Here is a 144,179-nt window from a genome sequence, read left to right on the forward strand (position 1 = left end):
TAAGAGGGACTTCGAAAAAAAGATTGCATTGGAGGCCAAAACACATAGTAAAACTTTTTTTAGGTATATTAAAAGCAGGAAGCCAGCAAAAGAATCGGTTGGATCGCTAGATGACCGAGGAGTAAAAGGGGCGATCAGGGAAGACAAAGCTGTAGCGGAGAGATTAAATGAATTCTTTGCTTCAGTCTTCACCGAGGAAGATTTGGGTGGGATACCAGTGCCAGAAATGGTATTCGAAGCTGACGAGTTGGAGAAACTTAATGAATTCTCTGTAAACCTGGAGGATGTAATGGGGCAACTCTACAAACTAAAGAGTAGAAAATCTCCTGGACCCGATGGTATTCATCCCAGAGTACTGATAGAACTGAAAAATGAACTTACAGAGCTATTGCTAGTAATATGTAATTTATCCTTAAAATCGAGCGTGGTACTGGAAGATTGGAGGGTGGCCAATGTAACACCGATTTTTTAAAAAGGTTCCAGAGGAAATCCGAGAAATTATAGACTGGTGAGTCTGATGTCGGTGCTGGGCAAAATGGTAGAGACTATTATAAAGAACAAAATTACAGAGCATATTCAAAAGCATGGATTAATGAGACAAATAGGCTCATTTTCAAAGCACTTAGCCTCCCAAAGTTCCATAGAAACCTATGGAACTTAGCCTCCCAAAGTGCTTTGAAAATATGAAGTCAACATGGATTTAGTGAAGGGAAATCTTGCCTCACCAATCTACCACATTTCTTTGAAGGGGTGAACAAACATGTGGATAAAGGTGAGCCGGTTGATACTGTGTATCTAGATTTTCAGAAGGCGTTTGACAAAGTGCCTCATGAAAGACTCCAGAGGACATTGGAGAGTCATAGGATAGGAGATAGTGTCCTATTGTGGATTAAAAACTGGTGAAAAGATAGAAACCAGAGAGTAGGGTTAAATGGTCAGTATTCTCAATGGAGAAGGGTAGTTAGTGGGGTTCCCCAGGGGTCTGTGCTGGGACCGCTGCTTTTTAACATATTTATAAATGATCTAGGGATGGGAGTAACTAGTGAGGTAATTAAATTTGCTGATCACACAAAGATATTCAAAGTCGTTAATTTGCGGGAGGATTGTGAAAAATTACAAGAGGACCTTACGAGACTGGGCGTCTAAATGGCAGATGATGTTTAATGTGAGCAAATGCAAAGTGATGCATTTGAGAAAGAGGAACCCGAATTATAGCTACATCATACAAGGTTAAACGTTAGGAGTCACAGACCAAGAAAGGGATCTAGGTGTCGTCGTTGATGATACGTTGAAACCTTCTGCTCAGTGTGCTGCTGCGGCTAAGAAAGCAAATAGAATGTTAGGTATTATTAGGAAAGGAATGGAAAACAAAAATAAGGATGTTATAATGCCTTTGTATCGCACCATGCGACCGCACCTCGAATATTGTGTTCAATTCTGGTCGCCGCATCTCAGAAAAGATATAGTGGAATTAGAAAAGGTGCAGAGAAGGGCGAAGAAAATGATAAAGGGGATGGGACGATTTCCTTATGAGGAAAGGCTAAAGCAGCTAGGGCTCTTCAGCTTGGAGAAAAGGCGGCTGAGGGGAGATATGATAGAGGTCTATAAAATAATGAGTGGAGTGGAATGGGTATATGTGAAGCATCTGTTTACACTTTCCAAAAATACTAGGACTAGGAGGCATGTGATAAAAATACAATGTAGTAATTTTAAAACGAATCAGAGAAAAGTTTTCTTCACTCAATGTGTAATTAAACTCTGGAATTCATTGCCAGAGAATGTGGTAAAGGCGGTTAGCTTAGCAGAGTTTAAAAAACGTTTGGACGGCTTCCTAAAGAAAAAGTCCATAGACCATTATTAAATGGACTTGGGGAAAATCCACTATTTCTGGGATAAGCAGTATAGAATGTTTTGTACTTTTTTGGGTTCTTGCCAGGTATTTGTGACCTGGATTGGCCACTGTTGGAAACAGGATGCTGGACTTGATGGACCTTTGGTCTTTCCCAGTATAGCAATACTTATGTATTTATGACTTAGTCGTGATTGAAAGAAGTCTAAGCCAAAATATCTTTTAGCCCTGCACGTTTTTGCTTTGTTGCATTATGGCTGAAAAACGTACATGGGCATAGTTTGGGGGGGGTGAGGGGGCTTTGCCCCCCCCCCAAACTCAGGGCCAGCACAACCCAGCTGCAGGCAGCTCTCGGTCCCTCCTTCCCACCCTCAGCTCCCCAGCAGCCCTCCTCTCCGTTCCTGCTGCCCTGTGTTTAAACCTTTTAAGTCGCAGCGATGGCACTGAAAACAGCACAGCAGGCTCGCCTCCAGCCTTTCCCTTCCCTTTCAGTGTCCCACCTTCCTCTGATGATGTATTTCCTGTTTCCATGAGGGCAGGACAATGAGAGGGAAGGGAAAGGCTCTTGGCATACCCGCTGTGCTGTTTTCAGTGCTGTCGCTGTGACTTACAATAAAAGGTTTAAATGCAGGGCGGCAGGAATGGAGAGGAGGTCTGTCGGAGAGCTGAGGGCGGGAAGGAGGGGCTGGGTTGGAACTGAACTCGGGGACTGAAAAGGGGGAGCTGGGGAAGTCACTGGACATGGATGGGAGGGGAGGGCGGGGGTCAAAGAAGAATTGTTGGACATGGATGGGCTGAGGGCAGAGGAGAATCACTGGACATGGATGGGAGGGGAGGGCAGGGCGAGAGAAGAGAAATTGTTGGACATGGAGGGGAGGGGAGGGCAAGGGAGAGAGGAGAATTGCAGGACATGGATGGATGGAGGGGGCAGGGGAGAGAGGAAATTTGCTGGATACGGATGGATGGAGGAGAGGGCAGGGGAGAATGGAGAGTTGCTGGACATGGATGATTGGAGGGGAGGGCAGGGAGAGAGGAGAATTGCTGGACATGGATGGATGGATGGAAGGGAGGGAAGACAGGAAGAAGATGCACATGTATGGAGGGGAGGGAACAGAGGAGAAATGCTGGACATGGATGGAGTGGAGGGCAGGGAAGAGAGGAGAAATGTTGGGCAAGGATGGAGGGAAGGAAAGACAAAGGAAGGAAATGTACACGGATGGAGGAGAGGGGAATGAGGAGAAATGCTGAATATGGATGGAGGGGAAACTGGTGAATTTAAGGGCTGGATCGGAACACTTTGAGAGCAGATGCTGAAACTGGAGGAAGGATAGGGACAGGGCTACAGATGGTAGACAGGACACAACAGGACACAGGAGGATGGTGGACAAGGTGAGTGAAAAAATATCAAATGAAAAGAAGACACTGCATAAAACAGAAGACACTGGGAGCAAAGTGAATAGAAAAACTAAATGCTCAGACAACAAAGGTAGAAAAAAGTATTTTATTCAGAATTTATTAATTGGAATATGTCAGCTTTTGGGAATGTGCATCTGTGATATTTTGCATATAAATTTCAATGTCTCTAGTATTGCTGCATGCCAAGTCTGACTTCTTGAGGTAACTTTCCAGTTCAGTATTTTGCCTTCATATTTTTTAATTTCAAGTTCCTTGTGTCATGTCTGTTGTGTCATGTGTTTTTCATGTGTGATCAAGGTGCAGTATTTTGCTAGTGTGTAGTATTTGCAGCCCTTTTGTTTTTTTTCATTAGGTAATGTACTGGTGTTTTAGAGCCCGGTGTAATTACAGTGCTGCCTTTCTACGCATAAGGTTGTAGCTCATCCTGTCCTCAGAATTAGTGCTGTTATGGTTTGGTAAGGTTATGAGTGTGTTTTTGCACAAGTTTGTGTATAGAGTTTTGTAGTGGAGAGATTGTGTGTTGGCCTTACCAAGGTGGCACCAAAACATCAGAAAGGGTTTTAGAGCCTAAATCATGACACACTACCTCTTGAAGGATCTACATATAGAGCCTATGCATTTCTAAGGTCAACACTGGCATGGTATGGGAAAAGGGGTGGGGAAATACTACTGGAGAGGAAGAGGGAGTGCTAGGTAAAGAGGAAAGAAGGAAGGGAGAAAGAGCTGGCTTTTTGGGGAATAACTATAATGAATATGTATGAGATATCTCATGCATATTCATTATGGTTATTCCCAAAAAAGCCAACTCTTTCTCCCTTCCTTCCTTCCTTCTTTCTTTCCTTCCTCCATATTAGCATATTCATTTGTATATATATATATAAATGAATATGCTAACATGACCGCCTCATCCTTTGCCCCCCTAAATGACAGTCATGACGCCCATGACGTACAAGTTTTGGGAATGCCCAAATCCCATCCCCAACATTCCCCTTTGTGATTTGGACACACTGCAGATGAATTACATAGAAAACTGTCTTAAAAATCGATTTCAAAAATAACAATTTGGACATTTTAGCAAAAAACTTCCCATCTGCCGCTGTCACTTTTTGGATGTTTTTCTGTTTTGAAAATGAGCTCCTTAACCTTCCATGGCCTCAGTACAAAAAAACACCTTAGACTGTGAACCCACTAGGGACAGAGAAAGTACCTGCAGGGCCACCAAAAGAGGGGGTGGTGGGCAAGATTCCCCAGGCCTGGCCTCCAAGGGGGGCTTGGCACTGGGGTCTCTCTCCTGCTCCTGTGTGTCGGGACAAACCGAGGGCAGAGCAGACACAGGAAGGTAAGGGGGTGGGGGTGGCGGCAGCCTGAGTGGGGGGGTGGGTGCTGGGGCAGCGGTGGCCCAAGCGGGGGGGTGGGGGGTGAGCAGCGGCAGCTATAAACCCCTAGATTCATGGGAGGGGCATAGGCAGGTCAGGATAATTTACTAAAGATGCTTTCAGAATTATAGAATTCATGGAATCCACACCTAAGTTAACTATAAGGTTGGTGTAAATCCTCACACCCAAAGTTGGGTGCAGATCCCTGCATTATTTTTTTTTTTGTGCCCAATTTACTGAATCTTGTCCATAATGTGTACAACTGTAGAAATGACAATTCTCTGGTGTGTGGGTAGTGAAGGCCTATCTCAAAAACAAATGTCTCCTGAGAAGGATTTGTGGGAACCCCCCCCCCCCCCCCCCCCCCTGCTGATGGGGTTTCAGGCTGGAGCTGTCTCCTCTGTGAAGGATGGTATCAGAGCCAAGAGCAACCTAGGAGAAAAGCTTTAGGTTTGGGGTCAGGGCTCAACTTTCCTAATAGAGCAAAATAAGAGAACTGGGGGGCACAGAGTAAGCTGGTACCATCTCCTCTCCTGACCTCGGAAGTATAGCCAGATGGGAAGTTTGGCCACAGCATCTCAGAGAGTTCAAACATAGTGTCTAAGACCATCTCAAGCATTCAATTTAAAAAAAAAAAAGAGTTCTTTCACAATGTTCTTTATTTCCTCTTGTAAATGCAATGTTGTGAAATCTGGCACATACACGCATCATCACCAGTAAGTACAATTTATGGTGCAAGATCAGCAAATAGTTCCAGACGCTTATATGAGTAAAGCCCCATATTATGCTGCTGGGTTTTTTTATTTATTTTTATTGAAATCAATGCTCCTGCTGTATTCTCCAGCCTCCTTATATGTATTTTGCACAAGGCTACATGTTCAGCAGAGCCTTTTGTAAAACACCAGAGAAACTAGCCAGCTTATTTTCGAAAGAGAAAGATGCCCATATTTCGACCCAAATCAGGAGATGGGCGTCCGTTTCCCGTGGGCGCCCAAATCAGTATAATCGAAACCCGATTTTTGGCGTCCTCAACTGCAGTCCGTCATGGAAACGAAAAACGATCACGGAGGCGTCAGAGGCGGGACTGGGGCGTGGTTATCGGCCGAGGAGAGATGAGTGTCTTTAGCTGATAATCGAAACAAGAAGGGCATTTTTGACGAGAATTTGGTCTGCTTTATTTGGACCCTTTTTTTTCAGGTCCAAGTCCCAAAAAAGTACCCCAACTGACCAGATGACCACTGGAGGGAATCAGGGATGACCTCCCCTGACACCCCCAGTGGTCACTAACCCCCCCCCCCAAAAAAGCCCACTTTACAAACTTTTTTTGCCAGCCCCAAATGCCGTACCCACCTCCATGACAGCAGAATGTGTTCTATCCTCTGACAGCCTTTCCCTGGTTCTGATGTGGGTCTCGGGTGAGTGTGACACCTTTTCTATTAAGGGCACTGCAGAGTCACATCAGCAATGCATTGTGGTGGGTGAAGGGTATTGGGCTCCATGATTCCACTAGCTTGTGTTAAATGCTCAAGATGTTGGTAGTTGGTAGGCTCTACTCCCATGGTGCTTTTCCCTCTGCTTACTGGGTCAGAGTGTGCCCTGTTTTGTTTCCGGTAGTCCATGAGGTAGTGACCATTTGTGTAAGACACTTTTAGATCCCTTTCATGTGTTAGCCACATTACAGCACTTAGTTCTTACCTTGAATATTGCTGAAAGAGGGCATTGTACACCATTCTGCCAGCTTGGAACTACTGCTAATCTCAGTACCAGCGAGACTCATTGCCAGTGGGGCACCTCTGATCTGCAGTTAACTGTGAGTAAAGGTGCTTATTCAAATAAAGGATGTTTTTGGCGAGATTAGTCTTCAGGTGTCAACTGCTGTGCCAAGGTTATACACCAGCAACAAGTCCTGTCCCTGGAGTATTCTTAGTGGGTACTGCAGTGCACTTCAGGCAAGCAGACCCAGGCCCATCCCCCCCCCACCCGTAACACTTGTGGTGGTAAATGAGAGGCCTCTAAAACCCACTGTACCCACATGTAGTTGCCCCCTTCACCCCTAAGAGCTATGGTAGTGTTGTACATTTGTCCCTCCCCCGACCAAATGGCTTGGATTGGGACGTTTCTGAGCTGGGAGTTTTTGGTTTCCATTATCGCAAAAAAAAAATAAAACGCCCATCTCAGAAGGGACCAAATCCATGGCATTTGGTCCATCCAAACCATATTTTCGAAACGAAAGATGGACGCCCATCTTTTTCAATAATATGGTCTGTCCCGCCTCTTCACATACCCGTTTTCAGACATAGATGCCCATGGAGATGGGTGTTCACGTTCAATTATGCCCCTCTAGGTAATACCCAGCCTACACATTCCAATTCCTACCTCCATATTCTATGTGAAATGGGGCTTTATATGTTTGGCAGTGCTGAATATATATATTGACTACCAGAGTGACTTTTAAATTAATTTAGTGGCCACCACTGAAAATTGGGTCTAATATTCAAGAGGGTTTAACTGGGCAGGAGGTTAAACCCTGCTGAGCTGGCCATCTGCCAATATTGAGCAGAACTTATTTGGGTAGTGCCACTGACTATTGCTTCTGACTGCCAAAGCACTCTCTGGTTAGTACCAGGGTAGTCCAGGAGTGAAGCTTGGTCAGGGCTGGTACTTAACTGGTTAGCAGTGATAGTCTGCAAAAAAAACTGTCATAATTCCATCTGCCAGACACAGGTCTGAATATTGGCCACTGCCTGGTTAACTTCTAAGTGACCACACACACCCCAATATTCAGTGCTGGAGACCGGACATGGCCTGGCATTGAATATCTGAACTTAAATTTGGCCCATAGCTGTCAGCAATTTAAAAACTGCTGACCGTCGCAGGCTGAACATTGGGCACCATTGTTTTTTGCCAAATAAAGGTGCTTTGTTTTCTTTTAAACAAAAGCATCTCCTGGATTGGTCTTGTGATATTCAAAGTGCAGACTCTGTTCCAGGTAATATCACACAGTCAGGGTCTTGGGGTATCCATCTCCCCTGCCTACCGGAATCCCATTTTTGAGTTTTCACATCATTTTTTGTATCGTCTAGGGCAAACCTTTACCTCACTCTAAGCTCCTTCACACAGGGACTGTCCTTCTTTGTTAAACTGTACAGCGCTGCGTAACCCTAGTAGCGCTCTAGAAATGTTAAGTAGTAGTAGTAGAAGCCCCAAGCTTGTCTAAAGCCGAAGGCGGCACAGATTGCCAAATGGCTTTGGTCCCCCTTCCAAATTTCTGCCTTGGGTCCCAGCTTGTCTGCACTGGCCCTGCCTAGAGACAGAACTTCTCCAGAAAACAATGAACAGAGCCCAAACTTGTAAAATGTGCAAAGAAGGCGAACCAAGAGACAAGATCACAAGTATCTTAAAGAATCTCAAATATAGCAAGATCCATGCTACTGATCTCAGGGATAAGCAGTGGCTTTCCCTATGTCTATCTCAATAGCAGACTATGGACTTTTTCTCCAGGAACTTACCCAAACGTTTTTCAAACCCAGATACACTAACCGCTGATACCACTAACCGCCGATACCACATGCTATGGCAACAAGTTCCAGAGCTTCACTATTTGTTGAGTGTCCCCCAGTGCCACCAAGAGACTGAGCCAGGCCCAGGGCAGGGCTGCCGCTGCTGCCCCTCCCCCGTTGCAACTCCACATACCTTGACTGGCGGAGGGTTCCGAAGCCCCACCAGCAGAAGCCTTCTTCCAGCACTGTTCTTCACTCCGCCGCATTATCTGCCCTGCCCCTGCTTTTCCCCTTACATCGCACATGCTTAATTTCATCAAAACCAAACATGCACGACGTGAGGGGAAAAGCAGCCACAGGCTACAAAGGCTGTCTATAATAGGAAGAAAAATTGTGATAAAATGTATTTTTACAGGTTAATTTAGTCCATCTGGCCATGCTTGAGAGGTACACTAAATTTATCCAACAAAGAACAATCGAAGTTCAGGGGAGGAAGTTCCATCTTTGTCCACATGGCAAACTATTGAAATGGCTAGAACCTGATGAGATTCCTTTTCAGTAGGGTAATGTTGACAAACATTAATGCATTCAAGAGACAGGAGCAAGCTCTGTGGATGCTGTGGGTGCTTGAGCATTAATCAGAAACTGGTGAAAATACCTCCCAGTACCTATAACCTGGACCACCATCCACACTATGTCTAAATAACACCTCAGGCAATATCTTTTGTATGTTTAGACTGAAGGTTTGTCATATCATATCTACCTTGGATTGAAAAAAAAATTAGCCAAATTATCAGCTGAAGGTTACAGAGAATTTGGTATAAAGGATACTGAATCTAAACTAGTCAAGTCAGAAAAAATCCTTAAAAATTGAGGGGCCCCTTTACTAAGCCGCATAAGCGTCTACATGTGCCCAACGCATGCCAAAATGGAGTTACCGTACGACTACCACGTGGCTCTTGCGGTAATTTCATTATTGGTGCACATCTGAAAAATGGCACTTGATGTGCATAGGTCATTACCACCCAGTTACCGCGTGAGTCTTTACCACTAGGTCAATGGCTGGCGGTAAGGTCTCAGACCCAAAATGGACATGTATCAATTTTGATTTTTGCCACATGTCCATTTTCAGCAAAAAATTTAAAAAGGCCTTTTTTATGTGTGCTAAAAAATGGATTGGCAAGCGCCCAAAACCCGCACCTACACTACCACAAGCCATTTTTCAGCATGCCTTTGTAAAAGGACCCCTGAATTACCGGTTTTATTTTCTCCTCAAAAACCAATCTTTTTGTCTTATTAGTTACTAACTTGAATTGCTTAATTTGTTTCTTCCAATTCAAAAATAGTAATCATTCTTTAATTTCCTCCACTTCCTCTCCAACCTTCTGCAAGCTCTTTTAAGAGTCAATAATTTCTCATTGAACCAAGAAGAATAAAACCTCTTTATAAGAGGGATGTTTTATCTCCTTTATCATTTTTCTTATCTTCTCTACACCTTTTCTTGTTCTATTATGCCCTTTTTGAGATGAAGAAACCACAACTGTCCCTACGTTCCCACCAAGCTGGCTGCACCATTTCTCCCCAAATTGTTTCTGTGTAGTCAGCATGCCAGGAAATAATTTCTTTCAATGCATTCTTCAGTAGTGTCTTTGGGCAGTAGGTTATATTAGTGCAAGAGAAAGGCCTTTATTCTCCTTGATCCTTCTTATGAGAAAGAGGTTCTGTAAAACAAGCCAGTGGAAGTGGAATCCTCCCTGGAATCTCCCCATATTGTTGGCTAAGACTGCTAGCTTGGGATGAACTTATGGTCTTGACTGTGATGGAAACTTCTCCATTTTGATTTTCTTTTTATTGTTGCCATCTCTCTCTCTGGCTGAGGAGTTCATGTTTCATTCTGTACATATTTGGGTTTATTTTGGGGTCTTTTTACTAAGCTGCAGTAAGCAACGACGCATGCTTACTGCAGGTAAAAATCACCATCAGGGACCGTGCTCAAGCATAGTGTGTGCTTCCCACGTGCTAAAAAAAGACTTTTTTATTTTTTAGTGCTGGGGGCGTTTGGGGTGAAGAATAGGAATGCCCAGCACTAATCAGTTAGTGTTGCTACATCGCTGAGCATTAACCGATTAAAGCACAATTAGCGTGGGAGCCCTTACCACCTAGAAAATAGGAGTCAGTAAGGGCTTTTGCACTAAGAACCATACGTAGCTATTAATTGGGGAAATAGGAAATGTGGCCATTTTACAGCCACGCTAAAACTGTCTCAGTGCTTGGGAAATCTACGTGCTAGTCATAGTGCAGGGCCCCTTTATATCTTATGGTATTTTCTGGATGTAAAACTTTTCATATTTACTGTAACTATTTTGAAATGTGTGATGATAATAACAACAATAAATGTTGGGTATTTTTTGCGGCAGAAGGTAGTAGTCATAAACTTCCCATATACACGTGTTGTCTTTTTCCTGAGGAGGGATAACAAAAATCAATTTTGCACACACTAAAAGGCCCTTTTACTAAAGCTTAGTGTGCACTAAATGGAGTGGGTCCTATTTTATACCTATGGGCCATGTGGCATTTAGTGCAGACTAATGTCTGTTAGCGTGTGCTAAGCTTTAGTAAAAGGGTGTACATTTTTTTTTATTTGCATGAAGTCTTTATTATCAGTTAAAACTCATGATACAAAATACAGTACATGAAGCGTCGTGAACCTTATAACACGCTCCAGGCCAACATAAAGTACACCTATGTACATCAGTTCTAACTGGCAAAAGGAAACAAACTATAAACTTCAATATTTTATAAACTTTTTAACAGTTCCAAGTCCCCAGCTAGGGTGTACATTTTTTAAACATGTACTACAAATTAACATATGTACAATCAATTGCAAAGTTCTAATGCACAGTAAGAAACTTTCATTAAAATCAACATCAGAAGAAATCGAGGATCCAAGATGGCAACCGCCTGATAAGGAGCAGTGGCGCGTCTCTCTTACCTGCCGATTTTTTTCTTTCAAATGAACCACAAAGTTAGCCCGCTGCAGCAGTTGTCGGTGGACTGATGGATAAAACATGCTGAAAAGCCGAGTATTACTCTGGAGCAAGAACAACTGATTCAATGGCCGAGGGAAGCAGAGAAGATCGATCTCTTGGCCTGTAAGTCACCTTGAGCCCGGAGATGCACTCACCACCACTGCAGCCATGTGCGAGTTCGCCTGTTGTTGGGCCCAGTCAGGCCTCACTTCCTGGGAGTACAGGACTGAGAGAACAAGGCAGAGGAGAGGAGTCCCTAGAAGCTTCTAGAACACCTAATGGAGTTGATGAGGTTCCTAGGAGAACTTTGGTGGTAACTTTTCTACTTGTGCTGATAGAGATTTGTTTTGACATTTTTTTTTTAATCTAAAGAGAATTTTTTTTTTTGTAGAATTAGGATTTTGGTATTTCATGATGTCTCCCAAACCCAAAGAGGAAGAGACAGTTTTTGATGCTTCGCCCAAGTGTGCTTCAGTTGGGAGCTTCCTTTTTTCTTAAAATCCCAAATAAACATATAATCCATTATCAGTTGACTAAATATAACTACTTTTTTTTTTTTAGCAACCAAGAGATCTGCTTCTCAGGTACCCAGCAAGGGGCGAGGGAGGTAGAGAGTAATTGATTATAGATCTGCTTTGGGCTCTTACTCATGCGAGATTGAAATATTTCCTGAATGTTTTCCCTTTTCATTCTTTCAGTATTGGCTCATCAGATTGTGGGCACTAGTAGATTTAGGTGACTGAATGTGACTTTGAGCCTCTTTCACAAAGCCGCCCTACAGATTCCTGTGCGGTAGATCAGAAAAAGCCCATTCACTTCCTGTGGGTTTCCTCTCATTTTGTCGCATGGCTTTGTAAAAGAAGCCTTTTGTTTGTATTCATTTTCCTAACGCTGCCTGCAGTATAAGAGTTAGGGGTATTTTGTCTTTCTGTTCCTTGTAATAATTATTTTACTGTACAAGTATTTCTTGGTTTATTTTGAATAACTTAAAAAAATAAAAAAAAATGAATATCTGAAATGTATTTAAAAAAAAAAGATCAGGAAAAAGTCAAAAATAAAATCTTGTGCTTATCCCTAATAATTGAGGGGAGGAGGTGGTCAACGTACAAGTTGTTTCTACATAATAGTTAATTACAGACTTGAAGAGGGGACAGTCCTGTCTTCCATTAAAAGTTAAAAATAACTTTAGTGGGATTACCACATAACTATACATTACTTATGACAAGGAGCTACACAACAGCTGCTATAGTAGAACATCAAATCCAAGACACTGACAAATAGATGCAGAGATAAAGTAGTGATTGCAATACAATCTTCCACAAATCTCTGAAAACTCATCTCTTCCAAAAGGCATACAAGGAAAATACATAGCCTACAAACCACTTCAACAGCTCACACAATTACCACAGCTCACCTCTAACTGACCTAACACTTCCCTGTCTATCCTCCATTACCCAATCTTTAAACAGCAATAATTGTACTCGTCATCAGGAAACGACTATGCTTATCTTCTCTTAACATTCAAACTATAAGAAATGTACCTGTTAATACAAAATGATTAAGTCATAACCACAATCTGTAAGCCACTTTGAGCCTGCAAATAGGTGGGAAAAGGTGGGATACAAATGCAATAAATAAATAAATAAAGATGAACTAACCCTCAGAGAATTCATGGGCCTTAATAGGTAGTGCCTAAGGGGTTGAGGCATTGAAGAGACACTAGTCCACTTGTTCTGGGAATGCCCTTGTTGCAGAGGATAAACAGAAAGGAATAGATAACAGATTCAAAGACTGCATTTCAAGGAGGTATGTAATCCAACAATCTATGTCCCATGAACAGTTCCTGAAGACATACATATTGGGAGACATCCAAGAGTCATTTCATGCACTATCCAGACCTCTCAAAAGCTGATCCACAGCTTACTTCAAGACTGGGTTGCGATTTCAGTCACCTTTCCAGTGCCCAGGAAAGCTTACGATCTAAGGCCCCTATTAGCTAATATAAAGTAAAATGGCATGTTGCTCTTGCCCTGATGACTCCACAGTGAATAGCCCATGAAAGCCCTTCATGGACCCCTCAGGGTTCTCCAGTCCTAAGTACCCTCATTGTAGTCTTGTAGCACAACTGATAGCAATCAGTTTGTTTGTTTGTTTTTGCTTTGCTGCAGCTGGGAACACTCCTTTTATTTGGCAGCCTGACATAATTCCTGAGTCTGACCCCTTCAACCTTAATTCACGACCTCTAGTTCTACTGCCTTCTGTCTCTCGAAAAGGTTTGTTTTGCAGATTAATACCTTTCATCTGAAAGTCTCTATCATAATCACCCCTATTTCTCCGTTCCTCCAGGGTATACATGTTCAGGTCAGTAAGTCCCTCCTCATACGTCTTGCAATGCAAATCCCATATCATTTTTGTAGCTTTTCTTTGCACCATTTCAAGTCTTTTTACATCCTTAGAAAGCTATGGTCTCCAAAACTGAACACAATACTCCAAGTTGGGCCTCACTAACGACTTAGAGGGGCATCAACACCTCCTTCCTTCTGCTGGTTATACCCCTCTCTATGTGGCCTAGCATTCTTCTGGCCACAGCCACCACCTTGTCGAATTGTTTCTTCACCTTCAGATCCTCGGACACTATCACCCCAAGGTCCCTCTCCTGAGTTGAGCTTACCAATCTCTCCCCACCTATCCGGTATATCTCTTTTGGGTTTCTGCAACCCAAGTGCATCACTCTGCACTTCTTGGCATTAAATTTTAACTCTCTATATAAAGCCTTGTCCTTATTGTTTTATTATTAAACATTGAATTTACTAAATAATATTTTTAATTTGTATCATTTTAGTAAATTCAATGTTTGATAAAACAATAAGGACAAGGTTTTATATATGGGATTAAAATTGAGGATCTTATAATCAAATTGATACCCCAGAAGTACTGATTAAATTTTAACTGCCAGACCCTTGACCATTCTTTTAACACTTGGAGATCCCTTCTCATGGTTTCTACTCTATTGGCTATAAGCACCAGCTCTGTACTACACCTCAGTCAAGCTGACCTGCTTGTAATTCCACTGCTGAGAAATCACAGCTCTAAGTGACAACAGGTATCCAAAACACCAGTCTTGAAGAATTCATTTTCAGACTATCAGTCTATATCATGTACTTTATTTTCTTCCTTTTAAAGCATTATCTACCATAACACAACAAGTACAGGGATGCTGTAGACAAAACCAACCTAGGAATGACTGAAAGCCAGAAGGAAGCTCCAGTTCAGATACAGCAGATCTGGAGCCCTTCCAGAATCAAACAGCTTTTGGATCTGTGTGTGCTGTGTTGGGAGAGGAAGGAAGTTATACAGCCTTAGGGGTCATATACGTAGGCGCGCTGGCGTTTTTAGCGCGAGTTAAACATAGGAGCGTGCTAAATGCTAAAGACGCCAATGTATTTCTATGGGCGTCTTTAGCGCGCGCCTATTTTTAACACGCGCTAAAAACGCCAGCGTGCCTACGTAAAAGACCCCCTTAATATTTTTATACAAGAAGTGAAAACAAGTAAAACTGACAGTATACAACTCAAGACTTTATGTACAATCTGCCTCTTACAAAGGCGTTTGCATATTACAGATCCATAGGTGCGATACAGCTTAGTGAAACAAGATGTTACATTCTGTGCCGTTCCTTCACAGTTTGCTGCTGACAACAGACTCCAAAGCCTTGGCAACTTGATCGGCGTTCAGATTATCCAGCGACAGATTCCTCTCTTTCCCAAATTCTAGAATACAAAATACAAATCACACCCTGACTCTATATTGAGAGCTTGGGGATCACACTCTCACTGCAGATCCTAGCACCAAGACTATATAGCGCAAAGGGCAGACTGTCCAGCAAGCTTCTCAATATTTGGGTCAGAAGATCAGGTTGTCAATAACACACTATACATTAACTCTAATCATTTCAAAAATAAAAGCCCCTTTACCACTAAGTGGAAAAAAAAAACATGAGTAGACTTATGAAAAATAGTTCCTTGTTTTTTTCTGTTTAAATTAAGTGGCTTCCGCTAATCAGGAAAGATTACGTTAGCTTATATTTGAGAAGTTTAGACTTTCAAGAGCAAAACAATAATAAGTTAAAGAATCATTAATCACAGTGGTTTACTGAAGCCCATGTAGACTAGTGCTCAGCATGACAGAAAAGAGCCCCACATCATTCCCCCTGAATATTAGTGCAGTCTTAGGAACACACTCAGATAGATTAGACTAGGCTGGGTTTGGTTTCAGGATATTCACAAGGAACATGCAGAAGAGATTTTTACATCAGGGCAGCCACTCTCCAGTTCCAAGAGGGAGATTTTAGGCCAGTCCTGGCTTTCTGACAACCCCAGGTTGTGAATTTACTCCAAGGGAGTGGAGGTGATCCTGAAGGCAGAGTGGGGGAAGAGTTTGCATTATCCATATACATTGTGAACTGTGCACATCTGCACACAAAAAATCAGCTGTGAAATGTGAGGGTGCCAAAGAGCTGCTGTACATGTAAGCATAGAAATTCCCTGGGTAAATTTTAAAGTGGCACCTAGCCAGTTTAGTTTTCAGATACCTACAGCCAGTGTTTTTTGCTGCTGGTACTTGATGGAAATAAGCAACAGGTACCTTTTTGTTTTAAACTTCCTAATCACTTGGACAGTGCTTCTCAACCCTTTCATTGTGGCACCCATAACATATAAGTTTTTATATACTGTTTCAACCCATTGCTCAGAACAGTTTACAACTATAAGATTAAGTCTAAGACCTTTATACAAAACAAATTTCAAAACTGAATGAAGTTAATGTAATTCACTCATCCTCTCAGGTTTTTAGGATCATGAGAATGTCTATGCATGAAATATATTTGCCTATGTTGATAACCAGTTATACGAATATTATTGTGGTAATCCTGAAAACCTGACTGGCTTGATGTGCCCCCAGGAGTAATACTGCTCTAGGAAATTACTGGAGGGAAGAATTACTCTGCTCCCTCTCTTATCAAAACAACTCTGGAGGAAGAAGGAAGTAGAGGCTGTTTCTCTACAGGGCATTGCACCAAAACCTACTAATTGCCTGTAATTTTAATTACTGTTAGCACTAGGATGTGGTTTTCTTTTTTCCTAATTTAAACCACTTTGATTTACTTTGAAAACACACGTACAAATCTTTTCAGGCCAACAAAGTTTTCAGATGCAGGAAAAAAAAAAGTTACCAGTAGGAGAGAAAAAGAGAACAGCACTGTTGACATAGCTTTCTTACATTTGCCCATATCATGATAGTGCCAGAGCACCGTTCTGTTATGCCTCTTGTCAGCAGGTAGAGCGATAGCACAGACCTTTTTCTTCCTGTGAATGAGCTCTGCAGCTGGAGTTACTGGCTGATGGTGTAGGGTTCTGGGCAGCTGCCTTGACTTCCTCCCCCTCCACAGCCTGGGCCTGCATCTGAGTACCAGCGTATTTCTTGCTAGTAAAAAAGCCCTGTCTTCAACAAACATATATGGGAAGTTTGTATGTACTAATATATAACAGACATGCCAATTTACCCAGTTCCAGGAGGGAGACTTTTTGGTCAACCCTGGTGTGGGATTTATAATCCTCGAATCTACCTATTGAAATCAGTACTGCAGCTTCAGTGATGATTTATGGTAGGGCTTGCTTATTTATTTACTAGTAAAAAAGGCCCGTTTCGGACAAAAATGAAACGGGCGCTAGCAAGGTTTTCCTCGGCGTGTGTATGTTTGAGAGAGTGTGTGTGAGTGAGAGAGTGAATGTGTGTGTGTGTCAGAGAGAGAGAGTGAGTGAGTGTGGGTGCGAGTGTGTGAATGTCACACAGTGTGAAACAGAGTGTGTGGTGGAGCTTCCCCCCTCCCTCTGTGTGGTTGCAGGACCCCTCCCCCCCTTCTGGTCCCCCTCTCCCCCTCTTCTCAGGTCTGTGGACCCCCCTTTTCTCCCTTCGGTCTCAGTACCCCTCCCTCTCCTCCCTCTTCCTTTTCCCTTCCCCCTCTCCGAACTGGGGACCCCCTCCCCGCTGCGCCCCCTAAAGTTGTCGGCCGTCACCCCTTCACCCCCCAAAGGTGGCACCACTACCACCCTCCCCCCCCCCACACATGTTGCCACCGCTGCCCCTGTCCACCCACCCCCGCCGAGGTCGCAGCAGCCAGTGCTGCACCCTCCCCCCCCAAGGTGGCACTGCAGCTCCCTTAACCCCAAACAGGTCGCCGGTGCTCCCCCCCCCATGTCCTACATCAGCTGAGGGGCACTCCCCCCTCCTCTCCTTCGGATAGAAAAAGAAAATTTAAAAAGTTAACCTGCCAAAATGTTTTGACGAAGGAAGCGGGGCCCCGCAGCCAGCCATGGGGTGTGAGCTGTGCATCTGCTCCTCCTCTTTGCGTTGACGTCACAGCCCCTGGAGGTGTACCCCATAGCAAGGAGGAGCGGATGCACCGCTGACAACCGAAGGCTGGCTGTGGGGCCCTGCTTGTTTCACAAAACCATTTTTGTTTGTTTTTTTTTTTAATTTTGTTTTTCTCTCGGACGGAGAGGGGGTGTTAACCGACACTCAGCAGATGTAGGACAAAGGGGGGTGTGTGAGCGGCGGCGACCTGTTTGGGGGGGGGGGTGGAGGGTGGAGCAGTGGGTGGTGCGACGTTTGGGGGGGTGGAGGATGGAGCAGTGGGTGTTCTAACCTTGGGGGGGGGCTGTAGGTGGGGAGCGTTGGCAACATGTTGAGGGGGTGGAGGGTGGTGTGGTGGGATCTTTGGGGGGGGGGAGGGTTAGGGGTGAAGGGTGGTGATTGGGGGGGGCGTGGCATGGTAGTGGTGGGAAGTTGGTGGGAGTGTAGGGGTGAGGGGCGGTGTGCTTGGGGGGGGTGTCCGGCTGGCTCGGTGGTTCTTTCGTTCCGTCCCTCCCTCCCTCCGACGTTGTGGCTGGCTGCCTGCTTGCCTGCCTGCTTCCCTCCCTTCCTTCGCTCTCACGGGTGTGTTTTTTTTTTGGTCGAGTGTATGTGCTCCGCCCTCTACGTCATCACGTTGTGACGCAAGGGCGGGGCAGGCACTCATGGTGGGAAAGTGATCTACACCATGACCATCTTTACTTGGAATTCTGGGTAACTTTGCCTCATAGAACGTTGGAGGTGCCTTTTATATATAGAGATTGGGGATTTATTAACAGCTTTTTGAAGAAATTATCCAAGGCAGTATACAGCAAGAATAAGCTGGACATGGGCAACAATTACAGTAGTAAAAATATTCAAATTACAGTATCTGGTATGGCATATATGCTGCTTACAATGTCAAAACAATAGTCATTAAAACAGTTTAATAAACAGCATAGGGTGGAACATACAGGCAAATAAGAGAGAATAACAGGAGTTAGATAGAAATAAAGGTGACTAACTTGAGGAAGCATTGCACAGGAAGTCAGAAAAAGTGCATGAAAATGATCTTAGCTGGAGCAGGGGTGGATCAGCCTGTATGTTTTAATAAAAATACTAGCACAAATTGTGCAGCAATCGCACCTAGACTGAATGTGAGGTCACTATATCTGCTTGAAAGCAGTTGTAAGTGTGCTGTGTTTTATAAAAAAAAAACATGTGTAAATCACAGCTCTGCCCAAACTCCACCCCATGCATGCCTACTCCATGTAGGGTTGCACCGTACATAATTTTAGGTGTGACCTAATTCTAGAAAAGCTGTCTACATGTGTAAATCAGCATTTTACAGGTAAAAATGGTTTATAAAGTTACCTCAACTTCTATTACATTATTCTAAGTATAAAATGAGTGCCTTTTTAGATATTATGGGATGGGAATGGGACTTGATATAGTGCCTTTTTGTTGTCGTTGTTTTTTTTTCACAACTACATTCAAGGCGGTTTATATGGTATATACCTGGGGCAATGGTGGGTTAAGTGAGTTGCCCAGAGTCAAAAGGAGCTGCAGTGGGAATCAAACCCAGTTCCCCAGGATCAAAATCCGCTACAGTAACCATTAGGCTACTCCTCCACTCCCTATATATAGATGCCTTTAAAAAAAAATAAAAAAAAGATTACCTCCTGAAGGGGGTAATTTTGTAACTGAGCGTGTGGCATAATGCATAGGTGCAGGCAAATTTTCAACTCAAAATCTGTGCACACTTCTACTTTAAAAATTACCCCAGGGGGGGGGCGTGTCAAGATGGCGCCGTGAGCGGTAACGTTTGAGGTGTTCTCCGCTCTACAGTTGCTAAAACTTGTTTTTTCTAGTTGCCTCATTACAATATGCCGCATACAAAACGAAAGGGAACGATTCGGAAGAATCCCCTACCTTCTGGAACGTCCACGCCAGTAACTGTGGGCCTGGAGCGCTTCTTCCCCGCTCTTTCCCGACGTGGTGACGCGGAGTCCATAGCGGGAGAAACCGGTGAAGCGGTTCCCCCGCTGGAAATTGAAACATCTCTCTCCCCGCCAAGCTCTATGACGCCTCCTTGCCCTGCAGCTGCTGCGATTCGAACGGGGCTCCCTGTGGAACCCAGAAGGGGCGATCCCGAGGAGCCCAGAGGGGAGCTCGAATCTGGAGAAAACATTGCAGTTGCCGGAGAGATGGAGGTGAGCCTGGGAAGATTTGGCTAAAGTTGGTAGAAATGGACAAAATATTGAAACAATCTTCTGAAGAGGTAAAGATATTGAATGTTAATATACAGGAGGTGAAGAACTCCCATGAGTTGGTGAAACAAGATTTGTCTTTGAAAATTGAGGCCTTGCAGGGAGAATCAAAACAAACTGAAGAATTTAAAATTGCAGTGATAAAGGATAATATGGATTTAAGAAGGAAGATAGAGCAAGTGGAGAACTATAATAGGAGATTAAATCTTCGAATACTGAATTTTCCTAGATTGATGGGAGTGTCCCCGAATGATATGTTTTGCAGATTTTTAAAAGAAAATTTGAAATTTCCCCAAGAAGTGTTTCCACCGTTAAATAAAATTTATTATATACCATCTACAATGAAAAAAATAGATTCAGAGAAGTCAATAGACCTGCAAAACGTCACAGATATTTTGGAACAATCAATTGAAGATGTAACAGAAAGAGGGACATTAATTGTTTCATTTGTATTTCAGCAGGATTTAAATGCAATAATGCGTTCATATTTTAAATCTACTGACTGTTTGTTTGCTGGTCAAAAAATTTGGCTTTACCCGGACGTGACTAAGAGGCTTATTTTCAAAGCACTTAGCCTCCCAAAGTTCCATAGAAACCTATGGAACTTAGCCTCCCAAAGTGCTTTGAAAATATGCCTCTAAGTCTACTCAAGAAAGACGAAAAATATTCCTTTCTATGAGACCAAAAGTTTTGGAATTGGGGGCTTCATTTCTCCTGGCTTACCCTTGTAAATGTATTATTAGACTAAATCAGATAAAATATGTCTATTATTTGCCTAACCAACTTCAGACCTTCCTAGACAGCAAGAAATCTGTAGAGTAATAAAGAAGAAAGGAAAACGGAACCATAATTAAAATTATAATGATTTATGTATATATTATGTTTAAACTTCACTATATTCCTACCCCCCCTTATCTTCCATATTGAGGTCTAAGGAAGTCATGTTATATAAAGAAAATATTTTCTTGATTTCCTGACTTAAAAGCTTATTGTTTAATGGCTGTATTATACTTTGCAGTATTGATAATATCTGTATAAGTATTAAAAACTTAATAAAAATTATATATAATAAAAAAAAAAATTACCCCAGGGAATTTCTATGCTTACATGTACAGCAGCTCTTTGGCACCCTCACATTTCACAGCTGATTTTGTGTGCAGATATGCACAGTTTACAAACTATGTGCATAATGCAAACTCTTCCCCCACTCTGCCCTCAGGATCACCTCCACTCCCTTGGAGTAAATTCACAACCTGGGATTGTCAGAAAGTCAGGACTGGCCTAAAATCTCCCTCTTGGAACTGGGGAGTGGCTGCTCTGATGTAAAAATCTCTTCTGCATATTCCTTGTAAATATTCTGAAACCAAACCTAGCCTAGGCTAGTTTATCTGAGTGTTTTCCTAAGACTGCACTGAGGACCAGTAGCCAGTTTAGTTTTCAGGATTGGACTGAGGACCACTGCTTTAATGTAAACCATGACTGCTGAAGAGATTGGAGAAATGCTAAGGTTAAAAATAAAAACAGCACCGGTTCACTACAAAGCTTGTAAAACTTTCTACTCATAGTGAGGTCTACCTTCACCTTCCCATGGACACAGCTGAAGGACCACAAACAAGAATGTAAGAGTGAGATCTACATGCAAATCTCATTCATGCCTATTCATTAAAATGGGGCTCTCAACACTGGGCCTAGAAACTACCCTGTTGCCCTCATGAGGTTTCTGATGTTTTCCTTTTATGTTCCCTTACCACAATTCTTCCACTGCACTGTGCGACCCAGTTCAAGTCTGTGCCCTACACTGCAGAAACCTCTGCTGTTTTGTGAGATTTAAGACCATGATACTAATTCCGTAGTGCACCACACAGCTCAAACTAGAGCCGAGTCACACTGTGCAGAGATGAATTATTTCAATGGCAACAGGGCAAGAGCATGAGGCCACTGGGACAGCAAGGGAAGTGGGGGGGTGGGGGGGGTCAATCATCAGAAGAATGAAAAGAGGGAGCAGTAAAAGGAGGAGAGAAAGAAAACAGACAAAAGGTAGTGGAGGAAGAAACAAAGTGGAAAGATAAGGAGGAGAAATAGAAACATTACAACATAATAAAGAAAGAAAGGAAAGTAGACCACATAATTATATAAAAGATGGAAGCAAACCCTTTCAGTACCTGCCCGCTGGGAAGATACCAGGGGGCGACAAGAGAATGAGAGGAATGCACTTGAACAGGGGAAAAAAGAACAGTGGGTGAAGAGAAAAGAAATAGGAGACCAAGGGAGGATTGGGTGAGAAGGATTTTAAAAAGGCAGAATGAGGAAAGACAGAAATAAAGGAATGAGGGAGAGGTGGCTCAGGAAGGGCAGGCGAGACTAGTGGAGACTCCATATCACAAATAAGCCAAACAGTTATATCACCTCTGGCATGCTGCAGATTCTACCAGAGCTATGCAGTGGCACATTAGAATCCTAATTTGCTAAGCTTTAATTTCCTATAGAAACACAATGGGAGTAAATTAGGTCAAAATGCTGTTGCAGATCTCTAAGAGGATGCCCCTCCCTCCCCTGCTCTTGAACTCTGTTGGAACATTAGGGGGGGGGGGGGGAGATGCACAACTCTGCACAATGTATTCCATAACCAAGTTGTAACAAGTGTATTTCTATTATTCATATCTTATTGTAAGCCACACTGAGCCTGCAAAAAGGTGGGAAAATGTGGGATACAAATGCAATAAATAAATAAATAAATAAATAAATAGGCTCTTAAATGCTTGGGATGAACTCTAGGTTGAAAAAGAAATCCAAGACCTGTAGTAGATGTATCCTAAAAACAAACCCAATTTGTGGTTCTCAAAAATGCCAAATATTTTTCATTCTTTTAATTAGTCAAAACCTTCAATTAAGCCACTCAACTACAAAAAGCCCTCTATAAAATGTGACAACCAAACATGACCAGAGCCGCTGAGAGACTGAACCAGGCCCAGGGCAGGGCCGCTGCTGCAACTGAAATACTTTGTTGGCTGGTGAGGATCCCAAGGTCCTGCCAAGCAGAAGACGTCTTCCTCCAGCACTGCTCTTCTGCTGATTACCTGCTCCTGCGGCTACTTTTTCTCTCAGGGCATGCTCGATTTCAAAACCAAGCATATGCGCCTGAGAGGAAAAGCAGCCGCTCAGCTGGGCAGAAGAGCAGCGCTGGAGGAAGACCTGCAATATCTGCTCCTCAAGGTCCTCCCAGCCTCCAAGGGGGGCCTGGCCATGGCGCCGGATTTTTCTCTCTCCTGCTCCTGTCGGGACACAATCATTCGGGTCCCAGCAGGAGAGAAAGAGAGAGAGACCCCAGCACCAGGCCGGGGAATTTTTCCCCCCTGCCCCCACTCTCGGCAGCCCTGAACATGACTTTCGATGGGAAAAGGTGACTAAAGTAGCAAATCCAAAATGTAGAGAATGGTCAATTTTTCATATCATGGGTCCATAAGCAGCCTGCAAAAGTTACATTTTTGAACTTCTTTAACTTTTTTTTCACATAAAAGATGGGGTTTGGACTGTTGTTCTAATAGAAGTGATTAAAACTACTTTTTTTTTTTATTCTGACGACTTTAGTTACCTTTTCCCAGAGATGGTCACAACTTATCTAATAAAAATACACTAAAAATTGTGATTTTCAGCATTTGTAATTTAAAAGTTTGTAAAGAAAAATCTCTACAATCTCTTGCCACTCACCATAGCGTGCCCAGAGTTTGGGCTGTACTCCAGAGCACTCTCGAATCAGAATTGGGAAATCAGGATTTGCTTTCTTCAGATCAACATAGTTCTGCTCAATGAAATCTCTGTGCAAAAAGAAAAAGCAGATCAGATTCAGAACAGTAACACATAATGCTATTAATTATAACAAAAATATTAGCAAAATGTGCCTGTCAAATTTGATGGGCTAAAACATTCTCCCTACATCTGTCCTCAGTCCTTGACTCTGCATCCTTGTGGACTATTGCAGTGCTCCGATAGTCCCTCATCCTTCTCCCTCAACAACCACTTTATCAATTGTAGTTAGCCAATGGCCCACTCCCACCCCAATACTGTTGTTGAGAACATATCTTGGCTCAACATTACAACATCTGTCTTCAGCCCTAACTCTCCCTCCACTTCTGCTGCCCACTGAGCATTCCCTATTTCCCCACGTCCTGCCACTTCAGCCACTGGAGGTGTCCATCAGCCCCAGGGCCATGTTGTCAGTCTGCTGCCAACAGGCTGGCTGCCCTTTCATCCCCAAAGTAACGTCATCCATTCTGTCCCAAACTGCTGCTCTCAAACTGTCAAGTGGGATCATGAAGCCTTCACAGCCCATTTGTCCTTTCGTGCATGGCTCCTGTGAACGTATAGACCATGGAAGTAAAACAAAGTCCGAATGATATAAAGTGCACCCATGCAGCTAAACTATGTTTAACTTAAAGAAAAAGAAGCCGACAACAATGACAACGAGAACACTAGGCTGCACATCTCTACAGTATCTTTTGTAAACCATGGCCATGATTAAAAATAAATAAAAAAATAAAAAGCATGCATATTTTATTATTAGTAGAAGACAGCATGATTTGCCCTGTAGGAAGACAATTGGGTTTCAGTATGGGAACGGAATGCACTAGAACAAATTATGACATCCAGACTTAGTGTATGAAGCACTATTTATCAATTTTATATGTCAGCAAAATCCTATCTTAAAGTTCTAGCTGACACACGAGAACTGGAAAGCAGAACAAGATCATAAGAAAACAAACACAGGTTTATTAACTCAACTAACAGCATGGACGCCAAATATCAATACACGTTCCTTGGATCATTTATTTACTTCATTCAAATTTTCTTTCACAAAAGACCCTTGACTTTTACTTAAACATGTCCCCTATATCTGTTCTAAACAAACAAACAAAAAAAGTTTACGAAAAGCTCAATATTAAATGCCTCTTGGCTCTCTTCCCTCCTTCCTAAAAAAAGAATCCGTAACTAGTAGTATCCTGGAAAGCAGTTCCAGATTTGGATGTAGCACTCGTAGCTGTCTTCCAAGTAGAGAGCTGCACGGCTTCCGTCCCCGCGGGAATCCCGCAGGGACGGAGGCAGTTCCTGCGGGGTTCCCGCGGGGATGGAAGCAGTTCTGCGGGGTTCCCGCGGGGACGGAGGCAGTTCCTGCGGGGTTCCCGCGGGGATGGAACCAGTTCTGTGGGCTTCCCATGGAAGTGTAAGTTGCACCTGCACCAGCCTCTCATCTACCGAATACCAATTTATTTGAGTGCTGTCTTCTCCTCCTCCTCCTCCTCTTCTTTCTTGCTTTAACAGCATAAATGTGGAAAGTCTTCCATTAAGGAGGTGGTAGAGTCACAAATGATGACGGAATTCAAAAAGGCATGCTAACCTTAAATGGCTGCATGTGTGTGGATATGTCAAGTGACACTTAGATGGCGACTCTGGCTGTGATGAACCAGAGCTGATACCTGGCAGACTTGTATGGTCTGTGTCTCATACATGGCAATCTGGTGTAGGATGGGCTAGAAAGGGCTTAGACAGCAACTTCAGTGGCTGGAACATGAGGACAGTGCTGGACAGACTTTTATGGTCTGTGTCCCACAAATGAGAACATGAATAGGCTGGAGTGGGCTTCAATAGCAACTCCACAGTTGGAACATAAGGATGGGGCCAGATAGACTTCTGTGGTTTTTGTTCCAGAAACATGAAAGAAAGACCATAATCAAGTATATAATATCACACTCATTGATTTAATGATGAATTGATCATGAGTGTGACTATTGGGCAGAGTGGATGGACCGTTCAGGTATATTTGCTGTCACTTACTATGTTACTATTAATCCTCTTTGCTCCCAGGCTGGTGCACAGACCTCAGCTCTGACACACGCACGAGAATCAGATGTCACCTGACCTACTGGCGCGTGCATGTGGTGACCTCTCAGCACACACTGCCAGTGAATCAGAGACAAATCTTACATGTGCGCACCAGAGTGTTCCAAGTTCCAACTTCCGTTCCTTCCTTGCCTACAGTGCTGTGGCTCAAATCCAGAGAGAGACTGAGGGAGCTGACTGGAACTTTCTTTTATGTACTATTAAATTCTTACTGGGATGGGTTAAATTCTTGCGGGGACGGGTTGGGATGGTTTAAATTTTGGTGGGGATGGGTAAGATTTCTGGCCCCGTGCAACTCTCTACTTCCAAGCCCCTAATATTGCAGACCTTAGCGAGCAAAGGTTTTGCTAATATTAATCAGTAAAACCCATGTACACTATCTGAGTATCCTTCCGGGAACTAAACTAGTGTGCACACACGCAAAGCACAAACGTCCCACAGTGCATCAAAAACTGTTTTCAAATTATGTCAAGGGGCCCTGTGCCGTCACTATCATTGATAAAGCGGATATTCGGCTATATAATTGACTAATGTTGGGCAAAGCAGAACGGAGGCAGCCACCTCTCCAGCCAGTAGCAAAGTAACCCTCCAGCTGCAAAAATCGGGGGCAAGTGGCGAGCAGCTCTCAGAAACGTTAGGAAAGCGTACATCGAAATGCCCAGGAGCCAACTGACACTGCGCACCTCACGCCCTGGCTGCCAGCCGATTTCTGACACAAGTGAATCCGAATCTCCTTCAGATGTCTGCTCAGATTCGTCCCAATGTTCTTCACTATGGCAGCCGCCATCTTGCAAAAACCCACAAGCCCCTGCGCAACTCTCTCTCGCCCTCCCACCAATCAGGAACCGGCAAAAAGGTGGGCTTACATTAGGCACAGCTAAAGAGCCAATGACAGATCAAAACACGTGCCAAAATTCTTTCCGGCTCGGTTTTGAGAGGTTGGCTCCTGCTAAGAAGGAGTAATACAACTCCTTGAGCTCATAGGTTTATCATCCCGCCTCGGACGCCTCCTGTTTTCATCCAACCTCCCAGTCCATACTCCTTGCATTGGGTGGCTCAGGGAGGTTTACTAAACATGCTTAGCGCGTCTGCTGGTCACGCCCCCTGACGTCAGTTCCTGTTTCGGGGCAAAGACGGTAGCCTGCCCGTGCCAATAGAGAGACTTCTTTACCTACGCCATTACAGAGATCTCTTTGGGTCCTGCTCGGTAAATTTTTCTTCTTGTCGCTGCTTCTGCTTCACTCAGCGACGGCGTGAATGATAGCGGGAGGGAAGCAGCAGCTTGGGTGAAGGCGGGTAGGAGAGAGGGAGGTGGGGAAATTCTGAATCGAGACTCTCGATTTTTTTCCAAAACGAATCGATTCGAATCGTGAATTGGACAGCACTACTGGGCGGGGCTTCCCTACCATATAACTCCCTTTCCATAGGCAAAGCGCCTACACTTGACCCTCCCTGTAGGCACAAACCTAGAAATTGCACAACCCATACATGCCACCCCTCACCATACACGTTGCCCCCATTCAAGTTATCAATGTTTGATATACCACCAAATAGGAAAACCTTTTAGGGAGTTTAGAATAAAATCAGTACAGTAGTAGAAACATGACGGCAGATAAAGGCCAAATGACCCATCCTCAGTAACCCCCAATTCTGTCTGTTCCTAAGCGATCCCACATGCTTCTCCCATGCCTTTTTAAATTCTGGAACAGTCCTGACTCCACCACCTCCACCGGGAGGCCATTCCACGATTCCACCACCCTTTCTGTGAAATAATACTTTCTTAGGTTACTCCTAAGCCTATTCCCTCTTAACTTTGTCATATGCCCCCTCATTCCAGAGCTCTCCTTCATTTGAAAAAGGCTCTCTTCCTGTACATAAATGCCCTTGATATATTTAAACGTTTCTATCATGTCTCCTCTCTCCCTCCTCTCTTCTAGCGTATACATGTTGAGGATCATAAGCCTGTCCCTATAATTTTTGCATTCAAGGCCATTAACTAGTTTCGTAGCCGCCCTCTGGACCGACTCCATCCTGTTTATATCTTTCCTTAGGTGCGGTATCCAGAACTGCACGCAGTACTCCAAATGGGGCCTCACCAGAGACTTATACAACGGCACTATCACCTCCTTCTTCCTGCTGGTCATGCTTCTCTTTATGCACTCAACCATCCTTCTGGCTGTGGCTGTCGCTTTTTCTACCTGTTTGAAAGCTTTAAGGTCATCAGACACAATCACCCCCAAGTCCTGCTCTTCCTTCGCACACTGAAGCACTTCACCCCCTATACTGTACCGTTCCCTCGGATTTTTGTGACCCAAGTGCATGACCTGCATTTTTTGGGATTAAACCTTAGTTGCCAAATATCGGTCCATTCCTCCAGCTTCGCTAGGTCCTTCCTCATGTCATTCACACCTACCAGGGTGTTCATGTTGCAGAGTTTAGTATCATCCGCAAAGAGACAAACCTTACCAGATAGCCCCTCCGCAATATCACTCACAAAGATGTTAAAAAGAGCCGGCCCTAGGACCGATCCCTGCGGTACTCCACTGACGACATCCTTTTCTTCAGCACAAGCTCCATTTACCACTACCCTCTGTCTCCTACGAGTCAACCAATTTTTTACCTAATCCGTTACTCTAGGTCCAATACTGAGGACACTCAATTTATTTATCAGTCGCCTGTGCTGAACCTTGTGAAATTTCACACACTTCCTGCCACTCTACCAAGATATATTTTTATTACTTATCTCCTACAGAGTCCCCCAAACAGACATGTCTGAACCTGCTAACACGGGAAGGGGAAATATTCCACTGGTTTGCATTTTTCAGCTGAAGTACTAATCAAAAGATGGTAATTGCACATCATTTATGAGTAAACTTCATAGAAGTCCCCTTTTACAAAGGCGCACTAGCATTTTTAGCATGCACTAAACGTTAGAGAAGCCCATATATTCCAATGGGCATCTCTAGCATTTAGCGTGTGCTAAAAACACTAGCATGCCTTTGTAGAAGACCCCCATAAAGGCTAGTGTATAAACAGAGCACCATGGATAGGCAGTTACAGAGGTCCTCTTTTATATCAGCTTCCTTGCACCTACTGTTACTCTATTTTCCACTCTGTATATATTCCCGGAGTTGGTACTCTCCTCTCCGGAACCTGTAAGGCACATTGAGCCTACTGCTATGTGGGAAAGTGTGGGATACAAATGTAATAAATATAAAGACAAGTAAGTAGGCAGCTCCTGTAAGTACCATATATAACAGAGAAAATAAATTGAAATGTAGGTGAGATCACTTACACCTGCTTTAAAACTGATGTAAATGAAGATGTGTTCGTTATGCATATACACACATGGATTCAGGTATTTCGTAATCTATGTGTGTGTGCTCCCTTCCCAAAGTCTACTATGCCCACTAAAGTGCAGAGTACACATCATGATGTCATGGCATGTACTTTTATGCCACTTGGTACACATTTTCTGAAAGGTTGTTTACATGCATATGTGGCCATATACGCTGAGGAATGACTTTATAAAATTACCTCCCTAATGCTGCAGAGTAAATTGTTAGCACAGTATTGCTGCTATGTTAAATGTTAATTAGGATGCTGCAGAGATTAGAGTGTAAAATGTCAATGATCTTTATTCAGCTTTAATATAATTTAATGTATTGCATATAAATACATATATTAATGTATAATTGTTTTAGATAAGTTAGTATTAACACATGGTTGTTTTTTATGTGAACTACGTACAATTTCGGAAACAGCTAAAAGCATTCTTCCAAGAGGCTTTTAATGTAGAAATTAATTGACTGGAAACTATTTTCACAATTTGTAAATTGTTAGAAATGAGTGGACTGGATGGAAATTTTTAAGGGATTATTTTTAATTTGTGATATGTTTGTTTTAATTGTTATGTATATAGCTGATGTGAATCACCTAGTATATGAGATAGAGCGGTATATATGTTTATGTAAATTGCCTAACACGTGTGTAGTTTCCAACAAAATGTTTAATATAGATATGAAAACTGATTTATTGTTTTAAATTTATGGTAGTATTCTTATATCCTAGATTTGCGAATGCTACTCTTGACATTATGTTTTTGGTTCTTCCTTCTAGTTAACATGTTTTCAAACCCTCTGGCCCCTGAAGGCCATGAAGTTGATGATCATCGTTCACTTCAGTGAGTGCTAATGTTTTCTTCTCTCATCTTTAAAAAACTAGATGGGACATATTTTGGGATAGAGTCAACCTACTGGGTGTTTTGAGTAGCATGATGACAACTTATTATGTGAATAAGATTTTGTGAGGCATTCCCTTTAAGCAAAGAGGTGTGGTAGCCGTGTTAGTCCAGTCTTAAAGGTTATCAATAGAAATCAAACAAAATAAAACATGGAAAAGAAAATAAGATGCTACCTTTTTTATTGGACATAACTTAATACATTTCTTGATTAGCTTTCGAAGGTTGCCCTTCTTCGTTTCCGATCTGACGAAGAAGGGCAGCCTTCGAAAGCTAATCAAGAAATGTATTAAGTTATGTCCAATAAAAAAAGGTATCATCTTATTTTCTTTTCCAGGTTTGATTTTGTTTGATTTCTATTGATAACCTTTAAGCAAATAAAACAAACTTTACATATGTTAAGAGTAGGCATATTATAACTCAGAATTTGTTTTTATTGGTACTTCCCATATTTTTCTGCTCAGTTGTGGTTTGTTTTGAGTATTTCTTTAATCATGTTTTCTTTGTTTTCAAGTATAGTTTATCTCCAGATTGTTGACTACCTTTTATCTTGCATTTCTATTATTGTAAGTGATTATCAGCAACTATAGAAATCATAGTATTCCTCAGTGTTGCAGACTTTCTTTATACAGTGAAACATTAGTCACCCCTTGCTGAGATACCAATTTGTTTGGTTGTGTTAATTACTGTGTCAAAATGTTAGTGCCTCTAATATTTTCTTTGTGCCTAACATTCATGTGTACTTTCTCTGATTCTGTGTTGTGACATCACTTGCAGTCTATCTTGGAAATTAAGGACACCCCCTTTTCCTCCAAGCAAATTAGTGGTTTTCCTCCTGTCTCCATATTTAATTGCACAATTGAGTGTCCATTTTATACAGCTAGAAAGAGTACATCGTGAAATCTACCATGATTGATGTATATTTAAATAATTTCATCTTTATATCTTGACAGAATTAAAAATATATCATTCATAAAACGATTATGAATTTAACCATTGTTACAGACCGCCTCCTAGTCTGTTCATCTATACCCCCATTACATATCTGTCAACTCCCCAGTTATGATATTTTGCTGCTCTTGTAATTTCATTTTTTATCTTGTAAGGCATCATGAAATTCTTAAAATATCCAAAGGTGTAAAATAGGGTGAATATTTTTAAGCATTGCAGATTTTGAGACCGTTCTGGTAGGAGACAGACTTAGGTCAGAATGAAAGAACAACTGAGAAACAAGTTATTGCAATAGTAACAGATAATATAATAACTGTTGGGGTTTTCTGTGATGACACACTTGTGTGCTTTTTGTAGGTCCAAGCTGACAAATGAAGACTTCAGAAAGCTGCTTATGACCCCAAGGTCTACACCATCAGCAGCACCACCTTCAAAATCTCGCCACCATGAGTAAGTGACATTCGCTGAAAGAACTTTGAGCGTAGCTGATCTACAGGCTTACATTTTAGAAGTGCAGTTATGGTTTTAGGACCATTAGATTTTAAAGTGAGCCCAAGAAGAAGTGCTCTGGGCATCAGCATATCTCAAAATTACCACAATTTTATTCTGTTGCACACTACACAATGGTGCACATTTTCAAAGCACATAGACTTACAAAGGTACATAGTAACCCATGTAACTTTGTAAGTCTATTGTTCTTTGAATATGAGCCTCAATGTGTACTACTGTCAAGGTACAACTTGAGGCCTATTTTTGATATGTGATTGCACAGACTTATTTTTCTTTCTCTTTACTATTGTGCTTTTATATACTTGTGCAGCCAGTGTGCTGTAGTCTTCTGGTGGGCAAACGAGAGCATTTGTAAGGGACTGGGGCTGTCAGTCTTTCTGGCAGATAGCAGTGAATCATGTTTCATGGGGCAGTGCAGAGACCACACTTATTTAACCTTTCAGAAAATTCATGGCTTTCATCTTTAGAGCAGTAAAGTTAACAGCAAATTGTAAATGACCCGTTTTCCTTCCCCTTTCAGAATGCCTCGAGAATACAACGAGGATGAAGATCCAGCCGCTCGGCGTAGGAAAAAGAAAAGGTAAATGAGAGGACAGCTTGAAATGGAGCAACCTGTAAACCATTTCAGCTCAGGAGAGAAACTGGTCTCTAGACTGTACCTTTAAATGCAGGGATATGTTCTAATAAACAGAGCAAAACTCTTTTAAAAGACAGTGAAATCCTTGTATTGTGCACTTTTAAGGCCTGATTTTATAAAAGGAGGCATATGTGAAGTATGTGTATATTCACATATTTTATAAAATACGCTTGTACATTGCAACTTCACTCTTGCTCCACCCAGACTCTGCTCCAAGAACTTCTGCACATGGGGTGTTTATAAGTAGGTGTCATACTGCTGCCCAAAGCCTTTTCTGTATGTAAAAGAAGGCTTTACACATGGAAAATTACTCTCTTAAAATTTGCTCATGTTGGAGACATTAGCAGTGTTAGATTAACCATGTTCAATAAAAACACCTAGACCAGGGGTGACCAGCCTTTTTACTCAGAGGGCCACATGAATGTCGGTAGTATTCCTGATGGGTTGCACTCAAAATTAACAAATGCGCAATATAATTCACTGCCAACACAACTCAAATGTAATGACTGAATGAACACCAAATATTACCAGAATTGTCTGTTACTGTATACTTCTGTCATTACTTTAAAAGTTTAATGAGATCTGTCACTATTCTGAAAATATTTGCAAAATGACATTTTGTGCAGGCCGTTTTTTGTGTATACGTCCCATGATCTCTTGAGCTTCATAAAACTCAATGACAGGCTTCAGGTTGCCCATCCCTGATATAGACAGTTATAGTCCTTATATGTTGTGCTTCATTATAATGCAGTTGCAGGCAGAGCTACTTTTTTTTTCTTTTTTAATTTAAATATTATACCAAGAACTACACTTTGTACAGAAAACGAGTTGAAATAAAAAATACATAAACGTTACCACAGGAAATATACATCCACCCATCGCAGTCCACAAAAGATGGAGGGATCCAAGGCACAGTATTAGGAAAAACTGAAAATTAGAATATACATGCACTAACAGAAGACAGAGTTCTTTATATCAAGCTGTAGATGTCATATTAGGCACTTCCGTGACCCCTGAGGAGCTACTACTTTTCAATAACAGGAAAGTTGAGCTGGCTTATAAAACATTTATTTATTTATGCATTCTTGCATCCCACTATACAAAAACAGCTTTTGGTTCAGTGTGGCTTACAGTATACAGTTAGTTGAAATTACAGTAGTGTGTTGCAGTCACAAAGTGGAATGTGACATCGTTACCCTATGTATTTAGCTACAGAATGTTTTGAAAAGGTAGGTCTTCAGTTCTTTTCTGAACTGAAGATAGTTATACTTCTTGTGGCCTTGGATATTGAGTTCCACCATTTGGAGCCCATATAACTAAATCCAGCTGTGTGTAGATGGTTTTTTAAGTTATCTTTCTGCAGTTGAGTAGATGAAGAAATAAGTGGCCTCTGGTTTCACGGCTTGTGTTTCTTGGGGATAGTTCAATCAGATTTAGCATGTGTTCAGGAACCATTCCAAATAGTATTTTGAAAATGAGGGTGCTAGTTTTGAAAAACAGTCTTGCTTTGATTGAAAGCCAGTATATCATTTCAAGCAATGGAGTTGCTCTTTCATATTTCGACTTTTTAAATGTCAGTCTTGCTGCCGTGTTTTGAACGGTTTTCAACGATTTTAATGAGTTTTCTTTACACCCTACATATGCTGTATTACAATAGTCTAGTTGTGACGTTATCAACGATTGTACTATTAGCCAGAATGGTTGTCTGGGGAAGTAGTTTCTGAGCCTTCTCAGTTTCCGTCGTGTTCTGAAGCATTTTGATGTTGCTGCTGATACTTGGTTTTCCAGAGATAGATGTTTATCTAGAATAATTCCCCATATTTTTAGTTGTGGTTCAATTTGGTATGTTTGTTAGTTGATTGTGAATTGTTGGAGTGGAGGAGTAGCCTAGTGGTTAGTGCAGTGGACTTTGATCCTGGGGAACTCAGTTCAATTCCCACTGCAGGTCCTTGTGACTCTGAGCAAGTCACTTTCCCTCCATTGCCCCTGGTACAAAATAAGTACCTGAATATATGTAAACCACTTTGAATGTAGTTGCAAAAACCTCAGAAAGGCGGTATATCAAGTCCCATTTCCCTTTCCCCTATCTAAGTGATTCTAATTTCATTATACATTTACATGGGAAGTTCGGGTTTTTTTTACAGATAGACTGAAATGGATGTGAAGGCACCCTTTTAGGAATGAATGGTCATTCCCATATTTGTGGTTGCATTGGGTATGGGGTCTCTAAACAGAAAAAAAAAAAAGCTTTGTAATATGAGTAGGCTTTTCTGTATCACAGGGTTTGATTTTTACCGGATATCTTCACTGTGTCACACTTTGTGCATTTCTTTGCAGAATAATTAGTTACATTTAATACCAGAAAATGTAAACACTTTTTGTAAACTTCTCTCTGTCTAAAGTTATTATGCAAAACTGCGTCAACAAGAAATTGAAAGAGAGCGAGAACTGGCAGAGAAGTACAGGGACCGGGCCAAGGAACGGAGAGATGGAGTCAACAAGGACTATGAGGAAACTGAACTGATCAGTACAACTGCCAACTACAGAGCAGTGGGCCCCACTGCTGAGGCGTAAGCTCACTTGCATGTTCTTTTCACATTATATAATAAACTAAGAGCAGTTGCTAGATAACATGACACACTTTCATCTTCAGGGATAAATCGGCAGCAGAGAAGAGACGACAGCTGATCCAGGAATCCAAGTTCTTGGGTGGTGACATGGAGCACACTCACTTGGTGAAAGGTCTGGATTTTGCTCTGCTGCAGAAGGTGAGGACAGAACTGGTAGGAAGGAAAATAAGAAGGCAGCTAAGGGTTCTTGAGTTTTATTGATGCAGACAAGTGCATTTATATTAGGGCTGTACATTTAACGCATTAATGCGGTTAATGCTCTAAATGCTTAACTAGTGTTAAAACTTTTAGCGCAGTTAACACATTCCTATGCCTCCCCATCCCCCGAATCCAGCTTTGCCTCGTCTTTTCTTTCTGTCCTCTCCCCCTCCCACTGGCTTACTCATTTTAGATGGTCTGGAGCTCAAGCGCCAATCCCCTGCTTCTCTCTTCACCATGGCTGTAGTGGCAGGCGCAGGGACTTTCCCCTCTGCGTGCTGCCACTGGCTCTGGTGGACCCAGAAACAGGAAACAGTATGTAACTTCCTGTTTCTGGGTCCGTCAGAGCCAGCAGCAGCACGCAGAGGGGAACGTCCCTGTGCCTGTCTTTTGCTTGCTGCCACTACAGCTACGGTGAAGAGAGCATCAAGGGATTGGCACACGAGATCCAGACCATCTAAAATGAGTAAGCCAGTGGGAGGGGGAGAGGACAGGGAGACAAGATAGGGCAAAGCTGGATACGGGAGCTGGAGAAAAGACAGAGCAACTCAGGATATGGAGGAGGAGGAAAGGTGGGGCAATGCGGGATATGGGGATGAGGTGAGACGGGACAGTGCAAACTATGGGGGAGTGAAGAGAGACAGAGCAGTGCATACTATGGGGAGGGGAAAAGATGGGGCAATGCAGGATATAGGAGAGACAAGGCAATACTAGATGATTGGAGATGGGGGGGGGGAGTGAGAGGTGCTGCAGCGAGGGATGTTGGTTTTGGTTTTTGGTAGTGGTGGTGGGGAAAGGAGGAGAGACAGAGTTATGGTAGATGCTTGGGGCAGGACCAAGAGACAGTAATGTTGGATGATGATGGTGTATGAGAGGGAAAAGATAGATGATACTGAACAGTGGGTGGAGAGAGACAGAGAGTTGATGCTGGATGGTGAGAGGAAAGAGACATAGGTCGATGGTGGATGATAGAGAGGAGCCATGCTGGATGGTTGGGGAAAGAGGGAAAGAAAGGGTTGATGCTGGATGGCAGGGGAAGAGGGGATAGATGTGGAAATGGGGGATGAAAAAAAGAAAGAAGGGAGATGGTGGACATGAACAGAATTTAGGAGAAGGGAAGAGGGGAAATGCACATATATGGCAGGGAAAGGAAGAGAAGACAGAAGGAAGGATTTGCAGCCCATGGATGGAGGGAAAGGGAAGAGCTAGAAACTAGATAGACATGAGAAGGATGCAGAAAAATGTAAGAAAGTTGGATGTGAAAGATGGATATTGTTAATATGTGGCCTAGCTTCAGACCTACCACTGGAATAGTGGTGGGCTAAGCTACACAGCCTAAAGCAACTGAAAAAGTATTGACTAGGCCAAGTAACAAGCTAATGATTTCTTATATGAGAATCTGCAAAAAGCAGGTCTGAACAATGGGTCTTAACACAACCAGGTACAACTTTCTAATTGAATATAGCACCTATAATGAAAGAATAATGGATAAAAGAAATAAAATGAGGTTTTTTAAAGTGGGACTTATTTTCCATCAGATGGCACACAGATCATAAGATGTTATGAAAGGTACTACAAAAGGAAGATGTGAAACTGATAAAGATATTTTGGTAAACGACAAAAACAAAATGTTCCAAAAACATGTTGACTTTGACGGATATGGGGCAATCTCTTGAAATAGCTAGAACGGAAAGACAGATGGTACAGATGCGCATCTGGCCGGATACGAAAGTATGATCTAAGAAATTGAGAAATATTAGAAAAAAAAGGTACCTCACAATAGACTTGTATTGAGACTTGGGGCTATAAAAGAGATAAGATTTTGAGAGAGAGTTGGAGTCCTCCCCAACGCTTTGTCGGACAGCGGAGCCCTATGCGATTGAAACCAGAATGTGTTTGATGTCTGTACTTTATTGAACAACTTGGTAAGAATAAAGCCTTCTCTCTGAAATCTATCTCTGTCTTTATTTTCAAGTATTCTTCACCTTTCATTGATACTACAAACTAAGCCACACACCCAACTAACACTCAATGTCTATATAAATTACTGTTGCATTTTAATAGAATACATGTAGGTATATAGATGACCAAGGATTCACTTAGATCCTGATAGACAGAAGGCCATGGTCATGGACAGTATCCTAGACTTACGCCTTCTGGTATCTACACAACAGAGATATCACTGGGATGGAATATCAAAAGGATTTAGGCAGGCGGCCCAACACATAGTGGAAGCGCAGTCCCTTTGTCCCTGGAGGAGGGTATTCCTAGGGCGCAAAGAGGGCCTTTAAAATTTACAATATAGGGCAGGGAGTGAAGAAGAAAGGAGGATTGAAAAGATATAGTGAATGGACAGGAGTCCTTGGAAACAGAGTTCAGAGCACAGAGACAGGGAACAAGATGATTAGAAAAATAAAATCACCAGACAACAAAGGTAAGAAAAATGATTTTATTTTCAGTTTAGTAATTGAAACATGTCAGTTCTGAGAATTTACTTTTGCTGTCTATATTTTGTACTGAACAGGAGGAAATGGGAGTGGGGATGTTTTTGTGCGATTAATCGCACAATCAAAAATTTTGGCCACACTTAATCGTGCCATTAAAAATTTTTATCAATGAACAGCCCTAATTTATATCTTTGGCACATAGTAAAAAATAATTGAATTAGCAGAAATTTCAACTGTGGTCAATTTATGCCATGTTTGACCTATATGATCATATCTGGATAAGTAAGCACTTCTTATCATTACTCACATTCTGATTGTCTCTAGCCCTGATTATTGTAATGGCTTACCCTAGTTGGCTTTCAAACATCTCCAGCTTCTGTAGAACACTGCTGTCTCATGCATAAAAGATTATGCTACAACCTTTTGGTACACAGTCACTGATAACTTATAGCATAGTAAGTCACATTCAAAATTCTCCTGTTAAAGTAGATCAAACATGTCGTATTTTATGTACTTTAGTTCCATATACTTGTGTCGGAGCCTTGTGATCACAATCTGATAATTGTTTATTGGTCCCTCCTCCAGCATGAACCAGACTTGTTTCCATTCAGAACTCAGCCTTTTACATCCTTGCCCCTCTTTTAAGGAACTCGCTTCCATGATATCTTCACTTTGAATCATTAGTGCCCAGACTGAAGACTGTCCTGAAGGCTTATTTTTCTTACAGGCTTTTGAATTGGGTTGTTATTGACTCTGGTAGCTGGATAGGCTCTGCTCGGGACTTCTGTCTGTTTTCAGCTTCTCCTGCTGTTTTTGCCTTTCTGCTCTTGTTGTCCCCCTCCCCCCTCCCCGGTCTCTAATATTTTAAAATAATGGTATTGTAAAAGCTCTGTTCCCCTGCAGAGGGTGATATAGAAAGACTTGTAATAAACATAAGTACTACTGTTCGCATGATTCAAACTTGTCTTAAGGTTTCAAGCCTACCTACTGTTATGAAAAGTGCACAAATAATAGCAAAGGTTGAAATCTTAATAATTGACTCTGCATTAACCTGTTCCAGACATGTGCTAATGTAATCAGTCCTTCTTCTGACTTGATCTGATCTGTAGGTTTGTTAATGAGCCAGTCGCCTCTGTTTCATTTGTAAATTTCTAAATCTAAAACCAAGTTGCCACTTTTTTTTTGTATATGTCCTAAAAAAAAAAAAATGGTGTGGTATTTATTGCACAAAGGTAATTAGTTTCAAATATATATTTTTCTAGTTAATGCTTTTTTTGTTAAGGTCCGAGCAGAAATTGCAAGTAAGGAGAAGGAAGAGGAGGATCTGATGGAGAAACCACAAAAGGAAACTAAGTAAGTGCTTGAAGAAGGCTTTAAGTGCAGAAAAAGAGGAGAAGCAACCTGCCTTCAGGCAGAGGAGAGGTGGCATTACATAAGAACATAAAAATTGCCCTACTGGGTCAGACCAAAGGTCCATCTAGCCCAGTATCCTGCTTTCAACAGTGGCCAATCCAGTTCACAAGTACCTGACAAAATCTCAAAGAGTAAGCAAGAGGTCATGCTACCAACCCCCAGGGATAAGTAGTGGCTTTCCTGTATTTACCTTAATAGCAGTCTATGGACTTTTCCTTCAAGACCTTGTTCAAACCTTTTTTAAAACCTAGGTATCCAAACTACTTTTAGCACATCCCCTGGCAATGAGTTCCATAGGTTAACTGCTTGTTGTGTGAAACTTTTTCTCCTATTTATTTTAAAGTATTACCATGTATCCCCTATACTTTGTGCTTTTCCAAAAAGTAAACAATTTACTTTTACCTATTCCACTCCATTCAGGACTTTATAGATTTTCTAGGTGTTCAGCCTGCATAGAGGGAAGGAGCAAGGGGAGAGTGCACCACCTGCCTGGAAGGAGGGAGGGATGCCGGGACCAGAATTTCTTTATGCTTCACAGTTGCACCACAGTCCTAGAATACCTGTAAAATATCAATTTTATTAAGCAAAGTTAACATTTTCTTCTAATATTGTAAAAGTACTTGCATATAATAAATGTAAACCTCTTTGGATGTGCCACAGAAAGGCGATATATCAAATCTATAACCCTTTACTTTTACCCTTTAAACTTTTTAAAAAACTTTTTTATTCTAGGAAAGATGAAGATCCAGAAAATAAAATTGAATTTAAAACTCGCTTGGGTAAGACTAAATTTTTTTCTTTTGGGCATGTTGCTGCATGTTGGCTGTATGGTGATTGTTCTCTTAGCCCTGTAGCATGTCTGACTGAAGGGAAAGGATACACGTGCTAGGCAGTGCATTGATTGGGAGATGGCTCTAGAAAGATGTGTGCTGGTTCAGTTGTATTGTGTGGAATTCACAGATATTCTGTTATCTGTACTAGAAAAAGACCCTAAAAACTTTTTGCTGATGTAGGGACCTAGATTTCATCATCTTTTTTGCTTGTTAGGTCGCAACGTGTACCGTATGCTGTTCAGGAACAAAAATTACGAGCGGAATGAGCTTTTCCTTCCTGGGAGGATGGCATATGTGGTGGATCTGGATGATGAGTATGCAGATACAGATATTCCAACCACACTGATCCGCAGTAAGGCTGATTGTCCCACCCTGGAGGTAACACGCATGACACGGCTCCACTGACTATTTTGAGCCTTTCCTAGCTTTGTTCTGTTATAGCAGCTGTTAAAATTTAGGTTTCTCTCATAAGAAGTAGAATTGTAAGATTTGCCTAGTACTGTAGGGCAGATCCTTCTGCTGAAGAGTGTAAACAGACCCCCCTGCTAGGAACTTTTTTTTTTTGTTACATTTGTACCCCGCGCTTTCCCACTCATGGCAGGCTCAATGCGGCTTACATGGGGCAATGGAGGGTTAAGTGACTTGCCCAGAGTCACAAGGAGCTGCCTGTGCCTGAAGTGGGAATCGAACTCAGTTCCTCAGTTCCCCAGGACCAAAGTCCACCACCCTAACCACTAGGCCACTCCTCCACACTATGACATTTTAAACTTGCATTTCTAAAGAGACCTTTAAAGGGGCATTTTTGATATGACGTCTAAATCCGATTTTAGATGTTTTCCTGAAAAAGGCCAAAAATCAAGTAGTGAACATAACCATTTTTGAACTTGAAAAATATCATTTCCATATCATCAAGCTGATCAATCCATAGACTGGTGGGTTGTGTCCATCTACCAGCAGGTGGAGATAGAGAGCAAACTTTTGCCTCCCTATATGTGGTCATGTGCTGCCGGAAACTCCTCAGTATGTTCTCTATCTCAGCAGGTGGTGGTCACACACAGCAGCAGCTCTGGCTAGGCCTCCAAGCCTAATTCTTAGGTTTTGTTGAGTGCCTGGGGTTGAGGGCTCTTTTGAGCAAGTGCAAACCTGGTGGTGCCAGGTCCCTCCTTTTCTCCCCCCTCCCGCTGGCTCCGTTAAAAAAAAAAAAAAAAAAAAAAAAGTTTTAAACGTCCTTAAAGGCGTTTATTTCGACGTTTATTTAAACGTTCATTGCAGCTACTCACTGGGACACCAGTTCGTTACAGCTCGGAGCGGACAGCAGGTAATTTTTACCTTTTTATAGCGGGCAGGGGGTTCCCCGATTCTTCTCCTCGTGGCATATGGCGTCGGAGGGCGAGGGCGGAAAGGGTCGCTCCCCGGATCGCTTGAGCGCTTCTAGAGGGGATGCGGGGGGCTTACAGCCTGATTCGCCCTTTTTGGGTGACAGTTTCGTGACCGATGAATGTCCCGGTCCTTCCTCCGGCGTGGCGGTTTTTCCCGCCATAAACGCCCATCCCCCGCTCCTCGCCTCCGCCATCTTGGCCGGCCACGCGGCTCGGACGGCTTCTTCGTGGGCCGCCCTTGAGGTTGGAGACATTAATGCCATGAACGCCCTTAATTTGGGCGACGGCACAAAAGCGGCTAAAGTTAAGCGCCGTTCTTCCCGCGCGGCTCCTTCGCGGAGTGTCGCGCCGGACGCCATTTTGGATGCGCAGCATGTCTCTCCCCCGCTCTTGCGAGCGCCGGTTGAGGGTGCGTCTAGGGCTGTTGCCCAGGCTGCGGAAGTGCACAATCTGGGGGGTTTCTCCCCCGAGTTTGTTTTGCTGCTGCATCAGGCTTTCCTCATGCAAACGCTGCCCCTGCTCCCTCGTCTGGTAAAGAGGTTGAGGTTCCCAGAGGTAAACGCCCTCGGGTTGATTCCCAGGCCTTGGAGGACTTTGTCTCCTCCGATGTAGATGAGGGCAGCGTGTCTGAGGTCTCCCAACGGTCCTTTGCGGATTCCTTGGAGGAGACGGATCCCCGCTCGGATGGAGCGGATGACCCCTCTGCAGCGCGGCTTTTTAGCCCAGAGGATTTGCCCAACCTGTTGCTACAGGCCATGGACACTTTGAAGATTTCCTCTCCGGAGGACGTCTCTCCCTCAGCCCCTGTTGGCTCTGCCATTATGCTGGGGACGAAGCGCCCGCCTAGAACCTTCCACGTGCATGATGCCATGCACACCTTAATTTCGGCTCAATGGGATGTCCCGGAAGCGAGCCTTAAAGTGGCTAGGGCTATGTCCCGCCTCTATCCTTTGGCTGTGAGTGAACGTGAGGCCTATCTGTGGCCTACCGTGGATTCTTTAATCACTGCGGTGACTAAGAAAACGGCGTTGCCGGTGGAAGGTGGCACGGCCCTAAAGGACGCCCAAGACAGAAGATTGGAGGCGGCCTTAAGGTCGTCCTTTGAGGCGGCTGCTTTAAGTTTGCAGGCCTCAGTTTGCGGCTCCTATGTGGCCAGGGCGTGCCTGACTATGGTGCAGCGGGCTTCCCCCTCGGATCATTCCTTGAGGGCTGATTGGCCGGCCCTGGAATCGGGCTTAGCCTATTTGGCAGACTTGCTGTATGATGTCTTGAGGGCCTCAGCGAAAGGCATGGCTCAGACAATCTCTGCGCGGCGGTGGCTTTGGCTGAAACATTGGTCTGCTGACCACGCCTCTAAATCCCGCCTGGCTAGATTGCCTTTTAAAGGCAAGCTGCTCTTTGGGGTTGAGCTGGACAAAATCGTGACCGATCTCGGCACGTCTAAGGGCAAGAAGTTACCAGAGGTCAGGGCTCGGGCTAGTACTCGTCCCGGTACCTCCAGAGGACGGTTGCAGGAAGCCCGTCGGTACCGCCCGGGCAAGTCGGGTTCCTCTGCCCCCTCTTCCTTCAAGAGGAATTTCTCCCCCAAGCAGCATTCCTTTCGCAGAGACCGCCGTCCCGGAGGTGCTCACTCCGGTCCTCCCCCAGGGTCTCGTACCCAATGACGGGGCCTTGGTCCACTCCCCAGTGCAGATTGGAGGACGGCTGTCCTCGTTTCTGGGCGAGTGGACCACCATAACTTCAGACGCGTGGGTGCTGGAAGTCATCAGAGACGGCTACAAGCTAGAGTTCTGCCGACCCTTAAAAGACGGGTTTGTACTCTCTCCCTGCAAGTCTCCGGTCAAAGCTGTGGCAGTGCAGCAGACCTTGGACAATCTGATCCGCCTGGGCGCGGTCGTTCCTGTGCCAGAAAGTCAGCTTGGCAAGGGACGTTACTCCATTTACTTTGTGGTACCAAAGAAAGGAGGTTCTGTCCGGCCTATCCTCGACCTCAAAGGGGTCAATCGGGCCTTGAAAGTACGGCACTTTCGCATGGAGACTCTCCGCTCTGTTATAGCGGCAGTGAAGGCAGGAGAGTTCTTGGCTTCCTTGGACATCAAGGAAGCGTACCTGCATATTCCCATCTGGCCGCCTCATCAACGCTTTCTGCGTTTTGCAGTCCTGGGACGACACTTCCAGTTCAGAGCCCTCCCATTCGGGTTGGCTACTGCTCCGCGGACCTTTTCCAAAGTAATGGTGGTCATCGCGGCCTTCCTACGAAAGGAAGGGGTACAAGTCCATCCTTATCTGGACAACTGATTGATCCGAGCCCACTCTTATGCAGAGTGCGGCAAAGCTGTGGACCGGGTAGTTGCTCTTTTGAGCTCCCTGGGATGGATCATCAACTGGGAGAAGAGCCAGCTGCGCCCGACTCAGTCCCTGGAGTACCTGGGAGTTCGATTCGACACCCAAGTGGGCAGAGTGTTCCTGCCAGACAATCGGATTGTCAAACTTCAGGCTCAGTTGGACCAGTTCCTGGTAGCCTCTCCTCTTCGGGCTTGGGACTATGTGCAGCTGTTGGGCTCTATGACGGCCACGATGGAAGTAGTGCCCTGGGCCAGGGCTCATATGAGACCACTTCAACACTCTTTGCTGCAGCGCTGGACTCCGATGTCGGAGGATTATGCTGTGCTACTTCCCTTGGACCCAGCAGTGCGCAAGGCGCTGAGCTGGTGGATGCAGACAGACAAGTTGTCTGCGGGAATGCCTCTGGTGACCCCAGAGTGGATTGTCGTCACGACGGACGCCTCTTTGTCGGGCTGGGGAGCCCACTGCTTGGGAAGGACAGCGCAGGGGCTCTGGTCTCCTGCAGAGGCAAAGTGGTCTATCAACCTCCTGGAACTCATTGCCATTCGGTTGGCGCTTTTGGAGTTCATCCCGGTACTGGTGTTGAAGCCTGTACGGGTCCTGTCGGACAATGCCACGGCTGTGGCCTATGTCAACTGCCAGGGAGGTACCAAGAGCGCCCCTCTAGCCAAGGAGGCTATGAATCTTTGCCAGTGGGCGGAGGCGAACCTGGAGCAGCTTTCAGCGGCCCACATTGCCGGAGTCATGAATGTCAAGGCGGACTTTCTCAGTCGCCATACCTTGGAGCCCGGAGAGTGGCAGCTATCTGCTCAGGCGTTCTTGGACATCACGAAGTGCTGGGGCCAGCCGAGCCTAGATCTGATGGCGTCATCGGCCAATTGCCAAGTGCCGCGCTTCTTCAGCAGAGGACGGGACCCTCGATCCCTGGGAGTAGATGCTCTTCTCCAACAGTGGCCGACACAAGAGCTCCTCTATGTGTTCCCGCCCTGGCCCATGTTGGGCAGGGTGCTAGACCGGGTGGCAAAGCATCCCGGCAGGGTAATCCTGGTGGGTCCGGATTGGCCCAGACGTCCCTGGTATGCGGACTTGATCAGGCTCTCAGTCGACGATCCTCTGCGGCTGCCAGTGGAGCAGGGCCTGTTACATCAGGGTCCCGTGGTGATGGAGGATCCCTCCCCCTTTGGTCTTACGACCTGGCTATTGAGCGGCAGCGTCTGAGGAAGAAGGGCTTCTCAGACAAGGTCATCGCCACTATGCTGAGAGCGAGGAAGCGCTCTACTTCTACTGCTTACGCCAGGGTTTGGCGTATCTTTGCAGCGTGGTGTGAAGCAGGCTCACTTTCTCCCTTCACTGCTCCAATTTCTTCAGTGTTGGCGTTCCTGCAAGAAGGTCTGGAGAAAGGCCTGTCGCTCAGTTCCCTTAAAGTCCAGGTAGCGGCTCTGGCTTGCTTCAGGGGCCGCCTAAGGGTGCTTCCCTGGCTTTACAGCCAGATGTGGTGCGCTTTCTCAAGGGAGTTAATCACCTGCGCCCTCCTCTGCACTCAGTGGTGCCTGCGTGGAATCTCAACCTGGTGCTAAGAGCATTGCAGAAGCCGCCTTTTGAACCCTTGTCGAGGGCATCTCTGAAAGACCTGACGTTGAAAGCAGTCTTTTTGGTGGCTATCACTTCAGCCAGAAGAGTTTCCGAGCTCCAGGCGCTCTCTTGTCGAGAGCCTTTTCTGCAGTTCACTGAGGCAGGAGTGACTATTCGCACAGTGCCTTCCTTTCTGCCCAAGATTGTTTCTCGCTTCCATGTGAATCAGCAGCTCTGTCTCCCTTCCTTTCGTAGGGAGGACTACCCAGAGGAGTACTCTGCTCTTAAATATCTGGATGTGAGACGAGTCATCATCAGATACTTGGAAGTGACCAATGATTTCCGGAAATCGGATCATCTCTTTGTCCTGTTTGCAGGTCCTCGTAAGGGTCTGCAGGCTGCTAAGCCTACAGTGGCAAGATGGGTCAAGGAAGCTATTGCAGCGGCTTGTGTGGCCGCGGGGAAGGTGCCGCCTATCCAGCTGAAGGCTCACTCCACGAGAGCTCAGGCGGCCTCGATGGCAGAGGCCGGATCCATCTCCTTGGAAGAGATATGCAAGGCGGCAACTTGGGCTTCGGCTCATACATTCTCCAAGCATTACCGGTTGACTGTGGCTGCACGGGCGGAGGCCCGGTTTGGAGCTTCAGTGTTGAGGTCAGGGATTTCTATGTCCCGCCCTGGGTGAGTACTGCTTCGGTACATCCCACCAGTCTATGGATTGATCAGCTTGATGATATGGAAGGTAAAATTATGTATAATCATACCTGATAATTTTCTTTCCATTAATCATAGCTGATCAATCCATAGCCCCTCCCAGATATCTGTACTGTTTTTATTCTGGTTGCATTTCAGGTTCAAGTTTAGTCTTCAGTTACTTCAGAAAGACTTCGTGTTCAAGTTCTTCCTTCACTTGGATTCTTCAAGAGTTGAGACGAGTTTGTGTTACAGTGAGCTGCTGCATTCCTCTCCCCTCCGTTTTACGGGGCTGGATTGAGATTTAAATTCTGCCGGCACTCCCTCCCGCTTCGTGCGGCTGTAGGGCAGCTTTGTACCCCTCCCGCTTCGGCGGTGTTAGGGTCAGTCAGCTCCTGTTGCGGTTGCAGGATAAGCCAGATCCCCCCGCATCGGCGGGTGTGGTGTCCCTCCCCCGCTCGGCGGGGATGAGCTGGACGGATTCCCCTCCCCCACTTGTGTGGGGATGAGCTGGGTTACTTCCCCTCCCCCGTTTCGGCGGTGGTGAGCTGGGCAGAGTGTCCCTTTGTGGGTGTAATTCTCTAAGTGCTGAGTCCTGCGGATGGAGCTTTGATATCGACATACTGAGGAGTTTCCGGCAGCACATGACCACATATAGGGAGGCAAAAGTTTGCTCTCTATCTCCACCTGCTGGTAGATGGACACAACCCACCAGTCTATGGATTGATCAGCTATGATTAATGGAAAGAAAATTATCAGGTATGATTATACATAATTTTACCGTCTTTTCATTTTCGAACATGGCCATTTCCTAGACGTTTTGTAGACATTTTGTGCTTGGTGCATTTTTCTTTTGTGTGCATTTTCGGAAAAATAAATTGAAGGGAAAAATGCACAAAAACAAGCCATTGGGACATATTGGGGGGGGGGGGGGGGGGGAACGTTCATTGTAGACTGGCCACACAAACATCCCAGCAGAGCAGTGGAGCACCCTAGGGAGCACTGCAGTTGAATTCACAGTGATAGGCCAGGTACACATCTCACCGTTAGTCCCTTATTTGTATGGGGAGACTTCAAAAACCTACTGTACTCAATTGTACACCACTGCAATAGCCCTTACAGCTGCAAGTGTCACCTTTATGTGGAGACAGTAGATTTTTGGTGATTATTGGAGGGCTCCGAATTTCCATCACAAGTGTAACAGAGTGAGATATGGGCCTTAATCCCCTTCTCTACAGTGCATTGCACCGACCATTAAGCTACTGTAGGGACCTGCCTGCTGCTCTGGCAGTAACATCTGAAGCCGTCATAGAGGCTGGTATTTTCTGTTTTTCACATCTTTGGGGGGTGGGAGGGAGTCTGTGACCACTGGGGGAGTCATATATCTTAATCCCTCCAGTGGTCATCTTGTCATTTATGGCACCTTTTGTGATTAAAGCAGGTCTAGACCAAAACATCTAGCCCTGGACATTTTTTGCTTTATTTATTTATTTATTTGGCTTTTGCTCACACCTTTTTCAGTAGTATTTAAGGTGATTTACATTCAGGTACACTGGGTATTTCCCTTTCCCAGGAGAGCTCACAATCTAAGTTTGTACCTGAAACAATGGAGGGTTGAGGGTTTTTGTTTTTTTTTTTTTTTACTAAAGCTTAGCTTGAGTTACCTGCAGCAGGGCCCATTTTATTCCTGTGGACCCTGCTGCAAATAACTCGAGCTAAGCTTTAGTAAAACACCCCCTAAGTGACTTACACAAGATCACAAGGAGCAGTAGTGAGATTTGAACCAGGCATCTCTGGATGTCAAGACTGGTTCTCTAACCACTAGGCCACTCCTCCACTCCTTTGTTCCATTATGGCAAGTAGCTGAAAAAATAAGAGCAAAAGAGGCTTTGTTCAAGAAATACAGAAGAACGCAATGAGAGGATCATGAAAAAGATTATCGGGTTAAACTCAAAGAAGCGAAGAGGGAAATACTGCTAGTGAAAGCGCAAGCGGAAGAAAAAATAGCTAAAGATGTACATAAGTACTGCCACACTGGCATTGGGTAACAGATGCAGCATCAGTCACAACTAGTTAAACTGCCCTTCAGGGCAAGTGACTATTTGTAGAAGATCTCGGTAACTTGGTGAAAGAAATGGGGGAAACTAAGCCACAGCGGTTGCCATAGGATAAATCAAAAGCTTCTGGTTGTCCATCTTCAAGGGGCTCTTGATTTAGAGACAGCAGACGTACCGGCCTAGTCGTTGGCATTATGGTCAGAAGTCCCGCTTTGAGGCACGCCATCTTCATTTTGTGCAGACAAAATGTCCTCCTCTCAGCTAGAGCACCCAATGCCTGTAGAGCTTCACAATGATGCAAAGCTGGTGCAGTCTTCTCTTCCTCTGGTGAGAGGATGTCTTCAGGAGGGGTATGCCAAAATCACATCAGACCAGTGGGTTCTGGATATTCTTACAGAAGGTTACAAGTTGGAGTTTTCCCACCCGGTTTCTTTGTCCTTATCAAAAGGGAACCAAGATAGTTGAGGTTCAGGCACTTCTTTGACCTGGGAGAATTAGGTTTTCAGTTGATGGTGGACCAATGTGGGTTCTCCGCTTCTGGACTTGATGGCGATGAAAAGGAATGCCAATGTGCCCAAGTTCTTCAGCTATTGGAAAGAACTGGCCTCGATTGGGGATCAATGCTCTACTGCAGTCCTGGCTGGAGACACATCTACTGTATGTCTTCCCTCCTTGGCCCATGGTAGGCCACGTGTTGAAAGGATCACATTGCGCCGGGGTTGAATAATTCTCGTAGCCCCGGATTGGCCGAGGACGCTGTGGTACTCTGATATGATTAGACAACTGGATAGGGGCCCATCTTCTGCAGGTACACGGCCTACTGAATCAAGGTCTGGTGCTTGTAGAGGATCCGTGCCTGCTTTGGTCCTATGGTTTGTTTATTGAAAAGGCTTGGTTGAGATGAAAAGGTTATTCTAATTCAGTTATTGCTACCTTGCTTCAGGCTCGGAAACAACATCCATGGTGTTTAAGGTTGTGTTTATTCTGAGTTTCTCCTTACTGCTTGTCTATGTAGATACCGATGACTAGACTTGATGCCAAGAGAGATATGTCTTAGCTCAGTTTTCAGTTCTCTATCTCCACCTGCTGCTTGATGCATACAACTATCCCTTAAGTTTTGGAATAGTGGGAAGGACTAGGAAAGGAAATTATCAGGTAAGACCTAATTTCTCCTTCTCTTTGTTTTACAGGCACAGACTACACTTACAACCAACGACATTGTTATCAGCAAACTGACTCAGATCCTGTCCTACCTAAGGCAGGGAACCCGGAATAAGAAGATGAAAAAAAAAGACAAGGGTAATGTCTACTTGTAGCTTGCTTTCTGTGATTTGTTTCTCTCCCTCTTTATGCATTACTAAAACAGAGATAAAATGTTTATTGCAAACTCATCAGACTGATTTACATACCAGGTTATGTGCAGAGTTTGAGAGCTAATCCAAGGGTGCATAAAGGAAGACTGCAGTGGAGGGGTGAAAGTGATGAACACTATTTAGTATGAGCTTTTAATGTATAGATATATGTAGAGCTGCACATTTAACCTGTTAACGTGATTAACACATTAAATGTTTAACTTGTGTTAAAAATTTTTACACAGTTAATTGTGTCACGTGTCCCCCACCTGCAGCCATTCAGAATTGCTCTGTCTTCCCCCTCCCCCGTATGCAGCTTTAACCCATCTGTCTCCCTGTTTTCTTCCCTTCCTGGTAGAGCTTGAGACCACATAAAAGGAGGGAGCCAGCAGGAGGGGGAGAGGACAGGGAGACGAGAAAGGGCAATGTGGAATACGGGGGAGGCGGGAAGAGGTTGGGCAATGCAGGATATAGGGGCTGGGGAGAGATGAAGCAGGGGAATACGGGGGAGGGGAAAAGATGGGGCAATGCAGGATACGGAGGGTGCAGAGAGATGAAGCAGTGCAGACTATGGGGAAGGGAAAAGATGGGGCAATGCAGGATATGGAGGGTGCAGAGAGATGGAGCAGGGCAGACTATGGTGAGGGGAAAAATGGGGCAAGGCAAGATATAGAGGGTTCAGAGAGATGGGGCATTGTAGACCATGGTGGGGGGAAGAGATGGGGCAATGTAGGATACAAGGGGTGAGGAAAGACAGAGCCATGCATAATATGATGGGGAAGGGATGTGGCTCACCTTCTGATGCAATTTCCTGTTCCGCATGAAGCAGGAAGTTGCATCAGAAGGCAGGACCTGGCAGAGGGAAGGCCCCAGAGCAGGCCTGTAGGAATCCCTGGTGGGGGTATATGGACACAGAGGGAAGATGCTGGACTTGGGGGAGAATAGTAATACAGAAGGGAGATATTGGACTTGGGGAGCATAGGAACATAGAGGAGTGATGCTGAATGCAGGAAGAGGGGATAGGGACACAGAATGGTGATAATCTGTGGGGATATGGACACAAGGGAGATGCTGAATAGGGAAGTATAGGGGATACAGAGAAGGGAGATACTGAACATGGGGAAAGATAGTGACATAGAGTTGAAAGATGGATGGTGAGCATGGAGAGAGAAGACATGTCAAATGGACAGGAAACCCTGGATGAGTGAGTTAAGAGAAGCTAGAGGGAAACAGAAACCAGAGCCTGAGACCACCATGATTTGAAAAATAAAATGACCAGACAACAAAAGGTAGAAAAAATAATTATTTAAATCATAATTGTTCAAGGCTTGTGTGGATGGGGTCAGACTGAGCTTGCAGGGACGGGGCAGAGGTTGAGATGGGGACAAACTTTGTCGCTGTGTCATTCTCTGCTCTTATGGCAGGACTCTGCTTCAGGGCCTCTTTAAGGTGTGTTGCCTGAAATTATAAACTGCAGGTTGTACCAGTACATTTATGATAACCCCTATTGGAAATTCTCTATTCAGTTGCCTTGGCTCTGCAGAGTTGGTGGGAAGAAACAGGCCAGTGATATGCAAGGACAGTTAGGTTTACTGATGAATTGTCTGTCATTATAGGAAAACTGGATGAAAAGAAACCTCCAGAGGCTGAAATGAAGTAAGTGGGCCTTCCTTCATCTTACAGTCTATCTTGTAATTGGATTTCTTCTACAGTCAATATTGATGATGGTGAAGCTTTTCAGATGCTCTGAAATTAGTGGACTGGGCATGGTCAATGCTTATGCATATGTGTCATCCAGTCCCAAACACATATATCTTAAGTCCAGTATTATAACATTTTAAATTAGTGGTGTCATTATATATATTAATCAAGCATTGTATTTTATACGGGGATCTACAGATTTCAAGAACGTTTCCACCATACGGGGAGTTTTCCCCAATTCTAATGGTGTTCCTTATATCTTCATGGATCAACCCGATTTTATTATTTTTGTTCATTTAATCTATATCTTATTTAACTCTCTCATTAAATTCCAAATATTATTTAACATTACTTAGCTTCAATTAGTTAGCAGTTAAGCAGCAATTTTTCTTTCAAATCAGACCTCCGCCGACTTGGCCAGGTTTCGTATATACTTCGTCAGGGAAGAGGTTTGCATTTTGTGTTCACTTCCGTGTCCCAGAAAAAATGGCTTGATTAATATATATAATGACACCACTAATTTAAAATGTTATGATACTGGACTTAAGATATATGTGTTTGGGACTGGATGAGTACTAGTTGAGAAGATTCCCACACTTTCAGTTAGGTCTGTTTAATAGGATTATGCATATGTGTCAGCATTTATTTACCTGATTCTTTTGAAAAACAATATAATGTATCCAGTAAGGTAAATGTCAGGTCTGTGGTTGACCTTTGCTCCAGATATGGCCCTGGTTAATTCTCGTTGTGAAAAGTTGTTATGCATCAGGGGCATAGGATGACTGTTACGTTTGTGATGCAGTAAATAAAAACAAATGCTTCCATGTAGCTGAAAACAAAACTTTTGAGGTGCCCCTCTTCAAGTTAATGGTGCACAATTGACACTTTCCCCATGTCTCAGGCCACATTGATGGACAGACTGAATTGCCTCACAACTCCCTTTTTTTAATAAAAAGGCTAATTCTCGGCAGAGTCTGTGCAGGGTTCTTTAAATTCTTTTATAATTTTGGTTCAGACACTCCACCTTGAATTTATGTGTCCTTTTTCTTATCTTGTTCCTTCACTTTGGAATTCCTTACCTGTGTCCCTGAAAATGGAAAACAATTACTTCTCCTTCAGATCTGGCCTTTAAAGCCATTGGCTTCAATTATTAATCCATGAAGAAGACCTGTAGCATTGCCTTCCATTGTTTGGCTCTGTAGTTGTCTGAACTTCCCTGCCCTTCTTCTCCAACCTTGGCTGCTTCTATGATTCCTTCACTGTTTATTATGGCTTTACCCCTTCCGTCTTTCTTTTCCACTTGTTTATTAGATTTGTGTGTTTTCCTGTTGTGTTATCTGGCTCAGTTCCTGTGGGGAAGGTAAAGGTGACATAGGGAAGCATGTCAATTCAGGTAGTTACCCCCAGCAAAAGACAAGATGTGACAGTAATGAAGAAAACAATTCTTCTTAGCAATACAGTAAAAGGTGAGACTAAACAAAAAACTATACAAAAGATGAGACTACTGAAATGTAGCTGGATAGCAGTGACCACAAATGCTTGAAGTCTAAGCAACAAAGTTCATGATCTGCAAGCCCTGATGTTAGAGGCAAATTTCGATATTCTTACTGTAATAGAGGCTGTTTAGGAAGGATAAAGATGGTTGAAAGGTGGAGCAGTAGCTCTGGATGTGAGAACAATATTAAAGTGACTGAATCGCAGGAGGCCTGGTAAAAGGAAGAAGCAATATAGATCACTTTGAAAAGATAAGATGGAACCTCTATATGGGTGGTGTTTACAGACCTCCAACACAATCGGATTAGCTTGATAAAGATCTGGTTATAGATATCCAAAAGTTGGGAAAGAAAGGGGAAGTGCTGTTGGCTGGGAGATTTCAACCTGCCGGATACGGATTGGACAGCTCCATCAATGGAATCAGAAAGAAGTAGAGAGAGTGTGGATGCCTTTCAAAGTGCTCTGCTCAGACAAATGGTGATGGAAGGAGCAACGCTGGATGTAGTGCTCACAAATGGGGAAAGTGTGCCTGATGTCCAAGTGGGTGCCCACTGGGGCAGTAATGATCCTCAAACAGTATGGTTTGATATAACAGCTAAAGTGGTGAGCAGCCACACAAAGTCCTGGATTTCAAATATGCTGACTAGTAAAGTGGGGGGAGTACCTGAAGAAAGAGCTGATGGGCTGGGAGGACCTATGAAAAGTGGAAAGACAGTGGTCCAGATTGAAAGGAACTATAAAAATGGCTACTGACCTTTATGTAAGGAAAGTATATAAAAGCAAGAAAAAAAGGAAACCAATGTATAGTAAACCACATTGAGGCGTATTTTCAAAGCACTTAGCCATACAAAGTTCCATAGGTTACTATGGAACTTTGTAAAGCTAAGTGTTTTGAAAATGAGCCCTAACGTCTCCTCAGGGATCACTTGTTGTATATCAAGTGCTGAAAATAAATTAATATGGTTTCCAAACCAGTGGCTGAGAAAATAAAGGCAAAAGAGTTGGCGTTCGTGAAATACAGAAAAACTCATAAAGAGGAACACAGAAAAGAATATCAGATGAAACTGAAAGAAGCAGAGATATACAGCTGGCAAAGGCACAAGCAGAAGAACCAATGACTAGAAATGTAAGGAGGAGTGACTAAGAATTTTTTTTAAGTATATTAATGACAGGAGAAATGCTAAAAATGGAATTCTAAGACTGAAAGATGTTGTGTACCACTATGTGGAGAGTGATGAGGAAAAAGGGATTGTTCTAAACAAACAGTTCTGTGTTCTCGGAAGAAATTCCTGGAGAAGGACCACGATCAGCTGGCAAAGGTACTTATGAGAATAAATTAGATATGACACTGCGCACGGGGAAAAAAGTGTATATGAATAACTTTAAAAACTGAAGGTGGACAGATCCATAGGACAGGACAGGATCTATCCCAGGATATTGAGGGAGCTTAAAGAGGTTCTGGCAGGTCCTCTTAAAAACTTGTTTAATAAATCCTTGGAGAAGGGAGAGGTTCTGTGGGATTGGAGAAGAGCGGGTATGGTCCATCTTCACAAAAGTGTCAACAGAAAAGAAGCGGGAAACTAGAGGCTGGTAAGCCTCACTTCGGCTATTGGAAAAGTAATGGAAGCAATGCTGAAGGAAAGGATAATGAATTTCCTGGAATCCAGTGGGTTACAAGATCCAAGGCAACATGGTTTTACCAAAGGTAAATCATGCCAAATGAATCCTATTGAATTCTTTGCTGGGCGACTAGAGAATTGGATTGAGGACATATGCTATATATAATCTACTTGGATTTCAGCAAAGCCTTTGACACAGTTCCTCATAGGAAGGTCTCGAATAAACTCAACAGGCTGAAGTTAGGACCCAAAGTGGTGAACTGGAGTAGAAACAGACAGACGGATGCCAGGGGGTGGTGGTTAGGGTTTCACTTGGAGGAGGAAAGGTGAATAGGGAAGTGTCTTAAGGATCAGTGCTGGGGCTGATTCTATTCAATATATTTGTGAGCGGCATTGCCGAAGGGTTCTAAGATAAGGTGTGCCTTTTTGCGCATGATACCAAGATTGCAACAGAGTGGGCAACAGGTCTGAAAAATTTAGAAGAATGATCTAATGTTTTTAATTGGATTAGATTTGTTACTTATGGTGTTCTATATTGGATTAAATGTATTATTGTACAGTGCCTAGGGCACTTAGGGGGAGAGTTATCAATGTGAGCTTTCATTAAGACTGGTCATTTTACCACAAGTCCTGCTATTTTAGTACAGGGTCTTATTACATAAAATAGGGTCCTGTGCTAAAATAGCACAACTTGTGGTAAAAAAAAAAAAAAACATCTTAACGGTAGCCCACTTTGATAACTTCCTCCTTTTATTTATTCTTCACTTCTTTCTCACTTTATTTCACACTGAAGTTACTTAAGATTCTGATTAATCATTCCATGCAAACAACTGCGATGCATCATATGTGTGCTTTAGCACTAACTCGGAACTCCATTCTAATGTATCCAGGAGTTATGATTGTACCTTTTATCTGTGCCTGATCATTAGCTGTTTCCCATTGCTTTTTAGTAGGCGTTCCCTGTGGTGTTCACTGCAATGCAGCTTCCCTGTACTTTCCATGTTTGAACAGATCTCCTTCTGGAGCTGTCCTGTGGTATTAGTGCTTTACTTAGCTGTGGTGGGGAGATTGCTGTCGCCATGCAGACTCCAGCATTGCTTTTCTTTGCTTTCCATCTTCTGACACCTTTTCTAGGTAGCATCGAGGGCAGCTCTTAAAATTCTAGATTTATTTCTGCATAGCTTTTCATTTCTGAGCATGAGCTCCCTGTTTATCAAATTTTAACCATGTTTGTAAGTGTCTATGGTATCACTATTCACAGCCAGTAAATATCCCTTCCAGTATTTTTGAAGACATTGGAGATTATGTACCAACCACAGTGAAAGTTCCACGGGAGAAGGACCGAGAGAAGCATAGGGAACGGGACCGAGCTCGGGAGAAGGAAAGGGAGCGGGATCGTGACCGGGAACGAGACAAAGAGCGGGAGCGGGAGCGAGAGCGGGAGCGAGAGAAGGATGAAGAAAAGAAGAAACACAGTTACTTTGAGAAACCCAAGGCTGATGATGAGGTAATGGCTGGGTATCAAATCCTTTAATCCTCTAATTCAAGATCTGGTACAGATCCTTACTGGTGTATCCTTAGTAGGAAATGCTTTAGAATGTTTGTTTGAAAACAGGTTTTTTTTTTTTGTTTTTTTTAATGTTTGAATATTTTTATTAAGCATCATCACAATACAACAATGTAAACATATTCATTTTTCCCCACGTTTCCCCCCCCCCCTTCCCCCCTCCCCTTGAAAACAGGTCTTTTAGCATTTTACTCATTTACTACTTAAAGTTAATATCAGAATTCTTGTTTATAAATAATCCAAATCATCAAATCTGGGACGTATGTTAGTGGGGTTCAGAGAAGGACAGTATGAGCAGATTGGCTTTTGGGGGATACTTGTCTGCTGTTGGAGTACAGAAGCTTTGTAGGGTTTTGTTTAGAATGCCTTGATTTCATGGGCAGTAATAGTTTGTCCATCTGACGCTTTTCCATTCCTCAGCTATCGCTGTTTTTTTAAATTACCTTTAATTAGAGGACTGATGATATGGGGTTTACAAAGATGCCTCAATGTGCATGGGTCCAGCAGAAGGCTTGCTCTGCAGTGATGGAACGGAATCCCTGCATCTAATGTAGACCTTAGGAAGCAATTCTACAGCTGAGGGTCTCCATTTAGGCACCTCGAGAATGTGTGGTAGGAGCTTGTTCTGTAACGGAACCTGGGTTGTGTTACACTAGTATTCTATAACATCTAGGTGCCCGCAGTTACAGTAGCCATAACGCTGGCATAAGTGTGGATGCTGAAATGTGGCAGGGGTGCGTTTATCCTACAGTATTCTGTAAATTATTTGTGTTAAATGGCAGCCCTGCCCTTGCTTTGTCCCTGTGTATGTCATCCTTGCAAATACATACTGTGTAAGTAAAGTGGGTATGTTGCAGAATAGCACTTAGGTGCCCTGCTAATATGCGGGGCAAGCGTTTAATATTCTAGATGTTTAGGTGTACAGGGAGCGCTTAACTTATAGAACTGCCCTTCACATGATCGAGTGCCATAGTAGTGTTGCTTCTTAAGGGGACTCCTTAATTGCTTTGAAGGATATGAGAAAAATAAGAGAAATGCAAAAATATTTGGATTAACCTTGCTTTTAAAGTATTGTTGCTATAACACACATTTAACTTTTTTCTTCTTTTTTTTATATTTCTCTCCTTTAGCCTATAGAGGCTGAGAAAGGTAAGTTATGAATATTTATTAACTTATTTAACTTATCTTTTTCCATAATTAGTGCTTGGAACAAGATATAAAACACAGAAACAAATGCAAACATAAATAGAAGTTACCAATAACTAATTAACTGAAAAATAATGAAATAGGATTTCTCCGAGGACAAGCAGGCTGCTTGTTCACACTGATGGGTGACGTCCACGGCAGCCCCTCCAATCGGAAACTTCACTAGCAAAGGCCTTTGCTAGACCTCGCGCGCCCATGCGCACCGCGTTTTCACGACCGTCTTCCCGCCCGAACGGCTCGTGTTCGTCAGTCTTCTTTTGTCCGCGCTCGGTACGGTCGTGTTTGCACCGTTCGCGCCCCTTAAGTTGACCCTCGCGCGTCTTTTGACTTTTTCGCTCTTTAAAAAAAAAAAAGGGATTTCGGAGAAGGACCTTACGGTCTTTTTCCCTTCCCCGTATTTCTAGTTTTTGGCCCCGATAAGTTTTCTTTCGTTTTCGGGGTAGGCCCCCTTGAGGCCTTGGGTCGAGTTTTTTTCTCCCCCTCTTTTTGGTGCCTTACCGCAATTACGAGTTTTGATTTCGCCGGCGTGATTTTTCCGCCCATGTCATCGAAGTCTCCCAGCAGCTTCAAGAAGTGCACCCAGTGCGCCCGGGTAATCTCGCTCACTGATAGGCACGCGTCGTGTCTTCAGTGTCTGGGGGCTGGGCACCGCCCGCAGGCCTGTAGTCTTTGCGCCCTTTTACAGAAAAGGACTCAGGTAGCGAGATTGGCCCAATGGAACGTTTTGTTCTCGGGCTCTGCATCGGCACCGGGAGTATCGAGTGCGTCGATGTCGACGGCGTCAAGACCTCTGCCATCGGCTGCGACTGTATCCATTGCATCGAGGCATCGACCCTCTGCATCATCGGGGCCGAGACATCGGAAGGCTGCGTCGGCGTCGGTGGTACCGGGACCTCCACTAGTGCTGATGTCGTCGGACAGTGGTGCTTCGTCTGGAGTGCAGGTGAGGGCTGTCCATTCCCCTGCTGGTGGCGGTGAGCCTTCGGGTGGGTCTCCCCCTACCCTGAGGGCTCCTGCGGTACAGCCCCCCCGAGACCGACCTTCGGCCTCGGCCCCGAGGAAGCGACGGCTGGATTCTACGTCCTCGCCGGTACCGGGAAGCTCCGGTGACATGCTTCGTTTGAAAAAGTCAAAGAAGCATCGACACCGGTCTCCTTCCCGCGTCGGTACCGAGAGCTCTGGGTCGCCGAGGGAGTCGGCACCCAGAAGGCATCGGCACCGGAAGGACCGCTCACCCTCTGTTCAGGAGGTGTCGATGCGCTCCACCTTGGACAGCCCGGAACAGCCTCCACGCCCGGAACAGACTCTGACTTCGACTCCTGCATTGGCTTCCATGTCTTTCTCCACAGCCGCCCAGCACGAGAGTCTCCGGGCCGTTCTCCCAGAGATCCTGGGAGAGCTGTTGCGCCCTTCCCCTCCGGTACCGGGGGTGCTTGCGCCACCGGTACCGTCGAGTGAGGCGCCAGCTGGCCCCTTGCCCGGGGTGAGGTCTCCGACATCGGTGCCGCTTGCGGTACCTTCTGCGGTCACCTCCCAGGAGGGAGCTTCGCCGGTGCGGGCGAGGGAGTCTACCTCTCGACGCTCCCACCGTGGCCGTGGTTCCACGGAGTCGAGCCGGGCACGGCTTCAGACACAGGTTCGTGAACTTGTGTCTGATACCGATGGTGAGGCCTCGTGGGAGGAGGAGGAGGACATCAGATATTTCTCTGACGAGGAGTCTGATGGCCTTCCTTCTGATCCCACTCCCTCCCCTGAAAGGCAGCTTTCTCCTCCCGAGAGACTGTCTTTCGCGGCCTTTGTCCGGGAGATGTCTACGGCCATCCCCTTCCCGGTGGTTGTGGAGGACGAGCCCAGGGCTGAAATGTTTGAGCTCCTGGACTATCCTTCTCCACCTAAGGAGTACCCATGCATCATGTCCTAAAAAAGACATTGCTGGCGAACTGGACCAAGCCTTTAAGTAATCCCCACATTCCCAAGAAGATCGAGTCCCAGTACCGGATCCATGGGGACCCAGAGCTGATGCGCACTCAGTTGCCTCACGACTCTGGAGTTGTGGATTTGGCCCTAAAGAAGGCTAAGAGTTCTAGAGAGCATGCTTCGGCGCCCCCGGGCAAAGACTCTAGAACCTTAGACTTCTTTGGGAGGAAGGCCTACCATTCTTCTATGCTCGTGGCCAAAATTCAGTCTTACCACCTCTACACGAGCATACACATGCGGAACAATGTGCGGCAGTTGGCGGGCTTGGTGGACAAGCTCCCTCCTGAGCAAACCAGGCCATTTCAGGAGGTGGTCAGGCAGCTGAAGGCGTGCAGAAAATTCCTGGCCAGAGGGGTGTATAACACCTTTGATGTTGCATCCAGGGCCGCTGCTCAAGGTGTGGTGATGCGCAGACTCTCATGGCTGCGTGCCTCCGACCTGGAGAATAGGATCCAGCAGCGGATTGCGGACTCACCTTGCCGTGCGGATAATATTTTTGGAGAGAAGGTTGAACAGGTGGTAGAGCAGCTCCACCAGCGGGATAGCGCTTTCAACAAGTTCTCCCGCCGGCAGCCTTCAGCTTCTACCTCCACAGGTAGACGTTTTTATGGGGGGAAGGAAGACTGTTCCCTACTCTTCTGGTAAGCGTAGGTACAATCCTCCTTCTCAACACCCTGCGGCCCAGGCTAAGCCCCAGCTCGCTCGCTCTCGTCAGCAGCATGCGCCTCAGCAAGGCCCCTCGGCTCCCCAGCAAAAGCAAGGGACGAGCTTTTGACTGGCTCCAGCAGAGCATAGCCGACATCCAAGTGTCAGTGCCGGGCGATCTGCCGGTCGGAGGGAGGTTGAAAGTTTTTCACCAAAGGTGGCCTCTCATAACCTCTGATCAGTGGGTTCTTCAAATAGTCCAGCAAAGATACACCCTCAATTTGGCCTCAAAACCTCCAAATTGTCCACCGGGAGCTCAGTCTTACAGCTTCCAACACAAGCAGGTACTTGCAGAGGAACTCTCCGCCCTTCTCAGCGCCAGTGCGGTCGAGCCCGTGCCATCCGGGCAGGAAGGGCTGGGATTCTATTCCAGGTACTTCCTTGTGGAAAAGAAAACAGGGGGGATGTGTCCCATCCTAGACCTAAGGGCCCTGAACAAATATCTGGTCAAGGAAAAGTTCAGGATGTTTTCCCTGGGCACCCTTCTTCCCATGATTCAGGAAAACGATTGGCTATGCTCTCTGGACTTGAAGGACGCCTACACGCATATCCCGATACTGCCAGCTCACAGACAGTATCTGCGATTTCAGCTGGGCACACGTCACTTCCAGTACTGTGTGCTACCCTTTGGGCTCGCCTCTGCGCCCAGAGTGTTCACGAAGTGCTTGGCTGTAGTAGCAGCGGCACTTCGCAGGCTGGGGGTACACGTGTTCCCATATCTCGACGATTAGCTGGTGAAGAACACATCCGAGGCAGGAGCTCTACAGTCCATGCAGATGACTATTCGCCTCCTGGAGCTACTGGGGTTTGTGATAAATTATCCAAAGTCCCATCTTCTCCCAGTGCAGAGACTAGAATTCATAGGAGCTCTGCTGGATTCTCGGACGGCTCGTGCCTATCTCCCAGAGGTGAGAGCCAACAATTTGTTGTCCCTCGTCTCGCGGGTGCGAGCGTCCCAGCAGATCACAGCTCGGCAGATGTTGATATTGCTGGGCCACATGGCCTCCACAGTTCATGTGACTCCCATGGCCCGCCTTCACATGCGATCTGCTCAATGGACCCTAGCTTCCCAGTGGTTTCAGGCTTCTGGGGATCTAGAAGACGTGATCCACCTGTCCACGAGTTTTCTCAAAACCCTGTATTGGTGGACGATTTGGTCCAATTTGACTCTGGGACGCTCTTTCCAAATTCCTCAACCACAAAAGGTGCTGACTACGGATGCGTCTCTCCTGGGGTGGGGAGCTCATGTCGATGGGCTTCACACCCAAGGAAGCTGGTCCCTCCAGGAACGTGATCTGCAGATCAATCTCCTGGAGTTACGAGCGGTCTGGAACGCTCTGAAGGCTTTCAGAGATCGGCTGTCCCACCAAATTATCCAAATTCAGACTGACAACCAGGTTGCCATGTATTACATCAACAAGCAGGGGGGCACCGGATCTCGACCCCTGTGTCAGGAAGCCGTCAGCATGTGGCTCTGGGCTCGCCGTCACGGCATGGTGCTCCAAGCCACTTATCTGGCAGGCGTAAACAACAGTCTGGCCGACAGGTTGAGCAGGATTATGCAACCTCACGAGTGGTCGCTCAATTCCCGTATAGTGCGACAGATCTTCCAGGTGTGGGGCACCCCCTTGGTAGATCTCTTTGCATCTCGAGCCAACCACAAAGTCCCTCAGTTCTGTTCCAGGCTTCAGGCCCAAGGCAGACTGGCATCGGATGCCTTCCTCCTGGACTGGGGGGAGGGTCTGCTGTATGCTTATCCTCCCATACCTCTGGTGGGGAAGACTTTGTTGAAACTCAAGCAAGACCGAGGCACCATGATTCTGATTGCTCCTTTTTGGCCGCGTCAGATCTGGTTCCCTCTTCTTCTGGAGTTGTCCTCCGAAGAACCGTGGAGATTGGAGTGTTTTCCAACCCTCATTACACAGGACGAAGGGGCGCTTCTGCATCCCAACCTCCAGTCTCTGGCTCTCACGGCCTGGATGTTGAGAGCGTAGACTTTGCCTCTTTGGGTCTGTCAGAGGGTGTCTCCCGCATCTTGCTTGCTTCCAGGAAAGATTCCACTAAGAGGAGTTACTTCTTTCTTTGGAGGAGGTTTGCCGTCTGGTGTGACAGCAAGGCCCTAGATCCTCGCTCTTGTCCTACACAGACCCTGCTTGAATACCTTCTGCACTTGTCTGAGTCTGATCTCAAGACCAACTCTGTAAGGGTTCACCTTAGCGCAATCAGTGCATACCATTACCGTGTGGAAGGTAAGCCGATCTCAGGACAGCCTTTAGTTGTTCACTTCATGAGAGGTTTGCTTTTGTCAAAGCCCCCCGTCAAACCTCCTACAGTGTCATGGGATCTCAATGTCGTTCTCACCCAGCTGATGAAACCTCCTTTTGAGCCACTGAACTCCTGCCATCTGAAGTACTTGACCTGGAAGGTCATTTTCTTGGTGGCAGTTACTTCAGCTCGTAGAGTCAGTGAGCTTCAGGCCCTGGTAACCCAGGCCTCTTACACCAAATTTCATCATAACAGAGTAGTCCTCCGCACTCACCCTAAGTTCTTGCCAAAGGTTGTGTCGGAGTTCCATCTGACCCAGTCAATTGTCTTGCCAACATTTTTTCCCCATCCTCATTCCTGCCCTGCTGAACGTCAGCTGCACACATTGGACTGCAAGAGAGCATTGGCCTTCTATCTGGAGCGGACACAGCCCAACAGACAGTCCGCCCAATTGTTTGTTTCTTTTGATCCCAACAGGAGGGGAGTGGCTGTGGGGAAACGCACCATATCCAATTGGCTAGCAGATTGCATTTCCTTCACTTACGCCCAGGCTGGGCTGGCTCTTGAGGGTCATGTCACGGCTCATAATGTTAGAGCCATGGCAGCGTCGGTAGCCCACTTGAAGTCAGCCACTATTGAAGAGATTTGCAAAGCTGCGACGTGGTCATCTGTCCACACATTCACATCTCATTACTGCCTGCAGCAGGATACCCGACGCGACAGTCGGTTCGGGCAGTCAGTGCTTCAGAATCTGTTCGGGGTTTAGAATCCAATTCCACCCCCCTAGGCCCATTTTATTCTGTTCCAGGCTACACTCTCAGTTAGTTGGATAAATTGTTAGGTCAATCTCAGTTATGTCCTCGCCGTTGCGAGGCCCAATTGACCATGTTTGTTGTTTTGAGTGAGCCTGGGGGCTAGGGATACCCCATCAGTGAGAACAAGCAGCCTGCTTGTCCTCGGAGAAAGCGAATGCTACATACCTGTAGAAGGTATTCTCCGAGGACAGCAGGCAGATTGTTCTCACAAACCCGCCCGCCTCCCCTTTGGAGTTGTGTCTTCCCTTGCCTTTGTTTTGCTACATATGGGACTGACGAACACGAGCCGGTTCGGGCGGGAAGACGGCCGCGCGAGGACTAGCAAAGGCCTTTGCTAGTGAAGTTTCCGATTGGAGGGGCTGCCGTGGACGTCACCCATCAGTGAGAACAATCAGCCTGCTGTCCTCGGAGAATACCTTCTACAGGTATGTAGCATTCGCTTTATTGTGATGCTGAATTCTTAACATACAGACAGCGTTCTTAAAAGCAGAACCAGTAATTGCATATTTAACTTAAAAACCCCCAAAACAACCCAGAACTGATAATCCAAGGGATCAGTATTCAAAAGGGATTTAACCAGCTAGGAAGGCTCCTCCTGGGTTAAATTCTGATGGCTGACTCTGCTATCAGTTAGTGAAACTGAATCTCAGCACAGACCACGTACACTATCTGGTTAGTGCCAGTGTGGGCCGAGGGTAGAGTCATGGTAGAGCTGGGACTTACCTTATTAGTGGTGATAATCAGTCTGCTAACTGAGTAAAGTGCGTGGATAAATTTAGGACGGTCTTCGCTATCCTAACTTTATCTGGGCACTAATCTGAATATAGTTAGGCACCCAGGTAACTTCCAGCGGCCTCTGAAAATCTGGATATTCAGTGCCGGTGCTGGATTAGGTCTTGCATTGAATATCTGGTTCAGATTGAGCCCGTAGTGGTCAGCACCTTTAAATTCTTTGACCCACTGTGAACTGAATATTGGAGGGAGGGGTGCAGCAAGTTTGCAAGGCCTGTCTGAAAGTCATAAGATCCCAAGAGGAGTTTACTCTGAGGTGTTTTCCAGAATTTCCACCTGCTGTTCTAGAATCCCTCTCTGTGCTGCAACCCTTCTCCATTGAGCTTTTTCCTCCCTTTACTCCTACATTAACACTTGCTCAGATGGGATAGTAAGCAACTTACATCCTACTCCAGTAAATACAGAAGCTGAGAGATATAAGAGAGTTCTGTATGTACTTGAATTTGGGTGGGGGGGGGGGAGAGAGGAGAAACTTTTTCCTGTCATTTTAGCAAAACCTTATTTTTTTTTTTCCAGGGCCAGGCTCAGCCAAGGACCTTATTAAATCCATCAATGAGAATTTTTCTGGAGCACCTGGATGGGAAGGTGCAGATCCATATCCTTTTAGTTTATACAAATGTGAATGCACTGGAAGTTTTCTGAATCCTTGTCTTCATCCCTTTTTTGCCTCATGGTGCCTCTCCTGCATCTGCAGTGCTTTATTCCAAGAAAGCCCCACTGTCCTCTGACTAGAGTAAAGAATGCTGCAAATAACTTTTTCAGGGCACTGTCTCACTGTCCCTGTCGTGCACGTGGTCTTTCATTCCTATAATACAGAGGAGTAGCCAGATTCAGTGTTTTGGATGGCCCTTCCATGCGCATGTGCCCCCTTCCCCACCACCAACCACACACCACAAATATCTTCCTGGAGATATTTTTTAAGAACATAAGAGTTTTGTTTTTTTTCCTTCTACCCCATATCTTCTTCCTCTCCTCTGCAGCATCCCCGCATCTGCGCTCCTGTCTCTGTCCCTCCCCGATGTCGGTACAAGCATCCTCGGAGCCTGCAGCAATTCATTCTCACTATTGCGCCAGTCCTGTAGGCTTCCATCTGCCATGTCCTGCCCTCGCTGACGTCATTGCCTGTTTCCTCTCTGGCAGAACGTTGATGATACGTTGAAACCCTCTGCTCAGTGTGCAGCGGCAGCTAAGAAAGCAAATAGAATGTTAGGTATTATTAGGAAAGGAATAGAAAACAGAAATGAGGAAGTTATAATACCTTTGTATTGGTCCGTGGTAAGACCGCACCTTGAATATTGTGTTCAATTCTGGTCACCGCATCTCAAAAAAGATCCAGAGAAGGGCGACAAAAATGATAAAGGGGATGGGACGACTTCCCTATGAGGAAAGGCTAAAGTGGCTAGGTCTCTTCAGTTTGGAGAAAAGATGGCTAAGGGGAGATATGATAGAGGTCTATAAAATAACGAGTGGAGTGGAACGAGTAGACATGAATCGCTTGTTTACTCTTTCCAAAAGTACTAGGAATAAGGGGCACACAATGAAGCTACAAAGTAGTAAATTTAAAACAAATCTGAGAACATTTTACTTCACTCACTCTTATCTGTCCTGTTCGTCTGTCCTAAGTAGATTGTAAGCTCTGTCAAGCAGGGACTGTCTCTTCATGTTCAAGTGTACAGCACTGTGTACATCTAGTAGCGCTGTAGAAATGATAAGTAGTAGTAATTAAACTCTGGAATTTGTTGCCAGAGAATGTAGTAAAAGCAGTTAGCTTAGTGGGGTTTAAAAAAGGTTTGGGTGGCTTCCTAAAGGAAAAGTTCATAGACCGTTATTAAAATAGACTTAGGGAAAATCCACTGCTTATTTCTAGGATAAGCAGCATAAAATGTATGGTACTTTTTGGGGATTTTGCCAAGTACTTGTGACCTGGATTGGCCACTTTGGAAACAGGATGCTGGGCTTGATGGACCTTTGGTCTGTCACAGTATAGCAATACTTATGTACTTATGTCCTATTCGGACAGCGTAGTTGTGATGAACAAAGTGATCTGGTATGTGCAGTGTGTCCTTTCCATACCTTTTTTTAATTTGGAAGTGTTTTTTTTCCGCAATAGCGTACATGGAAGCTAGGGAATCTTCAGATGTAGTGTACACTGGAGTCATTCTTTCTTCCTGAGAGTTCCTTTCACATTCTTGTATTCTTCAGGGCAAATTCCAAGAGGAGTTAGTTCTGAGATCTTCAAGTATTAGCTTTCTCTTCCTTTAGCTCATCTAGAACATTTCTCTCTGTCAGTTCTTCCACACAAGGGTTAACTTATCCAGAGCTGGATGTGTATCCATCCTTTTGTATATTTCTCCTGTCTGGAGTTGAGTCCTTAGACCCTTTACAGGGTTTACAGGGATAATTGAAAACTTCTCATCTTCAAGAGGATCTTCTTGGTTTCTTTTCCTTCAGCTAAGAGATTTGAATCTCAAGTTTTCGCATACAGATTTTCTTTTTTTCCCCATTCAGAATGCAAGAGTTTCTATTAAAATGGTTCTGTCCTTTCTTTCAACAGCAGTATCTTTCTCTTCCCCTCTACCCCCCCCCCCCCCCCCCCCCCCCCCCCGTTAGATCAATTCCTCAAACCTTTTTTTTTTATTTTCATAGTCAAGAATAGGCATGTAAGTTCAGCTTCTTTCTTTTGCTCCTCATCCATTGTCTTCTTTCCTTATTCTGTGTGCATGATCCAGGAAAGGCGAAGTAACCTTGTAGACTGCCTTGACTGGTAGTTGTAGAAAATGTTTCTTGGCATATATAATTTAGAGGATGAGTAACGTTCTAATATTTCACAGCTCTTCTCCCAGACATCCTCGGAATCAGTTACAAAAGGAGCTTCTAGTATAATCTGGAGACCATCTCATAATCCATTGTTTCTTACATTCACCAGATGCCATTTAGAGCATGAGCATATTCTGTGCTTGGGACTGAAATTATTTATACAAGGATTTTGAGTCCCACCTGTATTGGGAACTTTTTTGCTACATTCCATGGGTTCTTCACTGGTCTGATAAGAATGCTCAAGATGGAGAAATTAAATCTTGCCTTCTAATTTTCTTTCCTTTGGTCAAACCTGACCAGTCCAGATACCTTCCTTTGTATATTTCAGTTATTAAGCAGGTCTAGCTTATGATAATCTTGCTATTTTCATTGCAGGTATGAGCACACAAATTTCTTCTTATTCTGCAGTTATTTTATCTCTAACAATTTGATTTTTCAAGTTTTCTTACTGATGATGTGTTAAATCATAACATTCTAACCAAACTACTGGATAAACTTGGAATCGGTGGAAATATTATTAATTGGATAGAAGGCTTCATCACCTCAAGATCTTACCAAGTTAAATCATCATCAAACATCTCATCTCCCTGGCCGCCAGATTGCGGTGTACCTCAAGGATCCCCTTTATCGCCGATGGTCTTTAATCTTATGATGATCCCACTTGCCAAAGCTCTGTTCAGACATGGTCTCAACCCTTTCATTTACGTTGATGACGTCACCATATTTATTCCCTTCAAATATAATCTTACTGAAATCTCCGACAAAATATCCATGGGCATGAACATCTTGACCTCTTGGACCAATGCCTTTAGGATGAAATCGAACAAAGAAAAAACACAAAGCCTAATCCTCTCATCTCAACACTCTGCACCCCTCCCATCTATTCTTAAAACCTCAGACATCACAATCCCCATTTCTGACAATCTGAAAATCCTTGGAGTGATTCTAGACAACCACCTTTCACTTGAAAATCACGCTATATCCACTATAAAGAAAATGTTCAATATGATGTGGATATTGAAACGCGTAAAACCCTATCTTCCCCTGAAACCTTTCCGGAATTTAGTACAATCCACGGTACTTGCCCATGTAGACTACTGTAATAGCATTTTCGTTGGCTGCAGGGCCCATATCCTGAAAAAACTTCAGACTGCCCAGAATACGGCAGCGAGACTCATTTTTGGCAAATCACGTTTTGAGTGCGTAACCCCTCTTCGTGCAAAACGTCACTGGCTCCCTATCAAAGAATGAATCAACTTCAGGGTCCATACATTAATCTACAAGATTATCTACGGTGAATCTCTGGCCTGTATGTTCAATCTGATTGGCCTCCCTACCAGAAACACGTCTGAATCTTTGCGAAACTACCTCAACCTACTTTACCCCACCTGCAAAGGAATCAAGTACAAGACCTACTATGGATCTAACTTCTTCCTGGGCAGCCAACTCTGGAATGCTCTCCCCAGATCTATCCTATCAATCTGCGACTACCTACCCTTACGGAAAGCACTGAAAACCCATTTATTCAAGCAAGCCTATCCAAACGATCCAGATTAATCTTATGAACCATCTACCTAACACATACCCCCATGATAACGACATTGACCCAGACCATAACGACATTGACCCAGACCACATCTCCCACCTTACTCCCCTTTCCATTGCCTATTTCTACCTACTCATCTCATCTATTATTCTGGTATACTTAACTTTTACCTTCTTTAACAATATTCTGTATTCCTTTTACTGTGTAAGCTGCATTGAACCTGCTTTGAGTGGGAAAGCACAGGATACAAATGTAATAAATAAAATAATAAATAAAATTAACAGGAGGATTATCAATATGATATTTCAAGCCAAAGGAAAACACAGGGTCCATTGCTTTATTATTCAAAAGCAATCTTAAGGCTGTACAGTGCTGTTATTGGGTGAAGTACATAGGCTTTTTTTCTCTATCTCTATCTCCAGCTGCTTGTGATAATTCTCAGGTTTCTAGACTGGTCTGGTGGGACTAAAGGAAACAAAATTAGCAGGTAAGATGTAATTTCTCCTTATGTTCTACCATGAAGCTTCTGTTTATGTTAATATATCTGAACTGCAGCACCAGCTAGTCTGAACCTATGTATTGTATGCAGGTAATGTTTTATTAAGAAGTTACAGACTTTTGGATGGATGTTAATCTGATTATGGTTCTGAAGACAGTAGTGTGGGTTCATTTTTCACCTACTTTCCAGAGGGAGTTAGGCTTCTGGAATATATATATATAACTCCCTCTGGAAAGTAGGTGAAAAATGAACCCACACTACTGTCTTCAGAACCATAATCAGATTAACATTATATATATATATATATATATATATATATATATATAATGTGTGTGTGTGTGTGTGTCCACTGTAGCCTTTTTCGTGTAATGTCCTATCCATCTCATGCTTTGGGATACTGACAGGGCTTTTTTTGTTTGTTTGTTTGTTTGTTTGTTTGTTTCTTGTGCTAACACTGAAGAGGTGAGGATATATTGAGAACTTCAGTGATTTTAAGCTGTGTTTTTCTTTAACACTGAAACATTAAAGAAGCATGAAGACAAGAAGCAGCTGGGAGATTTCTTTGGAATGTCCAATAGCTACGCCGAGTGTTATCCTGCAACGTAAGGATTCTTTCTTCCACATCCAGGGGCAATGAAGACTTACTTGTAGCACTCTGAATGTTTCAAGTTTTCTTAAATGTTTTCCTTTTGAGCACATCCTAGTACAAAGCAGGGGCGTAGCCAGTCATCCAATTTTGGGTGGGCCTGGGCTCAAGATGGGTGGGCAGAAGAACCTCGCCCCATCCCACAGGTGATTTGGTCTCTCCTTCTCTCACCTGCATGCTATATGGTCTCTCAAACATCCCCCCCTCTCCTGTATACCTTTTAAATAGCAGATTTTCAACAGCAGCGAGCAGCAACTAATACACACTGCTCATGTTGGCCCCATACCCTTCCCTCTGATGCAACTTCCTGTTTCCGCCTAGGCAGAAATACATCAGAGGGAAGGCTGTGGGGCTGGTGCAAGCAGTATGTATGTCACTGCTCACTGCAGGTGAAGATCTGCTACTTACAAGGTATGCAGGAGGGACATGTTGGGAGTTTTCGGCTGGTGGGGCTTGGGGATCCCTGCCAGCCATATCATAGGTATGCTGCTACTGGGTGGGCCTGAACCCAAAGTAGCCCACCCTTGGTTACGCCACTGGTACAAAGTTCAGTTATAGTAAAATACAAAATTCTTAGAGGGGGGACATACAAGATGATGTGATTTATATGGGATTTGCTAATCTGTTAGGATACAGATGGCCTTATTGGTATTACTATTATTGCTGGTTTCAGCAATACTGAGATACATTTTTTTTTACTATCATGGAGGTGGGGCTGTTCTTTGTTTTTACTTGATCTTGGTCCCTTGCAGAATGGATGACATGGCTGTGGACAGTGATGAAGAAGTGGACTACAGTAAAATGGATCAGGTATTGAAAGCCATAACTTTAGTAATACATTTTGGTCCAGCAATAAAGAGCTGAGGTTAGATTAAGTCTAATGCTTTGAAATGTCAGCTGTCATTGTTTTTATAAAATGTGGATAAAGGGTTTCATTCATGAGCCTTTGATATATCCTTGAAAATGTTGTTAAAATTTCAGGAGCATTTTATAAGTTCTGATCTTGAGCCCACACAGGCCCTTTCTTTAGATGTTCTCCATTACAAGTTATCACAATGTACAAAGATTCCAGGACCAGTATAAATACTAGAAAATTTCAGAAAACTTCTAGAGATCTTTTGGGCCACCACAACCTCAATTTTACAGCCATCTGTCTTCTGTGAGAAACATCTTTGATATGCTGTGGCCCTCTTCCATTCTAATTCCTTCTCAAAACTGAATCTTAAAGGGTATTTAAAAACTTTGATTGGACCTCTGATATATAGTTGTGTCTCTGTTTCAGGGTAACAAGAAGGGACCTTTGGGTCGCTGGGACTTTGATACTCAGGAAGAGTACAGTGAATATATGAACAACAAAGAGGCTTTACCAAAGTGAGTGTGAATTTCAGACAGAATCATTGGGTTCATATACTTCCAGGTTTTTTTTTCCTCTCAAATGTGTATCTCAAAAATTATAAATGGGATTTTTTTAAAACTGTATAAAAAAAAATAATAATTCCCAGGTTAACAATTGCATAAATGTAATACTGTATCCCAGGTATATATAAATTTGTGTGTGAAGGTGCTAAGAAAACCATTGTGACAAAAGGTAAAAAGTCACCGTTTATCTGTCATTGCACTTTCTCATAATTTTAAGACAACAATCCACAAAAAAATATGTAGCAAACAGAGTTTAGTTCACAATTATAGCTCCACAATTTTATCTCCATAAGCAGCATCAAGAAACATTTATCTTAGGATCAAATGTTTGTGTATGCTAAATTGTGTAGGCTTTGCTCATAGCTAGCTGTTCAATTACTAACAGAACTTTTAGAAGTATGACCTCTCTGGTCAACCTTTTTCTCTTCAGAGCTGCCTTCCAATATGGTATCAAGATGTCTGAAGGACGTAAAACACGCCGTTTTAAAGAGACTAATGAAAAAGCAGAGCTGGACCGACAATGGAAGAAGATTAGCGCAGTAAGGACCACTTTTTTCTTGGGGTTATTCCAGACTTCATATTGACCAAAGGTCAGGGCTAGAAAGTGGATTCATTTACAAGTATTTTCAGGTTGGGAATGCTGGTAGTCTATATAGCTTTATTTTGTATACCTATTATTAAACTTGTCCGAAACAGTAGTAAACAGACATTCTGGTATGAAAATTATTCCCAAACTTATTGACAAAGTTTCAGAATATAAAGATTCTGGAAGTTTTAATCTGTACAGAATGCTTTTAATCTTTTAACAAACTCTTACATTTATATATTGTTTACAGTATTTTAAAACAAGCAGGAGGATTCCGTACAGTTAAGGAAATTAATGCCCGCAATAGGCAATTACAGCAGTAAAAATATTCAAACAACAATACAAAGTATGGCATAGTATGCTATATTACAATGCCAACACATTACACAATAAAACATTTTAATAGACAGCATAGGGTGTAAGCAAAGATGTAATATATCTAATATAATAATTTGTACCTCAACGTTCTGTGGCTGGCTGGCAGGCTGGGTTCGTAACATCCTGATGTCAGCAAGCCTCCAGCATTCCCTTCCCTCTCACTGTCCTGCCCTCGCTTAAAGATGAAATGACGTCGAGGGTGGAACAGTGAGAGGGAAGGGAATGCTGGAGGCGAGCTGACGTCAGGATGTTACGAATGGATGGGAGGGCACAGGACAATCGCTGGACATGGAGGGAGGACAGAATCGCGGGACATCAAGGGGAGGGCAGGGCAGAGGAGACTCGATGGATGGGAGGAGAGGAGAGGATCGCGGGACACGGATGGGAGGACAGGGCAGAAGAGAATCACTGGACATGGAGGCGAGGGGAAAATCGCGGGACATGGAAGGGAGGGCAGGGCAGAGGAGAATCGCGGGTCACAGAGGGGAGGCCAGGGCAGAGGACAATCGCTGGACATGGAGGAGAGACCAGAATCCTGGGACACGGATGGGAGGGCAGGGCAGAAGAGAATCATTGGATATGGAGGCGAGGGGAGAATCGCGGGACATGGAAGGGAGGGCAGAGGAGAATCGCTGGACATAGAGGGGAGGCCAGAATCGCGGGACACGGAGGAGTGGCAGGGCAGAGGACAATCGCTGGACATGGAGGAGAGACCAGAATCCTGGGATACGGAGGGGAGGGCAGGGCAGAGGAGAATCGCTGGACATGGAGGGGATGGGAGGCGAGGGGAGAATCGCGGCTCATGGAGGGGACGGCAGGGCAGAGGAGAATCGCTGTACATGGAGGGGAGGTCAGAATCGCGGGACACTGAGGGGAGGGAATAATTGCAGGACATGGAGGGAAGGATGGGAGGGGAGAGAAGAATCGTGGGACATGGAGGGGGAGGGCAGGGGAGAGAGGAGAAATCGCTTAGATGAGAGCCTTCCTAGGGCCCATTTCATTTTTGACGAAACGGGCTTGGTTGCACTAGTAGATAGATAAAACAGAGCAACAGAAGTAAGAAAATAAGGGACTAGTTAAAGAGAGTTGCACATTTATATTGCAGTCCCTATTGAAATGATTTCTCAGTATACTGAGCTATCTTAGAGTTTTGCAACTTCAATGCAAATTAATTTCTGCATTTCTCTCTAGATAATTGAGAAAAGAAAGAAGTTGGAAGCTGATGGGTGAGTAAAATCTTTGTTGTTCTCCCAGAGTAGGCAAGAAGGGGAATGGTGACTAACACTGTGAATTAGTGGAGACGACCTCTTTTGCATAAATAATTGCAAAGAAGCTATTTGTAGGATATTTTAAGTGGATTTGTTACTGTGTCTTTCACTAGCTATTTCCTCCTCTCTCCTTTCTTTCATACTGTTAACTGTGAACTTCTAGGAGGTGAAAGTGTACAAGTCAGCAAAAGCTTCAGTCAGGCTTTGGGGGTTTCTGGCTTTTCATCATACTCTGTGGATGAGTAAAAGAAGCTCATGCCAGTGACCAGAAGTTGTTAATGTGAAATGAATTAGTTACGACAGTCCATTCTTCAGCTAGAAAATACACAAAAAGAAAAATTTGCCATTGTAATTGGTGCCCAATTTATTGGTATTTGTAGGGAGAGTAGGAGCTTAATGGATATGTGATCGGAATTATATTTTAACCCCTTGAAGCCCTGTAGAAAAGAGTTCAGGATCATTAATAGGGAACTGTGAGGAACATTTCAGTGCTTGTGCTTCTGCTGTAAATCAGAGGAAGACTTGAGTTTTTGGTAGTAATGATGTGGCCCCTGTCATCAAAATTGGAGGCATTTGGAAGACTGGAAAGAAATCTTTAACAGACTATCACTGAGACTTTGTCTTACTATTGCTCAACTTTTAAAAGAGCAAGCTGGAAGTTTACTGAAAGTAACCAGCAATATTTTAGCCTTTGAGGGAAAATTTCAGTAGCTTTTCCCCATGTAAATAGCTGCTTATGTAGGTAATAGGGCTGTTTGAAAATGTGCCTGTTTGCATATTGTTTCACGTTGCACCTAATTTACCTGTATTCAGCAAAAGCATTTCCAGGAGTAGGGGATGCCACAGTTTGCTGACTTTCATATTTTCAATACTATGCATATTTTAGAAAAAGTCAAGGAGGACTAACCTAGTGATTAGAACAGAGGGGTGAGAGCCAGGGAAGCCTGCTTCTCTCAGTGATGCTCCTTGTCACCTTGGTCAAGTCACCCTGCATTTCCCTTGGTACAAACTTAGGGCTAGATTTATTAAAGTGTTCTACTGAGCTAGCATGTTGCAACACTGTTAATGTTACTCTTGGGGGAATTCAGCGCTACTATGCAATGCAGAATTTGCACTGAATTCCTCACCTCCGCAGACCACATGACTCAAAAGAACAGTCAGGCCTGGGAAAGCAGAGGAGCAGGAAGCAGCTGCTCCTCACACTGGAGTGGTGTGTATGCAGGGAAGGAAGGAGGGGGGGGCTGGAAAAAAGTTGGATGAAGTTATGTATGCTTTGGGGGGAACTAGGGTTAAATTGAGATGAATAGGGCAGTCTGTGCCTTGGGGGGGGTGTCATTGGTGGGGGATGTGGGTGGGTGCAGATGTGGTTGTGTCATGGGTGGGGAGCTGGAGAACGATGGAAGAGGGATGTATATGCCATGGGGATTGGGGCAGAGAAACGTAAGGTGTGGGTTTGCCTGAGAGGTAAGATACCTTGGGGGGGGGGGGGGGTGAACAGAACAGGAGCCTTGCTGGGAGGGAAAGAACATAAGGAGGGCAGTGAAGGCTGAAAAATGTAGTGATTAGAGAATGACACGGGGACGGGGGCCCACGGTAACCATGGGGCGGGGATAGAGCCTGCGGGGACTGGGACAGATCCAACAGGTTAGGAATGGGGGTTTGTCAACCGTGTCATTTTCTACTTTGAAGCGTGTTAATGAACTGGACTGTTAATTATGTTTGAGTGATGCAGATGACAAGGGGGGAGGGGGTTAAACAAGCAAACATGCTCGCCACAACTAGCCAAATTTGCATTGGGGATTCCTATACATTCCTGCTACCAGCACATCTTCTAAGAAGACATCTTCTATTGTAGAAAGGACTGTGGAAGACAGGAGAGCTAGATTGAATCCTGAAATTTTTTAAATCTGTGGATGAATAAGTTATTCAATTTGTGATTTATAAACAGTTGCACAGCATGTTCCTTTTTATACTTTAATAAAAAGATTTAAATATAAAATCATAAGTGTTCGAGGTTTCTGCAAAAGAGGACAGAGCCTACAGGGATGGGGTGGGGACAGAGACAGAACCCACGGGGATGAAGCGGGGACGGGGGACAGAATTTGTCCCCATGTCATTCTGTAGTGGAGATAGAACTCTAAAAGGCAGAGTGTGCTAGAGGGTAGAGAACAGGTGAAGAAAAAGGGAGTGGAATATGGGGAACAAAAATTGGAGGTGTTCACCCTGGAAGAAGGGTAGAGACAGCCAGGGACTGGACTGAACAAGGGAAGGGGTACAAGCTAAGAAAGAAATGGAGAAGGTGGAACCTGAGGAGGGAAACTGCCGGAGGGGGGGGAGGATTGTATTTCATGCCTGGGAGGAGAAGCCAGCTATTATAATGGGGGAATTCTGCACAAGAAAATTACAAACAGTGTGCAGAATTTTCAGTTTTTTAGGCAGAATTCGTCCAGGAGTATAATGTGCAGTATTAGTAAATAGGTCTCATTGTATAAAATGAGTCTTATGGTAAATAATGCATGTGAATGCATGGTAACATTGTAGCACTTTTAGTAAATCTAGCCCTTAAATTATAAGCCCTCTGAGTACAGGGAAAAGCCTACCATACTTGAATGTAACTTGTTATCAGCTACAAATACAATGGCTTGAGCTAAATCCAAATCTCACAGAAAAAGTAGGTGTTTTGCCTTGTGGGTGATTCTCTTGGCTCTGCTGGTCCCAGTAACAGGAAACGACATCAATATCCGATGTCACTTCTGTTATTGGGACCTGCAGACCTAGAATCTGCATGCACAAGACAATATCCCCACATCTGCCTACCTTCTGTTGTTTGTTCCTGCCATCATGCAAACCGGGAGAAGCAGCATCATGGCCATGTGAGTGAACAAAGAGGGGTAGGGAGGAAAGGGAGACAGACGCAGCCATGCAGGATGGTGCTGGTGAGTGAGATAGACAAAACCATTCTGGATGATGGTGGGAGGGGGAGAGATGAGGTAATGCTGGGTGGTGGTGATAAGAGGAGAGGAGATATAGGGTGATACTGGATGATAGGGGAAGAGAGAGAGAGGTCAGTGCAGGGTGATTAAGAGAAGGGAGCATTGCTGGAAGGTGAGAGATGAGGGAGAGAAATGGGTGTTGCCATAAATGCATACTACTGATTAATCACAATTGTGTGATTAATTTTTTTAATCCCACAATGCATTTTGATTAAATTTTTAATCATTGCCCACCTCCACTCTTAAGTGTCCAGATGCATAGTCAGTGAAAATATTAAGTAATTTTAAACCACTTTTTTTCTTTGTTCCAGGGTGGAAGTGAAAAGACCAAAATACTGAAGCAACAGAAATTAACTCCCACCTTAAATGCCTGATGATTTTATACTCTGCACACTTGGACTTTGTATAGACTTTTATTTTCTTTTTGACTATAAAAGCATATTTCTTGACAATATTTGGCCTAGTACTGACATGATAGGTCATTGCCGAAGAGGGTTTAACATTTAAGCAACCTGGAAGCATACTGAAACCTGAATTTTGTAAATCTTATATTGTGATCAATTTCTTTCTAGGCTTCTGTGATCATTGTTGCAGACTGTAAGTGTTGCTTTTTAATTGCATCTTGTAGCAGTAAACTTGTAGACCTTTGGCAGTGTTTCATCTTTATGAACCACTGAATTTTAGATCTGTGTGCCCTTTGGTTGTCAAGTAGAATGAGATTTTTTATGCGCTTTCTGGAATAGTTCAAACTTGAAGTGCATGTAAGACAAAATTTCTTTTCTGTAAGAAAACAAAAAATAAATTATTTATAAAGTTTATACTTCATAAAGTTTTGATTTGAAGAGATTTGAGTAATCATGCAGAAATATTTTATTTATTGGGATTTATTAACCACTTTTATGAAGAGATTCACCCACATATGGTTCCAAAAGTTTGATTTTCTCTGTTCTTGCACTTTATGTAGTGAGCCTTACTGCAAAACAGTAAGTCATGCATTTGGGATGTAGAAAAAAGGCTGCCCAAAACTGATTTTTTTTTTTTTCAGATTTGGTCAAAATTACAGTTACAATAAAACTTAAATTCAACAACATACATCAGTGTGGATTACAATGTATAAAAACCGAAACTGCCACCAAATCTGTTTGATAGGTTTCAGCTGAAACCAAAACTGCAGCCAAACATCATCACCTGATTTTAGCAAAAAACAATACCTCAGACATGGTTGTATGAATGTGAACCAGTAAAGGCCACTGGGGATTGTCAGAGCTTGCAGTGTGCATCCCTCTGCTAAACCTACAGTATCCAATCCAGAATATAATAATTTAAATAGTGAGACTGTATTTTATCACCAAGCAAAATAGCATGTACATAATAAATGTAAACCACTTTGGACCACAGCTAATGAAAACTGAAACTAAAGTGAGTTCTTTTTACAATGGCTGACTTTGTGCCACACTCTCAGTGACAGCCAACATCATAACTCCACAGAGAAGCTAATTCCTAAGAATTTTATCATCCTAAATTTACTGCTAAAATTTCGTATCAAAATGAATTATTTTGAGTATTCTATTTACCATCTAAACTGTTTTGCAAGTTAACTATATTACTTTCAACCACAGTGCAAAAAAAAAAAGAATATTAGGAGTACCCCCCCCCCCCCCTCAGGACTACTTTATATTGTCTGGTGGTGTAATCAGGGCAGGAGTGATGCCCCAATTGCGGCAGGCATTATGAGAGCAGAGCTGGAATGGGCAGGAGTAACGGGATTGCTCCTGCCCTAACTACAGCCCTAGGCCACCAGGAATTATAAGCTAGGCCCCAGGGTGGCTTACAGGTTGGGGGAGAAGCATTCGAGGGGAGGACAACTCCTGTTTTAGGGAGAGAGGGGTGGAAGAGATACAAATGGAGCAAAGCACAAATTTTTGACTTCCACTGAAAACACATGGTCATTTTGGCCAAAACTGAAAACATCGAAAATTAAAATGACCTTTCGGCTAAAACCAAACCAAACAGAAAATAGATTTTGGGCTGGTTTTGGCGCCATAACCGAAATTCAATCGACCTCTAGTAAAAATTCAAAGGAGCTGTTCACTATGAGGATATTGAAAACTGATGTGCACTGACCAAGAGAAAAACTTTGGGGTGATTAATATCTGATCTCAAGGTGGCAGTAAAGGAAAAAAAAATAGAGTATCAAAGTAGAGCCAGAGGGATGTTAGGCTGCATTGATGGGAGCAGAACAAGCAAAAAAAAAAAAGGGATAAAGATGCCTCTCTACAGGCTATCAGGGAGGCCTTACATAGAATATTAGCGGTAACCCTATAACTGGGCACCATAGTATAAGACATAAGATTTGTCTACTGAGTCCATCTAGCCTTGAGTATTGTGTTCAATTCTGGTCGCCGCATCTCAGAAAGATATAGAGGGGCATAATCGAACGTCGCTGGCCAAATAGTATTCTCGAAAAAGATGGGTGGCCACTTTTTTTTTTCGATAATACGGTTTAGCCCGGCCAAATGGCTTGGATTTGGCCGGGTTTGAGATGGCCGGTTTTGTTTTTCAGCGATAATGGAAAAAAAATGCCGGCCATCTCCAACCCGGCGAAATCCAAGCCATTTGGTCGTGGGAGGAGCCAGCATTTGTAATGCACTGGTCCCCCTGACATGCCAGGACACCAACTGGGCACCCTAGACATGTGGGTACAGTGGGTTTTGGAGGGCTCCCATTACCAACACAAGTGTTACAGGTAGGGGGGGGATGGGTCTGGGTCCGCCTGCCTTAAGTGCACTGCAGTACCCACTAAATGTGCTCCAGGGACAGGACTTGCTGCTGTATAAGCTTGGCACACCAGTTGACACCTGAAGACTAATCTCTTTGAAAAAGTCCTTTATTTTAATAAGCACGTTTACTCACAGTTAACTGCAGATCAGAGGTTGTGCCCCACTGGGAACGAGTCTCCCTGGTACTGAGATTAGCAGTAGGTCAGAGCTGGCAGAATGCTGTACAATGCCCTCTTTCAGCCACATTCAAGGTAAGAAGTAAGGTTCTCTAACGTGGGTAACACATGAAAGGGATCTAAAATTGGCTTACAAAAATGGCCACTACCTCATGGACTAACGGAAGTAAAACAGGGCACACTCTGACCCAGTTAGCAGGACGAAAAGCAGCATGGGAGTACAGCCCAGTACCCTACACCCACCACAGTGCATTGCTGATGTGACTGTGCAGTGCACCTAACAGAAAAGGTGTCACACTCACAACCAGGGAAAGGCTATCAGAGGATAGAACACATTCTGCTGTCATGGAGGTGGGTACAGCATTTGAGGCTGGCAAAAAAGTTTTTTAATTTTATTTTTTTAGTGTGGGAGGGGGTTGGTGACCACTGGGGGAGTATGGGGAGGTCATCCCCCATTCCCTCCGGTGGTCATCTGGTCAGTTGGGACACCTTTTTGAGGCTTGGTCGTGAAAATAAAAGGACCAAGTAAATCCGGCGAAATACTGCTTATCGCCGTTTTTTTTTTTTCCATTATCCGCAAAAGCCGGCCATCTGGTAGCCACGCCCATGCCTGCCCATGTCCCGCCTTCGCTTACCCGGCGACACGCCCCTTTCAACTTTCGCCAGCGAGACGACGGGAAAGCGGCGATGCTGTCAAAAAAGCAGCTTTTGATTATACCGATTTCGACGCTTTTCTGAAATCGCCAGCCATCTCCCGATTTATGTCGGAAAATGGCCGGCGATCACTTTTGAAAATAAGCTGGATAGTAGAATTAGAAAAGGTGCAGCGAAGGGCGACGAAAATGATAGCGGGGATGGGACGACTGCCTTATGAAGAGAGACTAAGGAGGCTAGGGCTTTTCAGCTTGGAGAAGAGACGGCTGAGGGGAGACATGATAGAGGTATATAAAATAATGAGTGGAGTGGAACAGGTGGATGTGAAGTGTCTGTTCACACTTTCCAAAAATACTAGGACTAGGGGGCATGCGATGAAACTACAGTGTAGTAAATTTAAAACAAATCGGAGAAACTTTTTCTTCACCCAACGCATAATTAAACTCTGGAATTCGTTGCCGGAGAACGTGGTGAAGGCAGTTATCTTGGCAGAGTTTAAAAAGGGGTTAGACGGTTTCCTAAAGGACAAGTCCATAAACCACTACTAAATGGGAAAAATCCACAATTCCAGGAATAACATGTATAGAATGTTTGTACGTTTGGGAAGCTTGCCAGGTGCCCTTGGCCTGGATTGGCCGCTGTCGTGGACAGGATGCTGGGCTCAGTGGACCCTTGGTCTTTTACCAGTGTGGCATTACTTATGTACTTATGTAGTATCCTGCTTCCAACAGTGGCCAAACCAGATCACAGGTACCTAGCAGAAACCCAAGAAGAAGCAAGATTCCATTCCACCGACTCCCGGGTCTAACCTAATAACAGTTTATGGACTTCTAAGAACTTGTCCAAACATTTTTTTTTAACCCAGCTATGCTAACTGCTTTTACCACATCCTCTGCTAGGTGCCTATTTGTCTTTATAAAATGCAAGCATATTTAGCAGAGAATGCACGTGAATGTAGGTACCATCACTTGCACCTGCTTAGGAATATAGGTAGCATAGGTCTGAGGCTATGGTCCCCTATAATATACCACTACAATCCACAAAACAAAATGTGCAAGTTCCTACATGCCATCTTTTTCTTTTGATCTATGCACAGGAAAAAAAAAGATTTTAAATGCTCACAGGTTTCAACCTTCTAATGTTTAATGTGGGATATAAATGTCATAAATAAGTAAGAGGGTCTTTTACTATAAATTAGCTTGGGCTAATTGCAGCAGGGCCGATAGGAATGGGACGGTGTAAAAGCCAGATCTGCAGGATCCCCTGGATCTTCCGGATCTAAGTACTACCTTAAGTCTGGAGCACTCAGGGCCGATCTTAGGCCGAGGCGGCCGCATAGGGCCTCGCGCTTAAGGGGGCCCAGCGCGGCGCGCCTCAACTCTGCTGCCTCCGCTCCATCCCGCACCGGCGCTCACAGTCCGCTGCCAACCACCCGCAACCTAGACCCAGCTAGACTGGGTGAGCCGGCTGCCTGCCAGAGACTTGCAGCAGCCGGGCTGCAGCGCTCCCTAGCCCTACTCACCCAGTCGCCACTCCAAACCATACCTCTCCTGAGTGAGTACGCACCTCTGACCCCCTCCCCCCCGGGCCACGTGGCGTGATGGTCGCGACGCGTGCTGCGTGCGTAAGCGACGCAGACTGTCTACAGCAGAGCAGGAGATCTGTCCTGCTCGGTCCTCCTGAGTGACAGACAGTCCTGGTCTGCCACTGATGATGCGGCCCATCCCCGCGACAACTTCCTTCTTCAAGGGCGGGCCGCGCAGAGAGAGTTCAGAGAGTTCCAGCTTGAGCTTCCAGCCGCAGCCAGTCAGAGACAGAGTGACAGAGTCGGAGTCTTCTTGAGTCAGAGAGTTGTGGTATATATTTTAAAACAATTTTAATACCTTGGTGGTCTATATGTTTTTATATTGTACATTATATTTTACACATCACTTTATTTTATTGTATGTTTTCATTTCATTTTTATTTTATTGCATATATCTATATTATTTTTGCTTATCAATGGGGTGGGGCTGGGGCGGGGCTAGGATGGGGCCCCACCAAATTGGTCTGCACAGGGCCCCGTACTTGCTAAGACCGGCCCTGGGAGCGCTTCTTTGTTGTGACGGCCGCCGCTGCTTACAGTATGCAGCGATCACCAGCCATAACCCAGTGCTGCGGTTCTCTATCCATGGCAAATCTTGAAGGAGGTTAAACAAGGAGGTTTAGTAGACATGAGTGGAAGTGAACCTATCTAGTCCACTGTAAGCAAGGAAGCCATTTGCTTAATCTCTGTTTCAACCCCCCCCCCCCCCCCCCCCCCCCCCCCCCACGCAGCCGTCATTTCCATTCACTCAAAACAAAGCAAGCAAACCTATGAACTGCTGCATCCATGTTGTCGTTCTTTATTGTTGGTCCATCTGTATTCTGTAGCAAGTCTGAAGCTGTTTTAGTTGGATAGGTAGTGCCTTACAAGGTGGAGGAGGAAAGACATAATTGAATATCACTAAAACAGCTTCAAAAATTATTGTAGCTGGCAGAAACAGCCATTATAAACTCTAGTTTGCTCATTTTTCTTCACTGTTCTTCTATACAATACAGATGGCCAGATTTCAGTGAGGATATTTTGTTTCCTGATGGGTTCATCTTTACTGTTGTTGTAATCTACCATGGGAAGCTTGGCGTTATAAAGATAATGAAATCTATTGAAAGTAAATGGAAGTAGAATTAAACTTTTCTTTTATTGGGGCACATGGAATCACATATTCATGTGTTTTGTAGAAGATTACCTTTTAGATACACAAATGGGTTATTCTGTTTAGAACATGGTTCGGGGCAAGTGGTTTTATAAGTCAAAATAAAAATAAATATTTTGTTTCATGCAGATCTCTTTTGTTTAAACATAACTACATGGGCTATAAGCCTCTAATGCAGTCCATTCATTTTCTTATCTTTTGTTCTTGTGATGACTTATACTATGCCAAAACTAAAAACTCTTATCTCTATCTCCTTGAGGTTAAATGAGGGGACATGGCATGAGCTTATCTGGTCCATAGGAGACGGTATGACTATAAAGTTGAAGCCGGTTCCCCCTGTAGCAGCCATCTTGATTTGTCAAAAACAATAGCAAAGTAGATTTGCATTCTCTCTTGTTAGGGGATGGGGGGGGGGGGGGGAATCTAAGAGGAGTTTTTTTGTTGTTTTGTTACATTTGTACCCCGCGCTTTCCCACTCATGGCAGGCTCAATGCGGCTTACATGGGGCAAATGAGGGTTAAGTGACTTGCCCAGAGTCACAAGGAGCTGCCTGTGCCTGAAGTGGGAATCGAACTCAGTTCCCCAGGACCAAAGTCCACCACCCTAACCACTAGGCCACTCCTCCAGTTGTGGGGGCTGGTGGAATTTTTGAGGGTCTGTGAAGTGGGGGAGAGGGTTATTTTCAAATTATATATGTCAGTGTTCCAGAGCTGCTTTATTTCCAGTGCTGTATTGTGGTTTTCATTGGCGTGCTAGATGCAGTGGCATAGGTAGCATACTTGACACCCGGGGCCGACTTTTTTTAACCCCCCCCCCCCCCATGAAATAATTATTTTTAGCAATAATCATGAAATGAGATAAATGGTCAGAAAATAAATAGTAAACATTTTCTTTTATTGAAACTTGCATATGTAATCATGCCAAACAAAGGATTAATACTTTTTAATTACATTAATGTATTTCTTGAAAAAAACAGATGTTAAAAACCTACATATTGGTCTGTTGCATAGGCGCCCCGTATAAGAGGCTTGGGGAGGCTAAGCCTCCCCAGCCCAGCTGTATGAACTTCCCCGCCCATGGGCATTGCCCCCTCCCCTCCCCCGAAACGTAGCCACTTTCCCTCCACCCAACACAAACCCAGACCTGCGAAGTCGGGAGACTCCCGCACTCCTGCCAAAGTGGGAAAGTCTCCGCTTCTCTTCTTCGGCGCGAGTCGCGCCACAAAACAAAAAATGTAAAGCGGCAAGAGCGGGGCCGTAGTAGCCTTCAAGCATGGGCTGTCTGCGCTGCAGCCGCTCCTCTCTCTGACCCTGGAGGAGCAGGAAGTTGACATCGACTTCCTGCTCTGCTCCGGGGACGGAGAGGAGCGGTTGCAGTGCCGGCAGCCCATGCTTGAAGGAAAGCTGCTACTGTTTGCAGTTCTCATGTGCGGGCCGGCCCCTCTCCGGTGCAGTTCCTGCCCAACGCTCCTCCAATGCGGTTGCAGCTGCGTGGTGTCTCCCAGCTGATTCCTGCTTTAGGGGCATGTAAGTAACGCGTGTTACTTTTTTTTTTTTTTTTGTCGGGGCGCTGCTGCTGCAGAGGAGAAGCAGCAGTGGCCAACAATTTAATACCTGGTGGAAGGGTGATCGGGAGGCACTAGGCAGGTATGATGGGGAGAGAAGGAGGGGACATGGAGAAGGGCTGGAGTCCTGGAGAAAGGAAAAAGCTGCTGAAAATGAGGAGAAAGTGGGGGGGGGGGAGGTGAAAGAGGGAAGACGCTGGAAGGAAGGGTAGGGAGAGAAACTAACAGCAGAAGAAACATTGAAGGATGGGGAGAGAGAGGGGGCATGATGAATGGAAAAGGGTAGAGAGAGAGAGACACTGGATGGAAGGAAGGGGATAGAGAGAGAGATACTGGATGGATCGGGAGAGAGGGGGTAGACGTTGGATGGCAGGATCGGGAGAGGGGGTAGACGAATGGAAGGATATGGAGAGAAAGAGAGAAGAGGAAAACAGAAGGATGGGGAGATAAAGAGGGAAAACAGATGGAAGGATGAGGAGAGAGGGGGTAGATGGGACAGGGGAGAGAAGAGAAATCACTGGACATGTAGGGGAGGGCAGAGGAGAGAGGAGAATTGCTAGATATGGAAGGATGGGAGGGATCAGGGGAGAGAGGAGATTTGCTAGATGGATGGATGGAAGGACCAGGGGAGAGAGGAGATTTGCTAGATATGGATGGAGGGCAGGGGAGGAAGGAGAGTTGCTGGACATGGATGGATGAATGGAGGGGAGGGAGGAGAAATGCTGAATTTAAGGACTGGATCGGAACGCTTTGAGTGCAGATGCTGCAACTGGAGGAAGGATAGGGACAGGGTGCCACAGATGCTAGACAGAACGCATAAGGACACAGGAGGATGGTGGACATGGTGAGTGAAAGAATATCAAATGGAAAGAAGACACTGCATAAAACAGAAGACACTGGGACCAAAGCGAATAGATCAGACAACAAAGGTAGAAAAAAGTATTTTATTCAGAATGTATTAATTGGAATATGTCAGCTTTTGGAAATGTGCATCTGTGATATTTTGCATGTAAGTTTCAATTTCTCTAGTATTGCTGCATGCCGAGTCTGACTTCTTGAGGTAATTTTCCAGTTTAATATTTTGCCTTCATATCTTTTGATTTCTAGTTCCTTTTGTCATATCAGTTGTCATGTGTTTTTCATGTGTGATCAAGGTGCAGTATTCTGCTAGCATGTAGTATTTGCAGCCCTTTTTTTTTTCACTAAGTAGTGTACTGGTGTTTTAGAGCCCGGTGTAATTACAGTGCTGCCTTTCCATGCATAAGGTTGTAGCTCGTCCTGTCCTTGGAATTAGTGCTGTTATGGTTTGGTAAGGTTATGAGTGGGTTTTTGCACAAGTTTGTGTATAGTGTTTTGCAGTGGAAAGATTGTGTGGTTTTATAATATTTTGGAGGATCTGATGTTGAATTGTTAAAGGTATTAATTGTGACTATTTTACTTTTATTTATTTATTTTTCCTGTGTGTTGTCAGACAATTATGGATGTAAGCCCCACCCCCGGCACCACCCATAACCCCGCCCCCTTTAGCCTCCCCAAACAGTTGGGCCACCGACCGCCTATGGTCTGTTGCAGTAACGAAGAACAACATTATAGTTTCTGTTTTCGAGCCTTAACATCTGCAAATTTGTCATATTTCATCAAAATTGATCTCCTTTGCATATTCATGTTCAATTGTCAGTATAGCCAGATTTGTCAATCTATCTTCACTCATAGTTGATCGAAGAACACTTTTTATTAATTTTAATTTTGAAAAGTTTCTTTCACATGAAGCAACAGATATACATATAGTTAGGAAAAGTCTTAAACATAAGGATAAGTTTGGCACAGATTCATAAAAATCCTATTTCACAATAAATTCTAGAAATTGCAATACCGTCCATGTCTTCGCTTCTTCAAGATTGATTCCAGCAGCTTTTAAATGTCTCCGCAGTCGAAAAATTTACACTAAAATTTCTTCACCAGAAACATCATCATAAATTTCAACTATATTTGGTAAAAACTTCTGAAGTTTTTCTTCTGCAAAAATCAGAGAGACTGGCTGAATGATAGCAAACACTGACATTATTTGATCCATTGCTTTAGAACGAGTCTTCAATTCTTGGTAAAAACAATCAAGACATTCAAACACAGCCTTTTTGATTTCTTCTGGCAATGTAAGACCAGCATCTTTTGCTGTTTCTCCAGGCATTCTTCTTCGAAATGTGATTCTTTTTTCCATGGCAATGTCCATTTCCTTACGTTTCTGTGCGCTGATCTTCAAAGGAACAATTTTAAAGCTTGCATTTTCACCGTACATTGCTCAAGGCTGATTCCGGCTGTTTGCAAATATTTTTGTATCTGATTAACCTCACCTAAAACCTCACACCAGAGAAAAAGATAACTCAGAAAAGAAAAATCGCATACAGCAGAGAGCAAAATCTGAGCTGATCCTCAGGGCCATGCCAATATGGTAAGCGAGGTAAGCATGGCAGGGGGGCGCCGTCATTTGGGGGGCGCCGCCGCACCATGCTTACCTCCTCGCCCTCCCACTCCCATTGCCCAACTGCCCGCGCTCTCTTCTCTCCTGCAGCAAATCCCTTTTTCTTTTTTTAATACTTTTAATTTTACCTCCGTCCGGCAGCGCAACGTCAGTGCAAGAGGCGGCGCTCCCGGTCTAGCCTTCCCCTTCGCTCATGTTCCGCCTTCTTCTGACGTCATTTCCTTGACATCAGAAGAAGGCGGAACATGAGCGAAGGGGAAGGCTAGACACGTAGGGAGCGCCGCCTCCTGCACTGACGCTGCGCTGCCGGGTGGTCACGGAGGTAAAATTAAAAGAAAAAAAGAAAGGGAATAGTTGCCGGAGAGCAGGGGAAAGAGAGGAGCATGCAAGGGCAGGGTTCATGGAAGGGAGAGAGAAGAATTGCTGGATAGGGTCAGGGATGAATGGAGGGGGCAAGGGACAGATGGGCATGGATTGATGGGAGGGTAGGACTCAGGGAGAGAGGGGAATTGCTGGATAGGGTGAATGGAGGGAGCAGGGGACAGAGGAGCATGGATGGGCATGGATTGGGAGGGCAGGGCTCAGGGAGAGAGGAAAATTGCTGGATAGGGTCAGAGATGAATGGAGGGGGCAAGGGACAGATGGGCATGGATTGATGGGAGGGTAGGGCTCAGAAAGAGAGGGGAATTGTTGGATAGGGATGAATGAAGGGGACAGAGGGGCATGGATGGATATGGATTGCAGGACAGGGCTCAGGGAGAGAGGAGAAACTGCTGGACATAAAGGGGTGAGAAGAGAGATGAAGGAGATGAAATGAGGGAAAAGGAAAAGAGGAGAAAAATTGCACATGGATGAAGAAAATAGGCAGAAGCTGAGGACCAGAAATGAAGAAGAAAGGAGGAAAGGAAAGAAATAAATTAAAAGGAAGCCCTGGAAATGGAGTTAAGAGGACAGATAGCCGCAGAATCAGATACTGGGCCAGCATGATCAGAAAAAGAAAGTCACCAGACAACAAAGGTAGAAAAAAATCATTTTATTTTCATTTTAGCGTTTGGAATATGTCCACTTTGAGAATTTACATCTGCTATCTTATTTTGCAATGTATAGCAATTTGTTTCTAAGAATATTGCTGACAATTCCTGTCAGTGTGGTAAGTGGTGAGCGATCATTTTCACCGGGGGGAGGGGGGGGCGCCAACTGATAGTCTGCAGGGGGGCACCAGAGACCCTTGGCACGGCCCTGCTGATCCTCTTGTATCCACATTTTCTTTTGGATCACACAGTACTTCAAAGCTAGAGATTAACTTTTCAAAATGTCTTTACTGCATGCACAGCTTCATAATGAGCACTCCATCTTGTCTGGGAAAGTCTTTTTACTGTTACACCTATATTCTGCAGCACTTCCCATCAATGAGTTGAGACTGAAAAGAATGAGTACATTTTTTCCAAAGTTCCAAAAAATTTCACACATGAAGAAACACATCTAAAAAAGTGAACGCTGGAACACATTACCTCGTCACCTTAAAACTCAAGTGGACCATGTCCTTTTTAAGAAGTTGTTAAAGACATTCCTCTTTGCTAAGACTTACCCCCCAACTTACCATGTTGATTGATGCATCCCTTGTCCCTTACCCTGCCTAGTTCACGCTGTTAGTTTCTCCCCCCCTATTTGCTTATTTTATGCTTGCCTAAGCTTTTAACTTTGTACTCTTATTTAATTCTCTGTAAGCCACATTGCGCCTGCATGAGTGGGAAAATGTGGGATATAAGTAACCCATAAATAAATAAATAAACTCCGCAAAGGTTCCAAGAATGATTTGCACAAGGCACAAATAAAGACTTGGGATTAATTTCTTTGATTTTTGCCTGAACACCACCATGAATACCAGCCATAGTTGCAGCGTTGTCATATCCTTGACCATGTCAGAGGTTTATGTCCAGTCCATCACTATCTAGTTGTTTCAAGATCTGTTCTGTGAGTTCAGCAGCAGTCTTCCCGGAAATAGGAAAGAAGCCCAAGAATGATTCCTTTATTTCAACTTCATCATCTTCAATATGGACATATCCGATCACTTCACACATTTAATCAGTGTGAAACATCAGGAGTGCTATCAAAAAGAATTCCAAAGTATTTTGCTTTTTTAATATCTGCCACTATTTTTTCTTTGACATAATTTCCCAGAAGATGAATAGATTCATTTTGAATTGTGGGAGGTAAGTATGAAGTCACTCTCCTTTCAGAAGAAACAGTATGATTGATTTTTACAAAATGTTCCTTCAAAATTGGGTCATAATTTGAGAGTAATTCTATCAAATCCAAAAAATTTCCTTTGTTTGCTGATGACATATTCTGTCTGTGTCCGTGGAAAGGAGGGTTTTGTCACCAAAAACATGATTACATCCAAAAGACGATATAAAATGTCTCTCTATTTTTTTTTCTTTCTTTATCCATTTCCACTTGATGGATTTTATCAATAGTTTTTTGGAGTTGCAGTCCCATTGCCAAGGTCTTCCATTTTTCTAAGCAGGAGAGATGTTGTTCAGATATCTCATGTTCAGGAACTTTAGGATTTAACTTCCACTAGTTTTTTAAGCCAGTTATAAAAACGGATGTTCCAGCTTTTGTCTTATTATCTGCAAACAGTCTGCAGCAAAAACAAAACAAGTTTTTGATTTTGAATAAGCCATCCAAGTTCTCAATACTTTTTCACCCTTTGGTAAAGATTTATAAAACCATGAAGTTGTTAAATGTCGACTGCCTCCTTTGCTCTTTTTTCCTTCTCGTTATCAATAGAAATCAAACAAAATAAAACATGGAAAAGAAAATAAGATGATACCTTTTTTATTGGACATAACTTAATACATTTCTTGATTAGCTTTCGAAGGTTGCCCTTCTTCGTCAGATCGGAAATAAGCAAATGTGGTAGCAGATAGTATATATGAGAAACATCAAAGCATTAAGAACGTGACACATTACTTTGACAGTCTGACAGAGTGGGAAGGTGGGGTTATGCATGGGGACATCAAAGCATTTCATTGATATTCTAACAGGATGGGTGTTGGTAGGTGCGAGGAGGGTGATAAACAGAGAAATACAACTTTATGGTTTATAATGGGCTAGAAAACCCAGATCCTTATTAAGTCCTGTCTGTTGGGTGTCAAAATATTCAATCATTCTTACTTCAAAGGTCTTACGTTCCTGTACTGATTTAAAATTACCTTTCGGTATTCTTCCTGTGAAATCACTGGTGCAGTATTCTGGTCTTGTAAAGTGTTGGCCCACAGGGGTGGGGGCCTGACTGGCACCGGCTATTTTCATATGATGTCTGTGCAGATTGAATCTTGTCTTAAGCATCTGACCTGTTTCTCCAATATAACATCCTTCGTTACATTTTTTACACTGAATGATATATACCACATTGGAAGATGAGCATGTAAAAGATTCCTTTATGTTGAATATTTTTCCCTTGTGAATGACTGTGGGGTCCTGTGAAATGTTTTGGCATAGCTTGCAGCTGGATATGTTACAGGGAAACATGCCCTTTTCTTTTTCAGTCTTTGTTGGGAGTTTACTTCTGATTAGCTTGTGTTTTAAGTTTGGTGGCTGTCGGAAGGCCAGCACTGGTGGGGATGGGAATATCTCTTTCAGTAAATAATCTTCCTGGAGTAGGGGCTGTAGGTCTCCTATGATTTTCCTCAGTTTCTCCAGCTCTGGGTTGTATGTCACTACAAGGGGAATTCTGTCTGTGGCTTTTTTTTCTTTGTACTGTAGCAGATTTTCCCTGGGTGTTTTGAGGGAAGAGGCAATATTCTTGGAGATTATTTTGGGGTTGTAGCCTTTCAGTTTGAAGGATGCAGTCAGGGTTTCAAGGAGTCTGTCTCTATCCTCTGGGTCCAAGCAGATACGGTGGTATCTTGTGGCTTGGCTGTAAATAATGGATCTTTTTGTATGTGAAGGGTGGAAGCTGGAGTTGTGGAGGTAGCTGAATCTGTCTGTGGGTTTCTTTTATATAGATGTTTATATACAGCCATCACTGATTGAGACTGTGGTGTCCAAAAAATTGACTTTTTCTGGGGAGTAATCAATTTTGAATCTGATTGTAAGATGGTATGTATTGAAGGAATAGTAAAATTGTTTCAGAGTTTTTTCCCCCTCCCCTTCTTCCTTCTCGTTGAACTGCAGAGAAAGGTCCATCTTTATTCTGAAGAGGTTCACTTCCCCTTTTAACCAGATTAACTCTCAAGTCATCTGGAACCGGTATTGGCCAAGAATCGATATCACAATAAAGTAAAATATTATTTGTTACCATTTCTTCAAACATTTGTTGGTCTCTACTACTAGTGTCTTTTTCTTCTCCATTATTTCTCTTATCCTGTTATGTTGACTCTTGCTATCAATTCCTTTCTCTTCCTCATTATCAGTGCTTATAGATGATGATGATTCATTGTCATCTTTCAGCCCTGTGTCATCTGAATCAACTTGTGTTTTTTTCTAGTATAGGTGCTTTGGACGTGCTACCTTCTTCCAAATTTTCATTACCTATATGCGATGTTGAAGGCATTACATATTTCAACATAGATCCAGACATTGCTTCAATCACCTCCTCTTTTGCTTTTTTAATTTTTCTTTGCTGTGCTCCACTGTCTCGATGTCATTTCATGTTAGTATCCCACCTCGAATTTCTTTAAGAAATTCAGAATAAATATGAACCAGTTGGTGGAATGGAGATTTATAACCATCTATTGCTTTCTTATAATTACAAAGATTTTAGAAATTCTTATAAAAAATCCAGTACTAGGCCTACTGTCAGTGTCAATTAATACAAAACACAACAAATTTTTATCTTCCTTTGTTGTCTCAGGTTTCTACTTTCCTTATCTGCTCTGTCCCCTCTCTGCGCATGTTTGTCTGCCCTTTCTCTCCCTTTCATCCAGTGTATAACCCCTCTCTCTACCCCTTTCCATCCAGCTGCACGTGTGCGTCTGTCTGCCCTTTCTCTCCCTTCCATCCAGCGTATGCCCCTCTCTCCGCCCCTTTCCATCCAGGCAGCACAATTTAAATAAATATTACATCATGCCGCGGGGCCTAATTATCTGGGCTCCGTTCCTCCAGCTGCAAGATTCTTCTCTTCTGCCAACTATACCGGTGGCTCGGCCGGGGTGGATTGTAATAGTAATGCAGCACTGCAGCTGGAAGCAGAAGGCTCATGGCTGCACTGAAGACGGCGGGTGGCCACGAGCTGGGATGGAGAGAAGAACCAGGCAGTGAGAGGAAAAGTGGGATGTTTGACCACGGAAACCAAAGACTGGAGAGATGGATTCTTCAAGAAACAAACGTTTATTAGATAAAAAGGCTCGACACAAACGCTGTGTTTCGGCCGCTAGGCCTGCATCAGGACAGGAATCTACAAAAATATCACAGATATAAAGAACAAATATATTTATAAAGATAGAAATGTGTATGTATATATAAACCGTAAAATGTGGAGAAGGACCATAAAATGTGGAGAATGGCATGTCCTGAGTCTGAGTGTATAAATAAAAACGTACTATAATGATGAAAAAACTAGAAATAAAAAATAAAAATAAGTGTGGGAAGGAGAGAGGTAAAAGGGGAGAAAAACAAGGAGAGGGGAAAGAACAAGGAGAGTGGAAAAAAGGGGAGGGAGGTGGAAGAGAGGGGGAGTGGGGAAGAGGGGAAGTTGGAAAGGAAGGAGGAGGGGGGAAGGGGAAGGAGAAAAGGGGAGGGAAATGGGGAAGGAGAGCAGGGGAGGGGAAAGAGAAAAGGAACATGAAAAAGAAAAGAAAAAAGAGAGAGAAAAGGGGGGGAGGGGGAAGGAGGAAAAATGATGTCAGTCTTGAATGAAGCTGGTAAGGTAAAAAAGGGAGGTTTCCTCGCCTGGCTGGTTGTGCCTTAACAAATAAGTGTGTGTCATAAGATGATAAATAAAATAGAAAAAACATTTGTTGGAAACATGTAAGGTAACTGTGAATTACCGTACTGAAAGGGTACTACTAACCTCAGTAGACGGACAGCATCTGATGCACAGATGTGAAGGACAGGTTATGAACTGGTCTTGATAAAGTCAGTACTCTACAACAATATTGGAATAGTAAAAGTGAACCTGCGGTTTATAGAGAATCTTTTTTATGTGATTGGCGCACAGGGTGCCGCAGGGGGAGGAAGACGACGTTTAGTCCAGATGGGTGGAGGCGGAGCAAACTTCCACGTGGCAGAAGATCGGAAGTGAAAGGTGCGCTCCGACGCCGCAGAATAAGTGAGGGGAAGGGAACTCAGGAGGCAGGCTGCCGCTCCAAAGAAGAACTGATGGCAGGACGAAGTTAGGACACTGCAACACCCCCTACTGGTTGCACCTGGGGTGGACCGCCCCCACTGCCCCGCCCTTGCTACGCCACTGGCTAGATGCTTGCTTTTTTTCTTTATGATGACAATAAAGATAGTTCTCTATAAAAATACTTGCAAATGTTTATGCCTATGTGTGTGAAATTTTTTTTTAATTTGACAGAAATGTCATTTATTTGAAAGCTTCCCCTACGACATATGATAACATAAAATTTGAAATTGGTAAAACAGCATTAAAAATTATTGTACCTGCTAGAAACAGCAGAAACTCTCTTTACAAATGTCAAAATGTTTCTGGAAGGGCTGATTAGCCCTGGATCTGGCTGCATTTCTCATCAGAAGGGATGCATACACCTGGATCCAGCTCTGTCTCTCATCAGAAGGGATGCATACACCTGGATCCAGCTCTGTCTCTCATCAGAAGGGATGCATACACCTGGATCCTGGTCTACTCTTCAGAAAGGACGTATATACCTGGATCCAGCTGGATTTCTCATTAGAAGGGCTGCATACACCTGGATCCTGGTGAATTTTGGATCAGAAGGGCTACTTCCACCTGGATCCTGGTCTACTTCTCATCAGAAGGGCTGCATACACCTGGATCCTGGTGTATTACTTATCAGAAGTGATGCATACATCTGGATCCTGCAGTATTTATCAACCAGAATGCTGTATTCCCCTGGATCTAGCTCTGTTCTCATCAGAAGTGCTGCATAAAGAAAGGCAGTATATCAGGTCCCAATCCCCCTTCCAATTTTTTATTTCTAAGGATAAGACATAAATATCATTAATGATCACTATTGGATAATAGTGTATAAATCTCCTTGCACTATGAAAATTTTGTTTTTAACAATTGTAACATTTAGGAGTCTGTGCAGAATAAATAATGTGCAAGAATTATATTGTTTTATTTCCCCTCCCACTTAAAGACTAAAATATAAACATAATATATGTCTTTTCTCCTGCACCTTGTAAGGCACTGTCTATCCAACTAAAACAGCTTTAGATTTGTTACAGATAGATCAACAATAAAGAACGACAATATGAATGCAGCAGTTCATAGGTTTGCTTGCCCTTTTTTTGAGTGAACAGCAATGATGGCTGTGTGGGGGAGTGGAAACAGAGATTAAGCAAGAGGCTTCCTAGCTTATAGTGGATTAGATAGGCTCACTTCCACTCCTGTCTATTAAATCTCCTTGTTTAACCTCCTTCAAGATTCACCACAAAAAGAGGGGAATAGAGAACCGCAGCGCTGGGTTATGGCTGGTGATCGCTGCATACTGTAAGAAGTGGCGGCTGTCAAAGAAGCACTCCAGTCCAAAGAGGTTTAATAGGCAGGAGATGAAGTGATGTCAGAAAGCTGAAACCAATTAGTAGTAGTAGTAGGTCAATCTAAGTTTCCCCTTCCTAGCGCACCTGTCATCCCCATTCACTCAAAACAAAGCAAGCAAACCTATGAGCTGCTGCATCCACCTTGTCGTTCTTTATTGTTGGTAGAATTTTTACTTAATCTCACTTATATTTTCAAACTTACCAGCTTGTGCAGCATACGGATGTACACAGAGAAGGTATAATAATGGAATAGCTTTTCATAGGTAGAGTAGTAATTTGATATAAATCTTAATCAGTGGCAGGCAATGCAGGGTTAAGTGACTTGCCCAGAGTCACAAGGAGCTGCCTGTGCCTGGAAATGAACTCAGTTCCTCAGGACCAAAGTCCACCACCCTAACCACTAGGCCACTCCTCCACTTGGAGGAGCTGGTTACAGAGACACCCTAACACATGTTATATTCGTACAAGGACACCCTAGCACATGTTATATTTGTGCAGAGATTTTTTTCTCCTGGTAATGGGCCTCTAAAACAGACATCATGTTATGAGAATCAGGTGCTCAATATTCAGAGTTTCTATTTATTTATTTATGACATTCATATCCCACATTTAACATGTGTTAGGTTGAAACCAGAGAGCATTTGAAAGTTTTTTTTCTGTCCCTAGATCAAAAGAGAAAGATGGTTTGTGGGAACTTGCTCCTTCTGTTTTGAAGAATGCAGTGGTATATTATAAAAATGCACTTAATATTTTTTATTACTATAATTTACTACTGGTTGATATACAGCAGAAGTTAACCAAGTCAACTTCATGTTTTGTAATATAATTTTTAATAGAATTTTCTCAGTTATTACCCAAATACAAATAAAATTATAATGTTAATTATACGACAGTGTCTGCCTCTTATGGTAGTTAGGATAACCTGGTCCTGGAGTTACCCAAGGCAGTCAGGTTTGTTAGGATATTGACAATGAATATTCATGAGACAGATTTGCATACAGTGGAGGCAGAGCTTGTTGTGAAATGCTTTGAGTCCTACTGATCTGTACATCCGTTGTGTTATTTTGGCAGGTGGAAACAGTCAGGTGGGCTTATAGGGAGGAAGGGGAGTATGGGAGGGGAAGGGTTCTTGGGGTATCATCTCTGTAAAAGTTTTTATTGTGCCATGTTGGATGGTTTACTTTTTTTCTTGTTCTGTATGAAGCTTATCAACCAACATGTTTTGCTTTTAATAAAGATGATTAAAACATAAAAAATAAGTTTGGGATGTTAATGAATTCTATTATTCTGTCTCACTGTATTTCCAGTTTTGGCACAGTATAAGCCATCACAAGAACAAAATAGAAGAAAACCAATGGACTGCATTAGGGGCTTATAGCCCATTTAGTTATGTTTCAGCAAATGAGAGATCTGTTTGACAGAAAATATTTGTTTATTTTGACTTATAAACCACTTGTCCCTGAAACATGCTCAAACAACAGAATAATCCATTTGTGTATCTAAAAGGTAAAGTTCTACAAAACAGATGAAGATGTGATTCCATGTGCCCCAATAATAAGTGAGTTTAATTCAACTTCCATTTAATTTCAATACATTCCATTATCTTTATAACACCAGGCTTCCTAAGGCAGATTACAACATTTAAGATGAACCCATCAGGAAACAGGATATCCTCACTGAATTTTGGCCATCTGTATTGTATACAGTGTATTTATTTAGTTTTTAGTGTAGAAAAATGAGCAGAAAATACAGAGTTTAAAATTGTTGTTTCAACCAGTTATAATAAATTTTAAAGCTGTTTTAGTGATATTCAATTGTTATTTCATGATATTTATATCTACATATGGGAAGCTTTCAAAATAAATTAAAAAGCTGTCCAATAAGTAAAAAAAGGAAAAAAAAACTTTTGTCCTCCACCTTTTAAGGCACTGCCTATCCAATTGAAACAACTTTAGACTTGTTACAGATTGACCAACAATAAAAAAAAAGAAATAACAATGTGGATACAGCAGCTCATAGGTTTGCTTGCTTTGTTTAGAGTGAATGGGGATGACGGTTGCGCTGGGAAGGGGAAACTTAGAATGTCCTAATTGGCTTCCTTGCTTACAGTGAACTAGATACGCTCACTTCCACTCCTATTAAACCTCCTTGCCATAGCGTGCTTCCGGTCCCGCCCCCTCATGCCAGTTCCTGTTCCGGGGCAAAGCCGGCAGCCACCTGCGCTAATATGGAGACCTTGGTAGGACCTGCTGCGGTAAGTTTATCTTCAGTAGCAGTGGCTTGGGTGACAGCGGGTAGGAGGGAGGTGGGGAAATCCCGTTTTTTTTCGAAGACGAATCGGACAGCACTAGTGGGCACTCAAAGACCTGCCATTGCAATGCTGCTCCTGATTGATGCCACCCGAAATGGGTATCTGGCCTGCCCAGTGGCAGGGCCGACGCTGGTGACATTTGAAGTTGTTCAGGAATTTAGGATCTGTAATCCGCATTTGGAAGTGATTTCGTGTGTTAGGAAAAATGAATATTTAGGCAAGAATTTCAAATAGAATGATCCGTGGCTTGGTATATACCTTTGTGATTTATGGCATGATAGTTTATGGAATATATTGTTTCTCTGGCAAACTAGAACAACTGAAGTGACCCGATTCTCCCGATTCAACGAAGGAGACTGGTCTTTATATTCAGCAAAACATTATTTACTTATTTGTTGCATTTCTACCCCACATTTGCCCACCTATTTGTAGGCTCAATGTGGTTACATTATAGAATTTGTTGTTACTTTTTCTACCATTAAAGATTGTTGCTGTAGGTAGTATGGCCAAAATCTTACTATTTGACATTTGTGCCAAGCTTCAGAACGTTTAAAGTATTGTTGTTTTGTGTTTTTTTTTTCCCCTGCTTGGCGTCAAGATCTAAAAGAAGCTGTAAATAAGGAGCATTTGCAGAGGTTTTTAAGAACAATGTTGGCGTATTTGGAAACAGTATCTTTGGTTGCTAAAAGGGTTTCAGATCTAGGGGCATAGTTATTAATGTGGCTACTGTTAAGATGTGTTATTTTACTGTTAACCCCACTTATTAGGTACTAGGTCTCATTGCATAAAATGGGACCTGTGGTAAAGTAACATCCTATATTTTCTATTCTGTATAATAATTTGTACCTCCATCTGGATGCCTGGGTTCGTAACACACTTCCCATTGGTCCACCCTGGGGAAGACATCAGAGGGCAGACCGATGGGAAGTGAGAAGGATGCCCCCCTCCTTCCCTCCCTCCCTCTTTCCCTTCCGCCCGAGTTCCATGGCCCCACACCTCCCTCAACAGCCCTCCTTGCCTTCGTGCCGGCCAGCCAGCGCTTCAAACTAATTCTACTAACCTGACTGAAGTCGTGACTGCAAAAGAAGCAGAGTACAGTAGGCTCGGCTTCAGCCTTCCTCTTCTCTCTCAGTGTCCCGTCCTCATTTCCTGTTTACACAAGGGCGGCACGTTGAGAGAGAAGGGGCCTTCAGCCTTCCCCTTCTCTCTCAACATCCCGCCCACATTTCCTGTTTACACAAGGGCAGCACACTGAGAGAGAAGGGGAAGGCTGAAGGCGAGCCTGTGCTGCTCTGCTTCTTTTGCAGTCACGACTTCAATCAGGTTAGTAAAATTAGTTTGAAGCGCTGGCTGGCTGGCACGAAGGCAAGGAGGGCTTTTGAGGGAGAAGAGGGCGGGTTGTAACTCCGGGGGGGGGGGGGGGGGGAAGGTGGGGTTTGGGGCGTCACTGGACATGGAGGGGAGGGCAGAGGAGAATCGCTGGACATGGAGGGGAGAGAGGAGACATCGCTAGACATGGAGGGGAGGCCAGGGGAGAGAGGAGAATTGCTGGATATGGATGCAGGGGAGAGAGGACAGTTGCTGGATATGGATGCACGGGAGGGCAGCACACAGTGGACACTTGCTAGACATGGATGGAGGGAAGGGCAGGGGAGAGAGGAGAGTTGCTGGATATGGATGGAGGGGAGGGCAGGGGAGAGAGGAGAGTTGCTGGACATGGATGCAGAGGACGGCAGGGGAGAGAGGACAGTTGCTGCACATGGATGCAGGTCAGGGCAGGGGACAGAAGAGAGTTGCTGGACATGGATGCAGCTGAGGGCAGGGGAGAGAGAAGAGTTGCTGGACATGGATGCAGGGGAGGCCAGGAGAAATGCTGGACATGGATGGAGGAGAGGGAAGGCAGGAAGGAGATGCACATGGATGGAGGGGAGGGGAGAGAGGAGAAATGTTGGACATGGATGGAGGAGAGGGAAGGCAGGAAGGAGATGCACATACATAGTAACATAGTAGATGACGGCAGAAAAAGACCTGCACGGTCCATCCAGTCTGCCCAACAAGATAAACTCATATGTGCTACTTTTTGTGTATACCCTACTTTGATTTGTACCTGTCCTCTTCAGGGCACAGACTGTATAAGTCTGCCCAGCACTATCCCCGCCTCCCAACCACCAGCCCCGCCTCCCACCCCCCGGCTCTGGCACAGACCGTATAAAGTCTGCCCAGCACTGTCCCCATGGATGGAGGGGAGAGAGGAGAAATGCTGGACATGGATGAAGGGGAGGGAAACTCACACAAACACACACATACACACTCCGAGGAAAACCTTGCTAGCGCCCGTTTCATTTGTGTCAGAAACGGGCCTTTTTTACTAGTATGCTAATAATAGCATGTTAGTACCTGCACCCCTTAATTATGTTAAGGAAAAGTCCATAGACCGTTATTAAATGGACTTGGGGAAAATCCACTATTTCTGGGATAAGCAGTATAAAATGTTTTGTACTTTTTGGAGATCTTGCCAGGTATTTGTGATCTGGATTGGCCACTGTTGGAAACAGGATGCTGGGCTTGATGGACCTTTGATCTTTCCCAGTATGGCAATACTTATGTACTTATGTACTATATATATAGCATGACCAAAATTTGGTACACAAATCCGGTCTTATTGTGGATTTGCATGTGCAGTTTAATTACTTAAGCCAATCAGCGTTGATTATTGTGACTTAAATAATTATTGACAGTAATTGGTATTAGAATTTATGTATGGAAATTATAATATGTGCTGCTAAAAGGGTGTGGCAGTGCGCGGGCTGTGGGCATTCCAAAAATCTACTCGCAGGGTTATAGAAAACCTGCTCCACACCTAAATTAGGCGCCAGTGTTTACACCAGATTTTATTTGGTGTAAATGGATGCAATTAGAGTTAGGCGCAAGCATGGCTGCAAGGCGTATTCTATAAAGCTGCTAGGCGTATATTTTTATTTTTATTTATGCATTCTTGTATCCCACTGTTATCCAAAAACAAGTTTCTGTTCAAAATGGCGTACAATTTATGTTTTGGTGGAATTACAATAGTGTTGTTCAATGTGGAGAGGGCATCAATAGTTCGTGTGGATATTCATAGAGTTTTTGAAGAGATAGATTTGAAGAGGAAAAGGTAGTGGTAGTTTTTGTGTTCAGTTGTAGAGTTAAGAACATAAGAATAGCCAGACTGGCTCAGACCACTTCCAGCAGTGACCAATCCAGTACCTGGCAAGATCCCCAAACAGTACAACACATTTTATGCTGCTTATACTAGAAATAAGCAGTGGACTTTCCCTAAGTCCATTTTAATAATGGTCTATGGACTTTTTTCTTTAGGAAGTCATCCAAACCTTTTTTTTAAACCCCACTAAGCTAACTGCTTTTACTACATTCTCTGGCAACGAATTCCAGAGCTTAATTACACGTTGTGAAGAAATATTTTCTTCAGTTCATTTTACATTTAATTTACTACTTTGTAGCTTCCTTGCGTGCCCCCTAGTCCTAGTATATTTGGAAAGAGTAAACAAGCTATTCACGTCTACCCGTTCCACTCCACTCATTATTTTATAGACCTCTATCATATATCCCCTCAGCCATCTTTTCTCCAAGCTGAAGAGCCCTAGCTGCTTTAGCCTTTCCTCATAGGGAAGTCGTCCCATCCCCCTTATCATTTTTACACTCCATCTCTCACACACACTTTCTCTCTCACACACACACACTCTGAGGAAAACCTTGCTAGCACCCGTTTCATTTATGTCAGAAACGGGCCTTTTTTACTAGTTACCTATAAAATTCTCCTTTTGGTTTTTAAAACAATGCAGTCCGGATTTCCACCTTTCTTAGTAAGACTACTAACTCCTTATGCTCCTACATGTACACTTTGCTCAGCTGATCAACACCTCCTGATTGTTCTTCCATCTTTTCATAATATTAGACATTAGGCCACCAGAGACACCATTTTTTTTCTGTTCTGGTCCTACCCTCTGGAATGTATATTGCTACTATTGCTCAGATCACAAACTTCATTGACAAAATTTAAGATAGATCTTCAAAGTTCTTTATTCAAAGATGCTTTTCTGTAATCCTAAATACTGTCCAATGTATTGAGTCTGATAGATCAGTGTAGACATGTCCCCTTTATCCCCCTAAGTCATCTTTACTTTTCTTTACTATTTGATAATGGAGTTCCTTTTCTACCTCTGTCTGATGTATCCCCTCCTTTTCTTTTCTGTTTCTAGTCTCTTTTTCTTCCCTAAATGTTATAGCATTGTTAGCCGCATAGACATTGATAGTTGATGTGCGGGATAGCAAATTCTGAATAAACCTTGAATGATTGTACAATAGTATATAAATCATTCTGATCTGTTTTATATTGACGCTTTATTTTTAATATATTGCTGCCATGTAGTTCACATACCAATTTCCCATTTTTTTTTCCCTCGGGAAGGTTGATTTGGAGGAAGAAGAGATGTCCCAGGAACCAAAGGAGCCCAGGCTGCGAGATACACCAGAAGACATTTCTTTTGAGGCTGCTGTGAACACCATTGCCTTTCACCCAACTCAAGATATCTTAGCAGCGGGAGATTTGGATGGAGACGTTTTTGTGTATGTTCTCTTTGTGAACCTAGTCGGACATTGCAACTCCAGCCCATTAAAGTGTATGTTCTCCATAAATGAAGTAAAAGTGAAGTCATTTTCCCCAGCATTTGTTGCTTATTCAGTTTTGACATCATTACCAAATACTAGAATTGAATTTATTTACAGTTTTTGGGCCACCTAAACAAAATTATGCCCTACATGGCTTACAGTCGATATAAAATCATAAAAAATCTTATGATTGTTAGAATTGATTAATTTGTAATCGTTTACAGATAGCCTATATGTTTTGGTTTTTTTTTTAGAATATATTTTGTAAGAGATCTGGATGGATCCGAGAGCAGTTGTCATGAGAATAGAAATCCTTATTAATACAATATTGCAGGTAGCATAGGTTTTCAAGCCAGTCTTCTAAATCTCTCTTCCAAACCAATCTGGTTTTTGCCTTGTTCTTAATAAATGTATGGGGTTTATTTAAGTATGTTTGATGTAAGAATCAAATTGATGCACGCAGTATGTGTAGGAATAACTTGTAAAGAGCTGAGTAGAAGCTGAACACAAAAGTCCCACGGAGAAAACAGCGGGAGACGGAAGAAGATTCAGCAGGCAATGGGACTTGCGATAACGCAATACTTTATTAACACAAAAAGTCCTTAAGCTGTACAACACTCTTCTTTCATAAGAGACTCAACATGGCACCGTGTTTCGGCTAGTGCCTGCCTCAGGAGTCTTATAGTAATAAATACAAGCATAAAAAATAGACTTGTAAACCAGACTGTCTCAATGGGTTCTGAAGAATGGTGATCTCCAAAAGTTTGATAGTTCATGGGTTGTTTTCAGGGTGTTTGGTAGTGCATTCCATGGTTGCATGCTTATAAAGGAGAAGCTGGATGCATACTTTGATTTATATTTGAGTCCTTTGCAGCTTGGGTGATGGAGGTTGAGGTAGGTGCGTGTAGATCTTGTAGTGTTTCTGGTTGGTAGGTCAATGAGGTTGGTCATGTATCCTGGGGCCTCACCATAGATGATTTTATGCACTAGTGTTCAATTTTTGAAGGCAATTCGTTCTTTGATCGGGAGCCAGTGTAGTTTTTCGCGTAGAGGTTTGGCACTTTCGTATCTCGTTTTTCAAAAAATGAGTCTGGCTGCGGTGTTTTGAGCAGTTTGGAGTTTCTTTATGATTTGTTCTTTACATCCCGCATAGATTGCATTACAATAATCTAGGTCGCTTAGAGTCATTGATTGTACCACTCGGGAAGAAAGGTTTTATGTGTTTGAGTTTCCACATTGATTGGAACATTTTCTTTGTTGTAGTTTTCGATTGGGTTTCTAGCGTGAGGTTTCAGTCGATGGTGAAGGGTCAGAAAAGAGGGAAGAAACAAGTAAAACCAAAATATAACATGCAGGGATGCTGAATGCATACATTTTATAACTTATGGACATTTTCCTCTGGGCAAAATGATGAAAATAGTGGCATATTCACAATAAATGACTGGCATATCAGGACAATTCTAAAACGAAAACATTTATTTAGGCAGAAACCCTGTACAAGGAGAAAAAAACTCAGTGCCAGTATTATATGGATAACTTATCTAGATAAGGTTATACCTGCATTCCCAGGTGAGCTCATACGTTATAGGGATTTAATATGGTTCATGTAGTGTTGTACTTGTGTCCAAGGGTGTACTTGCTAACAAGTGTATAAAAGAACTAAGGGGTCCTTTTACGAAGGTGTGCTAAACAGATTTAGCGTATCCTAAATGCTAAGAAGCCCATAGGTATAAAATTAGCTTCTTAGCATTTAATGCACCTTAGTAGAAGGACCCCTAAATAAGTACAACTTTTTGCGCTGTCTCAGTTTTGCTATTTAATAATTTATATAACCAAAATTAATCCATGTAAGTGTTTGGGAATTGTTTTTTAAGCACTTTACAGTCATTACCCACTGCAAACTCTATAAGAATCGATTTGCATTGTCACAGAATAGAGTTGATCAGCGCCTAAAGTTAGGTGTCATCTATGCACTTAGCACTATTGTATAAAAGGATGTGGATCCTTTTATTGACTCGCACTTGGCGCTTAAATTTTTCAGCACCATTTTATAAAATCTAGTCCTAAATACATATTTTCATATGGAGTGCTGTATTGGTGTTTAATCAGCTAAAACCTAACAGAAGCCCTGGATATATCCCTGATGCAAGCCATGGAGCTGACAGCTTGTGAGATGATCTTACTCTGTCTAGGGCTTTTTTGTTTCTGAAGCATGGCAGCATCATATTCGGGTCTGTTCTCCAAGCAACTTTCTAGAAGTCAAAAGATTCAGAATTCAGCTTCTAGGCTTATCTTTTGGAAAACTCGGTTGGATTAGGTGATCAGTTTCAAGAAGAGTAGACTAACTCCATCACAGATGCTGTAGTATCTGGGTGTTTTATTTGACACAACACGGGAGAGGATAAGAAGTGTTGATGCCCCTGTGAAAGTCGTTGGTGAGGCCCCACCTGGAGTATTGTGTTCAGTTTTGGAGGCCGTATCGTGTTAAGGATGTAAAAAGAATTGAAGTGGTGCAAAGAAAAGCTACGAGAATGGTATGGGATTTGCGTTACAAGACATATGAGGAGAGACTTGCGGACCTGAACATGTATACCCTGGAGGAAAGGAAAAACAGGGGTGATATGATACAGACATTCAAATATTTGAAAGGTATTAATCCGCAAACAAAACCTTTCCGGAGATGGGAAGGCGGTAGAACTAGAGGACATGAAATGAGATTGGAGGGGGGGGGTGGGGGGGGCAGACTCAAGAAAAATGTCAGGAAGTATTTTTTCATGGAGAGAGTGGTGGATGCTTGGAATGCCCTCCCGCGGGAGGTGGTGGAGATGAAAACGGTAACGGAATTCAAACATGCGTGGGATAAACATAAAGGAATCCTGTTCAGAAGGAATGGATCCTCAGAAGCTTAGCGGAGATTGGGGGGTGGGGCTAGTGCTGGGCAGACTTCTACGCTCTGTGCCGTGAAAATGGCAGATACTAATCAAGGTCAGGTATACACAAAAAGTAGCACATATGAGTTATCTTGTTGGGCAGACTGAATGGACCGTGCAGGTCTTTCTCTGTCGTCATCTACTATGTTACTATCAGGCTTATTTTCGAAAGTGATCGCCGGTGATCTTCCGACATAAATCGGGAGATGGCCGGCGATCTCGCAAAAGCGGAAAAATCGTTATAATCGAAAGCTGCTTTTTTGACACCATCACCGCTTTCCCGTCGCCAAGCCGGCGAAAGTTCAAGGGTGCATGTCGGCGGCGAAGCGAAGGCGGGCATGGGCGTGGCTACCAGATGGCCGGCTTTTACGGATAATGGAAAAAAAAAGCAGCGTTAAGTTCACCGGTTTTACTTGGTCCTTTTATTTTCACGACCAAGCCTCAAAAAGGTGCCCAAAGTGACCAGATGACCTCCCCGTACTCCCCCAGTGGTCACCAACCCCCTCCCACACTAAAACAATAGAACTAAAAACCTATTTTGCCAGCCTGTATGCCAGCCTCAAATGTCATACCCAGCTCCCTGACAGCAGTATGCAGGTCCCTGGAACAGTTTATGTTGGTTGCAGTGGACTTCAGGCAGGTGGACCCAGGCCCATCCCCCCCCCCCCTACCTGTTACACTTATGGTGGTAAGTGTTGAGCTCTCCAAAACCCACTGTACCCACATGTAGGTGCTCCCCTTCACCCATAAGGACTATGGTAGTGGTGTAGAGTTGTGGGGAGTGGGATTTGGGGGGCTCAGCACCCAAGGTAAGGGAGCTGTGCACCTGGGAGGTATTTGTATATATTTTTTTAATTTTTAGAAATGCCCCCTAGGTTGCCCGGTTGGTGTCCTGACATGCCATGGGGACCAGTGCACTACAAATGCTGGCTCCTTCCACGACCAAATGCCTTGGATGTTGCCGGGTTGGAGATCACCGGCGTTTTTTTCCATTATCGCTGAAAAACAAAACCGGCCATCTCAAACCCGGCGAACTCTGGTATTTGGCCGGGCTAAACCGTATTATCGAAAAAAAAAGATGGCCGTCCATCTTTTTCGATAATACGGTTCCGGCCAGCTGTAGCGCCGCCACCAAAATAGATTGCCGGCGACGTTCAATTATGCCCTTCTATGTTATATTTATTTATTTATTGCATTTGTATCCCACATTATCCCACCTATTTGCAGCCCAATGTGGCTTTCATAGTTTTGTTAACATAGTCATTGCATGTTCAATGTGGCTTACATAGTTTTGTTAGCAAAGTCATTGCAGGGTGACAGATACATTTAATATTGTGCCAAGGTTAGGTAAGGGTAGAAGGAAGAAGAAAAGGGGTGATTAGGTAGTTATAGTAGGTAAGTTATCGTGGCTGAGTGGGTTGTCGGATGGATTTGTGTAGCCGTTAGTTCTCATTGTATGCCTTGTTGAAGAGATATGTCTTTAGAGATCTGCGAAAAATAGTTGTTTCGTTGATTGTTCTCAGGTCTGTAGGCAGTGCATTCCACAGTTTCGTGCCCAAATATGAGAATGTAGTATCGTGCATCTGCTTGTACTTTAGTCCTTTACAACTGGGGAAGTGTAGGTCGAGGAATTTGCAGGATGCTCTTGTGGCGTTTCTTGGAGGTAAGTCTACGAGGTTTAGCATGTAGATTGGGGCGTCTACGTGAATGATTTTGTGTATAATCGTGCAGATCTTGAACTTAATGCGCTCCCTAAGTGGGAGCCAGTGGAGCTTCTCTCTTAAGGGTTTTGCATTTTCATATTTAGTTTTTCCAAATATGAGTCTGGCGGCAGTATTCTGGGCGGTTTATAGTTTTTTGATAGTTTCTTCTTTGCATCCAGCGTATAGTGCGTTGCAGTAGTCCAGATGACTTATTACCATTGACTGTACCAGGGTGCGGAATACGTACCTCGGGAAGAAAGGTTTTACTCTTTTAAGCTTCCACATGGAGTAGAACATCTTTTTCGTTGTGTTCTTCACGTGATCATCAAGGGTGAGCTTTCGATCAATGGTGACTCCAAGAATTTTCAAGTTTAAGTCTATTGTTGGAAACATTGCTTCCATATCATCAAGCTGATCAATCCATAGACTGGTGGGTTGTGTCCATCTACCAGCAGGTGGAGATAGAGAGCAAACTTTGCCTCCCTATATGTGGTCATGTGCTGCCGGAAACTCCCCAGTATGTTCTCTATCTCAGCAGGTGGTGGTCACACACAGCAGCAGCAGCTCTGGCTAGGCCTCCAAGCCTAATTTTTAGGTTTTGTTGAGTGCCTGGGGTTGAGGGCTCTTTTGAGCAAGTGCAAACCTGGTGGTGCCAGGTCCCTCCTTTTCTCCCCCCTCCCGCTGGCTCCGTTAAAAAAAAAAAAAAAAAAAAAAAAAAATTTTAAACGTCTTTAAAGGCGTTTATTTCGACGTTTATTTAAGCGTCTATTGCAGCTACTCACTGGGACACCAGGTCGTTACAACTCGGAGCGGACAGCAGGTAATTTTACCTTTTTATAGCGGGCGGGGGTTCCCCGATTCTTCTCCTCGTGGCACATGGCGTCGGAGGGCGAGGGCGCAAAGGGTCGCTCCCCGGGTCGCTTGAGCGCTTCTAGAGGGGATGCGGGGGTCTTAAAGCCTGATTCGCCCTTGTTGGGTGGCAGTTTCGTGACCGATGAATGTCCCGGTCCTTCCTCCGGCGTGGCGGTTTTTCCCGCCATAAACGCCCATCCCCCGCTCCTCGCCTCCGCCATTTTGGCCGGCCACGCGGCTCGGACGGCTTCTTCTTGGGCCGCCCTTGAGGTTGGAGACATTAATGCCATGAACGCCCTTAATTTGGGCGACGGCACAGAAGCGGCTAAAGTTAAGAGCCGTTCTTCCCGCGCGGCTCCTTCGCGGAGTTTCGCGCCGGACGCCATTTTGGATGCGCAGCAGGCCTCTCCCCCGCTGTTGCGAGCGCCGGTTGAGAGCGCGCCTAGGGCTGTTGCCCAGGCTGCGGAAGTACACAGTCTGGGGGGTTTCTCCCCCGAGTTTGTTTTGCGGCTGCATCAGGCCTTCCTCATGCACAACGCTGCCCCCGCTCCCTCGTCTGGTAAAGAGGTTGAGGTTCCCAGAGGTAAACGCCCTCGGGTTGATTCCCAGGCCTTGGAGGAATTTGTCTCCTCCGATGTAGATGAGGGCAGCGTGTCTGAGGTCTCCCAACGGTCCTTTGCGGATTCCTTGGAGGAGACGGATCCCCGCTCGGATGGAGCGGATGACCCCTCTGCAGCGCGGCTTTTTCGCCCAGAGGATTTGTCCAACCTGTTGTTACAGGCCATGGACACTTTGAAGATTTCCTCTCCGGAGGACGTCTCTCCCTCAGCCCCTGTTGGCTCTGCCATTATGCTGGGGACGAAGCGCCCGCCTAGAACCTTCCACGTGCATGATGCCATGCACACCTTAATTTCGGCTCAATGGGATGTCCCAGAAGCGAGCCTTAAAGTGGCTAGGGCTATGTCCCGCCTCTATCCTTTGGCTGTGAGTGAACGTGAGGCCTATCTGTGGCCTACCGTGGATTCTTTAATCACTGCGGTGACTAAGAAAACGGCATTGCCGGTGGAAGGTGGCACGGCCCTAAAGGACGCCCAAGACAGGAGATTGGAGGCGGCCTTAAGGTCGTCCTTTGAGGCGGCTGCTTTAAGTTTGCAGGCCTCAGTTTGCGGCTCCTATGTGGCCAGGGCGTGCCTGACTATGGTGCAGCGGGCTTCCCCCTCGGATCATTCCTTGAGGGATGATTGGCCAGCCCTGGAATCGGGCTTAGCCTATGTGGCAGACTTGCTGTATGATGTCTTGAGAGCCTCAGCTAAAGGCATGGCTCAGACAGTCTCTGCGCGGCGGTGGCTTTGGCTGAAACATTGGTCTGCTGACCACGCCTCTAAATCCCGCCTGGCTAAATTGCCTTTTAAAGGCAAGCTGCTCTTTGGGGTCGAGCTGGACAAAATCGTGACCGATCTCGGCACGTCTAAGGGCAAGAAGTTACCGGAGGTCAGGGCTCGGGCTAGTGCTCGTCCCGCTACCTCCAGAGGACGGTTTCAGGAAGCCCGTCGGTACCGCCCGGGCAGGTCGGGTTCTTCTGCCCCCTCTTCCTTTAAGAGGAATTTCTCCCCCAAGCAGCGTTCCTTTCGCAGAGACCGCCGTCCCGGAGGTGCTCCCTCCGGTCCTCCCCCAGGGTCTCGTACCCAATGACGGGGTATTGGTCCACGCCCCAGTGCAGATTGGAGGACGGCTGTCCTCGTTTCTGGGCGAGTGGACCACAATAACTTCAGACGCTTGGGTGCTGGAAGTCATCAGAGACGGCTACAAGCTAGAGTTCTGCCGACCCTTAAGAGACGGGTTTGTACTCTCTCCCTGCAAGTCTCCGGTCAAAGCTGTGGCAGTGCAACAGACTTTGGACAATCTGATCCGCCTGGGTGCGGTCGTTCCGGTGCCAGAAAGTCAGCTTGGCAAGGGGCGTTACTCCATTTACTTTGTGGTACCAAAGAAAGGAGGTTCTGTCCGGCCTATCCTCGACCTCAAAGGGGTCAATCGGGCCTTGAAAGTGCGACACTTTCGCATGGAGACTCTCCGCTCTGTTATAGCGGCAGTGAAGGCAGGGGAGTACCTGGCATCCTTGGACATCAAGGAAGCGTACCTGCATATTCCCATCTGGCCTCCTCATCAACGCTTTCTGCGTTTTGCAGTCCTGGGACGACACTTCCAGTTCAGAGCCCTCCCGTTCGGGTTGGCTACTGCTCCGCGGACCTTTTCCAAAGTAATGGTGGTCATAGCGGCCTTCCTGCGAAAGGAAGGAGTACAAGTCCATCCTTATCTGGACGACTGGTTGATCCGAGCCCCCTCTTATGCAGAGTGCGGCAAAGCTGTGGACCGGGTAGTTGCTCTTTTGAGCTCCCTGGGATGGATCATCAACTGGGAGAAGAGCCAGCTGCGCCCGACTCAGTCCCTGGAGTATCTGGGAGTTCGATTCGACACCCAAGTGGGCAGAGTGTTCCTGCCAGACAATCGGATTGTCAAGCTTCAGGCTCAGGTGGACCAGTTCCTGGTAGCCTCTCCTCTTCGGGCTTGGGACTATGTGCAGCTGTTGGGCTCTATGACGGCCACGATGGAAGTAGTGCCCTGGGCCAGGGCTCATATGAGACCACTACAACACTCTCTGCTGCGGCGCTGGACTCCGATGTCGGAGGATTATGCGGTGCGTCTTCCCTTGGATCCAGCAGTGCGCAAGGCGCTGAGCTGGTGGATGCAGACAGACAAGTTGTCTGCGGGAATGCCTCTGGTGACCCCAGAGTGGATTGTCGTCACGACGGACGCCTCATTGTCGGGCTGGGGAGCCCACTGCTTGGGAAGGACAGCGCAGGGGCTTTGGTCTCCTGCAGAGGCGAAGTGGTCTATCAACCTCCTGGAACTCAGAGCCATTCGGTTGGCGCTTTTGGAGTTCATCCCGGTACTGGTGCTGAAGCCTGTACGGGTACTGTCGGACAATGCCACGGCTGTGGCCTATGTCAACCGCCAGGGAGGTACCAAGAGCGCCCCTCTAGCCAAGGAGGCTATGAGTCTATGCCAGTGGGCGGAAGCGAACCTGGAACAGCTGTCAGCGGCCCACATTGCCGGAGTCATGAATGTCAAGGCGGACTTTCTCAGTCGCCATACTTTGGAGCCCGGAGAGTGGCAGCTATCTGCTCAGGCGTTCTTGGACATCACGAAGCGCTGGGGCCAGCCGAGCCTAGATCTGATGGCGTCATCGGCCAATTGCCAAGTGCCGCGCTTCTTCAGCAGAGGACGGGACCCTCGATCCCTGGGAGTAGATGCTCTTCTCCAACAATGGCCGACACAAGAGCTTCTCTATGTGTTCCCACCCTGGCCCATGTTGGGCAGGGTCCTAGACCGGGTGGCAAGACATCCCGGCAGGATAATCCTGGTGGGTCCGGATTGGCCCAGGCGTCCCTGGTATGCGGACTTGATCAGGCTCTCAATCGACGATCCTCTGCGGCTGCCAGTGGAGCGGGGCCTGTTACATCAGGGTCCCGTGGTGATGGAGGATCCCTCCCCCTTTGGTCTTACGGCCTGGCTATTGAGCGGCAGCGTCTGAGGAAGAAGGGCTTCTCAGACAAGGTCATCGCCACTATGCTGAGAGCGAGGAAACGCTCTACTTCTACTGCTTACGCCAGGGTTTGGCGTATCTTTGCAGCGTGGTGTGAAGCAGGCTCACTTTCTCCCTTCACTGCTCCAATTTCTTCAGTGTTGGCGTTCCTGCAAGAAGGTCTGGACAAAGGCCTGTCGCTCAGTTCCCTTAAGGTCCAGGTAGCGGCTCTGGCTTGCTTCAGGGGCCGCCTGAAGGGTGCTTCCCTGGCTTCCCAGCCAGATGTGGTGCGCTTTCTCAAGGGAGTTAATCACCTGCGCCCTCCTCTGCAGTCAGTGGTGCCTGCGTGGAATCTCAACCTGGTGCTAAGAGCATTGCAGAAGCCGCCGTTTGAACCCTTGTCGAGGGCATCTCTGAAAGACCTGACGTTGAAAACAGTCTTTTTGGTGGCTATCACTTCAGCCAGAAGAGTTTCCGAGCTCCAGGCGCTCTCATGTCGAGAGCCTTTTCTGCAGTTCACTGAGGCAGGAGTGACTATTCGCACAGTGCCTTCCTTTCTGCCCAAGATTGTTTCTCGCTTCCATGTGAATCAGCAGCTCTGTCTCCCTTCCTTTCGTAGGGAGGACTACCCAGAGGAGTACTCTGCTCTTAAATATCTGGATGTGAGACGAGTCATCATCAGATACTTGGAAGTGACCAATGATTTCCGGAAATCGGATCATCTGTTTGTCCTGTTTGCAGGTCCTCGTAGGGGTCTGCAGGCTGCTAAGCCTACAGTGGCAAGATGGGTCAAGGAAGCCATTGCAGCGGCTTATGTGGCCGCAGGGAAGGTGCCGCCTATCCAGCTGAAAGCTCACTCCACAAGAGCTCAGGCGGCCTCGATGGCAGAGGCCGGTTCCGTCTCCTTGGAAGAGATATGCAAGGCGGCAACTTGGGCTTCGGCCCATACATTCTCCAAGCATTACCGCTTGACTGTGGCTGCTCGGGCGGAGGCCCGGTTTGGAGCTTCAGTGTTGCGGTCAGGGATTTCTATGTCCCGCCCTGGGTGAGTACTGCTTCGGTACATCCCACCAGTCTATGGATTGATCAGCTTGATGATATGGAAGGTAAAATTATGTATAATCATACCTGATAATTTTCTTTCCATTAATCATAGCTGATCAATCCATAGCCCCTCCCAGATATCTGTATTGTTTTATTCTGGTTGCATTTCAGGTTCAACTTTACTCTTCAGTTACTTCAGAAAGACTTCGTGTTCAAGTTTTTTCACTTGGATTCTTCAAGAGTTAAGACGAGTTTGTGTTACAGTGAGCTGCTGCATTCCTCTCCCCTCCGTTTTACGGGGCTGGATTGAGACTTATAATTCTGCCGGCACTCCCTCCCGCTTCGTGCGGCTGTAGGGCAGTTTTGTACCCCTCCCGCTTCGGCGGTGTTCGGGTCAGTCAGCTCCTCCCGCGGTTGCGGTTGCAGGATAAGCCAGATCCCCCCGCATCGGCGGGTGTGGTGTCCCTCCCCCGCTCCGCGGGGATGAGCTGGACGGATTCCCCTCCCCCACTTGTGTGGGGATGAGCTGGGTTAATTCCCCTCCCCCGTTTCGGCGGTGGTGAGCTGGGCAGAGTGTCCCTTCGTGGGTGTAATTCTCTAAGTGCTGAGTCCTGCGGATGGAGCTTTGATATCGACATACTGAGGAGTTTCCGGCAGCACATGACCACATATAGGGAGGCAAAGTTTGCTCTCTATCTCCACCTGCTGGTAGATGGACACAACCCACCAGTCTATGGATTGATCAGCTATGATTAATGGAAAGAAAATTATCAGGTATGATTATACATAATTTTACCATTGGTTGCCTGTAAGGACTTGGGTCATTTTTACAGCACTTTATTTAGTATTTAAGTTTTTGGAGGGTACTTTCCCGGAAGGTGGATCTCGGTTTGTTACTGTGTTAAAATCCTGGACAAAAGATGTAATTACTTACTGTTAGCTTTTCCTTCAACAAAAAATGTGCAGTTTTAAAGCTGCTTTTTCTCAATCATTTTTTCCTTAGCTGTTTGCTATTGGAATAATAATTACGCTTTCTGGGGAGTTACCTTCTATTTCACAAACCCTTAAAAACATATGGCTTGGGGGGGGGTGGGGGGTGGTTAATACTTGCTTTTTATTATGTTACTTTCAGGAAATTGTGTATTTCCTAATGTTTTAAATTTTAAATTGAATATAACTCACCTTGAATCTTTATTAGAGAGCTGGCGAGAGATAAGTTCCTCATAAAATAACATCTGATAGAGAGAAGTACACAAAATCCCCTCCCAGTCTTGCACCCCTTTCTTTTCCATGTCAAACTACACAGCTGTTGCTCAGAAATCTGCCCTGATGTCTTTAGAGGTACCACTTAAGTGACCGAAGAGTATGCAGGAGGTGAGGCTACTTGATCTTTTGTCTCTAATGCAAACTCTGCTTTCTTGTAGATATGCATACTCCTGCATGGAAGCAGGAAACAAAGAGCTCTGGTCTTCAGGACATCACCTAAAATCCTGCCGGGATGCAGCTTTTTCCTGTGATGGGCAAAGTGAGACTCTACTTTTATTTTGTTTGTATTTTTTCGAGTTTATAAGTTGTTTCAGCAGGACTCTTAAGTGGTATGTGGTGTACAACTTCTTGTACTTTATTCAAAACTAAAAGTACAGGATAAAACATAGGTGTAAAGTTAAAAAGAAGTATATGAAAAGCCATCTTGCACATCTTCAAAATCATTCCGTGTCAAACTTTTCTACTTCACAAGTCAATTCTAAAAGGTAGGGAATTGAGCCCAGCTGAGAGATAAGCTAAGTTTTGTGTGTCATTAAGAAATACAACTGCTTTTAAAACTATTGAATTGAGCTGAAGCTAGACAAATGAGGTTTTATTGATGTCAAGAAGCACCACTGTCAATATTATTATCAAAAGATTATTTAAACAATAAAAGATTTTAAAAAAATTAGCAAATAAAGGAGGTGAAGGTTTTTCAGACTGATGATGGAAAAATTCAGTAACCTTTAAATATAGCTGTCAAAGCTTACAAAGTACTGTTATAATTACTGAACTCTTTTCCTCGACAAGAATATTTAGCTATTTGAAATAAAGAAGGAAATAAGATTAGTTGAGCAGTAATATAGATTGAAGAGTTGCTATACTAATAATGGAATTTATTTATTTAATTGTAACTTGATATACCGCCTTTTAATGACATAAGTACATAAGTACATAAGTAGTGCCATACTGGGAAAGACCAAAGGTCCATCTAGCCCAGCATCCTGTCACCGACAGTGGCCAATCCAGGTCAAGGGCACCTGGCACGCTCCCCAAACGTAAAAACATTCCAGACAAGTTGTACCTAAAAATGAGGAATTTTTCCAGTCCATTTAATAGCGGTCTATGGACTTGTCCTTTAGGAATCTATCTAACCCCTTTTTAAACTCCGTCAAGCTAACCGCCCGTACCACGTTCTCCGGCAATGAATTCCAGAGTCTAATTACACGTTGGGTGAAGAAAAATTTTCTCCGATTCGTTTTAAATTTACCACACTGTAGCTTCAACTCATGCCCTCTAGTCCTAGTATTTTTGGATAGCGTGAACAGTCGCTTCACATCCACCCGATCCATTCCACTCATTATTTTATACACTTCTATCATATCTCCCCTCAGCCGTCTCTTCTCCAAGCTGAAAAGCCCTAGCCTTCTCAGCCTCTCTTCATAGGAAAGTCGTCCCATCCCCACTATCATTTTCGTCGCCCTTCGCTGTACCTTTTCCAATTCTACTATATCTTTTTTGAGATACGGAGACCAGTACTGAACACAATACTCCAGGTGCGGTCGCACCATGGAGCGATACAACGGCATTATAACATCCGCACACCTGGACTCCATACCCTTCTTAATAACACCCAACATTCTATTCGCTTTCCTAGCCGCAGCAGCACACTGAGCAGAAGGTTTCAGCGCATCATCGACGACGACACCCAGATCCCTTTCTTGATCCGTAACTCCTAACGCGGAACCTTGCAAGACGTAGCTATAATTCGGGTTCCTCTTACCCACATGCATCACTTTGCACTTGTCAACATTGAACTTCATCTGCCACTTGCACGCCCATTCTCCCAGTCTCGCAAGGTCCTCCTGTAATCGTTCACATTCCTCCTGCGACTTGACGACCCTGAATAATTTTGTGTCATCGGCGAATTTAATTACCTCACTAGTTATTCCCATCTCTAGGTCATTTATAAATACATTAAAAAGCAACGGACCCAGCACAGACCCCTGCGGGACCCCACTAACTACCCTCCTCCACTGAGAATACTGGCCACGCAATCCTACTCTCTGCTTCCTATCTTTCAACCAGTTCTTAATCCATAATAATACCCTACCTCCGATTCCATGACTCTGCAATTTCTTCAGGAGTCTTTCGTGCGGCACTTTGTCAAACGCCTTCTGAAAATCCAGATATACAATATCAACCGGCTCCCCATTGTCCACATGTTTGCTTACCCCCTCAAAAAAATGCATTAGATTGGTGAGGCAAGACTTCCCTTCACTAAATCCGTGCTGACTTTGTCTCATCAGTCCATGTTTTTGTATATGCTCTGCAATTTTATTCTTAATAATAGCCTCCACCATCTTGCCCGGCACCGACGTCAGACTCACCGGTCTATAATTTCCCGGATCTCCTCTGGAACCCTTCTTAAAAATCGGAGTAACATTGGCTACCCTCCAGTCTTCCGGTATTACACTCGATTTTAGGGACAGATTGCATATTTCTAACAGTAGCTCCGCAAGTTCATTTTTTAGTTCTATTAATACTCTGGGATGAATACCATCAGGTCCCGGTGATTTACTACTCTTCAGCTTGCTGAACTGACCCATTACATCCTCCAAGGTTACAGAGAATTTGTTTAGTTTCTCCGATTCCCCCGCTTCAAATATTCTTTCCGGCACCGGTGTCCCCCCCAAATCCTCCTCGGTGAAGACCGAAGCAAAGAATTCGTTTAATTTCTCCGCTACGGCTTTGTCCTCCTTGATCGCCCCTTTAACACCATTTTCGTCCAGCGGCCCAACCGACTCTTTGGCCGGTTTCCTGCTTTTAATGTATCTAAAAAAGTTTTTACTATGTATTTTTGCTTCCAACGCTAATTTCTTCTCAAAGTCCTTTTTTGCCCTCCTTATCTCCGCTTTGCATTTGGCTTGGCATTCCTTATGATCTATCCTGTTACTTTCAGTTGGTTCTCTTCTCCACTTTCTGAAGGATTGTTTTTTGGCTCTAATGATTTCCTTTATCTTACTGTTTAGCCACGCCGGCTGACGTTTAGTCTTTTTTCCCTTTTTTCTAATACGTGGAATATATTTGTCCTGAACCTCCAGGATGGCGTTTTTAAACAGCATCCACGCCTGATGCAAGTTTTTTACTCTGCGAGCTGCTCCTTTCAGTCTTTTTTTCACCAGTCAGTGTGAGGTGGTTAATAGTAAAAATAAAGCAAGGAAAAGGAACTACAATATTTTGACAGAAAAGATAAGCAATCACACAAGCAAAATCAAGAACTCCAATAAAAACAGACATAGGTCTTCTCTTTCCCAGGTACTGGCCATCTCAAGGAGCCGTCTCAATGAGCCAGTATAAGCCTGCTTGAATAACCAAACCTTCAACGGAGCCTTAAATTTCTTTATATTGAGTTCACTACGGAGAGAGATAAAGGCATGGCATTCCAAAGTTGGGGAATGCACTGCAACGAGTTGTTTCGAGTTGGGCAAGATGAGGCCCTGGTAAACCCATGTGGTGGTCGTTAATAGAGAGTAATACCCGTGTTGAGGATTATAGAATAAGGACAGATGGTATACCTTGTCGAAATGCCTTGAAACCTAAAAGTAACGCTTTAAACTGGATGCGATATTGAATTGATAGCCAGTGATGATCCTGTAAAGCAGATGTGACATGATCAAATTTTCATAAGTAGCACAGTTAGGCGAATAGCTGTATTTTGAAGTGTCTGGACACAGAGCATCTTGAGATGCCCAGAGCAACCTAGCTGGTAGAATTGTGATATGATATATATATATATATGTATATATATATATATGTATATATATATATATATATATTTTAATGTATGTATTTGTTTTAAACAAAATATGCAAGTACACAAATCAAACACGCATGCATTTACACCAACTTTGGAGCAGGTATAAATGTGTGCATTGGCATTTGCCCACTGGGGGGAGGGGGACTTGCTATTGGTGCTTATTTCATAAAACACATAGGTGTCTATGTTGCCTTAATAAAATGGCAATTCGATAAATGGGTTGCAAATTTCCACAAGCAAAATTGCATGCTATCCTGAGAGAAGTGCATAGCTAAATTGGCTAATGAGCAAGTCAGTGCCAGCAATTATTGGCATTAATTGGCAGTTTTGGCTTTGCACGCACATCTTGCTAAGCGCTATTCTATAAAGATCCGCACACAAATATAACACGTAACTCAAGAGAGTGTGGCCATGGAAGGGGCATGGTTGGATCAGGGGCGTTCACAGAATACCGGGGATCCGTGCCCAAATTACAAGCTTGGATTTCCACCTGATTTCAGTTGGTGTAAATCCTCACGGCCAAAGTTTGGCGCAGATGTCTGCTCTGAGCACTATGCCCAACTCAGAGCGCCATTTAAGACTAATCTCTCTTTCGTATGTTATATTCAAAATAGGTTCTGCATCTTTAACACTGAGTGAATAGATGAATGAACAAAATCTCTCTACTTACTGAAAATGTACCTCGAAATACTATGCTTTCAACCTTCTCCCACAACACCTAAACATGGATAACACTTGATTAGACTGCCTGTTATTGGATTAGTTGGACCTGTATGAAAAAAAAAACAACAAACATGGTCTTAGAAGCCAGCCCACTAAGCTGCATTAAAATTGGCAACATGGGCATTAATGCCTTGTATAATACCTGATATCCCAAAGGAATGTTTTTTGGCTTTCCGGATGAGTTGTCACTGTATCCTTGGAGTAATTTTGGTTAGCATGCCGGCCACTCCTGGGAAATTTCACCTGTATTCCAAGTCTTCTCCATTTGGACATTATGGGCTAGATTCTATATATGGCGCCTGAAAAATCGGCACCAAACATATTTCTGCCTAGGCATATTCTAGAAACCGTGCCTTTATAGAATACACTAGAGCCTTTACATGGGCCTAAACCTAGTCACGGGAATTTACGCCAAGTAAAACCTGGTGTAAATATCAGCGCCTAACTTAGGCTTAGTGCAGGAGTATTCTAGAACGACAAGCATAATTTTTTGTAATGCCCACGATCCGCCCATGGCCACGCCTCCTTTTTGACTGCATGCATTAGAATTTACGCACACCACTTTATAGAATACGCCTAGCAAGTTGTGCATAAATTCTAATTAAAGACAGTGTCAATAATTACCTGTTAAGTGGCAATTATTGGCGCTGATTGGCTTGTCAACTAATTAAATTACATGTGCAAATTCAGATTATGCCCGGATTTGCATGCGCAATTTCAGTTGTGCTGTATAGAATCCGGGGGTATGTATATCACTGTGCTTCGGTGGAATCCCAGAGCTTTAGAAGTGGATTTATAACCTTTTCCGGCTGATATATTTCAACAACTTATTTTGTTTTCTTCTGGAATTTCCTTTGATGGTGGTATATTTTTCTTTTAGAAACTTTGTGGTGATTACTTCACTGTCATGGTAAGGTTTAGATTAAACAGGTCTGGCTGTAATCAAGCCTGGTTGTGTTAAATCAGCTGAATCTTTGTCAATTAAATTTGGTCAATAGGTTGAATGAGTAACTAAAGGGGCAGTTGCTTTTTCACATCAGCAGACAAGTCAGAGTAAACACAGACTCCTCCCTAGGTCCATGATTATGGACCATCTGCTCGTCATCAGACAAGCAAGCCTGCTAGAAAGCTCTGAAGTCCTGTCTGGGCAGAGGTATGTAGTAGTAGAGAGTATGAGATGGTAGAAACCCATAACAATATCAGCTCCGTTCTGATGGAACAAGAATAACTTTGATCCTCAGGGAGGCCTCTATTCAGCTCTGAAAGAGGCACTGCCCCCCAAAGAGAAGAGAACAATTCATTTTGTTCTTGAAGTCCGTCAGCCCAAGTCCCAGGGTGGCTGGGTTAAGCTGACCAGAAGTTCTTGTTTCGGCACACAAAGTTCAGTGACACAGTGGTTGCAAGGATTACATCAACTAGGTACTGCACAAGTAGTTTTTTGAATTGCAGGTTTCAAGAAAAGTCTAAGCAAAGTTCACATTGCATATTCTACTACTACTACTACTATTTAACATTTCTAGAGCGCTACAAAGTGTACGCAGCGCTGTACAAACACAGAAGAAAGACAGTCCCTGCTCAAAGAGCTTACAATCTAATAGACAAAAAGTAAAGCATTTAAATTTAAAATATTTAAGCAGTCAAGCACAAGAGAACAGTCACAGAAGGACAGAAGATGTTGAAGGGTGGTCAGTGTGATTAGGTGTAACTCTGGTTGGAGTAGTGGGAGAAGGTGATAGAAGAATAGAAATGGGTGAGGTAAAGTAATGAGTGGGTTGATAGGGAGGTTATATAAGACATGTCACTCTAGGGGTGGGTGGGTAGAGGGGTAGGGTGGGTGGAAGCAGGAGAAGGTATTCTCTGCAGCCTATCTGTGAGATGGAAAATGCTCTCTGAAGCTGCTGCTATATTCGGGTACATCTATAGTATGAAACACAGGGTTACCTTTTTGTCATTGTAAACAAATATGTTCCATCTAGATAATTACGTTCTTCTCAGTTGACCTTAATAGAATGTCCTTCTTCATCCAAGATCAAATTGATGACAACCACCATGGGTCTTCTGTCATTTTGGCCCATCACTGTGGAATCAGTTGCCTGAAGACATCAGGTGTTTGAACAATTAATTGCAGTTTTGTAAGACTGTGAAAACCTGGCTTTACACCTAGTAATTTTACTTAGTAATAGGTGGAGCTAGATTCTGGCTAGTAGTTAGGAATAATCACATGTTTGAGTTGATCCTTTGTACTATTAACTGTCTGTTTATTATTAATGGTTATTTGTATTGTTTTGTAATAGTTGTGTTGTAAACAGCTTTGCTACCTTTGGGCGTACATGTGGTATATCAAGTAAATAAATCAAATCAGCTCTGTATTGCTGTTATATAGGCAGGGGCTTAACCCCTACAATATGACCTAATGAACCACCTCACTAGAGATCACTTCCAATTTTGATGATCCATTAGTAACCTGTATAGAATACTAAACTTCTGAGCCCCAAAGAATTTCAACCCTAATTATATTTTTAATGCAACTTACTTGCCAGTAAAACTAATTGTAGTGTTTTGTCAGGTAATCAAAGACTAAAAGCATTTAAGGCCTCTTTTACAAAGCTGCGCTACCGATTCCCGGTGTGCCAAATAAGAAGACGCCCATTCAGTTCCTATGAGCTTCTTCTTATTTGCCGCACGACATTTAGCAGACATCTTGCATGTGAAGTACCTGATTTAAGTGACTCCTCTAGTGACCTTAGTGCAGGCTAGGAGAATATGTAGCATTTATGAAATAAACAATATCACACTGTAATCTGGTCCTGATAAATTTGTGATTTGTTGATGTAGTAGAATTGGATTTTAGATTTAATTACTCCTTTCCAAACCTGAGCTCAAGTTGAGTTGCAGTACAAGTACAGGAGAGGTTTCCATTTTCCAGAGTATTTAGAATCTGAGAGCCCTATTTACTATGTATTTTTCCCATAAGCACCAAATAGGAGAAAATGTTTAATAAATAGGCCCTTAGCTTGTACCTGAAGGAATGGAGAGTGAAGTGACTTGTCCAAGGTCACAAGGAGTGTAGAGGAAGAAGTGGGATTCGATCCTTGGCTTCAGTGGTTCTAAGTGCACTACTCTAAGCATTAGACTATTCCTGAATTGAAGACCTTCATGAATGTATTTCCCCTTTTCCAGGGCTGTTTACCGTGTCAAAGGACAAGGCAATTCATATTCTAAATGTTGAGGATGGTGTACTGCTCAAAAGAATCTCCAAAGCTCACAGGTATGTAATACAGAGCCAACCTTCTGTGTGTCCAACAATTCAGGCTTTCAATGTACAGATCCAGTGTCTTGCTTCAGAGGAATTTCTAATTATTCATGACCCATGTATTGCACATTTGTAGACTGAGAAATGGTGAGGACAAGGGGTGGTGTCTAAGTTTCCTTCAGTGTGTTCACAGCAAACAATGACAATGCTGTGGGATTTTTACACTTTGTTCTCCATTTGCTTTAGGTATTTTTACACTTATTCAGATCCTAATAATCTACTTTATTCATTGTTTCCAGTGGGAAAACAAGGCCATTAGTTTATCATCTGTACTTGACTCTGGCTATGTGTGACAGTGAACACATTATGTATTTAAATTATTATTATTATTATTATTTTTTTTTTTTTAATGATCTGAGTTTCTATCTCCATCTATGAAGATGTGTAACAGAAATACTGCTCTTTCTTTTTCCGGACGCATCTCCTTCTGTTGCACTCTCTATAGTACTGCCATAAACAGATTGCTGTTGATAGATGAGAACCTGTTTGCTACAGGTGATGACAATGGGGTGCTGAAGGTTTGGGATCTCCGCAGAGACATTGCTTTCCTAGAGATGAAGAACCACGATGATTACATAAGCGACATGCTCATCGATAAAAACAAAAAAATGCTTCTAACAACAAGGTAACTTGTTTGTTTCATATAAACAGAATCATTCTGTCTGCTCTTATTGCAGCTAGAAATGCAGAACACTTAACCAATATAGAGAGGTGACATGGTTGTCTATATAGGACTTTCACCTTCTAGGCTTCTCCTTATGGCTCTGGTTGGCTTAAGGGAGTCAGTAACAGAGCAGCTCTTGTCTTCATGTCATTCCATATCTCTCCTCTTGTTGTCATGTATTGCTCTGATCTCTGCAGTGGTGATGGAACCATGGGGGTCTTCAACATCAAGAGACGTCGTTTTGAACTGCTATCGGAATACCAGAATGGAGACCTGACATCAATCAGTTTAATGAAGGTAAATGTTTCTAGACACAAGGAGGGGCATAATCGAACGTGAACGCCCATCTCCATGGGCGCCTATCTCCGAGGATGGGTACGCGAAGGGGCGGGACAGACCGTATTTTCGAAAAAGATGGGCGTCCATCTTTTGTTTCGATAATATGGTTTGGGCCGGGCAAATGCATCGCATTTGGGTGGATTTGAGCTGGGCGGTATCGGTTTTCAGCAATAATGGAAACCGAAGGCGCCCAGCTCAAAAACGAACAAATCCAAGGCATTTGGTCGTGGGAGGGGCCAGGATTCGTAGTGCACTGGTCCCAGGATTCGTAGTGCACTGGTCCCTCTCACATGCCAGGACACCAACCGGGCACCCTAGGGGGCACTTGTAACAATTAAAAAAAAAATTAAAATACCTCCCAAGTCCATAGCTCCCTTACCTTGGGTGCTAAGCCCCCCAAATCCCTCCCAAAATCCACTGCCCACAACTCTACACCATTACCATAGCACTTATGGCTGAAGGGGGGCAGCTAGATGTGGGTACAGTGGATTTTGAGGGCGGTTTGGAAGGCTCCCATTTACCAGCACAAGTGTAACAGGTGGGGGGGGGGGGGTGGGCCTGGGTCCACGTCCACCTACCTGAAGTCCACTGCACCCACTAACAGCTGCTCCAGGGACCTGCGTACTGCTGTGATGGAGCTGGGTATGACATTTGAGGCTGGCATACAGGCTGGAAAAAAAAGTTTTTAAAGTTCTTTTTTTTTTTTGGTGGGAGTGGGTTAGTGACCACTGGGGGAGTCAGGGGAGGTCATCCCCGATTCCCTCCAGTGGTCATCTGGGCAGTTGGGGCACTTTTTGGGGACTTGTTCGTGAAAAAAAGGGTCCAGAAAAAGTGACCCAAATTCTCGCTTCTGGCGCCCTTCTTTTTTCCATTATCGGCCGAGCGCGCCCATCTCTCGGCCGATAAACACGCCCCAGTCCCGCCTTCACCATGCCTCCAACACGCCCCAGTCAACTTTGTTCGTTCCCGCGACAGACTGCAGTTGGAGGCGCCCAAAATCATCTTTCGATTATACCGATTTGGGTGCCCATGAAAGAAAGGCGCCCATCTCCCAATTTGAGTCGAAATATGGGTGTCTTTCTCTTTCGAAAATAAGCTGGAAGGGGAGCTGGTCTTCTAAGAATGGCAATCATGAATTATCGAGCTGGCCCAGTGGCTATTTCTGTGTGATGCCAAGAAACAGAAACTACCTTGAATTCCTTAGTATTCCTCCAGATGCTTGGGTTATACACTTCTAGCAGTACATGGAGACAGAGAACAGCTGACTTCTGAGAACCCTGTAATGGTTTATGCAGTGGCGGCCCTACCATTAGGCCAGCTGAGGTAGGAGCCTCAGGTGGCACTCTTCTGAAGTGGTATCGCCCCGCCCTTCTCCAACGCCCTTCCCCGAATTTACCTTTTCTTGTTTTTGAAAAGGTGGAGGTGGCAGCGATTCCCACAGGCTGCCCTGCCGCTGGTCTCAGCCCCTTCTCTCTAATGCGGCCCGCCTCTCTGATGTAACTTCCTGTTTCTTCGGAGGCGGGCCGCAGTAGAGAGAAGGGGCCTGGACCGGCGGCAGGGTAGCATATGGGAATCACTGCCACCACCTTTTGAAAAACAAGAAAAGAAAAGGTAAATTCAGGGAAGAGGGTTGGGTAAGGACAGAGGGAGATGTCAAGCCGGGGGAAGGGGCAGCAGCGGAGAAGCCTGGGCTGCAGTTCATTCCTCGCCTCAGACGGCTTGGGCCGCCCCTGGGTTTATGGTTTATTGAATTCAGTATACAGTACTGCCTTTCCTGGGCACATAGCAAGGCAGTTCACAATAATAAAATGTGGGAAGAGAAAGAAACAATATATAAGAATAGGAAACAGGAAATTTCGGAGAGTAGCGAGGCAAATCAGTTGGTTAATATTTAGAAGTGTTTAGGAGATAGGCAAGTGAGGGAAATCATAAGAACATAATAGTCATACTGGGTCAGACCAATGGGCCATCTCTCCCAGTATCCTGCTTCCAACAGTGGCCAATCCAGGTCAGAAGTACCTGGCAGAAACCCAATTAGTAGCAGCTTTTCATGCTACCAATCCCGGGGCAAGCAGTGGCTTCTCCCATGTCCATCTCAATAACAGATTATGGATTTTCCTCCAGGAATATGTCCAAACCTTTTTTTAAACCCAGGTATGCTAACCATCGTTACCACATCCTCCATGAACAAGTTCCAGAGCTGAACTATTCTTTGAGTGATAAAATATTTCTTCCTATTTGTTTTAAAAATATTTCTGTACAATTTCATTAAGTGTCCCCTGGTCTTTGTACTTTTTGAATGAGTGAAAAATCGATTCACCTCCACCCACTCCACACCACTTAGGATTTGTAGACCTCAATCATATCCCTCCTCAGCCATCTCTTTTCCAAGCTAAAGAGCCATAAGAACATAAGAGTAAGCCACACTGAACCAGACCAGTGGTCCATCTAGCCCAGTATTCTGTTTCCAACAGTGGCCAAGCCAGGTCACAAGTACCTGGCAGAAACCCAAATTGTGGCAACATTCCATGCTATAAATCCCAGGGCAAGCAGTTGCTTTCCCATGTCTGTCTCAATAGCAGACTGTGGACTTTTCCTCCAGGAACTTGTCCAAACCTTTTTTAAACCCAGATACGCTAACCACTGTTAGCACATCCTCCAGCAGAGTTCCAGAACTTAATTATTCGTTGAGTGAAAAAATATTTCCTCCTATTTGTTTTAAAAATATTTCCTTCTATAGCGTCCCACAGATCAACCCAGAGACTTGTGGTTTATGGGCTTCTACCAGCAGGTGGAGATAGAGAGAACTTCAATGGTTTTCTATATGTGGTCATGTGCAGTCACTTAACTTCAGTATTCTCTCTATCTAGCAGGTGGATGGTCATGTCTGTTCAGCTCTGGATTGATTTGCTCCTGGCCTGGTCCCCTGGGTCTAGTCGAGCTTCTGGGTTCTGAGGTGTCCCGGTCCTGGGACTTGGGTGCACACCCGGTGGTGCCAGGTCCCTCCCTTCCTCCCCCATCAACCCCTCCTCTCTGCCTGACTGGGGTTTGTGGTTTTCACTCTCCTGGTCAAAGTTGCTGGTGGTGGTGCTGGCGGGGGTGGGGGGGGGGGCTAAAATGTGCCCCCTCACCTCGGGCTCTGGACCCCCTCCCGCTGAAGTCTGGCTACGCCACTGATTTTGAGGCTAGTGCAGGCTCTCAGGTTTCTCTCTGTTTCCATGGTAATCCTGCACCCTCTGTGCTGCCCTGGTCACATTTGTGTACTATTTACATCAAACTAGTTTTATTCAGGAAGGTGGCTGGCCTTTCAGCCTGAAGGTTCAGGTTCAAGGCTGGTTTTATCCATCCTATTAGAAACTGTGGGCTCAGTTAGGTTTCCAATGGGGCATATTTTATTTCATTCTCTCTTACTGCTTGCCTGGCCAAGCAGTTCTTGCATGACTGGAAAAGTTATCAGAACTCTACTGTACTAAAGATTTCCCTTCTCTCTTTCTTTGCACACTGATACTGGCCACACCTATGCATACTAGCCTCAGCCACCCCAGTATCTGCAGCGTACCTGGTACCTCTGATTGCTTCTATTGTATTTTTGGCATCTTTTCATGGTATGGGGTACTTACATTTCATGAGGAGTGGTCCAGGAGCTACTTCAGTGTAGAGGTAGCTTAATAGTTGTTGCAATCAGCTGAGATTAAGCACAGAGCGCTAGGTGTGCTGCTTCACGACCCACCGCAGCTTGCTATCTGTAGTGCGCAATGGTGCAGCAACCATATTCTGCTATGCCATCTGTCTCTGGCTGTCATCCACACTTGTTAGCTCCAATGCGCAGCAGTTATAGTGCACAGTCACACCAGCCAATTCTTGTCCCTATCTACAAGAAGTTAGCATTGGCTTAGGCATCAGACCACTGATGTGGCTTCCAAGTCACATTTGGCAACCTGCCTTTTGGAAGTAATCTTGGGACTGGAGAAGATCTTGGCAGTTGGGTAAAGACCTGAGGGACTTCCAAGTCTCGGAGATTGCCAGAGGACGAGTTTAAGGATGATTTTTAATCCGCTTGGTTTTGTCGTAGGTTTGTGGGGCCAGGAAAACCACTTTCAGGGTTTCTACTTCCACTTTGACAAGCCACCTGGCTGATGGTATAATGAGCTGTGTTTCAACTCCAGGTCAGCCTATGCCTGCTTCATCTTCCAATGATGGAGTCTCAGTTCACTCCTCAGACAGGACTCCTGTACTGGTTTCAGGAGGAGTGAACCAAGATTACCTCAGCGCAAATGTTTTTCTATCGCACAGTTACAACCTGGACTTCACTACAGATTTTTCTTGGAGTCTACATGCAAGCTCAAACACTGTCAGGCAGTTCTTGCCACCTTGCCAACGTTTCTTCCTTTAGGCACAGTTGAGTCTGTCCCCAGTTGCAATTGGGGAATGGGAAGTAGTTCCCTTTGCTTTGTAGTTCCAACCAGGGAGCTTGGACATCATAAGAGTCTAGGGTGTTTACGGTTCAACTTTTCACAATGGGAACCTTGCAGTGTGTAATAGTTCTGTCTGGTGGGAAGAGTTTCTAGCCTTCCTGAACCTCAAGGAAACTTACTTTCATATTCCCAGTGCTCCTTGCTGCAGAGGGATCTTAGCAATTTATGACCATGTCATTCAGCCTTTCCATGTTGCCGAGGACATTTTTGCAAGGTCATGGTGGTAGTGGCAGCTTTCCTTCGTGAGGATGGATTGCAGGTTCATCCATACCTCATGACTGGCTGATTTGCGGCTCTATCTATCAAGAGACTCTGCAAACTTCAAGATACCTACTTGTCTTCAGTCCTTAGGATTGGTAATCAGTGTCACCAAGAGTCAGTTGTTTCCCTCACAAATCTTGGCTTTTCGGGGTGTGCTGTTCCATATAGGCTTGGGAAGTCCTTTCTTTCTTTTGCTCCTCAGCAACAGATGCCAACCCAAGTCAGGTTTTACTTTTCCTACCAGGTCCAGGATATGGGAATAGGTTCAAGTTATGGGCACAAGGTTCTCTTTCTTGGACATTCCCCCATGGGCCTCAGTCGGTATCAGACCACTTCAGGGGTTCCTTCTCTGCTTTGGTCCCCATCTCTATGGTTCCCTTCAAGCCAACTTAGTCTCAATGGGTGATTTTTGCTGATATTTCAGTTCTCGCTCCCTGGAGGTGGCTATCTGCAGCTTGTAGGCTGCTAGGGTGTGCCGTAGCTGGTGGCAACAGATTTAGGATCCCTTTCAGAAGGCAGACAGTCGACCGCCTCCTCACTTGCCAGATGTAGAGTCAAGGTTGGCTTAATTGCCAGTTTACTTCTATGATTTGTTTCGGGAGTCAAATAAACAGACGTTTTTGGCAGTCACGGCCTGTCATTTGATGTGGTTGCGCTGCTGAGTGGTGAATGCAGCTTCTAACGATGGCTGGTTCAGCTCACTTTTCAGGGCAACTATTGTTTGAGGACTCCATGAAGTTGGTGGAAGACCTGGGTGACTTATAGACTCAGCGTCTTCCTGAGGACATGTCTGTCAACAAGTTCTTTTCGGTCGGGTCAGGCTCACCCTTATCTTTATGACACCAGGGCTATCATCCTGGGCAGCCTAGTTTTCTTTAGCAATCCAGTCCAGGCAGGTTCTGAGAACTCCTGACTTCATCTGTTTGAGATCCTCTGGATTTCTACTGGTGACGGGCTCCCAGTCCTCTCTTTTCTGCATACGGTGGTTTCTGCCTTCCATCCCATTCCACCTTTTTCTCTTCCCTATACTATTTGGAAGTGACCAGTGAGTACCGTTGGTCAACTCTTTGCTTCTTGCTTTGTTCGGGACCATAGGAAGGTACCATAGGAAGGCTCGCCATTTTTAGATTGGCAAATTTGGGCATAGCGGTTTTGATGTCAGGAGGAGCAGACCTTTTGTAGAATAGGCGTCAGTGTGATGCTGAAGAGCTGTTCCGCGTAAGTGCCATTTTATTCAAAATCCTTTTAAGGGAGCAGCTGCTCCCCTGCACCCCACCTAGCTACGCCTCTGCATAGTGGGGCAGTGCCTGGGATGACCCACTGAGCAGAAGTGACTTCCTACATAGCCTTATGCACTGCTAAAGACTGTAGCAGTCTTCTAGTGCTCAACATTTTAAGATTAGAAGATGTAGCTGTGGCAGGATCAGAAGCAGACATATTCAGAACCTGGAGAGCCCTAGGTATATAGGAAAGTGGCGACTCCTTACAAAACACCCACACTGCGGTAGGATCATCAGATTCCTGACCTGCTAAGCAGAAATGCCTCCCAGCATACCCTCATGTGGTCCTCTGACTGGTCATGAGAAACAGGACCTGGTTTCAAGAGCCACAGTGGCTGTTGGCTGAGAGAGGCAATTTCTTCAGCTGGCCTCTGTATAGGACAGTCTCTCCCGTTGCGGGTGGCAGCGCTTTCTTCCAGAGCGCAGTTGTCTTCCTTTTCCATGTCCCGCCTGGCTTCCATGGCTGCCCTTTGCAGTTCGGCCACTTGATCTTCTGTCCTGCCATGGATGGCTTTTTTGCAGATCACCCACTTGATCTGCTGTCCTTCCCTTGCCAGGCTTTACAGGCTTGGCATGGCAGCGCTAGGCATTCCAGATTTGACGTGGCAGCGCATGTAACCGCAGCCTGTGGATCATTGCTCCAGTCTGCTGAGATTGTAGTACCCCACCCCACGAGGACTACTTTGGTACATCCCACAAGTCTCTGGATTGATCTGTGGGACGCTATGGAAGGTAAAATTAGTTCTTACCTGCTAATTTTCTTTCCATTAGTCCCTACAGATCAATCCAGAGGCCCGCCCTTTGTTCTGGGTTGAGTGTTTTCTTCTAGTTGCCTCAGTTTCATCAGATTTCTTCATTTGATTTTTGGCTACATATGAAAGGAGTTCCATCCCCTTTATCATTTTGGTCGGTCCTCTTTGAACCTTTTCTAATTCCGCTATATCTTTTTTGAGATACGGCGACCAGAACTGAATGCAGTACTCAAGTTGCGGTCGCACCATGGAGTGATACAGAGGTATTCTAGTATTTTTAGTCTTATTCACCATTCCTTTCCTAATAATTCCTCACCATCACTTTCCTTTATATGGGAGCAGTTCCATCTCTTCTTATCATTACTACTACTACTATTATTTAGCATTTCTATAGCGCTACAAGGCGTACGCAGCGCTGCACAAACATAGAAGAAAGACAGTCCCTGCTCAAAGAGCTTACAATCATTTTGGTTGCTCTTCTTTGAACCTTTTCTAATTCTGCATTTTTGAGAAACGGCAACCAGAATTGAACACAGTACTCAATATTCAATAGTCAAAACAGCATTCATGAGGGTAAAGAGGTATATCCCAAACATACAATTGTAGGTCTGGACTCAGTGGCCCAAGAAACTAAGCTGCAAACAGATCAATTTCAAAAGCTCTAGAGAATGAGTGAGGGTTTTTAAAAAAATTCTACTTTAAATTATTGAATGAAAGTACCAACCTATGTAAGGTTGGAAGGGCATTCAGAATAAAGGCACTGAGCAGTAGAAAGCACTGGTTTATGCATCCCTTCTCATTGCCAGTTGGTAAGGGAACCTGAGGTTCTAGTGGGAGCATATAGAATGGTTAAAGATGAAAGATAAGCAGGTGCTATAACCATCCTGTCCAGTCTCCAGCTAGTCGGTAGTTCTTAGTCTTCAGCAGATGGTAGACATGGTAAGTCTGGGTTAGTCTGAGTAGGCTTGAGGGAGCTCAGGGGGGTTCCTAGGTCATTCTGTTTTGAAGTTTCAAGTTTAAAAAAAGAAACGGCAATTTGCTTACTTTAATTTTAAAGTGAACTTTCTCCCTTTCTGTATTGAGCCTTTGGGCCAGTAGGGCAAAGGTTCATGGGGGCCTCTCTTGCCCTGGGGGAGGGGGGAGTCACACCTGGGTGGCCAAGTCTATTCTTCTCCCTTGTTCTGTTGCCCTCCCAGGGTTGTAAGTTGCAAATTTGGTGTAAGAAGACAACTATTTTGAGAGGGGAGGGGCAGCCTTGAAGTATCCCCAGGACCGTAGAAGGGAGCCTCTTCAAAAGCAGAGCCTTGATATTTTGGTCCTGACTTTGCAGGTGGCAATTTATGGAGGTCTGGTAGTTCAGTAGTTCAGGCATGTTTTTGATGGACCAAAAAGGTCTTAGACAGACCAGTGACTTGTTCCAAGTGACTGGTTAGGTCCTAGTGAATCAGGAAGTGGCCAAAACTAAGATGGGGTCCTCTTCTTGGATGATGCCCACTATGATTTGCTGAGATCATCGGTTAAGAATGTGGCCCTTATGGTGGCAGCCCAGAGGTCTTTGTGGCTGAGTAGTTGATCGGCGGATGTGATATCTAAATCCAAATTAAGTGGGTTCCCCTTCAAAGGCACAATTTTGTTTGAGGAGGAGTTGGATAACTTGGTTAAGAGTCTTGGGTAGGGAGACCAGGGTTTCTTATCTGGCCAAGGACAAGCCAGAAGATGTAGCTAGAAGTACCTTGAGTGTGGGCAGGTTTCAGGATGCCTGGCCCTGGAAGAGTAAATGGAGGCCAGCACAGTAAGTTTTTTTTCAGAGGACTTGGGCCTTACAGTGGGGGCCGCCGAGGTGGTCAGGATTACAGAGCAGCCACTCCAGGGCAGTCTCAAGTGTCCTAATGAAGTTGTTGGGGTCCATCCTCTCGTGTAAGTTGGAGCAAGATTGAGGTCCTTTTATCAGAGGTAGACCTAGATTACTATAGGCAGTTGGGTTCTCAAAGTCATTCACAATGGGTGCACCCTGAAGTTTGCCCATCTTTTGCTGTACATCTTCCTGGAGTCTCCCTACCAGTCACGGTGGAAGGCAAGAGCACCTGTCATGTCTATGGTCGTGACCACCCTCAGACTTACCTTATTTCTGGGGGTCAGCATCTGTGCTGGCTTCTATCTGTTTCTGTGTTAGTCTTGTCTCTGTCTCTGTGTGCTGATTGCTTCACTAGACCTCACCTGTGTGGGCTATGCCTCTCTGAGGAGCCAGCATCTAAGATGGCTCCCACTTGTTCTGTGCCAGCTTCCAGGATGACTCCTGCTTTTTCTTCCTGTGTGTTCACTTCCTATGTGTTCCAAGCCTCTCCTTGGTGTGAGTGTGTTCCCTGCTCCTGTCCTGCAGTAGGTGACATCATCAGTGAGAGCCTTCATAAGGAAGTGCTGTGCTTGCATTCAGGGCCTTTGCATAGTAAGTAAGAGTGTTATGCCATAAGGTCGTGAGGTTAGTGAGTGCACTGTTGTGCTGCTACTTAGTCTTTCTCTGGGGCTCTTGCCCATCTGCTGTTTGTGCCTGTGGACTGCCAGTCCTTCTGTGTGGGCAGTGCCCTTCTGCTTTGTGTCTGTGGACTGCTAGTCCTTCCTTTGCCTTGCTCTGCATTTGGAGTCTGAAGCTTCAGCCATTTTCTCTCTGTGTTTGGAGCTGCTGATGCTTCAGCCCTGACTCTGTTATCCCTGGTGTATTCCTCTGCCTGCTGCCTGCCCAAAGACTCTGTTAGCTCCTGGTTTATTCCTCTGCCTGCTGCCTGCCCAAAGACTCTGTTAGCTCCTGGTTTATTCTATTATCCGCTGCCCGCCCAAGGACTCTGCTAGTTCCTGGTTACTTCTTCTGTCTGCTCTGCCAAGCTCGCTTGTATATCCTGAGTCCTGTTTCTGCCAAGCTCGCTTGTATATCCTGAGTCCTGTTTCTGCCAAGCTTGCTTGTATATACCGAGTCCTGTTTCTGCCAAGCTTGCCTGTATACCGAGTCCTGTTTCTGCCAAGCTTGCTTGTATATCCCGAGTCCTGTTTCTGCCAAGCTTGCTTGTATATCCCGAGTCCTGTTTCTGCCAAGCTTGCTTGTATATCCCGAGTCCTGTTTCTGCCAAGCTTGCTTGTATATCCCGAGTCCTGTTTCTGCCAAGCTTGCTTGTATATCCCGAGTCCTGTTTCTGCCAAGCTTGCTTGTATATCCCGAGTCCTGTTTCTGCCAAGCTTGCTTGTATATCCCGAGTCCTGTTTCTGCCAAGCTTGCTTGTATATCCCGAGTCCTGTTTCTGCCAAGCTTGCTTGTATCTCCTGAATCCTGTTTCTGCCAAGCTTGCTTGTATCTCCTGAATCCTGTCTGTGCTTAGCTAGGGTGTATATCCTGAGTGTATATCCTGAATCCTGTCTCTGCCTAGCCTTTGTGTACGTCTTGTCCCCTTGGTCTGTCTTGTGTTTCTGGCTTAGTGGCTGTGGGCAGCTTTCAGTCCGAGTCTAGTATTTAGCCTAGCTTCCTTCGTGTATCCCAGCCCCAGGGCGGGTCCTCTGGATCTTCAGTTCCTGCCTTATCCTGCAAGTCCTGCCGGCCACCCGCACTCCGGAGCTCAACTCTGGAGGAACGGTGGTCAAGCACAGGTGAAGTTATTCCTGTTCTGCCTGTTCTAGTTGCCTGCCTCAGTTCTACTCCAGTTCCAGGGTGGTCTTGCCTGCCGCTGCCGCTCCTCGGCAGTGGCCCAAGGGCTCACGAATTCCGGTTCTGCCTCGAGGACCCGACAGCACCAAGTAGAACTTGCAGCCCTCCAAGCAGTTCTGAGTCAAACTTTAGTTGGTCTTACCACTGCTGGCTGCTCCCCCGAGCTCACAGTCTTCACAACTCTTACCACAGATGAGAGAGGCTCAGGACTGATACTCTGTCCCACACGCTCCAGAAAACCTTTTTTTTTTTTTTTTTAAGTTTGTTGTGCTGGAAAAGGAGAGCTCCACGGGAAACGGGAGAGGTGAAGGGAAGGAAGAAGTAAATTCACGGGGCACCAAAGATGGGGATCTGCAGACTCAAACCACCTGCAAAGCTCAACTGGGAGCAGTTGACTAACTGGATCAGGAGCAAATCACTCAGAACCAGAGGCTGAAAAGTATGTCCATCTGCCTGCTGAAGATGGAAAATACTGAGGAGCTCGACTGGATACCTAGAGAGATGTATATCTCAGCTCGGTTTTCATTTCTTAGTTCTCATTTCTCAGTTGTTTCTCTATCTCCACCCGCTGGTTGATGGACACAGCTATCCTACAGATTATGGAATAGTGGGAAGAACTAATGGAAAGAAAATTATCAGGTAAGACCTAATTTCTCCATAGCCTGGTGGATTAAGGAGACTATGACTTCTGCTTATAGTCTCGAGGGACGCCCAGTGATGGTGACACTTGAGCATATTGCACCAGGAAGCAGGCAGTAGGACTGTATAACCCAAGCATCTGGACCAGTTTGGAGAGACTATAGCAATGTTTCCCGAACTGTTGGTAGCAACCCTTGATGAACCTCAGCAGAGTTGGGAGATGCTGTGGCTTCAACCCCATGGGGTAAGCACTGGACTAAAGGAAAGAAAATTAGCAGGTAAGATATAATTTCTCCTTTCTACAGTCCTGGAAACATCACACAGAAACACAGAGTATGTCAGCAGGGGCACACATGCTGATTTCTTATGCTGTTTGAATGATATACTCAGTTTCTGGGAAGAAGACTGATTTAGTGCTTCATCCTGGGAAGAAGACCGATTTAGTGCTCTGCATCCTGCTTATCTGATACAAGTGGTCATTGTAAGTAATTCATTTACATTTGGAGGAAATGGGGAGGAAGCGTAGCAGCTACCCATGGTACATAATAATTTGGATTTTTATCCCATCTTCCCAAATAATGAACAAGACGGCTTACAGCATTATTAGAAATTCGGGTACAATATGTCATTATACAGAAGAGCTTACAATCGCTTACAATCTCAGTGGGTACATGAGACAACAGGAAATAAAGTAACTTGTCCAAGGTTATAAGCAATCAGTGGGAGAAGTGGGATTTGAATCCTGATTTCTCTGGTCCTCAGCTCAATGCTCTGACCACCAGAGCACTCGAATACTTAGAAAGCTTAGGTGATCAATGTAAATGTCTGGTCCAGGTTACATGTGCAGATAGGGGATACTCTGTCCCAGCTATATGAAGAGAATAATGATTCTCTGTCTTTGTTATAATAGATAAACTGTCTTGGTTTTTAGCATGTGGGCAGAATAGGAATAAAACGGTTACATAAAAATATTTCCTGTGCACAAGAATGAGTAAAAGTTCACCAAAAGGAAAAACGGTGTTTGAAATTAAACGGAAGAATATGTTGAATGAATTTGGGAACCTGCCCATGTTGTGTGTAAGAGTGAAGCTCTCAGAAGATTGTTCCAACCCTGGTGTTGGGAAAGAAAAGGCTTAGAACAGTGGGGTTATGTAATCTTGAGAAGGCAAATGACTTCCACTACCATAGTGAATCCCTACTGAGGAGTCAGCCTCAGAGGGGGTGTCTATAAAAGCATGAATATGCAACCCCAAATTATACTCCAAAAAGTGGAGAAAAAGACTTTAGTGAAAAAAAAACTACAAAAACCCAGGGTCTTATCACAAAATACCTCTACTCTGGTATGTAAGCATGTCCTAAAATGTACAACTCCAAAACATTATTATTTAGGGCCCAATATTCAGCCAGCAACAATCAGTGTTTTGCTGATTGCCACCGGCATTAAACCCAGAAATTCAGTGCCAGGCCATGTCTGCACATTGGCATTGAATTTACAGGTTTCCAGAGCCAGCTAACGCATATCTAGTGGATTACCACACAAAACTGTCCTATTTATGCAGTTAACCTGGTTGGTTAAGTGCTGGATGTCGGCACTTAACCAGTCAAGTGCTGACTCTACCCCTGGTGCCTCAAAATAGCCAGTTTTCAGTGCATCGCTGACTCTTTTCTGCAGCACTAATGGTTATGTTACTCAGAAAATTATCAGTTGGCCCTGAACAGCCAGGAACCATTTCTGACCTGTTAAATCGCATTGATTATCAACCCCTTAATATTCAAAACCCAAATGTCCTAAAAATTGACAAATATAGCCTAAATGTATTCAACTTCAGCACATTCACTGTCTCTTATAAAGTCTCAGGAATTTTTACTTAGCTTCTCGTATTTGCATCCGAAGAGCCAGAAACATCTCATGAGAAGCTAAGTAAAAGCTCCCGAGACTGACTTTATAAGACACTGTGGATGTGCTGAAGTTCAACACAATTAAACAATATTTGAGGACATTTGGATTTTGAATATTAAATTATTTGAAGTAAATTTATACATTTTGGGACATGCTTATATACCTTAGTGGAGTTATTTTTATGTCCTATGATGGTGATTTTTCTCAGGGAAGAGTTGTCTCAGACCCTAGGTTTTTGTATTTTTTCACCAAGGTCTTTCTCCACTTTTTGGAGTATAATTGGGCGTTGCATCTTTCTATTCTTATAGATTCTTATTCTTTGAAGTGTTGACTTTTTTCTTGTTTCCTTTTCTTCCAAGTGTTAATTGTTTTATAGAGTAACATAGTAGATGACGGCAGAAAAAGACCTGCACGGTCCATCCAGTCTGCCCAACAAGATAAACTCACATGTGCCATTTTTTGTGTATACCTTACCTTGATTTGTACCTGTCTTTTTCAGGGCACAGACCGTATAAGTCTGCCCAGCACTATCCCCAACCATCCGCCCCGCCTCCCAACCACCAGCCTTGCCTCCCACCACCGGCTCTGGCACAGACCGTATAAGCCTGCCCAGCACTATCCCCACCTCCCAACCACCAGCCCTGCCTCCCACCACCGGCTAAGCTTCTGGGGATCCCTTCCTTCTGAGCAGGATTCCTTTATGTTTATCCCACGCATGTTTGAATTCCGTTACCGTTTTCCTCTCCACCTTATTCTATAGCATATTCTATATGAACAAACGAGAAAAGACAAATTAGGAAAACCCAAACCATATTGTGAAATTTAGGTCCTCAAATGTGGGGGAGTGGAATTCAGGAAGAGATATTTAAAAGAAGAATACTTGTTGTTTTGAAACTGTAAAACAAATTCATTGTTCTGTACACTGAGATGTTAATTCCAAGTTATGCTTTTCAACAGGCTTTGCAGGCAGAGCAGAATTCGTTCTGCATCTCTTTTGTTAACTGTTTAAGCCCCAGGGTCTATTTACAGACTGAATATGGGCAAAGGTTTGATACCAATCATAATAGGTGGAATATCAAATTAATAAATCAGTTTAATTGTTGAGCAGGTTTTCTTTGTTCCCTTTTCAGAGAGGGAGGAAAGTAGCGTGCGGCTCCAGTGAGGGAACAATTTACCTCTTTAACTGGGATGGTTTTGGAGCTACTAGCGACCGCTTCGCCTTAAGGGCAGACTCCATTGACTGCATGGTTCCAATCACAGAAAACATCTTATGCACGGGCTCCATGGATGGTGTAATCAGGTCAGAGCATAGCACACTGCTGAGCTTCTACTATTTCCCTTCTCGGTTTCCTTATAACTAACCAGGAGAATTGGATCTTTTTTTCTTACATTTTAACAAAATCTATGATGAGTTTGTTTTGTAGAGACAGTGAATAGCAATCCCTTGTTCAGCAAGTAGAATAATAAGGTGCATATTGGCTATGATTTTTCTGAATGTTTGAGGTTTAGAATAATCTTTTTTTCTTAGCATGCTTAATATTGGCACTTGCATTGCATCCGTTCCTGACACACACATGAACAAAGAATACTATGACAACCTTATAAATTGGAAAAATAATTTTGGCTGCAGCTTTATTAGCCAATCAAAAATTCATAACCAACACAAATAAAAATGTTATCATCAATATTTCAATGCAGCCTTCGCTTTTCATATTACCTTTTTTAAAGCTAGTCGGTGCCGACCTAGCTGCACATATTTATTCCATCAGATGTACTAATACTGTGTGAACCACCTTGTAAAGTGAGACCTGCAGTGACGTCAAGGTCTCACTTCTGCTTCTGGCAGCAGGGCCGGTCTTAGGCAGAGGCAGCCGCATAGGGCCCCGCGCCTAAAGGGGCCCCACGCGGCGCGCCTCAACTCTGCCTCGCCGCCGGACCGCCACTGCTCGCCTGCCCTCCACCCATGTCCACTAACGCGACTCTCCTTGTTCCCCTGCTCCCCCTCCCTCCAGCCACCTGAGCCCCCCCCCCCCCCCCCGACCCGCCAAACGACTCTCTTCTGTCAGCCGACCCGGCCGGCACCTCACCTGACCCAGCATTTTTTAAAAATCTCCAAACGGCAGTGCGTGCGTCTCAGTAAAAGAAGAAAACCTGCTTCGAAGTTCGTCCGTCGGCCGGCCTTCCCTCATGTCCCGCCCAGCGGAAGTTACATTAGAGGGCGGGACATGAGGGAAGGCCGGCCGACGGACGAACTTCGAAGCGGGTTTTCTTATTTTACTGAGATGCAGGCACTGCCGCTTGGAGATTTTTTTTAAAATGCTGGGTCAGGTGAGGTGCCGGCTGGGTCGGCTGGCAGAAGAGGGTCGTTTGACGGGTTGAGGGGGCTCAGGTGGCTGGAGGGAGGGGGAGCAGAGGAACGAGGAGAGTCGCGTCGGTAGACATGGGTGGAGGGCCGGGGGGGATGGGGGGTTACTGGACATAGGTGGATGGCAGTTGGCAGGGGAGGGCAGGGAGGGACAGGAGGGTTGCTGGACATGTGTAGATGGCAGGGGAGGGGGGTTTCTGGACATAGGTGGATGGCAGGGGAGGGCAGGACAGCAGGGTCGCTGGACATGGGTAGATAGCACATGGCAGGGGAGGGGGGTTTCTGGACATAGGTGGATGGCAGGGGAGGGCAGGGAGGACAGGAGGGGTCGCTGGACATGGGTGGATGGCAGGGGACGGGGGTTTCTGGACATAGGTGGATGGCAGGGGACGGGGGTTTCTGGACATAGGTGGATGGCAGGGGGACAGGAGGGTCGCTGGACATGGGTGGATGGCAGGGGAGGGGGGTTTCTGGACATAGGTGGATGGCAGGGGACGGGGGTTTCTGGACATAGGTGGATGGCAGGGGGACAGGAGGGTCGCTGGACATGGGTGGATGGCAGGGGAGGGGGGTTTCTGGACATAGGTGGATGGCAGGGGAGGGCAGAGGGATGGGGGGGTTGCTGGACATAGATGGATGGCAGGGGGGACAGGAGGGTCGCTGGACATGAGTGGATGGAGGAGACAGAAGAAATGCTGGACATGGATGGAGGCGAGGTAAGAGTAAGGAAGGAGATGAGATAAGGGAAAAGGAAGAGAGGAGAAAAAGTGCACATGGCTATAGAAAATAGGCAGAAGCTGGATCCACTGGACAGTCAAGTCTGCGGAGGACCCAGCTTTTACTTACAGATGTAGGGCAAGAAATGAAGAAAGGCGGAAAGTAAAGAAATAAATGGAAAGGAAGCCCTGGAAATGGAGTTAAGAGGACAGATAGCAGCAGAATCGGATACTGGGCCAGCATGATCAGAAAAACAAAGTCACCAGACAAAGGTAGAAAAAACTGTTTTATTCAGGATTTATTAATTGGAATATGTCAGTTTTTGGAAATGTGCATCTGTGATATTTTTCATGTAAGTTTCAATTTTTGTAGTATTGCTGCATGCTGAGTCTGACTTCTTGAGGTAACTTTCCAGTTCAGTATTTTGCCTTCATGTGTTTTTCAGGTGTGATCAAGGAAGGTGCAGTATTCTGCTAGCGTACAGTTTGCAGCCCTTTTTGTTTTGTTTTTTCACTAGGTTGTGCACTAGTGTTTTAGAGCCCGGTGTAATTACAGTTGCCTTTCCACGCCACGCATAAAAGGTTGTAGCTCGTCCTGTCCTTGGAATTAGTGCTGTTTATGGTTTGTTAAGGTTATGAGTTTGTTTTTGCACAAGTTTGTGTATAGTGTTTTGCAGTGGAGAGATTGTTTGTTGGCCTTACTAAGGTGGCACCAAACATCAGAAAGGGTGTAGAGCCTAAATCATGACACACTACCTCTAAAAGGGTGTTTTGTGGCTTTACATGAGAATTGTGTTATTATGATCCCTTGCTAGCTTCATATTGTTTGACGGTCTGCATTTTCCGTATGGCTGGTATATTGGTGTATAAGGTATTAATTGTGTCTATTTTATTTTTACTTATTTTTTTTTCTGTGTGTTGTCAGACAATTATGGATGACAGACAGAGTCAGAGTCTTCTTGAGTCAGAGAGTTGTGGTATATATTTTAAAACATTTTTAATACCTTGGTGGTCTATATATTTTTATATTGTACATTATATTTTACACATCACTTTATTTTACTGTATATCTTTTCATTTCATTTTTACTTTATTGCATATATGGGTTACAGAGTAATAGGGGAATTTGAAAGTACTGAATCTTTTCTTAATATTTTTCCTTTATTCTCCTTTGTTATGAGAATTGGAACTACTAATTGTAGTGGACGAACTGAATAATTTCTGGGGAGGGGAGGTTTCATGATAGCATTGTGCTTATTATTTCAATCAGTTTTTTTGTACAAGTTTAGCTTCATTTGTCTTTATTTGAAATTTCATAAATAAAAAAATGTTCTAAAAATGAAATAATCTTATCAATGAGGTGGAGATAGGGTGGGGGTGGGGCTACAGTGGGGCGGGGCTAGGATGGGGCCACACCAAATTGGTCTGCATAGGGCCCCGCACTTGCTAAGACCGGCCCTGTCTGGCAGTTTTACACACAAGCAGATTACACAGTAAAATCCATATAGCCAGTAAATTCATTGTCCTTAAATGAAGGCTGCTTGAAAAATTCTCATTTAAATTACCACAGCTGCGAGTTAAACTACCCCTTTTAACATCCCTAAACATCGCTTTCCCAACTACAAATTTACCCAAGATCCCAATCCCAACTCTCACTCTTCTAAATTTTGGGAGGGATTGAGTGGGATGAAATTTCTTGCTTCAGTTCCCTCAACTAGCTTTCCTCCTTGCTTCCCATCAGTTCTCCTCAGCCCGGAGCCAGTCAATTTTCCTGACGTTCTCGTGCTCTTTTGCTCCGCCCCAACCTTGGAAAAAAAAAAAATTTACATACCCTTTGAAGTCACCATTCATTCTTCTCTAATTTGAATACCTTACTAAACCTCAACATCTCTTCCCAGTAATCCCTTCTTATTTTGTTTACCCGTTTTTGCTAATTAATTTGTTAATTTAATTACATCAAAATTTCATTGATTTTAATTCCTTAAGTCTTTATAAGACTCCCATTGCAAAATAATTAAATTATCTTCTTATCATATATATATAATATATATATGTCCCCTGTCACCACCCATTTTTCTTTTATCCCTTCACCATAACAAAATATATATGGGCACTACTGCATCAATGGCAATATTATCCACCCATAATTGATCTTATGGGTTTTCTTTATAAGACCAGTCCAGAACCTGTGGGCTGCTTCCGTCGCCCAGCAGATGAAGACAGAAAAAGAAAATAGCTCAGCCTTAGTTCAGCCTTAGCTACTTAGTGTTTCTCTGTCTTCAGAGGATTGTGACGGGTGAATTGGGCAGTGCTGAAGCAGCTTCTGCTGCAGTAGGAGAATTGGGCATTGGTTGAGCAGAGGACTACCTTGGTTGAGCTTTTAAGCTCCTTTAAAACAAAACAACAAAAAAACTGCGCGCACACACAAAGTAATTGAATTGGACCTGGAGCAGAGATGATACTTGGAGGAATCCAGGTTCTTCTGCCCCCACCTCCTAACTTTTTGTACATCACTGTTTTCTTCTATTCCCCTGGAAGGGGTTTAACTAATTTGTATTGATAGTTGCTTCCTCACCTCAAAACATTAGAAAAGCTTCAGACTCTGCAAGGTTTGTTCCAGGCTGATCTGATCTAATCTTTTATAGACCACTTAATCCCAGTTATTGGTCCAAAGCTAATTACAATAAGATAAAAAGAAAATCACAATGAATGATCTACTCTTTGGGTAAATTTGATTCTGTAACTCCTTATATGTTAAAGTTGCACTGGCTTCCTGTTGAAACACAAGTTCATTTCAAACTTTGGGTTATGGTTTTTAAAATACTTTATTGTGTAGCTCCATCTTATTCGGGAGAGACATTTAACATCTTTCTTTTGTGGTAAATCTGAACGATTACTTAATCAGGTTCTTTTAAGTCATTTTTGTCCATATCTGTTTCATATCAAGCAGTTACCTTATGGAATTCTCTTTCTGTTGAACTCTGAGTAATTAGAGCTTTTTTAATGTTTCAGAAGTTATTGAAGACTTTTTTTTACTAAGAAAATGTATCTGCTTTGATATCTTTTTACAAAGGTTTGTTAAATGTATCATTGGTTAGTATGATGTATTATGTGAATTTGGTTCAGCCTTACGTTACTGTTACCCACAGTGAACCATAATATGGTATATGTGGTCTATAAGACTTGTGTAATGTAATAATAGAACTAGCATAGGTATTTTTGAAATTAATATATTTGTAGTTGTTCACGGACCTATTGATAAGAAAAGGTTTTTTTTTTTTTAAATTACATTTATACCCCGCGCTTTCCCACTCATGGCAGGCTCAATGCGGCTTACATGGGGCAATGGAGGGTTAAGTGACTTGCCCAGAGTCACAAGGAGCTGCCTGTACCTGAAGTGGGAATTGAACTCAGTTCCCCAGGACCAAAGTCCACCACCCTAACCACTAGGCCACTCCTTCCGGTTGTTCTAAAATTCTTGTAAATCCTATAGTTTTAAATGAAGGAAAACGTAATATTAAAGCATCTTTTAGCCTTGATGAGTGTCTTGTATGTTGAGAGACAATTGGATAGGAAAGAAGCTCTAGAGCAGATCCATCCAAGATTTTCAAGCAAGACAAGCTACTTTTAATTTCTATTTGAACTCTTCAAGTCAGCCAGTGGAGAGATGCAAAAAAGGGTTATTTTGGGATCTTGCCAGGTATTTGTGACCTGGATTGGCCACTGTTGAAAACAGGATGCTAGGCTTGATGGGCCTTTTGTCTTTCCCAGTATGGCAATACTTATGAAGGTGTCACATGGTCATACTTTTTTCATCTGTACATCAGTTTAGCTGCTGTGTTCTGCAACAGTTGAAGATTTTTCGTAAGAGTAGCAGAAATACAAATGTAAAAATCCAGAGGCTACAATACTGGTTAGCAGGGATAGAATTTGCACCTACACCACAAAAAGGGATGTTTTTCCTTTTTTTACCAGAAAGCCCTGATGGGAGCTTGTGTCAGAGGCTGAGTACCTGGGCTGGCAGCAGAATTGATTTCAGAGCGGTTAGACTGAAACACCAGCCTTTTCTGCCAGCTCGGCCCGTGCACCTGAGGTAAGCCCCCCCGCCCCGCCCCTCACACCTCCGGTTTCCTGTTCAGGCATGGTGGACAACGTTTTAGTACCCAGCCAAACAAAGCTAGAGAGGTTCCCCAGATTGTGCTATGGCCTGTGTGGCATACACGGAGTCAGATCTGGCACTGTTCCCCCTTGAGGGATCTACATAAGTATTGCCATACTGGGAAAGACCAAAGGTCCATCAAGCCCAGCATCCTGTTTCCAACATTGGCCAATCCAGGTCACAAATACCTGGCAATATCCCAAAAAAGTACAAAACATTTTATAATGCTTATCCCAGAAACAGTGGATTTCCCCCAAGTCCATTTAATAATGGTCTATGGACTTTTCCTTTAGGAAGCCGTCCAACCCTTTTTTAAACTCCGCTAAGCTAACTGGTTGCTAAGCTAACTGCCTTTACCACATTCTCTGGCAATGAATTCCAGAGTTTAATTACATGTTGAGTGAAGAAAGATTTTCTCCGATTCGTTTTAAATTTACTACATTGTAGCTTCATCACATGCCCCCTAGTCCTAGTATTTTTGGAAAGCGTAAACATCTACCCGTTCAACTCCACTCATTATTTTATAGACCTCTATCATATCTCCCCTCAGCCACCTTTTCTCCAAGCTGAAGAGCCCTTGTCGCTTTAGCCTTTCCTCATAGGGAAGTCGTTCCATCCCCTTTATCATTTTCGTCGCCCTTCTCTGCACCTTTTCTAATTCTATTTCTTCAGCCATTTTATTGTCGAACCCATCCAGAATTTGGGGGAGCATTTTTTTGATGTTGCTTTGTTTGCATGTACAGCTTTTATTTAGGTATGTCCTTTTGTGGAACCTAAACTCTGGAAGTCCATGCATTACTTTTATTCTGTGTCAGAACAGTTGAAGTTCTGCTACTTGTTTCCTTCTTTCCCTGGGTCATTTGGGGATCTATTCTTTGTTTTTGTTTTGTTTTATGCAGTGCATTGGCATTTTTTTGCCCCGTCCAGTTAACCTTACCTTCTCTCTGGATATTACAAATTTTCTTTCACTGCCTTTTTTTTTTTTTAAATGTATAATTATAAGCAGCCTTGATATACAAATGTAGGTGTGGAATTAAATCAAAATAAATAAGGGATATACTTGTAATCATGATGTCCAAGGCTGAGAATTTCTTAATATTCTGGAAAGTTATTTTGAGAGCCTCCAACATATCTGAGTGTTTTTCAGAAGGATAAATAAAGAAAATTAATAAATGAAGTGAACCTACCCCAATCTTTTACTGCCATATACGATGGTGATAGACAGGAGCCAAGATTCCATAGGCCTTAATTTGCACCTCCATTTTTTTTTTATCCAGCTCTCTGCATCCGGTCTAGCATGGCCATAGCTAGTGGTTTACTTAAGAACCTAGTACAAGTGTTCTTTAGATTAGAGGTTTCAACCCAGTCCTCAAGCCACACACCTAGCTGGTCAGATTTTCAGGATACCCACAATGAATATGCATGAGAGAGTGCCTGCAAATTTATCTCCACAGTATGCAGATCTATCTGATACATGTTCATTGTGAATATCCTGATAACCTGACTGGCTAGGTGTGTCCCAAGGACTGGGTTGAGAACCCCATCTCTAGATTGATGGGTGAAACCTACTTCCTCCCTTCCCGAGTCCTGCCAGCCCAGGGAGCCAGAACTGGATTCAGGGAGGGTACAGTGCTACTGTTGGTCTATAGCTTGAGATGTCTTATTGGATATATCCTTCCAAGGCCAGTGTTCGCAACCCAGTCCTTGGGACACATCCAATCAGACTAGTTTTCAAGTTGTCCATGATGAATGAATATGAGAAATTTTGCGTGCACTGCATCTATTGTATTTAAATATATCTAATACAGTGGTGGGAGGTGGGGCTAGTGCTGGGCAGACTTCTAAGGTCTGTGCCCTTAAAATGGCAGAAACAAATCAAGGTCAGGTATACACAAAAAGTAGCACATATGAGTTTATCTCGTTGGGCAGACTGGACGGACCGTGCAGATCTTTTTCTGCCGTCATCTGCTATATTACTATGCATGTATTCATGGGGGTATCCTGAAAATCTGACTGGCTGTATGTGTCCTGAGGACTGGGTTTAGACCATTGTGCTAAGAGTTAATCATGTCTGTACAAATTTGGCTTTCCTCCTCCCTACCTTGATTCAAAAACTAATTGAATTTGGATTTAATGACTCACCTTTGCGGACCTGTGATCAAATCAAATCAATTTACAGTCTAAGGGTCCTGGTTACTGAGCGCTCCCAGACACAAAATGAGAGACAACCTTTAGTAAATAGTTCCTTTAAATGTTGAGGCAATGGAGGGTGAAGGGATTTGCCCAGGGTCACAAGGAGCATCAGTGAGAGATGGTGGCATTTAAACCCTGCTCTGGTCTTGGTGTTCAAGCAGCCATTATCAGATGTTGGGTGGATTGTGATCTGGACTCTGCATTGTTATCTCCTTAGTCTGCCTTCATTGTATTACTGGAAAGCTTCCTGAAAACAGACCTGGTTTTGTCAGGTTATTTGCTAGAAGACCACAGGAAGATAACAGCAAATGCTATCTGTCATTAAAAGAGATTTATTTATGTACAAATCCGTAGTGGTTTGCTTTGTAAATAATTCACAATATGTAGCATGGAAAAGTTACATTTTATACAATCTAACCAATCCAGAAGTTGCAGTGTCCTAGCTCTCACCTTTAAATTCATTTTTAATGCATGGGTTTGGAGGTGTCCTTGTGTATTAATATTCACTTTCTTTACTTCATAACAGGGCCATCAATATATTACCTAACCGTGTGATTGGCAGTGTTGGGCAGCACCCAGGGGAGCCTATTGAGCAATTAGCCAAATCCCATAACGGACAGCTTCTGGCAAGTTGTGCCCATGATCTAAAGGTGAAGTTTTGGGACATCTCTTCACTCAGCTCCGTCGTAGTGGACGATTACCGGAAACGGAAGAAGAACAAGCAGCTGAAATCCCTGAGCCAAAAGGCTTTAGGAGGGGCAGAGGATTTCTTTGCAGATCTAAGAGAGGAGACTCCCGTGGATCAGAAGGAAAAGAGCCAGAAGGAGGAAAGTGACAGTGATGGCAGTGAGAGTGACTGACAGAATTGCCTAGTAAACTGTGCCACTAATTCTGAGACCATGAAAAGCCCTGCCTGTAAGACCACCGAGATGCAAATACAAGACTAGATCCCTGCACTGGCACATTATGGTACTGCAGTAATCCTGTTGGTGCTTTGGCACTTGTGGTTCCCACAGATTTGAGATACCTGGACCCAGTGATAGAACCTTAATCTGTTCATTCTCCATCTTCCTGGAGTCACCTCAGGCAGGTTCTAGCAGCCTGAGCACAATTCTTCAGTTTCCGCTTTGGTTTGTCCTGTTCTAATGAAGTTCTGATTCAGAAGCTGAAGTAGAAAGCCAGGTATTAGAGCTCTGT

At 44.2% G+C, this 144,179-nt stretch overlaps 3 protein-coding genes across 5 annotated transcripts in view; 2 read left to right on the plus strand and 1 right to left on the minus strand.

Annotated features, from left to right (window-relative positions):
- Positions 1-14,727: 14,727 nt before the first annotated feature.
- NDUFA2 (NADH:ubiquinone oxidoreductase subunit A2) lies at positions 14,728-26,552 on the minus strand. The gene is made up of 3 exons (XM_030211614.1): positions 26,406-26,552; positions 23,536-23,642; positions 14,728-14,940 (listed from the first exon to the last, which is right to left on the minus strand). The coding sequence occupies exons 1-3, from the start codon at positions 26,507-26,509 to the stop codon at positions 14,849-14,851; spliced, it is 303 nt and encodes a 100-aa protein (XP_030067474.1). The 5' UTR covers positions 26,510-26,552; the 3' UTR covers positions 14,728-14,848.
- Positions 26,553-26,830: 278 nt separating this feature from the next.
- IK (IK cytokine) lies at positions 26,831-76,089 on the plus strand. Of its 2 annotated transcripts, none has more exons than XM_030211612.1 (20): positions 26,831-26,929; positions 29,842-29,905; positions 31,271-31,363; positions 31,944-32,003; positions 34,463-34,630; positions 34,714-34,828; positions 38,618-38,688; positions 39,481-39,527; positions 39,796-39,959; positions 48,819-48,927; positions 50,597-50,636; positions 55,076-55,301; positions 56,492-56,510; positions 63,638-63,716; positions 68,505-68,585; positions 69,382-69,439; positions 69,912-70,000; positions 70,479-70,587; positions 72,204-72,238; positions 75,585-76,089. In XM_030211612.1, the coding sequence occupies exons 2-20, from the start codon at positions 29,847-29,849 to the stop codon at positions 75,610-75,612; spliced, it is 1,650 nt and encodes a 549-aa protein (XP_030067472.1). In that variant the 5' UTR covers positions 26,831-26,929; positions 29,842-29,846; the 3' UTR covers positions 75,613-76,089. The 2 variants fall into 2 exon arrangements, with proteins under 2 accessions (XP_030067472.1, XP_030067473.1); XM_030211613.1 differs by having other exon boundaries at positions 26,832-26,930; positions 29,838-29,905.
- Positions 76,090-95,538: 19,449 nt separating this feature from the next.
- The window catches only part of WDR55 (WD repeat domain 55), a 48,689-nt gene continuing 48 nt past the window's right edge, over positions 95,539-144,179 (plus strand). The window contains exons 1-8 of one of the 2 annotated variants that reach the window (XM_030212429.1): positions 95,539-95,610; positions 100,136-100,293; positions 111,872-111,972; positions 119,416-119,503; positions 119,994-120,173; positions 120,410-120,509; positions 134,680-134,849; positions 143,509-144,179. The exon at positions 143,509-144,179 is cut by the window's right edge and continues 48 nt beyond it. In XM_030212429.1, the coding sequence (XP_030068289.1) occupies positions 95,584-95,610; positions 100,136-100,293; positions 111,872-111,972; positions 119,416-119,503; positions 119,994-120,173; positions 120,410-120,509; positions 134,680-134,849; positions 143,509-143,842 (1,158 nt within the window). In that variant the 5' untranslated portion in view covers positions 95,539-95,583 and the 3' untranslated portion in view covers positions 143,843-144,179. Of the gene's footprint in view, positions 95,611-95,633; positions 95,651-100,135; positions 100,294-111,871; positions 111,973-119,415; positions 119,504-119,993; positions 120,174-120,409; positions 120,510-134,679; positions 134,850-143,508 lie in introns of those variants that run through there. The other variant, XM_030212430.1, reaches the window with a different exon arrangement.

The sequence above is a fragment of the Microcaecilia unicolor genome, chromosome 8 (assembly GCF_901765095.1).
Source record: "Microcaecilia unicolor chromosome 8, aMicUni1.1, whole genome shotgun sequence".
Taxonomy (NCBI): Eukaryota; Metazoa; Chordata; class Amphibia; order Gymnophiona; family Siphonopidae; genus Microcaecilia; species Microcaecilia unicolor.

What these genes read in the sequence shown, in the direction of transcription:
- NDUFA2 (XM_030211614.1), bottom strand. Translation starts at nt 26,509, where the DNA reads ATGGCGGCTGCCATAGTGAAGAACATTGGGACGAATCTGAGCAGACAT. An exon ending in GCTGGCAGCCAGGGCGTGAG is followed by an intron (nt 23,643 to 26,405) that starts GTGCGCAGTGTC and finishes CTTTTTGCACAG; the next exon opens with AGATTTCATTGAGCAGAACT. An exon ending in CAAACTCTGGGCACGCTATG is followed by an intron (nt 14,941 to 23,535) that starts GTGAGTGGCAAG and finishes TTTGTATTCTAG; the next exon opens with AATTTGGGAAAGAGAGGAAT.
- IK (XM_030211612.1), top strand. Translation starts at nt 29,847, where the DNA reads ATGTTTTCAAACCCTCTGGCCCCTGAAGGCCATGAAGTTGATGATCAT. An exon ending in TGAATTTAAAACTCGCTTGG is followed by an intron (nt 39,528 to 39,795) that starts GTAAGACTAAAT and finishes TTTGCTTGTTAG; the next exon opens with GTCGCAACGTGTACCGTATG. An exon ending in CTGATTGTCCCACCCTGGAG is followed by an intron (nt 39,960 to 48,818) that starts GTAACACGCATG and finishes TTTGTTTTACAG; the next exon opens with GCACAGACTACACTTACAAC.